The sequence below is a fragment of the Plectropomus leopardus genome, chromosome 12 (assembly GCF_026936395.1).
Source record: "Plectropomus leopardus strain MGB_pleo_1.0 chromosome 12, ASM2693639v1, whole genome shotgun sequence".
NCBI classification, from domain to species: Eukaryota; Metazoa; Chordata; class Actinopteri; order Perciformes; family Serranidae; genus Plectropomus; species Plectropomus leopardus.
In genome coordinates this window covers 10,253,893-10,398,071 of record NC_142187.1, presented here as the reverse complement: position 1 = coordinate 10,398,071, position 144,179 = coordinate 10,253,893, and the positions used below count along the sequence as shown (strand labels likewise).

At 39.8% G+C, this 144,179-nt stretch overlaps 7 protein-coding genes and 1 pseudogene across 25 annotated transcripts in view; 6 read left to right on the top strand and 2 right to left on the bottom strand.

Annotated features, from left to right (window-relative positions):
- Positions 1–20,289, bottom strand: part of LOC121951641 (partitioning defective 3 homolog) — a 315,087-nt gene extending 294,798 nt beyond the window's left edge. For 13 of the 16 annotated variants that reach the window (XM_042498042.2, XM_042498045.2, XM_042498046.2 and 10 more), the window contains exon 1: positions 19,879–20,288. In XM_042498042.2, coding sequence (XP_042353976.1) covers positions 19,879–19,998 — 120 coding nt within the window. In that variant the 5' untranslated portion in view covers positions 19,999–20,288. Of the gene's footprint in view, positions 1–19,878 lie in introns of all 16 variants that reach the window. The other 3 variants (XM_042498044.2, XM_042498056.2, XM_042498052.2) reach the window with 1 other exon arrangement.
- Positions 20,290–27,291: 7,002 nt separating this feature from the next.
- Positions 27,292–29,561, top strand: LOC121950929 (tripartite motif-containing protein 16-like). Its single transcript, XM_042497061.2, has one exon. It carries the CDS (start codon positions 27,334–27,336, stop codon positions 29,005–29,007), a length of 1,674 nt encoding a protein of 557 aa, XP_042352995.2. The 5' UTR covers positions 27,292–27,333; the 3' UTR covers positions 29,008–29,561.
- A 4,872-nt stretch (positions 29,562–34,433) lies between these two features.
- On the top strand, positions 34,434–37,136 carry LOC121951171 (tripartite motif-containing protein 16-like). 2 transcript variants are annotated; one of them, XM_088085055.1, is made up of 2 exons: positions 34,434–36,309; positions 36,566–37,136. In XM_088085055.1, exons 1-2 carry the CDS (start codon positions 34,767–34,769, stop codon positions 36,616–36,618), a joined length of 1,596 nt encoding a protein of 531 aa, XP_087941181.1. In that variant the 5' UTR covers positions 34,434–34,766; the 3' UTR covers positions 36,619–37,136. The 2 variants fall into 2 exon arrangements, with proteins under 2 accessions (XP_087941181.1, XP_087941180.1); XM_088085054.1 differs by having other exon boundaries at positions 34,508–37,136.
- Positions 37,137–54,467: 17,331 nt separating this feature from the next.
- LOC121940814 (tripartite motif-containing protein 16-like) lies at positions 54,468–57,338 on the top strand. The gene has a single exon (XM_042483497.2). It carries the CDS (start codon positions 55,118–55,120, stop codon positions 56,783–56,785), a length of 1,668 nt encoding a protein of 555 aa, XP_042339431.2. The 5' UTR covers positions 54,468–55,117; the 3' UTR covers positions 56,786–57,338.
- An 11,406-nt stretch (positions 57,339–68,744) lies between these two features.
- crema (cAMP responsive element modulator a) lies at positions 68,745–83,744 on the top strand. 2 transcript variants are annotated; one of them, XM_042497211.2, is made up of 8 exons: positions 68,745–68,884; positions 70,643–70,759; positions 70,929–71,054; positions 74,657–74,745; positions 74,858–75,000; positions 75,888–76,076; positions 81,234–81,393; positions 81,911–83,744. In XM_042497211.2, the coding sequence occupies exons 2-8, from the start codon at positions 70,652–70,654 to the stop codon at positions 82,053–82,055; spliced, it is 960 nt and encodes a 319-aa protein (XP_042353145.2). In that variant the 5' UTR covers positions 68,745–68,884; positions 70,643–70,651; the 3' UTR covers positions 82,056–83,744. The 2 variants fall into 2 exon arrangements, with proteins under 2 accessions (XP_042353145.2, XP_087941293.1); XM_088085167.1 differs by lacking the exons at positions 68,745–68,884; positions 70,643–70,759; positions 70,929–71,054; ... (1 more) ...; positions 74,858–75,000; positions 75,888–76,076 and adding an exon at positions 78,150–78,383.
- A 7,225-nt stretch (positions 83,745–90,969) lies between these two features.
- LOC121951434 (cyclin-Y-like) lies at positions 90,970–117,009 on the top strand. 2 transcript variants are annotated; one of them, XM_088085257.1, is made up of 11 exons: positions 90,970–91,823; positions 107,848–107,922; positions 109,341–109,358; positions 109,644–109,678; positions 110,021–110,115; positions 110,230–110,265; positions 111,374–111,431; positions 111,649–111,768; positions 112,292–112,458; positions 113,046–113,208; positions 114,591–117,009. In XM_088085257.1, exons 1-11 carry the CDS (start codon positions 91,670–91,672, stop codon positions 114,705–114,707), a joined length of 1,038 nt encoding a protein of 345 aa, XP_087941383.1. In that variant the 5' UTR covers positions 90,970–91,669; the 3' UTR covers positions 114,708–117,009. The 2 variants fall into 2 exon arrangements, with proteins under 2 accessions (XP_087941383.1, XP_087941384.1); XM_088085258.1 differs by lacking the exon at positions 109,341–109,358.
- A 1,894-nt stretch (positions 117,010–118,903) lies between these two features.
- Positions 118,904–123,918, top strand: LOC121965033 (gap junction delta-4 protein-like). The gene is made up of 2 exons (XM_088085256.1): positions 118,904–119,092; positions 122,388–123,918. Exons 1-2 carry the CDS (start codon positions 119,032–119,034, stop codon positions 123,521–123,523), a joined length of 1,197 nt encoding a protein of 398 aa, XP_087941382.1. The 5' UTR covers positions 118,904–119,031; the 3' UTR covers positions 123,524–123,918.
- A 7,257-nt stretch (positions 123,919–131,175) lies between these two features.
- On the bottom strand, positions 131,176–135,262 carry LOC121951515 (frizzled-8 pseudogene; annotated as a pseudogene).
- Between the last annotated feature and the right edge of the window lie 8,917 nt (positions 135,263–144,179).

Here is a 144,179-nt window from a genome sequence, read left to right as displayed (position 1 = left end):
GAGTCCTTTTTCTCCTTAGTAGCATTTTGAGCATTTAGATTTACGGGGTGGATAGTTGATCAGTCCATACGATCAGAGCTGATCAGATCACCAGAATGTCCCCAGAAGTACACTGCAGAGAAAAAAACCAACAGCTCGACTTCAATCAATCAAGCAATCTGACTTAGGGTCTCCGACTGATGATTGAACTCTACGACTGTCAAGGGGCAGCCCTAGTTAATACATCTTAAAATAATGAACACAGTCGAAAAGAAGACATGACATTTAAAACGACACCTCGCCCTCCAAAAACAAAAACTAGAAATGACTTAAATGAGAGTGAAAAAGTAGTAGAGATAATAGCAATAATATGCTGCAAGAGATTCAATCAACAAATCAAATGCTTCTACAACACTTGCAGCCTTATTGGAGCCCTATTGTGTGTATTTCTGTGTGCCTTCAAGAAAATGAAGAAAAAGTGATTTCTACAAAGCTCAAGCACGAGCCATGTGGATCAAAGCTGAGACAGTGAGGGGGGTAAAGAGAGGCTTATTTAAAGAAATGTGTTGTGAAGATGGTGGGGGAGGTAATAGAGCTGAGATGTAGAGATGGATGTGGGCAGAAGGGAGGTTGGAGCACTGGGAGACGGAGATGCAGATTGCAGCCGTTTCCTCCTCAAGAGTCTGGAGAGAAACTAGGGGGGTGTTAGTTACAGCAAGAGAGGAGATGAGATAGTTTCCTTTGACTCTCTGAAAGATCTGATGAAATCACGCAGTCATAACCTTGGAAGCGTTTACAATCCATCTGGCATTTGGGTCACAAGTGACTCATGGTTGTAATGTATCTCTGCAGACAAAGCTTTACAAAATTAATTAAGGATCCCCCCTGATGAAAGCCTAAAACATTGCCAAAAATATGTTTTGGAGACACTGCAACAGTCTTTCATTTCTCTGAAAAATGCCACTGTCTCAACCTAAGCAAAGATTCTTGAACATGTGCTTTGAATATGCCATGACGGAAGATTAATGTTTCTTTTTTTGTCATACAGGATCTCATGAAAGCTTAAAGGCTGAGCATTTCTGATCCACTCGATGCAAATGGATAATTTAAAATTCCACTTTAGATTTGTGAGCATTAGAGGCTTGCATAGGGGTATACATGCATAAACATATACACACACACACGCACACACACACACGCACACACACACACACACGCACACACACACACACACACACACACACACACACACACACACACACAGTATGCACACTCATTTAGCCTCTGCAAGTCCCAACACTGGTGATGTAAGAGGATAAACCGCAGGGTCAGGACACTGTCTGGTCCAATGAGACAACCGACACGGATACAAACGTTACTAGTCTCTCAAAAAATTTGGAACAGAAGATAACCTCTAATGCATTATTCCCTGTAGGCAAAAGCATGAAATATGCCACCCATCAAGGTGCTTATTGCACATTTGTCTTGAATAAAGTGTTTTCTCTCTCTCTTAACATGGTCTGCAAAATAACTTCCCTGCATGGCATGTCCATTTTTATGTCAAAATCGGTCATCTTTATATGTCTCTAATAGCTGACTAATCCTCTCTAAAATAAGAAGTAGGAGTGAATCAAAACAAAAAACGAGCCAAAAATCAGACAATTATTCATGTTGCTGTTTATAGAGAACCAGCTGGACACAGGCACAAGCCATCACAATCTTTGGCAGGAGCGAGACTTTTTCCATCCATCGAGGCTGGATGGTGAAGATAGAGGTATTTGCAGTATCTCTGTCTCCAAGCCAAACTTTCACAAAGCCTCGCCGGACACTGGGTTTCACTGAGCTTCAAACTGAGAAACAGTGAGGCAACAGCATCTTAATGAAGTTGACCACAGTGTTTTGTTTTTTTTTCCAAAATCAAACCTCACTGAGTCATTAAATAAAGACTAAGCAGGTAACATAAGACATATGACTGTAGACCTTTTTTCTGAATAGAGAGCCTTTCTGAATAGATGAGTCTTAAAACCCAGAAATAAGTTAGCATTTCTGCACCTCTGCTTTCGTCATCTCAAAGTCAATGGGTTTTTTTAACCAGTCTTCAGCATCGGCATACAGAAAAACATCATACCTGGGGCACTCTATAGCAAGAAGCTTAGCCACATAACCAACCACCTACTGTTCTCTACAAAACCAATACAGCTTCATGGTATCACTGACTGATAATCACTGAAACAGTACAGACATGCTCGCTGTATTTCAGTGGTCTTGTCTATGTTTTACTGTCCTGCATACAAAGATATAAGGGATGTACTTTTCAGTAAAATGGCCTTCATTTATGTTGACATGTTTTTCGGCATGACACAGAATAAACAAAAGTCAAGCAAGTCATGGGTGTGTTAGATGAGTGGCTGACAAGGGAATCCGGACATTTGTTGAAGGTCCAGAAATGTCCAGGCATCAACTATGGGAATGCCTCGAAGGCTTTGCCGCTGTGGCACCGCAGGCCAGGCTACTGCAGCGGGCAGGCTGCATGTAATCTGAAAATAAATAGGGCATGTGAATGTGAAATTGCAGTCACTTTAAATGTAAATCAAGAGATGCAAGGTTGTAACATATATGCTTTAAATTACTGTCTTCACATGTCAAAAGCTAAAGGCAGTAAGAATATTTGTATTCAAAGTTTTGAGTTTTTTTTCTTGATCTGCCATGAGAATGAGAATCATTTTAAGTCATTTTCAATATTTGAGTACTTTAAATAACTTACCATAGAGTACTCGGATTTTTAAAAAAAAAAACTAAAGTAATAAAAGGACTGTAAAATGGTAGACACTGGAAATTATGTGGAATTTGAAATTCATTTTTTTAACCCATGAAATCATAAATTAAAGGTTTACATAAGATTAATTAGCAAACTTTCTGTTGCTGCCAGTACATGGTTGAGACCCAGCACTGAAACACTCTCTCTTGAGTTTTCCTCACGGTAAGTTCAGTGTCTGCCCGGTTAGCACAAGCTAACACGACGGCAGCTGCTGACATCCAGCCAACACCGATTCGTTAATCAGTACCAACTAACTAACACCCACAGTCCCCTCCTGTCTCATGATAAACAGAGAGAGAACAACAGTGGTGCAAGAAGGCAGTGAGCTGGACAGTGAAATAACATTTACTTAATGGTAATAATAAAAAAAAGTCAAATTCACATGTGGGAGGTTGGACTTGAGTACTTATGCTCATCCTGATCTGCAGCATCATTTAGCAAGTTTCCAGCAACTTTTTTTTAAGAAAGTCTAGTGTAAATTTTAATAAAAAATTAATTTAAAAAAATAGCTACCTAAGATTTACGCATCAAACGTTCCTCCCATATTGCCATTTTCTTCACACTTTTTAATGTATTAATTAATTTTATCGGTGATCATTAAAATAAAACACTAATACAGATAATAAGCAAAATGCCAAATATCGGCCTAAGTAATCGAGAGATTTTGATAATCTGTCGACCTCATAGTCAGAGTGAAACTTTCTTTGACAGTTTAATAAATGGGGCAATTCAAACCATGGACTGTATCTTTTCAACCTACTTTTCACATGTCCTGTCAATTTCATTTAACCTCAACGCCACTGTTGGGAGTTTTTATGAACAGCCATCTGTTACTTCCTTTTAAGTCAAATCTCAGAATTGGCACACGAAAGAGCATTACCATCTTAATTTATACATACTGGATGCATATGCATTTACTTTAGGTGACATGAGTGCAAAAGAGCCAGGCTTTGGAGAGATGGGTAGAGATTCTGGGCACAGTTCAATACATGGATCAAGACAGTCTAAATGGGGCGCTTGTTTCCAACAAATGGCCTCCTCTTTGAAATGCCAGGCGTGTTGGGTTTGGTGTCCTAATTCATGTGTGCGAGAGGGCAAATGTAGGAGCTGAACACGCACAGACACACACACACACACACACACACACACACACACACACACACACACAATATCTTGTCTGATCATGTCAAAAAAAGGCAGTAGTCTCTGGCCAAATCTGACACAGTTGATTCACACACAGTAAGCTTTTTATTCAGCGAATGCCTTTTTCGGCCTCAACTGTCACCACTGTGATAAGCTGCATTCAAGTCGCATTAAGAATCCATCACTGTTTGCTACAAAAGCCGATTTCTTCCAAGTTGAACTCATTCGCACTGAATAAAACTGTTAAAGCACACACTTTCACACATTAATATGTAAACAGATTTCAGGGTAAAAAGAGTTAATCCCATGTTCCGTGCTATTTCATATCAGCAACGTCATACTTTATTTGTAACTCTAGTTTTTTGGAGCATTAGTGCAAACTTGCAAGAGAGAATCACTAATGTTAAATCAAGAGCAAATCTTAAAGTTTCCATTCCAGTGCAAGGTCTAAATGTTCTTTTATCATGTCCTTTAGTCTACTGTGAAGCAATAAAGGATCCTTGCTGCAGAAGGAAACTGCAGCAGATTTTACCAGATCAAACATTACATTTGCCCAAATATCTATCTAAATATCTATACAGGTTAGCTTCTGGCTCTGCAGTAAGAACAGGCTCACTGGCTGCACTTGTTTAACTCATAATTGCTATTACTCTAAAATATCACACCTTAACTTGTGTTTCTGCCCATTTCTTTCTTTTTTTTTTTTTGCATGTCCATGTTTACTGTTTTTTTTGTTTTTTTTACATTTCTCTGTATTTTCCAAGTTCTAATTAAATGGCATGCAGCATTTCCGCAGATGTTCTCTCACCACAGAACCACTGCTTTTCTTCCCCTTGTTTTGGTCGACACTATTTCTGGTTTTGCCGAGCTATGGCTGCCTCTTTCATCTTCGTACTCCCCCGCTGGTGCAGAGGGTCTGAACAAACCAGAGGAACATGAGAGCACAGCTTTCTTGATGTTCTGGCCCTGTTCTCAGCAAAACCGTTCCTGAATTTTCACTGTACTTTACAGTTAATTAAATCAGACTTTTCCTGGGCTGTCAGGTAACAAAGTAGCCTCACTCTCACCACATCAGCGATCATTAACCTCAGTTCCCTGCTGGATTTATGTGTGCTGTTCTTTCTTGCGCTCTTACTTCTGTTTGTTGGCAATAAAGCCAGTTCTCTTTTGCTATGCAGCTGAATCAAGTGGTCGGGTATGTTCTACCTGTTTTCACATTGGGCGTTGATTTTATCTGCCATACTAACTACTCTGGTCCCTCTGACAGTCCAGTTGGTCCAGTCGAGGCACTTCCTCACCACTGACTCCCGGCATACTAATGATGAGGGACAGGAAAAGGAAAGCTCTCTTCCGCTGACTCCCACTTCTCAATCTATCCCGTCTGGGCTGAGATGTTCTCCTTCAGCAACAAACAACTTCACCAAAACTCAAAATCAGAAACTATAGTTCTCAAAGAAACCCTAATTGTAATATCCTGGCTTGAAATCTCATTCAAAAATTAGCTGTAGACATTTACTCACATTTTATCAGTAGCACTAATAACAATTTTCTCACTAGTGAAAATGTTACATCTTGATATCAACGATTCCATTCTCGGTAGCGGTAATGTCAGTTGTTGACATCTACATTAAGGATATCATAATAGGGTATCATGAAATTTTGACATGTTGAAATGTCATTTCCACTGATGAAAACTTAATTGCATGTAGTTAAACCTACTAATTTTATGTTAAAAGGGGTGCCATGGACAAGAAAAACAGTCAAGCAATGTGTCAGAGTAAATACAATGCACTGTTTTTAAAAAATATGTTTAAGCATTTACCTAGACATCTCTAAACTTTGAGCCCTTTTGGCTATATAAGCAATATATATTTCAACATGCTCCTAATGAACTGTCTAGTTCCAAAAGAAGAAAATCTATTTGTGGCAGCAGATGTTTTAACAGCACGTTACAACTCAATGAATGTGTGGAGAAACCCAAAGCAGAAGGATCAAATCTTTTAAAGATTTTATCACAAAATTTCATCCTTTGAATCAGCAATAGTTTGAGGTTTTTGAGGCCAATGTGGACTGCACACAAAAATGGAGAGTTAGAGGCAGATTATGTTTGCAGTAACATCAGTAGCATGTGTAGACTCCAGACTCTACTGATGTTTATTCATTTGTACAAGAACCTCTTGTACTGTAGTGAACATTAAAACATAATCTAGATTTGCTCTATTGTGAACAGTTTCTCCAACATACAACTGCAGTCTTGTTGCACACTCAGCTTCATTGGAAGACAGATGTGATGATGTAAACGGTACCGGACACCATTTAACAAGTCTGTCAAGCACAACACAATGCGAGCAGTTGTCCACGGTAGTCTGGATCTGTCACTTAAGATGATATTTGTGTAGTGGCGCTACAGGCACGAGGGAAGTTTACTAAAGTAGGAACAAAGGTAAGTTTACACAAACATGCCAAAGTCTGCACAAGTAACTGCTGCTGAAAGGGAAAGAGAAGACACATCGCCAAGTCCGGGCATGACAGAGACTGAGAGTCTTGCATCATCAGCTGGTCAGTCAGACAGTAGATTTTCCTGTTGAGCAGCATTTATGTCTCACATATGGTCACATCTCCGGTTAAAAAGAAGGCTGGGAGAAGCTGCTTTGGGATTTTATTAGAAAGAAATTCAGTTGAAGAAATTCAACTTTGTAATAGTGCTTTAAAAAGCACTGTGATCAGAAATCAGTTTCATGCCACTATGTTCTGCCTAAAATGATAACAAATAGACTTGAATTGTCTTAAAATTCCCCATGAGGAGCAGAAACACACCGGGTAATGTGAATCCTTGATTTCCTGATTATTTCACCGTCTCTCTGTGTGAACGGTGAATATTAAATCACTGTGCCAACTGCATTCTGACAAGTGCAGACCAGCCGTGTCAAAAACACACCCAGGAGAGAATGAAGGCTTGGAATCGCAGAGGCGGCTACGAATCAAAGCCTTTCTTTCATCTATCATAAACTAAAAACATATCGGCATGTCATTTGAACCCAATGGGCAGATATCAACATGCCAAACTGGCTACATCATTTTTTCGCTAAAGCGACAGCCGTCTTTACTCATCATGTCAAATTTAACAGACAAACTGTGTGGATCTGTGTTGGTATTCCTTCACTCAACACATGTATGCAAAAAGCTGGTTAATACATGTTAAGCATGTATTAACTGATCAAAACATTATCAAAACTGCAATATGGCCAAGTGTAATATCCAATTCGTACGAGCTGTATTCTTTGAAAGAGATAAAAATGTGCCACAGCATACTATTATAATTAAAGCATTGTGCTGCTATAGATAGGCCCTGGCCTACAATTTATATTCCAGACGTGAGGGAACATGCTTTTTTTTGTACAGACCTCAGCAAAAATTGCATCATCATTTTAATTATTTTTTTTCAGTAAAAACAAAAACAAATATTGTCATCCCTACTTAAATCAAAGCACTTATTGCAATTGCAGTATTCGTCAAAATGATTGCAATTAGATTTTTTTTTTAAACATGCATTTTTTCCCCCTCAAGAATATAGTTTTCAACAGATGTTTTTTCTTAGCTTTTATTCTGTGAGTTGTTGTCATGTTTTGTAGTACAATGTGCGATGTTCATAACACATGGTGCCAAGTTCAAAATATTTCAGCAGCATTTAAAATACCATTTGAATATTGAACATTTTTAATGATTTCATATGACTCTTATATGCAATATTTTTTCTGACAATGTTTACCTTAGAGAGTGTTTTCTTAGTCAACAAGTTAAAGTTTAAACGTCAGGGAAATGAGTTGTTAGGAGCATCCCCAAATGATGGGTTGACTATTGGTGCTTTCACAACATATCTACAGAATATGACTTTTAATAAATAATCATCATTAATGTGGATATAATGACTAAGTGGGTGAGTCCAAATGATACAGCAGCTAAATTCAGACAATTACATCACTTTACTGTAATGTAGCCTTTAAAACCAGGATAACGCAACACTTACAAAATAACAATAGCCAAAATCAACGTAGATATCAAGTCTTATATCATGATATCAATATAATACCGATATATTACCTGGCACTACTCTTTATTCAAAAGGGCTTTAAGGTGAGCTGATAGGCTAGTTACAGCACTGGTCAGGTGAGCTACATCAAATTACAACTCTCAAAATCCAAAATTCCTGAACTATACACCAGGAGCAACCAGAACACCCAAGCAGACAGCAGGGACAGACATCAAACATGAAGAATGAAGCTCAAGGGCCCCAGTGCCTCTGCTCTGCCCAAAGGCCAATAATCATCTATCCGTCAAAGGCAGAGCTCTCGCCTGGCCTGTCCTATATTTAGCAGACAAAGCCTCATCAGCCTAAGTACTGAATTCAATTTCAAGGGACATCATTAATCTACACTCATAAATCATTTGGGTTATGCTAATGTAGCCTCTTCATCCTCTGAGCAGCATGTGGTTTTCTGTGTCCAAGCTGAACCTCACACTTGTCTCAGAGTATTACCATGTTTCAAAAAAACGTGGACTTTGGCTATGTCGGACCTCCATCCCTTTGAAATGCATTTGGGTTTTCATTGAGAACATGCTTTTTGGCCTGAGCTTTGCGCTTTTTACATCACTAAACCACCAGGTTTCTCGTTTAGCTGCCGGCAATTAACATCTGGGTGAGAATGACAGGCTCTGTCCCGGGGAAATAAAATGAAATTTTTAAGTCTCTGGCAAGGGGATTCTCACGGGAAATTAAGATGCAGGAGGAAGAAAATAATAAACCAGCGTCTAAACAATTAGGTTACAAAGCAAGAGCAGAAATGCAAGATTTTAAGCCACCGCTGCGGAAAAGGAAGAGAGTACCAGTTTGGTCCTCAGACTCAATCACATCTCCAGGCTGCACTGAGGGATACAGTATATCTGAGCTATGCCGCTGTTTGTTCAGTGTCCTGACATTCCTCAGAGACAATCCTCTCCCTGTGCTCCGTGCTCCACACACAGTGAGTCCTTGACATTTCAGTCAGTGTCTGTCCGCTCGATGGACAAGGGACACTCAGGCCTGTGAACAAGGCCAGTATGCCTGCTGGGAACAAGTGCACATTCATTCTGCATTTAGCTGATACTCTGGACTAAAGTAAGTCGCACTGAATGAGCAGCCAGGGGGAGAGCAGAGAGGGAAGTCAGTGATTTGACTCCTCAACAGGGATGTTAGGTAATTTTATGGTCACATACTGGATATTGTAGACTATAAAACCTATAACCTCTTCTTACTAAGCAGCCACAGACTAAATAAAGTACATTCCAGTGCTGTCTTTTTGAGGTTTTGGCCATAATTTCATTTAGTTACAATACCAAAGTAATTACTTAGATGACAGAGGAACACAGAGCCATCTCTGCACAGTTTGGGCAATCATTTTTCTGCTTGCTTTCATCTTCTACTCCGAATAAGACTGGCTAAGCCAAGGGTTTGTTTACAACCCGTCTGATCATCTCACTGCTCGAGCATCTCGACCAATCAGACCTCTTTTTGGCTGTTGCTAATATGATACTAGATCACAGAGTAATGTTCATAGAAAACGCAAATTTGATTTCAATTCTGTAATTCTGGCAATAATCATTCTGGAAATAATCATTTTCTTGTTGCAGCAATAAATACAAGTAGAGAATCTGACTATTCCCAGATGGTCTGTGATTGGTAGGTCAGATGATATGGTTTGGCGTGAAAGAGTGTGAGACAGACTTTGCCCTAATACAATCACATTTTGAAAATGAAATTGAAAGCTTTTCCATAGTTGTGCTGCTGATACAAAATGACCAGAAGCCCAAGAGTCCATAGAGAACATTATTCTTTTGAGCAGGCCCCTTTGAGACAATGTCTGGGCTTTGTAACCTCCATGTTTATTATGGGAGAAAGTTGATGACTGCTCAGTTATGCTTGGCCAGCTTAGTATAACTATCAGTTGAAACTATTTAAATGTTGCCGTAGCTCAAACCACAGAAGTCCTGAGTAAATTCAACCTGAGCAGACTTGAACAGAGTATGCAAAAAAAGCACAATGATGAATACAACGCAGTGTTCTCAACACAAGTAATGACACTGTTCTGTAAGCAATCTCTTTAAAATCGCTAATAACTTCAATAACACAGTAAAGCCAGATGTTTTATGGTGTTGCATATTTCAAAAAGTGAACACAGCATATCTTTATTTCAAAGCAGTGTAGCCCTAATTCAACAAGACTCGCGTGTAACACCCTTGTCATTAAATCAGCTTGAAGTCAAATCATAGTTACCTCACATTTGTGGTAGGCCTCTGCAATGACTATATTTTCCTGAAAACACACAAGCCTTCTTAGCATCCGACCCTGCTTTTCTACAAACACCCTTCTGAGAAGAAACGACAAGAATCTCTTTCATAAATAAACTACGGCTTCCATCTGAAAGGCCTGGGTGACAAAGGTGAACAAAACATCAGAGCAGAGCAGTGAAGATATCATAAAACTTTGTTATAAGCTTCCTGATCCTTTTTCCTTGCACCAATTTACATTCAGGAGCTTCCTCTGTTTATGGAAGAGAATCTACAGCTGAACTGAGGGTGAGGGCGAGGGCGAGGGCGAGGGCGAGGGCGAGGCCGGGGGGTGACTTGACCTGCAAAACACCACCCTGTGATGCAGGCACTCATCAAGAGAACTTTGAGTGCTGGTGATAATTTCTGAAGCATCCATCACCAAAAATAGGCTGCTGTCAGTCCGTCTCTGGCCTACTTTGTTTGTCTGTGGGGCCTTCTGGGGGATGCAGTGCTGTATGTAGCCGGCACTGGTGCACATGGTTGGGGTGCCAATGCTCAGCTGACTGGATCCATGCCAGGGTTCAAGTAATCTGTTTTCACAGCACTCTGTAAACCACTTAAGCTCTCTGTGTCATTAAGTCTCATGATCTGGACTCTTATTAACTATGGTTTTGTTGGACGGCCCCCTTCTTCCATCACGGTTAACGGTTCAGATTACAACGTGTCACATTAAAGATAAATTTTATCTCTTCCCTTTTTCAATGGTATCATTTACAAAAGCCTCTGTGTGGATAGTTTAGGAGCAGCCTGGTTCTCCACACAACCAATTTCTCTGTTTTCAGTGTGTCATCATATATAGCTCATAATCTCTTGGGAAAAGTCCAAACTAGTCTAAAATCAATCAAGACAGGTTTAAAGCAGGACTCACGTCAGTGAAGGCAAGTCAGGCCCAAGTCTTCATAAGAATCGTGCCATTCTTATTAATTTCTTATTGTTCCAGGAGTTAACCAAGTGAAAACTTTACTTCAGTGTTTTTCTGTAAGTCTCATGCCAGCACTAAAGGGTTCTGTTGGTTCCAAAGATCTAGACTGTATGAAAAAAATATGTCTGTTTTTAAAGAGCCATATGCAAAGAGCAGTAAAGAGAGATGGGTCAACTCTACACACTTTTGGATAGTTTTTCCTCAAAGGCATTCATGGTGTGACACTTATTTGTACACACAAAAAGTTACGTAAGATATTATGTGAAGAGAAAAAAAGGCAGAGGCGGTAATGATTCTTTGACAATCCCAAATGACTTTGTTTGAATAATACTGTCTCCTCAAAGTCAAGTCTTATTCAGTAAAGTCCTCATTTCCAAGTATAACTCAGATCAGGTTGACATGGTCTCTTGTTCACTTCATGGAGGGTACTGCATCTATAGAATACCCTATAAAACACACTGTAGCAGGTTTTACATTTTAAAAAGGTTTCCTGGCAAGATGTCAATGATATTCTAAGTTTGCAGAAATGTTCTTTAATGTCTTGTCAGGGTGCTGATGCTGTGATCCTCTGCAGTCTTTAACACAAGTTTCTTTCATTACTGAGGACCAGCCTGGATCCAAGTACATTTGACCCAAAAGTCCACTTTGTTTGATGAATACAGTTTACTGTACCCAGGCACGAAACGCTGATCTGTACCACTTGAAAAGGTGATATCGTGTATGGTTCATGTATTCTCTGGTAAGGTATACATTAGGTGTGAACACCAGTTGGACCAAAACATGGAAGTGGACTGCTACTTAACATTACCACAAGGAGATTTTATTCCCGTCATGAAACAGTCTAAACTTAATACTGATGCCTCAACAGCAGACGACAGTGCAACCTGCCAAGGACAGACCCAGATGCGCTTTAACTCTCTGCAGAGGGAGCTCCCGCAGGACGCCTATCCTTGCCGATGACAGCTCCGAAGGCAGCAGTGTCTGTCTGTGAACACCCTTTTCCATACTGTAGCACAACAAAAATGTCAAGTAGCTAACGACGCAAAGTGTACTCGCATATGGAACAACATTAGTAATGTGTAAGCTAGGCGGCATTCGGGTGAAGAGAAGGGAAATCCATACTCAGGCACAATTCGTATCAATTGTAACTTATAGGAAAACACCCTAAAGGAATGTCTTTAAACTCTTACTGTAAATATTTCAAAATAACAGCATGAGCTCAACTCCTGAAATGTAAATGAACTTCAAAAGCAGAGCACCGGTCTTCCCACCAGCTGAAAACTCTGCAGTCAGCATTTTACAGCCGCTCACTTCACATCTCTCTCTCTGCATTAACAGGCCCAAACAGCGGCACCGCTCTAACAATGAGTCTGTGCCCTGTTCCGTCTCCTCCTGGGACAGCTCACTGGCAAAAGACAAAATTGGCATCTCTATTATCACATCAACATCATGATGTCACACACTAGTAAGGACAACAGCTCACTTGTGTAAATTCCTCACATTGAAGCAGTCACTGAGTTGTAACAAAAAAACAGACGTTTAAAATGCACAGCGAAGCAAAGAAGTACTGTGGGAACTGCAATAATGCTAACATCATCAAATGGCAAAAAGAAAAACACAAGTGTCTCATGTCCTACGGAAAAACGATGGTATACTTTGCAGCTGCTGACCTCAATCGCCTTTTCTGGTGTTCAAAGTCCTTTATGTAACATAAGTAATTTTTTATAGGTTTTAGAGGTAGAATGAAGACTTTGAATACGTTTCTGTTTTTATTATGCCCTGATCATTTTTCGGCAAGTTCACAAAGGAAGTCTCACACAGCTAATTATCTTCAGTTTATTATGGTGCATCTTTAGCTGACTGCTTTAGGAAATGAAATGCTTTGCCAGGTCATGTTTCAGGACATTTTTCACAGTAGTTTGGTCAAGGGCAAAGTCAGCGGCCCGGGAATCATCAGTGAAGCTTTTAATCCTGCACTGTGCTCGTTTTGGAAGCAGGAACCCCTGGCTGGTACAGCATGGTGACATGAGGATCAAACAGATGAACTGTAAAATTATTTGAGCTCGCGACCCGACATGAGGTAGAACTACCGCACCTATGCTAACAGTTCAATCACATTTGAAGTTTCTTCAGCCCAAGCCATAATGGAAATGAGAAATCAGTCCAGATCTATCCTTTAATCCACACCTAAACCCGGACAGTATTTCGTTAGACTTACTGAAGGCAAAATTTAACATTCCTGAGTTGGAATAAAATATGCCTGGAATAAACACGCCCCATGCATAAAATAATATAACTTACTATGCTTTTCATCTGACATCATAAAACATCCATGTGAAAGGACAGAGACAGCATCCTATCTGGACCCGGACCTAGAGCCCATAAATTATGGAGAATTATTTTATTTTGACGGAGTCTTTATTTTTTTTAACCAGTGCAGCATTGTAGCACTGGTTAAGCAAACAGGAAACTCAAAGACACGTTGCATGTGCTGAATAACCTCAGGTCATGCTACTCAACAGAGGCGTAATGGTTCACAAAATTCACAGTTCGGTTCAATACAGTAGTAGTGCAATGGTTTGATACGTTTTTATACGTTTTATTAAAACTAACATCATAAAGTATGATTTTTTTTTTACTTTGAACAATGATGGACCTAGTGACTGTCTTCTGAGGAGCATTTAAAACAACATGTATTCATTTATTTATCTTATATATAAATAAATTAACACTAACATTATAATTTGAGCGCTTTTTCTAAATATGTATACATGTGAGAAAATACTTGAAAACATGAGAAAGGACTGGGAACTGAGTGTGAGTGTGAGAGTGAGTGTGTGTGTGTGTGTGTGTGTGTGTGTGTGTGTGTGTGTGTGTGTGTGTGTGTGTGTGATAAGTTTGCTGTCCCAGGTTCTCTTAGCGCTTTCAGACAAATAGCAACAATGTTCCTTGTCAGTCTTTCTGTCCAAATTTAGACAATGAAGTGATAACAGTCGGGGAAATAAGAAAGTTAGAGAAAAGTCATTTGTAAAAAAGTGGCAGTGTGAAGTGCCACCATAAAACAACTTTTAAGCAAACATAGATACCAATCCAGACTAATTTGATTTTCTCCATATCACCCAGCCCTTCTCAAGCATAAGATCCATACACTGCACACTATCTCTTCACTCTGCAGCACACAGACATGACATCAGGACAAAATTTAAGACAGATTGGAGTTGGTCAGTGATAGTACTGCTCACATGTGATCATTTTTTCTGAGCTTGCGCCACATCAAGGTTGTTTTGTTGCTGTGAAACTGAATAAATGTGTTTTGAGCATGTGTGTTTGACACATGCTCAAAACACATTTATTGTTCACGTCAGCCTTTGAATATGACCACATTTCATTAACTATCAAAGTAGAACTGTTTTCTGTGAAATATTAGTGCATCATACAAAAAAAATAAATAAAACCATGGTCAACTGGAAAACTTGGCCATTTAAATATTGGTGGAAACCAAGCCTTAGCATTTAAGCCTGGCATGGTTGCAAAAGTGGGCTAATCCTTATTATAGTAGTTTAAGCAGTTTACACATCCAAAACACCAGATTTAGCTGGTTTCAGTTTCTCAAATGTGAGAAATTAATGCATATTTTTGTTCTGCTTAATTGTAAATTGAATAATTGGGGATTTTAGACTGTTGGTCATAAAAACAAAGCAATCTGAAAACATCTCATCATGCTCTGGGGACTTGGGTGGATATTTTGTCACAATGTTTGACATTTAACAACCAAATTATGGAAAATATTAACAGTCAATAATCAAACAGCCCTAGTAGTGACAGATACATGAAAGCTGCAGCCCTAACTGGTTGAAATTTCACTTAAATGCGCACCACGTAAATTTATTTCTACTACATGTTTCCAAAAACAAAAAGTTACTTAAAGAGTGACACTGGCATTTTTCAGCCTGGACACTATTTTTTTCTATATTTTTGTGTCTAAATGACAAAAGAGAACACTGATGTTTAAAATTGGTCCAGTACTGAGAGAGACAGCAGTCGACAGCAGCGAAACAGGCTGCAATAAAACCACGTGGGGCAATTGTAAAACTGTCACTGTAAGTCCACTGGAAGTGCTTGTTTTTGTCACTGACAGGCTAAGATTATTATTCTAGCTGTCTGAAAACATTATGAAAAATGATCTCACAGAGACAAATTTTTTTTTAAAGAGTAAGATCCTTTTTGCTCAACCAGAAACAGCCCCAAAATCGCCACCAACAAACCCACCAGACTTCATTTAAATAAACAGTGATTTTATCATCATAAAACACTTCATTCAAAGATGAAAGAATACAACAAAACAACAAACAACAAAAAAAACTCACGAAAACATTTTTGGTTTGTCTTTCAATTGTTCTAACAATCACCAACTCTGGTTTGGTTGAAATTAACCCTTAGTTCACTACTTAGATGCTAAAATCTGTTGGATCAATAATTTCTTAAATTGCTGTTTTTTTAAATGGGGTCTGGTGGTTTCAGAGATGTCACTGGTTAAACAAAAAGGATCTTACTCTGTGACAAATAGGTCCATCTCTGGAAAGACACATACACATACAATAATAATCTTTTGTCTACTATACTTTTAGTGAAATTATTTTGACGGTGCTCCTATTATCTGGAACAGTCAAAGTCATGTTACATCTGTCTGCTTCAGCTGTGAAATATGTACACAATAGTCCAGACTTCTCTGGAGGAAACTCCAGCAGTGTGAGGCTGTGAATGGAAATCTGCCACGCGCTAATGTGGACACAACAATCCAGACACCTGATATCCCCCTGGAGACTACTGAGCGTTAAAAACAGTCAAAAAGAGACAAATCCCATGGTCCTTTTGACATGCCAATGCTTATGTCACTTGCGGGTTTGGAGCATTAAACCACCAGACGGTTTTCCAAGCAAAGGGTGTCATTTTAAACGCTTGCCACACTTAGTCGAAAGGGTGCGAATCCACCCTATGATCTGTGGAAGGAAAAAGAGCAGTGGAGGATAATCAGACACCGTTTCACTCTCAAGATGCTCAGAAACTGGAAAAAACTGTTCCCTATCTCAAGCCCAGTAAGATTACTGTGTGAGCGTCATACAAACAGTGTCTGTCGCTCATCCTAGTGTCCTCGTCTTTCTAATTCCACAGTTATGAGATGGCTTAAGGCCCTTAGAAGTGGACTCTTTCTTTTCTGCAGGAAGCATTCCTCTGTAATGACAGGGGAAGTTACAAGAAGGTTCATACAAACACTAAAGCAGGAAAAACAAACTTAAATTTGGGCCTCTTATTAAGGGCGGGCTGACTGAAAAAAGCTGTGATCTTCAACACAACATCTGTGACCGAAAGACTTGCTGAGACACTCGCTAGACATGAAACACGAAAATGCCCAACCTTGGTCAGATGAAAAGTAGGCAGGGTGGGACTGGAGCAATAAAGGCAGATCTGAGGTGATTAAATGGCAAGGGTGTTGTATTCTGAGGTTTTGTTGTGGGTGAGAAGTTCATGAGGAGCTCCGGGGGTTGCTTTATTTTTGTTTTTTTGTATTTTAGATCAAAGCTTGAAGAAGACGGAATGAGAATTGTATGTGTGGCCTCATTTTGAGCACAAGGGCTCAATCCTCGCTCTGCATGCAACAGCAGCACATTTAGGCTTTCCAGACAGTTGCCCTCTCCTCAAGTGTGATAATAACCTGAAAAAAAGACACCACAGTGATCTGAGCCAGATGCAGTAGTGACTTTCACTGGTAACCTGGAAGTAAATATTGTGATAAAATATCAAATTGTCAATATCTGGCACTAGGGCTGGGTGTTGTTTAAAGAATTACCAGTATCAATACCATTACCCTTGTAAAGTGATGCCGACACCAGGGCTGTCCCTTGAAATTCAGATTCGATTCATCAGTCGGAGACTCCTCTGTCAACTGTGTTTGCCTCTAATTGCGCAGTTGTTTTAGTCTGTGCTATGTGCTGTGTTGTAGTCCCCAGATTTTACTGCGGAGTAAGAGCTCTCGACTTTCACTCTGCTCTTTAATAACACGGAGCTGCAGACGAGCTGACAGCGGCACAGGGGAAGAGAGAGGAGGGACCTTCTGCTTAGACATGGTAAATTCACAGCTCACGGCAACTTACAATACAGTCTCTGGCTTTGGTTTGACATCTAGCGTCTGCAAAAAAAAGTTGTTGCACAGAAACACCCTGCTGTTAGTGCCATTAGCTTGTTCAATATATTATGTGAATGCCGCTGTCATGCTGAACACCTCATAGTCGGTTCATACCTAAAAAGTTTGTATCGAAAACAAAACGAATCATCAGAAATTCATACTGAACAGCCAAATCGGATTCAACTGGCATAATTCTGAGTCGGGTACAGTCCTAACCGATACCAATACTCAATACCTATGATGTGAGGGGACTGGCGTGGGGTATAGCCACACTTTTGAATGTTTTGGTGGCATCTCTGCATGCTGAGGTGCCAATACATCAAATATGTCGCACTTGATTTCACCACACCACAGGATGTATGAGATGTAGCTGATATGATAATCACTGACAGTAATCAATATTGAGATTACAATTATCACAATTATCTATCATTTTTAAGGACAAAATATTTTGGTTGCAATCCCTAATGACATAAACAGAGCACTGCTTTCACCTTTGTGTTATGCTACATTCCTGCTAATGTACTAATCTTTGCATCAAAATAAGACTACCCCTTATTAACAGTACATCTCCTCAATGCAAACTATAAACCAAACTGAACCAATTTATTCCTGCTAATTAAATCTCTGCATCAAAATATGACTTAAAATAGGGTTCTTCTTCACCTCAATTCAGAGCATTTCTGACTGGTACAAATCTGCCATTTTTTATTTTTTTTTTTTATTTTATTTTACAGCATTCATGCCACATTTAATTATTCCAAGGAAAACTCTCCATTACTTGACCTGTCTCCAAAACCACACGCCAAAAACACCTCTTTCTGAATCAGTAATGACAAACAGGTTGTTTGGGTTTTTTTTCTCTTAGACCAATAAGTCGAATAAGAGTTGGTATACAAGTAAGGTAGAGAGAGTTGTCCAGCAGTGTTCACTGTTAGTCCCTCTTTACCTGCCTCCCTGCTGCACACAGATATTCTCCTGCACTCTTCTGTCTGCTCACACTGAATTATTCAAAGGAGAGGAGGATACAGTATGACTTCTAGGTCACTATCATTACAACAAAAAGAGACACGCTTTAAACTTAGAACATGGAAGGGCAAAGTGTTCATTATTAATCACACTTGAGTAGCTGCTTTAACATATCTCTGCTTTAAACAAAGGCTGGCAATAAACAAAGTTGGATTTACCCACTGTGAATTTAGTACTGCCCTAAATGTCTCACAGTTTCTGCTAAAAAAAAGTCCTAAATGTGAAGATGAATTATGTAAACTTAGATTATTGTTGGGTGACTGTGCGCCAAATTTAGGTTTTTACACATACAAATGGGTACTTTTAAATAAATCTGAGCAAAAGTTAAAACGACGTGGATGCTTTAAAAAGTGGGCTTTATTGAATTTGGGTGAAATAAAAATTATTCCAAGGAAGAAGAAAAAATATATAATGATGTTTACAATGCTCCTGTATCACAAAGACTCATCTTATCTGATCAAGCCAGAAAACCTTTCACATGAAACACCAAGCTGGTTCAAAGGTTATCTGCTGCTACCCCAACACCCTGCTACAAGTTTTCTTAGGTTCACTTTTATCTCCAGGATTTATATGTCAGGTCCAGGCCTCCACCAGTCAGCTGGAGCTTGGCACTGCAGTTTCCCTCCCTATCCTGCAGGGCCTGGTGCCTGCTCAGACAGCCATGCAGCTGCAGGCGGCTTCTTCATATGCATTCAGTCCAAAACCAAAGTGCAACATTAAGTCGTCAAAAACACTTTTGTTCTTGCTTTTGCTCATTTTGCATTGACTCTGGCTCTCATCACTTCTCTGTACTGGCATACTCCAGCTAACCCTCCCTGTCATCATTAATGAGTGCGTTACAAGTCAAACAAAGAGGAACTTTTAACTGTTTCACTCGATATACACATTAAAGTTAGGCAGACGCAACTAATGGGACTTTAATGCTGCGAATTACATTGCTCTGAACCACAGCCTGAACGCCTCAGATTGTAGTCCTACTTTTGCAGCCTGCTGGCTAACTTGCTAGTAGGCTAATCTCTGCTGGCAACTTTCAGAGGCATGAAAGGTCTTACAACTGGGTTACTAGGTCTATAAACATGTGTTTGTACAAATACGTCTCAGAAACAAGTAAAAATAAAAATGACTTAAACGCTCCAACAAACCACGCACTGCTTTGTTCAGTGCCACAGTTTGAATCCCTGAGGAAGTTTTGTGGGTTTACAAACACAAGAACCACAATGGCGGTGCGCCTTTCTTTCAAAGCAGCAACACACGGCGAATAACGCGCGTGCGGAGTTTGTGTGCTCGTGAGCGGCGCGGACAGCAGACGCTGGCACCCCGTTACCTCTTCTTAGCATTTATTTCAACTTAGCGCCATATTGAGTGCGCCCGCAGGACGTCGCAACATCGTTTCCAGGAAAACAAAAGCCACAAGAAAACAAAGTAGGCGCCACTTACCTTGGCGATAGCTTTCTTGTATCTCATGACAGCCTGCTGGATGAGTGTGTGCACTTTAATATTTCCATCCCCGCACGGCACCACCACCCGGGTCCTGCCAAAACACACCGTGACTTTCATGGTTTAGTATCCGAGATCTTGCCCAGATTCGGAGTAAAACCGAGAAGAGGAGGTGGAGGAGGAGGAGGAGAAATCCGTCTGAAAATAAAAAAGGAGCATGGGTTTTTTTGTTTGTTCGGCTCCGCGGCTGTCCCGGTATTCCTCTAAAGAAGCGGGGACGAGAGGTCTTTCCGCTTCTCCCCGCCGGAAGACATTGTTTTCTGCGTGTTTTCAGACCACCTGTTTAGCTTCTCTCTCCCTCCTTCCCTCTCTCCCAGTCCCCGTCTCTCTCCCTCTGTGCTGAGCTAATGCTCGGTCACATGTTGCGTTTGAGACTATTGGAGTCCAGAGCTTCATGTCAAGCATGAACGACGCAGCGAAAGAAGCGTCATAAATTATTGCAAATATGAGCAGGGGTGTCGTAGTGGGGGAATAGACCCAGGAATTAGTGCTAAAACACAGAAATTAGATGTATGAATAGCAACATGATGCTGCCAGATTTACTGCTCCTCGCTCAGTATGGATTGTGTGTGTGTGTGTGTGTGTGTGTGTGAGAGGTCTTTCTGTTGGCCAGCCCGAAAGCTAACATCACCCCGGTTCCCTGGATGATTGCAGAAAATAATATCTAAGGCAAACAAACTTACTTAAGTGTTTTGTTCAGCAAGAAAATCTTCACAAATGAACTCCACTTTCAGGATTTATGTATGATTTCTTAATGTTAGGCTATTAGCAAATTACACTACGGTGAAGTCTGTAAAGGCGTGTTCGTCTGGGTTTGTAAAGTGTCCATAGGCTTTGTGCCAAAGAAACCAGGATAACACCAACTTCTGTGTTGGCCTACAGAAAAGATGTCATACCTGGTCAGTGGGCAGTCTATAAGAGTGAGGCGGTGTTGTTTGTTGGCAAATCAGTGCCATAGCTAAATTAAAACTTACTGAATTGGCGGGGAAAGCTGCTGAAAGACTGAACTTTGTGTAAAAACAATAGAGGACACTCTCTGTGGCCTTTGTCCGCCCCTGCAATTAGATTCATCTCTAAACACAGCCAGAGCAGAGTGAGCGACTGATTGTACTGCTGAAGTACCAACATAGACTGTTGCGTCTTTTCAGGAAAAAAGGGACAATCGGAAAAGGAAAGGGAAAGATAGCAAAATGACTAAAAACAAATTCAAAAGGGGAGAGAGACATGGATTAAGAGATGCAGGGCAGGAGGCAAACAAATACTGCTCACATATATGTGTGTGTGTGTGTGTGTGTGTGTGTGTGTATGTGTAATATTTCACATTAAATCAATTAATTAAATGTTATACCCTACGACAAAGTGGTAGCCTATACTTTTTTTAAAAAAAAGAAAAAAAGACAAGAGTTTTGGCATCTAGAGGTCAGATATTATCAGACTAGATTTTGTTATTGGTAATCTTATTATTCTTAATGGCAGAATTCTAATCTACAAGTTTATAAATACTTTTCAGTCTTGCGCTTTAGACGACAAATGATTAAAGCTGGAGTTTACGAGCGGTCCATGAAGGCATCAGAGGAGCAGGGAAGGCCCATGGGAAGGCCACAGTTGCAGTCTGGCCCCCCGCTGTGGGGAGGACGGGTAATGTTTGGCGTGCAGAGAAGCATTTCACACAGAAGAGAGCAGTGATTAAAAATATATTAAAATCAAAATATTGATTGGAAATTGTGCAGATTACAGCTACTGAAGCATTTAAATGGGATAATAATACTAATAGAAAGCTGAGTAAATTCCTGTAAGACATTTTTTCTTTCACTACTCCTCTTATTGGTGTGGTTTAGTCTAGATTTGGGGTTAGAATTAAGATTAGGCAGAGAAAAAAAACTCCAAATTATATATATATATATATATATATATATATATATATATATATATATATATATATAATGGTACATCATCACTTTTTATAAGCCACAGGTTTTCTTGTGCACCTGCTCCTTTCCTATTTCAGTCTGTTCCACCCAGGTCTGAAACCAAACCAAACCCTAAATAAAAAGCAGTCCAAATCCGTCTGGGGAGCTTTTAGGAGCAGCTGCCCCAGCACACAGGCCACCTGGATGGATTTGTACCACTGAACACAACTGTGCCAAAGGGACCAATGAGAAACATCCACCTGATACAGTAGATCATATTTCATATTTGCTCCTGCTTCCCCAAAAGTCCATTTTCATACTTGACATACTTTTCATACTATCTAATGACATTTTAAGAAAACTTATGACTTGAGAGGGACATATTTTATAGTGTGCAGTGAGACATCCTCTCCTGAGTAAAGAGTAGTTTATAGTGCCCATAAGACCATGACGGGCTGCAACACAAGGGATATGAGAACATGAAAAAGGAGCCACCGGATTTCAAGTATGTGGAAAGTGTGCATGTGGTTTACATGGGCACTGGTTAAATGGGACTGCTCCACCATTCAGTGCCAGCATGCAGCTGAGAAACTATTTTAATTCTTAACACAGCTGGAACGCTCACATGCCACCAACCACAGCCTCAACAGCTGTCTCAATGCAACGCATTGGAGAATTTGAGCGCTTGTTCTTAATAGGGGTTTTTACAAAAGGTAACAGAGGAAATGTGCAGTCACAGACAGGGGATGAAATATCATAATTTGGTATTTTCAGTGAAGGGAGCTGTTGTAGCATTACAGTAGACTGTGATTCTTTTTTTTTTTTTTTGTAAAGCAAGGGTAGTGAAGTAGGAAGGTCAAAACTACCTTGCCCAGTAGCCAATATTTGTACATGGAGCCCATGTGGGTTTTAAATGGGCTGAAAAATTAGTGATATATGGGATTTTCCAGCAGTTCCACAATAGACCTATGCCATCTGATCATATGGGTGGGTTTAGCCAAGTGGGCCCCAGATAAGATGTCTATATTGGGCCCATACCCACTTGGTGTCCAAGCAGCCCTAGCATAAGCCATGTGTGTGAACCCAAGTGGGTCCCACACCTGCTTCAAAGGAACACGAATAGTAGCTAAAGCTCCAGAAAGAGCTAGTAAGTGGACTTTGAATTCATTGTTTTTAAAAAATGTATTTATTGTTTATTATTATCATTCATATAATAATTATTAATAATTATTATAAATGATCATTATTATTATTAAAATAAGCAGTTTATTTCTATTTTGGCTCATTGGACACAATGAAAATATAATAATTATCATGCATGACTGCAATTTGTAAATTTGGATCAAATGTTTCATGTTTGGGACTATTTTATATGCTGAGTTGGCCAGAATGTCATCCTATACTTGCAGTGCGTTATATTTAGGTCTACCTACTTACCTTATTTACACATTTAAATACAGCCTCTAATATTAGGTTATTAGTTACTCTAAAAAAAAAAGAAGAAAAAAAAGACACAGCGCTATTTGCATTTTCAAAATGTCAGGTATTACCATCATCAGAAGCAGGTCGATGTCAGGAAATAACATTCCAGGTGTGCCAGCTGACTGCAATCTGTAAAGCTGAAATGTGCCAATATGTTTCAAATACAGCAGTATATGAATAAAAAATTAAAAACGGAACCTGCTTGCGCACAGTAAAATTCAACATCATGACAGGGTGTATTAAATAAAAGAGATATAAGCATAAAAATCAGTCTGACAAAGCATCATATTCAAATCATTAGTGACCTCTTGTGGTGCACAGAGGACAATTTCTCTTCACCAGCTGAATCTCATGGGCATATTGTCAAACCTTCTTCTCTCAAAAAAGAGACAAAGTTTAGTTTATAACCACATCTCGGGCCAGTTTTATCATAAACAGGTAAATTACGATGCATGTATGTTGAAATTGTTTGTTAAGTGTTATTTACTTTCCCCAAACACACCTTTTTTGGGAACACTTACATATTAACAATGTATCAGACAGCAGCATTTTTTTCTGTTGAAGTTTGAGCGAGAATCCATCATAAAAACAACATAAAACAACAACAAAGAAACACAAAACAACCACAACAAAACACAAAAAGACTACAAAGTTGCAAAGCAACTACAAAAAGACACTGAATAACTACAAAAATGAGTCAATAAGTCTGGGAAAAAATATTACAGCAGCTTGCCCTCTGAGGAAGTTTTAAACCTCAACTTACCTGAAAGGACTGTGAAATTTGACAAATGAGGCCAGTTAAGCTGCAAAGGCCACAATGGACACTCAAATACCTCTTTGATGGTATTAACAGCATGCAATTGTGTTACGCGTTCATCCCAGGCTAATTTTGTGCTAAAGAGCTGTCTGGCTCAGGTCATATGGCTCCCTGCTGTCCGGCCTTTGTGCCCCCCGAGGGTCCCCCTTCTGCTGCGGGTACTCAGCCATCTGGAGCCTCCATCCTCTGACCACAGGATGGGCCAAGGAGGTGAGGGAGGTGGGAGGAGATGAGGGATGAGCAGGAAGGACCAGAGGGTAAGCAGTGTGGCGAGGGGGACACAAACCAGAATAATTGATGTAGCCTCATAGAGCTCCAGAATTTAGATGCATGTGACACAGAGTTTTTTTTTTAAAAAAAAAGATAGATAGCAAAAATATGTGAAGAAATTGACACATTGCAGCCAAATGATGAAAGAGTAGAAATAGGAAAACACTTAGAAAGGGTGCAAAACAATATGCAATAAGGATGACATATGTTCAATTTTTCATAGAGCAAATGATGCGAAATATGGTGTAGGACAGATGACAGGAAAATGAAAAATGAGAGGAGCACTGGGATAACAATTTTTTTGAATTGGTTTTCTTTGTTTGTAACACTTTGAAACTTGGACAAATGGACTTTATGAGCAATTTAAGAGGAATGACCCAGAAATTGACAATGAATAAATAAATAAATAAATAAATAATTTTATAAAATGACTAAATATGTAATTATGATTATTCTAAATGTATAGTTCTCAGGGACATTTCCCTAGCTTTAAAAAAAACAACCAAATTCTACTAATCTCTTGTAATTTCTCTTGCCAAGTTGCTCTTTGCCATTTTTTCCCCATGTTTTTGAGAGAAATCAAATCTGCTTACAGTCCAAAGGTTTAAATACTTGTGAAAGGTGTCTGAATGCAGCAGAAGAAAAGTGATGTCCATCCAGGTTTCAAAGGGTTAATATGAAACATGATACATTTGAAGGAACATTGCTTCCAAAACTGCAGACAGTGTAGGGATTTCTGTTTGATGCATCTACAATGTACAAAATACGTCATGCAACTCATGCAAATTGTTCTCTCGCGTTTACATGCAATGAGTCCTTGAAAAACACCTCATTCATTTACTGCTAAATTAGGCTCGTTTTCATCATGCTCGTAGAGATGGAGGGAGGGACTTGGCTGTGCAGAGCAGTGCTCTTTGATAACAGCGGGGGCAGTGTTTGAACAGTGCGACCTCTTCTGGCATGCGGTAGGACAGATGGAGGCTCTGGGGTCAGCCAGAGTCAGATCTAAATAAAGGAATTCAGCAAGAACACCAATGGGACAGTACACACCTTTATATCAGAATGAAATGATTCACAGGAAGCACGACATCAGAAACATTTGGAATATACATTTGTAATGCAGTTTCATCAAGACTTAAGTAATCCTAGGGTTAATGTGATGCATGCTTTGGAAGATGGCAGATAGAAGATTTCAAGGTCCAGTGTTTAGGATTTGGGAATATAATATAATAAATGATTATCGTTAGAGTAGAAATACAGGAAAAATACTCATTGGGTTTGCATTACCTTAGAATGAGCCGTTTACATCTACATAGGAAGCAGGTCTTCTTTTATGGGGATCACCATGTTGCACCACCATGTTTCTACAGCAGCCCAAAAAGGACAAACCAAACGCTGACTCAAGGTAGAGCCATTAACACTTTCGTGTCACCGCTGCAGTAAGTAGCTCATCTGAAACAAGCAGAATTGGAAAAACATCTGTAACATGAAACTGCTTTATTCAATGATTTTATAGGTTTACATCACCGGGTCTGTTAGTTTTGGAGAGGAGGAGACCTCTGTGGATAATATGGCTCCCATTGAAAACCTCCTGAATGTCTGGATCTTAAATAATCAGAGGAAAAAAGGTGAACCACCTGCACCGACGTGCCAAACAGTGTTGGAGAAACACTGATTTGTAACATGATTTATTCATTGTTGTTTGTGGGTTTAAATCACCTGGTCTGTTTGTCTGGGAAAGTAAGAGACCTCTGTGGCCGATTTGGCTCCCAGTGAAAGCTTCCTAAACCCTGGACCACAAGTTTTCAGAGTAAAAAGGTGAGCACACAGTAACGTGATGGGCAAGCCCCCTACACCAACATGCCAAACAGTGTTGGAGAAACACTGGTTTGTAATGTGCTTCATCAGACATTACAACAGCAGAATTTGGACTGACAGTAGCAGGTTTTATTGTAAGAACCAGTCTTATTCTTTGCCACAAGAATAAGACTGGCTTTTAGGCCAGAGTTTACAGGGTGGCTTAACTCGTAACCAAGACGGTTGCTGTTGAAAATATGATCTTCATGGTAAAATGCGCAAAACTAACCAACTATAGTCACATTTTTCTGGCTTATGTTAGAGGCACAACATCTGAGAAATGGCAAAAGATATTTAGTGGAAAGGATGTGTATGCATACATGTGTTAACTGTACTGTGGTCTATACATTTATGCATAAACATTCCGGCCATCAGGAATTATTGACAGGGAGATAAAATTTTCAAAATTGGGCTCATCTACACTTAATGGAACAATATAAGTGGTGGATAAACCTTTGCACTTACTTGATGTATTTATTTAAATGCATTCAACAATAAAATACACCTTTAACTGAAATTATTTATCTGAATTTATCATGTTCCCATCAAAAATATTTACAAGTCTATATCGAATGCATCCAAACTGTTTCTGTCATTCTTTCTACGGCAATGATTGATTTTTTCTTTTCTTGTAGTGTTTCTGAATTATTGCAAGAAGAAAAATGTCACTCAAGCTGTACTTGAGAAAAAAGAAGTTACCTCCAAACCCTCTGATTCTATATAGTTTACCTCTTAAAAGTTGAGGTTCAGTGTTTTTACATGATAATGTGCTCTATAGTAAACAACTCTCACACACACAGTATAAACGTTTGCTCCTCCTGGAATGAAGCAAAAGCTTGATCAGCCCTCCCTCCTCTTCCTGCTCTCAAACTCAGCCAGCTCCACTCTGTTCATAGCTTTCCTTCTTCCCTCCTCTTCAGATCTACACTTTCTAAATGGGTGTAACCAACATGTGTTGACGTGCGAGCTGCACAGACTCATGTTCTTGAGATCAGAGCTCAAACTGCTTTCACTTGTGAGAAAGTGAAACTCAGACAGTCTTTGTCACTGAGAGGTGAAATGGCGCAGAAAGGAGTTCAGCTGGACTGGGAAACCTTCTCTTGTTCCATCTGTCTGGACCTGCTGAAGGATCCGGTGACTACTTCCTGTGGACACAGCTACTGCATGAACTGTATTCAAAGCTTCTGGGATGGAGAGGATGAGAGGAAAAAGTACAGCTGCCCTCAGTGCAGGCAGAGCTTCACACCGAGGCCTGTCCTGCTGAAAAACACCATGTTGGCAGATTTAGTGGAGGAACTGAAGAAGACTGGACTCCAAGCTGCTCCTGCTGATCACTGCTATGCTGGACCTGAAGATGTGGCCTGTGATGTCTGCACTGGGAGAAAACTGAAAGCTCTCAAGTCCTGTCTGGTCTGTCTGGCCTCTTACTGTGAGAAACACCTCCAGCCTCATTACGACGCCGCTCCATTAACAAAACACAAGCTGGTGGAGCCCTGCAAGAAGCTCCAGGAGAACATCTGCTCTCGTCACGACGAGGTGATGAAGATGTTCTGCCGCACTGATCAGCAGTGTATCTGTTATCTCTGCTCTGTGGATGAACATAAAGGCCACGACACAGTCTCAGCTGCAGCAGAGAGGACTGAGAGGCAGGAAGAGCTGGAGGTGAGTCGACAAAACATCCAGCAGAGAATCCAGGACAGAGAGAAAGACGTGAAGCAGCTTCAGCAGGAGGTGGAGGCCATCAACCGCTCTGCTGATAAAGCAGTGGAGGACAGTGAGAAGATCTTCACTGAGCTGATCCGTCTCATGGAGAAAATAAGCTCAGATGTGAAGCAGCAGGTCAGATCTCAGCAGAAAAGTGAAGCGAGACGAGTCAAAGAGCTTCAGGAGAAGCTGGAGCAGGAGATCACTGAGCTGAAGAGGAGAGACGCTGAGCTGAAGAAGCTCTCACACACAGAAGATCACAACCAGTTTCTGCAGAACTACCCCTCACTGTCAGCACTCAGTGAATCTACAGACTCATCCAGCATCAACATCCGTCCTCTGCGCTACTTTGAGGACGTGACAGCAGCTGTGTCAGAAGTCAGAGACAAACTACAGGACGTCCTGAGAGAGGAATGGACAAACATCTCACTGACAGTGACTAAAGTGGATGTTTTAATGTCAAATTCACCACCGGAGCCAAAGACCAGAGCTGGATTCTTAAAATATTCACATGAAATCACACTGGATCCAAACACAGCACACACACTGCTGTTATTATCTGAGGGGAACAGAAAAGCAACATTGATGGAAAAACAACAGTCTTATTCTCGTCATACAGACAGATTCACTGTATTGTTTCAGGTCCTGAGTAGAGAGAGTCTGACTGGACGTTGTTACTGGGAGGTGGAGTGGAGAGGAGGAGTTTGTGTAGCAGTCGCATACAAGAATATCAGCAGAGACAGGGGGAGTGAATGTGGATTTGGATACAATGACAAATCTTGGGTGTTAAGTTGTGTCACCAACAGTTATAAGTTTTGGTACAACAATGTCCAAACTCCTGTCTCAGGTCCTCAGTCCTCCAGAGTAGGAGTGTACCTGGATCACAGTGCAGGTATTCTGTCCTTCTACAGCATCTCTGAAACCATGACTCTCCTCCACAGAGTCCAGACCACATTCACTCAGCCGCTCTATGCTGGAATCCGGTTTTGGTATTTTGGAAACACTGCTGAGTTGTGTAAACTCAAATAGACAGATGTCATTTTTTTGTGTGTTTATGATCTGAAACATATTTTGTGTCCATGATTGTTTCTGAGAGCTGATTTCTCTTTTTGTCTTCCCTGCACAGAGATCACCTGTCAATCAAAGATTATGGGCGGTACTTTGACATCTTGTCATTAGTTGCTGTGTAAATGTTTGAGTTTCTTAAGGTGGCGCTCCTTCCTGTGTCTGTTTAGCCATGGAGGCTGTCACTGCTCACCATGATGTTTGTCTCTGGATGGAAATGTTAACTTCTCCGTGCTCGAAATATTTGATGATTATTTGGATTTTTGCATTTGGAATCAACAGAGCTTCTTTTATTGTAAATAAGTCTGAAATCTTTGTAGGAGATCTGTAATTGCATTGACAGTTTTTGGCAGCTCAGACGATGTACATATGAGTCACTATGATGTATTGTGAACATTGCTTGTGCGAATAAAGTGAATCTGTTTATTAAATCATTTTTTAAAAAGTAATTTAACAGAGTTTACTGACAGGATGTGAACATACTGAAGGTTTTCATGATGAATAAAGAATTTAAAGTATTTCCTTTTTGTCTTCATTTCAGTGTCGTGTGTAAAGACGATGGAGAAAATGTGAAACTTATATCATAATAATCAGCTTAATTTTGAAGCTTAGTTATAATTTTGAACTCAACTGTGGAAACTTTAACTTGGTTAAAGGAGGGTAAGAAAAAAATACTGGCACTACCTTTAACTCTCTACTGACAGCAGCAAAAGAAAGTAAAAGGAAACTTAATTGCAGCTTGAACACAATTTATTAAGAAAATGTGTACTTAATAATCATCCTTATTTGTCCAACTGAAATCACTGTCCTTCATGAAAGTAATCTAATGCTCAAAACAAACATTCAAAGTCCACGATTCAGTATGCAAAAATAGGAAACCAAATAAAGCAATGCATTACAAAAAAAGAAAAAAATATCACAAAAAAAGGAATGGTACTCAGTGGGGGGATCAGGAAGAGACAGTCCAGTCTTCAGTCATGAGTTTGCTCAGTGTTTATGGTCCTCCACACACTCTTGTTGGAGTTCAGCCTCCAGCCGCTCGAGGAAACAGCATAAAAAGAGACAGTAGAGGGCTTTCTCCACAGCAGGCTGCCCGGCTTCCACCTCTGTCTTCTGTTTCCTCCTCTGCTGACAAAAATCTAAATCCCCTCCCCAAACAGCTCTGTGTCTTTGTTCTCAAAGGCCACGCCCCCTTCACCTGTGTGCAGCAGCACACCTGAGCAGAGTCAGCTAGGTGGAGACAAGATACAGCAGGGCTGAGAGGGAGCTACAACATTTAACAGCTTTTTATTTCAAGCTTATTTTACTTATGAACCCTCAAAGAAAACCATGTATATGTCTCTGCCCTCATCTTTGTGGCGGCGTCACAATATGAGAGTATAACTGAGGCAGTTTCCTCCTGAAACACCACAAAGTCCAGAATTCATGTTCAGAGCAGAACAACATTTGTCAGTCAGTCTCTGTCCTTCATATGTTCTCATATCACCTGCTCAGGAAATATTTCCCTGCTAGGAACAAATAAAATAAAATAAACAAATGAAAATAAAAACAAAAAAAATGGGAGAAAATAGGAATAAAGATATGAATCAAACTATTTACGTGCAAGGCTTGTTGAGTTCTAATATATTTCAGTGCTTTTTTTTTGTTGAAATTTAACAACTCATTCATAAAGACAAGAAACTTTGGTCTGGTTTTGTTATACATATTTTCCCTTTTTGTGTCCTCCATTAAAACACCAAATTTAATGAGCTCATATTTTAACTTTGGAGCATCTGAGGCCTTTTCAGAGACCCATTTTGAAATGATCCCCAAAAAAGATCTTGTATGTTCAACAATAAAAAACAGACAAAATACAGTTATTTTTCCTCGATGTTAAATCTTTGTCTTAGAAACTCATTACAGGGGTAAATGTCATTTATTAAAATGAGTTTCTTTGGCTTTAGGTGAAATTGGAAGAGAGAGATAACTAGTTCTTATTCTTCTTATTTTTTCCTCAGGTCATTGTTTTAACAGATTTTTCAGTGATAGAGGAAAAAGTACTGAAGTGAGAACACCTCTGATAACTCTGTTTGTACATTTCTTCTCTGTAAAATTGACTTGGTCTATGAGCAGTTTGGACAATTGTGGAATGATACTATCGTATGGTAACATGCCTTTTACAGAAAATGCTTTTATAACCGTTTAAAATGTCTTTTTTGTACATTCCACATTAAATTTCCAAATAAATTCATCATATCCGAGAAGATTTCCTTCTGAATCCATTATATGTAAGATAGACCAGATACCTCTCTCCAAACACTCACAATAACATAAAGATTTTCTTTTAACCAAGACACATCTGTTGTTCCATATGGGGGAATTATGAGGGGTAAAATTATGTCTATAAGCCAGTTTCCAGTTTAAGAGGACTTGCTGATGAAACCTTGACAGCTTAATGAGTAGTTTAGAAACGCAAAAGTCACATCTCAATAGAAAATGAATCCCGCCACATTTACCAAATATTTTAGAAGGAATATTGAACCAGAATCCACTGTTATCACGCATGAATTGTTGTAACCACTTGAGTTTTAAACCCCCTTCTTTAATGACTTAACCATATCACCTTTTCTAACAACGTGATGTTTGTTTCTCCAGGTAAAATTGAAGGTGATTTGATTAATTGATTTAATTAATCTGTTAGAGACAGCTGATGAAAGGGCAGGGTATAGTATTCTAGAGAGTGTTTCAATTTTAGTTATAAGAATACGTCCAAAGATTGTTAGATCCCTTTGTAACCAAGACAAAAGTATAGACCTGCATTTCTTTATAACAGACTCAAAATTCAGTTCTTCTCTAGCTTTCATATCTTTAGTAATAATCACTCCTAAGTATCTGATCTCCTGTTTAACAGGGATTTCATATAAGTCTATCAAAGGCTGGTCATGTATAGAGATAAATTCAAATGTAGCCCAGATGCCTTTGAAAAAACTCTCTATTTTCTTAATTACAAGAAGGATCTGTTCTGAACTTTTAAAAAGGTTGGTGGTGTCATCAGCTAGCTGAGTAACAGACAAATGATTACCTAACACATTTAAGGGTTCTATATCTGGGCAATGTTTTATATGAAAAGCCAGTAACTCTGCGGCTAAAATAAATAATAAAGGAGAGCAAGGACAGCCCTGCCGAATGCCTCAGTTAACCTCAAATCTTTTAGTTGTACCTTGAGGAAGTGAAACAGAACTATTAATGTTGTTATAAATTATATCAATTACCTTCAATAATTTAGGACCAAAACCAAAATATTTCATTGTTTTCAAGATAAATGAGTGTTCAACAGAATCAAAGGCTTTTTCACAATCTAAAAACAAAATAAAACCTTTGTCTTCAATAAAGTAATTATAATCAAGAAGGTCAAGAACCAGCCTAATATTATTGTGTATAGATCTGTCTTTAAGAAATCCAAAATTGAGTCTCAGTAATTATCTGATCAAACCCTGTTCTCAACCTTTTAGCTAAAACAAGAGTAAATAACTTATAATCCGCATTCAATAAGGTTATTGGTCTGAAGTTATCAATGCGCCTTTTATCCTTACCAGGTTTAGGTAGTAAGGTAATAGTTGCTTACTTCATAGTTGACATTAAACCATTATTGTCAATACGTTCTTTTAAAGCATTAAATAATAGATCCTTTATACACTCCCAGAAACATTTGTAAAAGTTTGAGGTTAAACCATCCTGACCTGGGGCTTTGTTTACTGACATTAGTTTTAAAGCGGTATCCAACTCCTTTATGTTAAGTTCAGAATCACATATTTCTCTAAAATCTCAATTAATTTGGGGAATATGTTGCTTATACTTTCAAGAAATGAAGTTGATTCCTCGTCTAAATTAGAAGAAATGTATAATTTAGAGTAGAAGTTATGAATTTCCTCTGAAATTACTTTTGTGTCAGAGTATTCCCTGTCATTTATCATTAAGACATTTATACTGTTTCTTTCCTGTCTCCTTCTTTCAAGTCAAAAAAAAATAAGATGTATTCTTTTACCTGTTGGGGTTTTGAGCATTGCCATTGAGGGGAGCTGCTGCTGCGTCGCCCTCTTCTGGACCTTTTGAGTATTTCCACCACAGAACTCGTTTTCACGCATTTCTCATAGAGAGCTCTATAAAACTTTATTTTGCTGGTCAGCACTTGTGTTATTTTTTCTCCCACTAAGGACAATCAAAGGACATCTCTTTTTTGTTCTTTTCTCAGGGACATTTCCTTTTGTTAGTGAACTGAAGACTGATTAATACCCTTTTGTTTCATCGACTTGGAGAGAAAAAGACTCAATTAAAAATATAAATATATTTTGTTGGGACAGTTCATGAATGGAATAATAAGTCTGTTTAAAACAGGGTGAAAATATTTTCTTTTACATTTTTATTTCATGTTATTGTCGACAAAAGGTTACATTTAAAGTTATATTAAGAAAAGTTTTCCATTTGATAGGAGTACAAGTTTCTTTTGAATGAGAAGCTACTTTGTTTACTTCCTGGAAGTGATATGAGTTTGAATGTGCTTCTGTCCAGAAAATGTTTCATCGACTGGATCGATAGTAAACTGCTGCCAAACCCTGACGTCTTCTGCTCACTGGTTACATTTTCTGTCACTTGTAGCTTTTTAAAACCAACATTTTCTTTGTGCATTTAGTCATTAAAGCTGATTTATTACAGAGAATTAAAAAAGGAGAAATAGGAACAATTCACTTGAATAAGTTTGGGTGTGAAGAAGTTTTGTTGAGTCGTGACACATTTTATTTTATATGTGGTTGATTCTTTACTCCTGCACTGTTACTATTAGCAAGCTGAGAGCTGATGTGACTCGTGTCTGTAAAGTGGAAACTCTTCTCTACCATCTTTCCCACGTGAGCTGAATGCAGCATCAGTGTTACAGGCTGAGATTGCTGTGAACAAAGTCACACACAGTGATATCACAGATATTTCAGTGTCTCTTTGCTGATGTTGTTTGAAGCAGCCAAAGGCTCAGCCAAGTTTTTCCACGTCTTCCTGCAGTGAACGTCACAGCAGCTTCACCGCTGAAATGTGAAAACTGATGCACAACACGAGAGGGCGCCTTCATCCTGCTCACCAGAGAGGAAGTTAAAACAACTCCACTCTGTTTGTCTGCTGTTTGACTTCAGAACATGATGTTACATCCATACCACTTCATTTATTATGACATTACAAGGTGTAACACATCATGGGTAGCACCTCTGCAGCAGCGATGAAGTTCTCTATTTTTCGTCCACTGTGTTTGACTTATTGTAATAATTAAAAGATTTTAATCAAACTGCATTTTAGCAGAAGAGAAGAGTGAAATCTGAAAACTGGGGAGCCATCTCCAACCCCACAGATACCAAGAAGAATGAACCAACTAAAAGTTGCAGTGAGCAGTGTTTTTAAAGGAGAAATGAGGTCAAACAAGTGTTAAACACACAGTGTCTCTCTCACACCGCTGCTCTTCCTGGAATGAAGCAAAAGCTTGATCAGCCCTCCCTCCTCTTCCTGCTCTCAAACTCAGCCAGCTCCACTCTGTTCATAGCTTTCCTTCTTCCCTCCTCTTCAGATCTACACTTTCTAAATGGGTGTAACCAACATGTGTTGACGTGCGAGCTGCACAGACTCATGTTGTTGAGATCAGAGCTCAAACTGCTTTCACTTGTGAGAAAGTGAAACTCAGACAGTCTTTGTCACTGAGAGGTGAAATGGCGCAGAAAGGAGTTCAGCTGGACCGCGAAACCTTCTCTTGTTCCATCTGTCTGGACCTGCTGAAGGATCCGGTGGCTACTTCTTGTGGACACAGCTACTGCATGAACTGTATTCAAAGCTTCTGGGATGGAGAGGATGAGAGGAAAAAGTACAGCTGCCCTCAGTGCAGGCAGAGCTTCACACCGAGGCCCGTGCTGCTGAAAAACACCATGTTGGCAGTTTTAGTGGAGAAACTGAAGAAGACTGGACTCCAAGCTGCTCCTGCTGATCACTGCTATGCTGGACCTGAAGATGTGGCCTGTGATGTCTGCACTGGGAGAAAACTGAAAGCTTTCAAGTCCTGTCTGGTCTGTCCGGCCTCTTACTGTGAGAAACACCTCCAGCCTCATTATGACGCCGCTCCATTAACAAAACACAAGCTGGTGGAGCCCTGCAAGAAGCTCCAGGAGAACATCTGCTCTCGTCATGACGAGATGATGAAGATGTTCTACCGCACTGATCAGCAGTGTATCTGTTATCTCTGCTCTGTGGATGAACATAAAGGCCACGACACAGTCTCAGCTGCAGCAGAGAGGACTGAGAGGCAGGAAGAGCTGGAGGTGAGTCGACAAAACATCCAGCAGAGAATCCAGGACAGAGAGAAAGACGTGAAGCAGCTTCAGCAGGAGGTGGAGGCCATCAACCGCTCTGCTGATAAAGCAGTGGAGGACAGTGAGAAGATCTTCACCGAGCTGATCCGTCTCATGGAGAAAAGAAGCTCTGATGTGAAGCAGCAGGTCAGATCTCAGCAGAAAAGTGAAGCGAGACGAGTCAAAGAGCTTCAGGAGAAGCTGGAGCAGGAGATCACTGAGCTGAAGAGGAGAGACGCTGAGCTGAAGAAGCTCTCACACACAGAAGATCACAACCAGTTTCTGCAGAACTACCCCTCACTGTCAGCACTCAGTGAATCTACAGACTCATCCAGCATCAACATCCGTCCTCTGCGGCACTTTGAGGACGTGACAGCAGCTGTGTCAGAAGTCAGAGACAAACTACAGGACGTCCTGAGAGAGGAATGGACAAACATCTCACTGGCAATGACTAAAGTGAATGTTTTACTGTCAAATTCACCACCAGAGCCAAAAACCAGAGCTGGATTCTTAAAATATTCACGTGTGATCACACTGGATCCAAACACAGCAAACACACTGCTGTTATTATCTAAGGGGAACAGAAAAGCAACATTGATGGAAAAACAACAGTCTTATTCTCATCATCCAGACAGATTCACTGGATGTCGTCAGGTCCTGAGTAGAGAGAGTCTGACTGGACGTTGTTACTGGGAGGTGGAGTGGAGAGGAGAAGGAGTTTATGTAGCAGTCGCATACAAGAATATCAGCAGAGACGGGAGGTGGAGTGAATCTGAATTTGGATTCAATGACAAATCTTGGATGTTAAGTTGTGACACCAACAGTTATGAGTTTTGGTACAACAATGTCCACACTCCTGTCTCAGGTCCTCGGTCCTCCAGAGTAGGAGTGTACCTGGATCACAGTGCAGGTATTCTGTCCTTCTACAGCGTCTCTGAAACCATGACTCTCCTCCACAGAGTCCAGACCACATTCACTCAGCCGCTCTATGCTGGAATCCGGTTTTGGGGTTCCTATGGAAACACGGCTAAGTTGTGTAAACTCAAATAGACAGAAGTCATTTTAAGAGATGGCAGGTTAAATTCTGTGTTTATGATCTGAAACATATTTTGTGTCCATGATTGTTTCTGAGAGCTGATTTCTCTTTTCATGTCTTCCCTGCACAGAGATCACCTGTCAATCAAAGATTATGGGCGGTACTTGGACGTCTTGTCATTAGTTGCTGTGTAAATGTTTGAGTTTCTTAAGGTGGCGCTCCTTCCTGTGTCTGTTTAGCCATGGAGTCTGTCACTGCTCACCATGATGTTTGTCTCTGGATGGAAATGTTAACTTCTCCGTGCTCGAAATATTTGATGATTATTTGGATTTTTGCATTTGGAATCAACAGAGCTTAAGTTTGGTCTGTTTTTGTAAATTTGTGTAAGAGATCTATAATTTTTTTATTTGTAAAGCGACCATGAGTTCAAGAAAGGCGCTTTATCAATGTAATGTATTATTATTATTATTATTATTATTATTATTATTATTATTATTATTATTATTATTATAATTGCATAGACATTTTTTGGCAGATCAGACGATGTACATATGAGACACTATGATGTATTGTGAACATTGCTTGTGTTGATGAAGAAAATCTGTTCATAAAATGATTTCTTAAAAAGTCGTTTAGCAGATTTTACTGATGGGATGTGAACAAACTGAAGGTTTTCATGATGAATAAAGAAATTTAACGTATTTCCTTTTTGTATTTATTTCAGTGTAGTGTGTGAAGACGATGGAGAAAATGTGAAACTTATATCATAATAATCAGCTTCATTTTGACGCTTGGTTATACTATGAATTGTGAATCTTTGAATCAACTTCAGTCCTAATGACAACCATCAAATGATGAAACATTGTTGGGATTTTAACCCCTTAAATGCCACTCTGATTACATGATGTCACTGCTTTTCATGAGAAACACATCCAAAAAATTGGTTAATTTCAAAATAACAAATGAGGGGAGGCTGAGGGATTTTTTTTTAAATCATAGTGTTGAATATGTCAAAGATTATGGACAACATTGATTTTGATGTATGTATAGTTTTTGTGCAGGGTCAGATTTATAATTTAGGACTCGTTAAAGCCACTAAGGACAAAAATGTCCACTTCCAAAAACTGATTTAAAAATGTTATAGATTAATATTTTTTTCCCACTTTTTTTCAGTTAAATCTTTGAATCAACTTCAGTCCTGATCAAAACCACTAAACGTTTAACCCTTTAAATGCCATTTGAATGCATTGATAGTTTTTTTTGTGCAGAGTCAGATTTATAATTTAGGATGCGTTAAAGCCATTAAGGATAAAAATGTCCACTTTCAAAAAAGTGCTATAGAAATTTTACAGATTAATTTTTCCCCCTTTTTTGGGGTTAAATATTTCAGTCAACTTCAGCCCTGATCAAAATGACCAAATAACCATTTATTTTTAGGATTTTAACCCTTTAAATGCCAGTTTGAATAAATGATGTCACTGTTTTTCATGAAAAAGAAAACTTCACATATTTTAATCTCACAGTCATGACAGAATATTATAATGCATTCTGTAATGTCAGGGTTTTATCTTGGAGGAAAGTAGTCAAATTTGTAATTTTTACTGCAAACTAGCGGATGGCAACATTTTCCCATCATAACCCTCTGCATGAAATGCTTGTAATTATGTAGTTTCTGTGCCTGTTGAATTTTGGAGCTCTGCCAGCCACTGGAATAAATGTATGAAACTAATATGATGTAGGTGTGTTGGTACAGATGTCAAAGTCAGAGCGCTGCTCTGTCAGTGCCTAAGGTGTCCAAGTGTGACGCCAAAGGCCACCTTTCACATCCACCAGCAATGCACACAGACGGTGTCCCTTGACAACATGGCCGGACAGAACGGATGGCGTCGATATTGTAATAATTACTGGTTGTTAAAGATTTAGGATAGCATGAAGCTGCCACCACCTTTGTAAATCTGGTCTGGTCCGGCGTCAGAGGCAAGAGGACATACACCCCAAAGGCTAGGAATGTAATACACAAATAACCTTTAATGGGAGTACAAATTCATAAAAGCTGCGAGACAACCCCACACAGGAATCCCCATAGAGTCAACCACTAAATAATTTGACAGCCCTCCCCAGCCCTTAACACACAACACTGCAAGTGAATTAAGATAACTTTGCTCACACCTTACAAAGATCACTGCACACAGCACAGCAAAATAGTGCTCTACACACTCCTAAAACACTATCAGGATGCACAGCACCCAATATGGACTGCTCCAAACTGTAGGCAGGTCAAACCCACTCCAAACAATAGGGGGAGGCAGAGGGCTAACAGAGTCACAGATACTGCCCCTAAATGGGCACCATTAGCACAATAATAAATACACTATAACAAACTCTGAAATATCACATAACATCCCCCCCATGGGGGGTAAGTCTTGGATCCTCCCGTAGAGTCAGGAAGCGCACATAGGAAGAAACAGTCAAACAGCCAGGACGCCAAAGCACTGACGGTGGATAACCTGCTTGCAGTGGCTTAACGGCGTGAAGCGTTTGTTGGGGCAGGAAGGTTGCTGATCCGCCTAACGCTGCACAGGCACCTTCTACTCCCCGGTCCCTCGCTACCTAAAGGAGGCATCCAGCCTCCCCTCCTAACACAGAAGCGGTTCGCCTACTCAACTGTCTTCGCTGCCGGCAACACTAAAAGTTGCGAACAGCACCCTCCCGCAATGGTGCCACAGCCACGGACAAGAGTCCAGTCTTTCTCACCGCCGTTCTCCCGTACTCTGCCCACCTTTGAGTCAATGCACTCCCTCCCCTATCCGAGCACAGGTGACAGTCATCAGTCATCAGGTATGTGGGAATCCCTCCCCACACTCCTCCATAGGGAGAGGGTGACCCTCCCCCTGTTTCCTCACTACATGTGAAGCTTATAGCAGAGTTTCAGGAGCAGGACCACACCTCTACCGCACCTTAACCGCGCCTCTTCCGGCTTAAATACCCTCCTAACCCGATCTCCCCCTTTCGTTCTCGTTATTCTGCACGAGCGCGTACCGACACACCACGTAGCGTTTCGCTCTCAGTCGGCTGCGGTTCGCTCACTCGCCCCTATTATGGATTCTGTCTCTCTGTCCCCGTCGGATGACAACCTTTGGTCGAAGCCGTGACGATGGCCCTCGCCGTCTCCATCTGGCCGTGCAGGCGTCCTCAGGGTCCGACGCTGACAACTTCTCTGCCGCATCCATGCCGGAGACGCCGACTTCGGCGGCGCAACCGGCCGCCGGCCCCTCGGTTGCCTCCATGGTCCATGTTCCACCCGGCTCCTCTCTGCTCACCATCCAGATGTACGGCTCGGCCGATGGTTCCTCTGCATCTCCTGGTCCACCACCCTCAGCGGAAAGAAGAGGACGCGGTCGCCCCCGTGCAGCCCTGCGCCGCTGCGGTTCTCCTACTCCATCGCGGTGGAGGATGGTGGCGGCTTCCCGCCGTTGTCTCGACTCTCCCGGCTCGGTGGCCTGATGTCGAGCGACGAGCGCTGGAGCGCCGTGTGGAGCGCGGCGTCACCACGCTCCAGCGAGGTCTCCCGATTGCCGGCCGCCTTTGCAGACCGGGGAATACCGTTTCGCAGAACTGACAACAAGCTTATTGACATCCTGACATCCGAGCGCTGCTCTGTCAACATCGGCGCTGTTCCGGGTGACGTCATCGCGGCGGCTCCCGTTGTGCGCCATGACGTCAGCACCTCTGTTAAAGGGCCGGTTCGTCTTCAACCACTTCCGGCGGCCGTGCTGAATAGGAAGCGGGGACATGCTGCCACGGGCGTCTCGAGTCAAGTCTAGTCAAGTCAATTTTATTTGTTGAGCCCATTATCTCAAAACATGGTTCGCCTCGGTGGGCTATACAGTTTACGACATTCCTCGGCCCTTAGACCCTCACATCACCCAAGGAAAAACTCCCAAAAAAAAGAAAAAAAAAAAAGTCGCTTTGCCTCGGTCCCACTAGCCGCGGAGGTTTGCCTGAGGCGTCTGATGTGTCGTGGCGCCCTCCCACTCCCGCCAGCTCACCTGACCTGGGATTCTCGACGCTGTGTTGCCTTGACTGTTCTCCCTCCTCAATTTGAGCAGCCCACTCATGTTGGACCGCCTGGCACGGGGATGCCAGCGCCACTTCCTGCTCTTCCTGGCCATCCACAGCAGATCTGTCCCCTTGGGGCACCTGGCACCGGGCTGCCGGTGCCCTCTACTGCTCAACCTCAGCAATTGCAGCATTTGTTTCTTGATGGACTTTCTGGCACCAGGGTATCGGTGCCCTCGGCCGTGTATGCTCGACAATCGCACCACTTCGCTCTCGCTGGGGCACCCTGCACCGGGATGCTGTTGTCGCCAGTCGTACACCCACAGCTTCCTGGTCTGTTGGGTTGTCGGCGCCCCCAGCCGTGCAATCCCAGCCACTGCACCAGTTCGCTCTCGCTGGGGCATCTGGCACCGTGTTGTCAGTGCCCCTCACCGTGCGTCCGCAACCCGTGTGGGCCAGGGTTGTTGGCACCGGGCTGCCACCGAATTCTCCCTCTCATCCTGTGCACCATGTCGTTTCGTCCACGGTTCTGGTCTCCTTTCCGATCATTTTTCGTCGCGGCGGCCTTTGCCTACTTTCACCCTGGCCACGGCCGATCCTCCCTTCTGCCCTCCTAGCGCTTTCGTTTCTTGTCCGTCTCCGGTTCCTTCCGATCTTTGTACCCAGATTCTTGACTGCACCACGTCTCCGGCGGCCAATTCTCCTAGGTCCCGTCGGCCACGGTGGTCAGGTTTGCCCGGGGTTGCCAGCGATGTTGGCGGCGCCCTCCCACTCCCACCAGCTCGCATCACCCTGCAACCTCGGCACCAGGATGCCCACGCCCTCGACCGCTCTCCCACCTCCATTTGAGTGGCCCACTCATGTTGGCTCATCTGGCACCGAGATGCTGGCCCTGTAGTAGAGGGCACTGGCACCGGGCCGCCAGTGCCCTCTACTGCTTAACATCGATGCCTGCAGCGGATCGCTTTGCTGGGGATTCCGGCATTGGGATGCCATTGCCCCCAGCCGTACATGCTCGGCAGCCGCACCACTTCGCTCTCGCTGGGGCATCTGGCACCGGGATGCCGCTGCCCCCAGTTGTACGTTCACAGTGACTTCGACAGTTCGCTCTCGTTGGAGCTTCTGGCACCAGATGCCATGCCCCCGGCCGTACGACCTCACCTGCTGCGCCGTTTCACTCTTCTTGAGGCATCTGGTACCGGGCTACCAGTGCCCTCTACTGCTTGACATCGACGCCTGCAGCGGTTCGCTTTTGCTGGGAAGTCTGGCTTTGGGATGCCATGGCCCCCGGCTGTGCACGCTCGGCAATCACACCACTTCGCTCTCGCTGGGGCATCTGGCACCAGGGTGCCGCTGCCCCCAGTCGTACATCCACAGTGACTTCGACAGTTCACTCTTGTTGGAGCTCCTGGCACCGAGAGGCCGTGCCCCTGGCCGTCCGACCCCCCTTACTGCACCTTTTCTCTTTTCTTGAGGCATCTGGCACCGGGCTGCCGGTGCAGCGGTTCGCTTTTGCTGGGGAGTCTGGCATTGGGATACCATTGCCCCCAGCCGTGCACGCTCGGCAACCAAACCACTTCGCTCTCGCTGGGGCATCTGGCACCAGGGTGCCGCTGCCCCCAGTCGTACATCCACAGTGACTTCGACAGTTCACTCTTGTTGGAGCTCCTGGCACCGAGAGGCCGTGCCCCTGGCCGTCCGACCCCCCTTACTGCACCTTTTCTCTTTTCTTGAGGCATCTGGCACCGGGCTGCCGGTGCAGCGGTTCGCTTTTGCTGGGGAGTCTGGCATTGGGATACCATTGCCCCCAGCCGTGCACGCTCGGCAACCAAACCACTTTGCTCTCGCTGGGGCATCTGGCACCGGGGTGCCGCTGCCCCCAGTTGACGTTCACAGTGACTTCGACAGTTCGCTCTCGTTGGAGCTTCTGGCACCGAGAGGCCGTGCCCCTGGCCGCATGACCTCGCCTTCTGCGCCATTTGTTTCTTCTTGAGGCATCTGGCACCAGGCTGCCAGTGCCCTCTACTGCTTAACATCGACGCCTGCAGCGGTTTGCTTTTGCTTGGGAGTCTGGCTTTGGGATGCCATTGCCCCCGGCTGTGCATGCCTGGCAACCAATCCACTTCGCTCTCGCTGGGGCTTCTGGCACCGGGGTGCTGCTGCCCCCAGTTGTACGTTCACAGTGACTTTGACAGTTCGCTCTCGTTGGAGCTTCTGGCACCGAGATGCCGCGCCCCCGGCCGTACGACCTTGCTCACTGCACCGTTTCCCTCTTCTTGAGGCTTCTGGCACCAGGCTGCCAGTGCCCTCCATTGCTTAACATTGATGCCTGCAGCGGTGCGCTTTTGCTGGGGAGTCTGGCATTGGGATACTATTGCCCCCGGCTGTGCACGCTCGGCAACCCAACCACTTCGCTCTCGCTGGGGCATCTGGCACCAGGGTGCCACTGCCCCCAGTCGTACGTTCACAGTGACTTCGACAGTTCGCTCTCGTTGGAGCTTCTGGCACCGAGATGCTGTGCCCCCGGCCGTATGACCTCTCCAACTGCGCCGTTTCACTCTTCTTGAGGCATCTGGCACCAGGCTGCCGGTGCCCTCTACTGCTTAACATCGAGGCCTGCAGCGGTTCGCTTTTGCTGGGGAGTCTGGCATTGGGATGCCATCGCCCCCGGCCGTGCACACCCGGCAACCATACCACTTAACTCTCCTTGGGGCATCTGGCGCCGAGATGTCGGGGGCCCCCAGACGTACGACATCGGCTACTGCAACGGTTCACTCTCCTTGGGGCTTTTGGCACCGGGCTGCCAGTGCCCTCTACTGCTTACCCTCGAAGCCTGCATCCGCATTGTTCCCCGGGGGGCGCTTCCTTTCTCATCCGTTGCCTGTCGCTTCTTCTGTCCCATCGCTCATGGCCTCCGTCTCTCTCGTTGCGCCCAGCCGCGCCGAGCTCTGGTTCTGGCTCCGTCTGCTCGGCGATTGGAACGATTCTCCTTCTTTATGACGATCACCTGTCTCATCCTCAGGACGTCAACTTTTTCGATGACGCGGCTCCGTCTGCCGGTTTTGGGGTTTTTTTACGATGAAAGTTGGTTCGTAGGCAAATGGCCCCAAGAGTTGGAAGGAGACTGCCAGGTCACTTTATCTGCTCTCTTTGAGATCTACCCCGTCATCGTCGCCACCACGTTATGGGGCCGTGAATGGAGTCGCCTATCTGTCCTCATCTACTCAGACAATCTCGCAGTAGTTTGACATCATAAATAAAGAAGTTCAGAAGCTTGGCTCCTCATGTAGACGCACACCCGACTCCGGTTCCTCCATATTCGACCTTGTCTTTCAACATCTAAACCCAGCTTTCATGCCCCTGATCTGGAATCTCAGAACACCATCATCAATAGCCTGTCCCCATGCAACTCTCTCTCCATATCGGTCGGCTTGGAATTGTTTCCACAACTTTCACAACATGCATAACATCACTTTTCCTTCATTTGATCTCATCACCTTAACCTGCTTCATCACCCACGCCCATTCTGTCTTGGGAAATTAAAACCCAGACAATCAAAGTCTACCTCAGCAGCATTTCGTTCATCTCTAAACTCCTAAACGGGAGTCATGGCCAGCTCATGGTCATCCCCAGATCACCTCACTACTCAGAGGCTTCTCACGCTAAGAACCAGCCCATAATCCTCGTAGACTCCCATTAACCACGGATCTGCTGTCACGCTGTATCCACACCATCCGCTCCAGATATAGCATACCTCACGTCAACCAAACTCAAGAGGCAATGTTCATTCTCGCCTTCTTCCGTTTCCTCAGATGCTCAGAATTCACTGCTTCGACCCTTCGATACGATCCACGTTGGCACGCCTGCCTCTCGGACCTTTTTTTTTCTCTAACGACACCATAGTTATTTTTAAAAAGAACCAAAACCAACTAATCTAGCCAACCCACTCCCGTCTTCTACTTCTACTACATTCAATCAGTTCTAAACGCCTTCCTTATTCTCTCCAATTATTTACATTTCCGGACATCACAAAGCAAATCCCAAGATGACCCTCTGTTTGCATCTGAATCCGGCCAAGTAGTTACCGGCTTCTGGTTCCACCAACACTTCCTTCAGGTCCCGTCATTGTCAGGCATCTCTCCCATGAATTACTCCAGACATTCTTTCAGAATCGGAGCTGCCACCTCGGTTTCCCGCAGCGGTATACCGGAACACTTTATTCAGATCATGGGCAGATGGTCCTCCCAAGCTTATCGCCGTTACGTCCGTTCCGACCTAAGAGATCTCAAATCGGCTTTTTCCTCTCTCATATAATGCATGCTTTTGGATCTGTCGTGCCCGGGAGCCACGGCGGATTCCCACCGAAGCTTCCCCACACCGCACTCAACCATCCATTCCAATAATCCAACATCAATGTTTATACCAAATCTACATTCACGTCAATAAATTGTTAAAATTAATTCCGATTGATGTGTGGTCCTTGCTAGTGAAATCATACTATCATATGCTGGCGGACACCGGACACGTCCACATTCAAGTTCGGTAAAGTTGGAAAGATATTCACAGATTCGGACTTCCGGCATCAATAACTCATTAGTGATACGTTGTCAAAACATAAACGAGGCCTCTTTCCCATCGTTGTAAGGTAGACAATGTGCTACAAGCCCAGTTTTATCGAAAGTAGCTGTCTTTCAAGCTGCAGAAATAACATTGGTGTCAATGAGCAGCCGGCTGTGAGACCAGTGGATAGGGACCGTCTGCAAATTGCAAAACCGCTACAGCAGCGAAGAGAAACACTACACAGATATTCAATAACTTCAGTCTTATACACTGTAGTGTCACCAAAATCACTGCAGCCTTCAACTGGCTCCTGTTGATCATACTACAACGCTTGTTTTATAATATATATATATATATATATATATATATATATTATAAATAAAATATAATAATATAAATAAATATAATAAATAAATTATATATATATATATATATAATTTTAAGAAACTTTATAATAAAATGCAATAACTTCACCTTTATGCACTGCAGAAGAATTAAACTCTGTCCAGCCATCATCTGGTTCCTGCTGATCATACTACAACACGTTTGATTTTTTTTTTTCTTTTCATAATTTTATGGATTTTTTATTAGAAATAAAATGTAATAACTTCTCTTTTATGCACTGTAGTGTCACCAAAATCATTGCAGCCATCAACTGGATGCTGTTGATCATACTACAACACTTGGTTTGATATTAAAAACATTTTTTCATAATTTTATGGAATTTTTATTAATAATAAAATTTAATAACTCCACTTTTATGTACTGTAGTGTCACCAAATTTACTGCAGCCATCAACTGGCTGCTGCTGATCATACTACAACTCTTGGTTTGATATTTTTTTTAAAAATCATAATTTTATGGAATTTTTATTAATAATAAAATTTAATAACTTCTCTTTTATGCATTGTAGTGTCACCAAAATCACTACAGCCATCAACTGGCTGCTGCTGATCATACTACAGGTCTTGGTTTGATATAAAATATTTTTTCGTAAGCGAAAAAGGTGATGTCATTGCTGCCTCAAGGACACTGTTTAAACCAATCACACAAGGATACAAAAGTGTGATGAAGCCACTAGCCAATCAGGAAAAACTTTCAATTAAGCTCTACCTCAGATCTTTTCAGTCTGCATAACCTGCAGATCACCATGAAGGAGAAGATGGCATTGGATTTCTTGGAATTTTTCCCCTTCAGTTCAGTTTCATCTTTATGTGTAAGTAATTTTATGTTTTTTATTGGAGTTGTGCTGTGCTGTGCTTGTCTACCTTTTGGAATCTGAAATCTTGACAATATTTACGTAAGTGAAATGTTACTGAATCTCCAAATGATTTTTAATGTAAATGTATTCCAGAAATAAATCTAACTTTAACCTCATGTTGAAATATTATGTAAATTGCCAAATAAGAATATTAAATTTTGTAAATCTGAAATGTAATATTACGTTTAGTTCGTAGCTATGTATTGATACTTTAACCTTATCTTGCATTTCTTGATATGACATTCCCATGTGTTTTACTGCATCTTTCCATATTGGACCCCTCACTTTATCCTGATAAAAACTTCTAGCTTTGCTTGTCTCATTTTCACAGGGTTAGGTGCAATGTTAAGACAATGGGACGAGTTAAAAAAGGAACCAAAGCTCATAGAAAAGACCTATGGGCAATGGCAGGAGGAATGGAAGCACTGGCCAGAACAATGAAGAGTGCTAACATTGCAAACAGGGATACCAGTTATTCCTCAAAAATATGGTCTGAACTGTCTACAGCACTATTTGGTCAGGATAATCCAAAAAACTGTCACTGGCTCTGGGTCATATGGACCAAAAATCGTAATGGAGTGAGGGATTTAGTCAACAAACAACAGGAATTGAATGAAGCTGAAGTAAAGGAACAAAAAAAAAAACAGTTTGTGAGACTAAGGAGCCATTAATGAGTCATAGTGAGGCAGGTAAGGACAGTGGGACAGAGAAAAAAAAAAAATCAAACCAAGTGTTGTAGTATGATCAGCAGCATCCAGTTGATGGCTGCAATGATTTTGGTGACACTACAGTGCATAAAAGTGGAGTTATTAAATTTTATTTCTAATAAAAATTCCATAAAATTATGATTTAAAAAAAAAAATCAAACCAAGTGTTGTAGTATGATCAGCAGCATCCAGTTGATGGCTGCAGTAAATTTGGTGACACTACAATGCATAAAAGAGAAGTTATTAAATTTTATTTTTAATAAAAATTCCATAAAATTATGATTTTTAAAATAAATATCAAACCAAGAGTTGTAGTATGATCAGCAGCATCCAGCTGATGGCTGCAATGATTTTGGTGACACTACAATGCATAAAAGAGAAGTTATTAAATTTTATTATTAATAAAAATTCCATAAAATTATGATTTTTAAAATAAATATCAAACCAAGAGTTGTAGTATGATCAGCAGCATCCAGTTGATGGCTGCAATGATTTTGGTGACACTACAGTGCATAAAAGTGGAGTTATTAAATTTTATTATTAATATAAATTCCATAAAATTATGATTTAAAAAAAGATATCAAACCAAGTGTTGTAGTATGACCAGCAGCATCCAGTTGATGGCTGTAGTGATTTTGGTGACACTACAGTACATAAAAGAGAAGTTATTAAATTTTATTCTTAATAAAAATTCTTAAAATTATGATTTTTAAAAAAAATATCAAACCAAGAGTTGTAGTATGATCAGCAGCATCCAGTTGATGGCTGCAATGATTTTGGTGACACTACAGTACATAAAAGAGAAGTTATTAAATTTTATTATTAATAAAAATTCTTAAAATTATGATTTTTAAAAAAAATATCAAACCAAGTGTTGTATTATGATCAGCAGCATCCAGTTGATGGCTGCAATGATTTTGGTGACACTACAGTACATAAAAGAGAAGTTATTAAATTTTATTATTAATAAAAATTCTTAAAATTATGATTTTTAAAAAAAATATCAAACCAAGTGTTGTATTATGATCAGCAGCATCCAGTTGATGGCTGCAGTAAATTTGGTGACACTACAGTGCATAAAAGTGGAGTTATTAAATTTTGTTATTAATAAAAATTCCATAAAATTATGAAAAAATGTTTTTAATATCAAACCAAGTGTTGTAGTATGATCAGCAGCATCCAGTTGATGGCTGCAATGATTTTGGTGACACTACAGTGCATAAAAGAGAATTTATTACATTTTATTTCTAATAAAAAAATCCATAAAATTATGAAAAGAAAAAAAAAAATCAAACCAAGTGTTGTAGTATGATCAGCAGGAACCAGATGATGGCTGGACAGAGTTTAATTCTTCTGCAGTGCATAAAGGTGAAGTTATTGCATTTTATTATAAAGTTTCTTAAAATTATATATATATATATATATATATATATATATATATATATATATATATATATTATAAAACAAGCGTTGTAGTATGATCAACAGAAGCCAGTTGAAGGCTGCAGTGATTTTGGTGACACTACAGTGTATAAGACTGAAGTTATTGAATATCTGTGTAGTGTTTCTCTTCGCTGCTGTAGCGGTTTTGCAATTTGCAGACGGTCCCTATCCACTCGTCTCACAGCCGGCTGCTCATTGACACCAATGTTATTTCTGCAGCTTGAAAGACAGCTACTTTCGATAAAACTGGGCTTGTAGCACATTGTCTACCTTACAACGATGGGAAAGAGGCCTCGTTTATGTTTTGACAACGTATCACTAATGAGTTATTGATGCCGGAAGTCCGAATCTGTGAATATCTTTCCAACTTTACCGAACTATATCTTTCCAACTTTACCGAACTAGAGATTGCTTCTTCTGTGGATGTGTGTGTTACCAGCGCTACCTTTAACTCCCTACTGACAGCAGCAAATGAAAGAATTGAAAGGAAACTGAAATGCAGCTTGAACACAATTTATTAAGAAAATAACGCCCTCCCAGAATAAAAATACAAGCAAAAAACATTAACTGCAGGAATGTGTACTTAATAATCGTCCTTGTTGTCCAACTTAAACCACTTTCCCTTATGAAAGTAATCTAATGCTCAAAATAAACATTCAAAGTCCACGTTTCGGAATGCAAAAATAGGAAATCAAATAAAGTAATGCATTACAAAAAAAGGAAAAAGATCCCCAAAAAAGGAATGATACTCAGCGGGGGGATCAGGAAGAGACAGTCCAGTCTTCAGTCATGAGTTTGCTCAGTGTTTATGGTCCTCCACACACTCTTGTTGGAGTTCAGCCTCCAGCCGCTCGAGGAAACAGCATAAAAAGAGACAGTAGAGGGCTTTCTCCACAGCAGGCTGCCCGGCTTCCACCTCTGTCTTCTGTTTCCTCCTCTGCTGACAAAAATCTAAATCCCCTCCCCAAACAACTCCCTTGTCTTTGTTCTCAAAGGCCACGCCCCCTTCACCTGTGTGCAGCAGCACACCTGAGCAGAGTCAGCTAGGTGGAGACAAGATACAGCAGGGCTGAGAGGGAGCTACAACATTTAACAGCTTTTTATTTCAAGCTTATTTTACTTATGAACCCTCAAAGAAAACCATGTATATGTCTCTGCCCTCATCTTTGTGGCGGCGTCACAATATGAGAGTATAACTGAGGCAGTTTTCCTCCTGAAACACCACAAAGTCCAGAGTTCATGTTCAGAGCAGAACAACATTTGTCAGTCAGTCTCTGTCCTTCATATGTTCTCATATCACCTGCTCAGGAAATATTTCCCTGCTAGGAACAAATAAAATAAAATAAACAAATGAAAATAAAAACAAAAAAAATGGGAGAAAATAGGAATAAAGATATGAATCAAACTATTTACGTGCAAGGCTTGTTGAGTTCTAATATATTTCAGTGCTTTTTTTTTGTTGAAATTTAACAACTCATTCATAAAGACAAGAAACTTTGGTCTGGTTTTGTTATACATATTTTCCCTTTTTGTGTCCTCCATTAAAACACCAGATTTAATGAGCTCATATTTTAACTTTGGAGCATCTGAGGCCTTTTCAGAGACCCAGTTTTGAAATGATCCCCAGAAAGATCTTTTATGTTCACAAATAAAAAACAGACAAAATACAGTTATTTTTCTCGATGTTAAATCTTTGTCTTAGAAACTCATTACAGGGGTAAATGTCATTTATTAAAATGAGTTTCTTTGGCTTTAGGAGAAATTGGAAGAGAGAGATACCCAGTTCTTATTCTTCTTATTTTTTCCTCAGGTCATTGTTTTAAGAGATTTTTCAGTGATAGAGGAAAAAGTACTGAAGTGAGAACACCTCTGATAACTCTGTTTGTACATTTCTTCTCTGTAAAATTGACTTGGTCTATGAGCAGTTTGGACAATTGTGGAATGATACTATCGTATGATAACATGCCTTTTACAGAAAATGCTTTTATAACTGTTTAAAATGTCTTTTTTGTACATTCCATATTAAATTTCCGAATAAATTCATCATATCCGAGAAGATTTCCTTCTTAATCCATTATATGTAAGATAGACCAGATACCTCTCTCCAAACACTCACAATAACATAAAGATTTTCTGACACGTCTGTTGTTCCATATGGGGGAATTATGAGGGGTAAAATTATGTCTATAAGCCAGTTTCCAGTTTAAGAGGACTTGCTGACGAAACCTTGACAGCTTAATGAGTAGTTTAGAAACGCAAAAGTCACATCTCAATAGAAAATGAATCCCGCCACATTTACCAAATATTTTAGAAGGAATATTGAACCAGAATCCACTGTTATCACGCATGAATTGTTGTAACCACTTGAGTTTTAAACCCCCTTCTTTAATGACTTAACCATATCACCTTTTCTAACAACGTGATGTTTGTTTCTCCAGGTAAAATTGAAGGTGATTTGATTAATTGATTTAATTAATCTGTTAGAGACAGCTGATGAAAGGGCAGGGTATAGTATTCTAGAGAGTGTTTCAATTTTAGTTATAAGAATACGTCCAAAGATTGTTAGATCCCTTTGTAACCAAGACAAAAGTATAGACCTGCATTTCTTTATAACAGACTCAAAATTCAGTTCTTCTCTAGCTTTCATATCTTTAGTAATAATCACTCCTAAGTATCTGATCTCCTGTTTAACAGGGATTTCATATAAGTCTATCAAAGGCTGGTCATGTATAGAGATAAATTCAAATGTAGCCCAGATGCCTTTGAAAAACTCTCTATTTTCTTAATTACAAGAAGGATCTGTTCTGAACTTTTAAAAAGGTTGGTGGTGTCATCAGCTAGCTGAGTAACAGACAAATGATTACCTAACACATTTAAGGGTTCTATATCTGGGCAATGTTTTATATGAAAAGCCAGTAACTCTGTGGCTAAAATAAATAATAAAGGAGAGCAAGGACAGCCCTGCCGAATGCCTCAGTTAACCTCAAATCTTTTAGTTGTACCTTGAGGAAGTGAAACAGAACTATTAATGTTGTTATAAATCATATCAATTATCTTCATTAATTTGGGACCAAAACCAAAATATTTCATTGTTTTCAAGATATATGAGTGTTCAACAGAATCAAAAGCTTTTTCACAATCTAAAAACAAAATAAAACCTTTGTCTTCAATAAAGTAATTATAATAAAGAAGGTCAAGAACCAGCCTAATATTATTGTGTATAGATCTGTCTTTAAGAAATCCAAAATTGAGTCTCAGTAATTATCTGATCAAACCCTGTTCTCAACTCAACCTTTTAGCTAAAACAAGAGTAAATAACTTATAATCTGCATTCAATAAGGTTATTGGTCTGAAGTTATCAATGCGCCTTTTATCCTTACCAGGTTTAGGTAGTAAGGTAATAGTTGCTTACTTCATAGTTGACATTAAACCATTATTGTCAATACGTTCTTTTAAAGCATTAAATAATAGATCCTTTATACACTCCCAGAAACATTTGTAAAAGTTTGAGGTTAAACCATCCTGACCTGGGGCTTTGTTTACTGACATTAGTTTTAAAGCGGTATCCAACTCCTTTATGTTAAGTTCAGAATCACATATTTCTCTAAAATCTCAACTTCATTTCTTGAAAGTAATAAGCAACATATTCCCCAAATTAATTGATTCCTCGTCTAAATGAGAAGAAGTGTATAATTTAGAGTAGTATATCTTTAGTAATAATCACTCCTAAGTATCTGATCTCCTGTTTAACAGGGATTTCATATAGGTCTATCAAAGGGTGGTCATGTATAGAGTTAAATTCAAATGTAGCCCAGATGCCTTTGAAAAACTCTCTATTTTCTTAATTACAAGAAGGATCTATTATGAACTTTTAAAAAGGTTGGTGGTGTCATCAGCTAGCCGAGTAACAGACAAATGATTACCTAACACATTTAAGGGTTCTATATCTGGGCAATGTTTTATATGAAGAGCGAGTAACTCTGCGGCTAAAATAAATAATAAAGGAGAGCCTGGGTGTTCACCTGAACAATAAACTGGACTGTTCAATCAACACAACGTCACTTTACAAAAAGGGTCAGAGCAGACTATACCTGCTGAGGAGACTCAGGTCCTTTGGAGTGCAGGGAGCACTCCTGAGGACCTTCTTTGACTCTGTAGTGGCATCAGCCATTTACTATGGAGTGGTCTGCTGGAGCAGCAGCATCACGACTGCTGAGAGGAAGAGACTTGACAAACTTATCAAGAAGGCCAGCTCTGTCCTGGGGTGCCCCTTAGACTCAATGCAGGTGGTGGGAAAAAGGAGGATGATGGCTAAGCTGTCATCCATGCTGAAGAACGACTCCCACCCCATGCATGACACCCTGACTGCACTGGAAAGCTCCTTCAGTGACAGACTGCTTCACCCCAAATGTATGAAGGAGCGTTACCACAGGTCCTTCCTCCCTGCTGCAGTCAGACTGTACAACCAGCACTGCTCCCAGTAGACCACACACAACAATAACTGACTCCACTTGTACAGCTTAATACCACAAGTGCAATTTCACTTTCGACCATGCAACTGTGAACATTCTTTATTTAACTGTTGAGTTTCTCGGCGTTGTAAATACTGTATTTATTGTTTGTTTATGTCGTCCTCTGTGCTTATTTCCTTCATCTTCATCCTGCACGTTTTTTGTACTTATTTATTAATATAGTTTATTTTGCACAGTTATCTTGCTATTTTGCTATCCCTTTGCTGCTGCAATGTTGGAAATTTCCCCACTGTGGGACTAATAAAGGATTATCTTATCTTATCTTATCTTATCTTATCTTAAGTGTATAATTTAGAATAGAAGTTATGAATTTCCTCTGAAATTACTTTTGTGTCAGAGTATTCCCTGTCATTTATCATTAAGACATTAATACTGTTTCTTTCCTGTCTCCTTCTTTCAAGTCCAAAAAAACAAGATGTATTCTTTTACCTGTTGGGGTTTTGAGCATTGCCATTGAGGGGAGCTGCTGCTGCGTCGCCCTCTTCTGGACCTTTTGAGTATTTCCACCACAGAACTCGTTTTCACGCATTTCTCATAGAGAGCTCGATAAAACTTTATTTTGCTGGTCAGCACTTGTGTTATTTTTTCCCCCACTAAGGACAATCAAAGGACATCTCTTTTTTGTTCGTTTCTCAGGGACATTTCCTTTTGTTAGTGAACTGAAGACTGATTAATACCCTTTTGTTTCATCGACTTGGAGAGAAAAAGACTCAATTAAAAATATAAATATATTTTGTTGGGACAGTTCATGAATGGGATAATAAGTCTGTTTAAAACAGGGTGAAAATATTTTCTTTTACATTTTTATTTCATGTTATTGTCGACAAAAGGTTACATTTAAAGTTATATTATGAAAAGTTTTCCATTTGATAGGAGTACAAGTTTCTTTTGAATGAGAAGCTACTTTGTTTACTTCCTGGAAGTGATATGAGTTTGAATGTGCTTCTGTCCAGAAAATGTTTCATCGACTGGATCGATAGTAAACTGCTGCCAAACCCTGACGTCTTCTGCTCACTGGTTACATTTTCTGTCACTTGTGGCTTTTTAAAACCAACATTTTCTTTGTGCATTTAGTCATTAAAGCTGATTTATTACAGATAATTAAAAAAGGAGAAATAGGAACAATTCACTTGAATAAGTTTGGGTGTGAAGAAGTTTTGTTGAGTCGTGACACATTTTATTTTATATGTGGTTGATTCTTTACTTCTGCACTGTTACTATTAGCAAGCTGAGAGCTGATGTGACTCGTGTCTGTAAAGTGGAAACTCTTCTCTACCATCTTTCCCATGTGAGCTGAATGCAGCATCAGTGTTACAGGCTGAGATTGCTGTGAACAAAGTCACACACAGTGATATCTTTCAGTGTCTCTTTGCTGATGTTGTTTGAAGCAGCCAAAGGCTCAGCCAAGTTTTTCCACGTCTTCCTGCAGTGAACGTCACAGCAGCTTCACCGCTGAAATGTGAAAACTGATGCACAACACGAGAGGGCGCCTTCATCCTGCTCACCAGAGAGGAAGTTAAAACAACTCCACTCCGTTTGTCTGCTGTTTGACTTCAGAACATGATGTTACATCCATACCACTTCATTTATTATGACATTACAAGGTGTAACACATCATGGGTAGCACCTCTGCAGCAGCGATGAAGTTCTCTATTTTTCATTCACTGCGTTTGACTTATTGTAATAATTACAAATGTTAATCAAACTGCATTTTAGGAGAAGAGAAGAGTGAAATCTGAAAACTGGGGAGCCATCTCCAACCCCACAGATACCAAGAAGAATGAACCAACTAAAAGTTGCAGTGAGCAGTGTTTTTAAAGGAGAAATGAGGTCAAACAAGTGTTAAACACACAGTGTCTCTCTCACACCGCTGCTCTTCCTGGAATGAAGCAAAAGCTTGATCAGCCCTCCCTCCTCTTCCTGCTCTCAAACTCAGCCAGCTCCACTCTGTTCATAGCTTTCCTTCTTCCCTCCTCTTCAGATCTACACTTTCTAAATGGGTGTAACCAACATGTGTTGACGTGCGAGCTGCACAGACTCATGTTGTTGAGATCAGAGCTCAAACTGCTTTCACTTGTGAGAAAGTGAAACTCAGACAGTCTTTGTCACTGAGAGGTGAAATGGCGCAGAAAGGAGTTCAGCTGGACCGCGAAACCTTCTCTTGTTCCATCTGTCTGGACCTGCTGAAGGATCCGGTGGCTACTCCCTGTGGACACAGCTACTGCATGAACTGTATTCAAAGCTTCTGGGATGGAGAGGATGAGAGGAAAAAGTACAGCTGCCCTCAGTGCAGGCAGAGCTTCACACCGAGGCCTGTCCTGCTGAAAAACACCATGTTAGCAGTTTTAGTGGAGGAACTGAAGAAGACTGGACTCCAAGCTGCTCCTGCTGATCACTGCTATGCTGGACCTGAAGATGTGGCCTGTGATGTCTGCACTGGGAGAAAACTGAAAGCTCTCAAGTCCTGTCTGGTCTGTCTCGTCTCTTACTGTGAGAAACACCTCCAGCCTCATTATGATGTAGCTCAGTTAAAGAAACACAAGCTGGTGGAGCCCTGCAAGAAGCTCCAGGAGAACATCTGCTCTCGTCACGACGAGGTGATGAAGATGTTCTGCCGCACTGATCAGCAGTGTATCTGTTATCTCTGCTCTGTGGATGAACATAAAGGCCACGACACAGTCTCAGCTGCAGCAGAGAGGACTGAGAGGCAGAAAGAGCTGGAGGTGAGTCGACAAAACATCCAGCAGAGAATCCAGGACAGAGAGAAAGACGTGAAGCAGCTTCAGCAGGAGGTGGAGGCCATCAACCGCTCTGCTGATAAAGCAGTGGAGGACAGTGAGAAGATCTTCACCGAGCTGATCCGTCTCATGGAGAAAAGAAGCTCTGATGTGAAGCAGCAGGTCAGATCTCAGCAGAAAAGTGAAGCGAGACGAGTCAAAGAGCTTCAGGAGAAGCTGGAGCAGGAGATCACTGAGCTGAAGAGGAGAGACGCTGAGCTGAAGAAGCTCTCACACACAGAAGATCACAACCAGTTTCTGCAGAACTACCCCTCACTGTCAGCACTCAGTGAATCTACAGACTCATCCAGCATCAACATCCGTCCTCTGCGCTACTTTGAGGACGTGACAGCAGCTGTGTCAGAAGTCAGAGACAAACTACAGGACGTCCTGATAGAGGAATGGACAAACATCTCACTGACAGTGACTGAAGTGGATGTTTTACTGTCACCACCAGAGCCAAAAACCAGAGCTGGATTCTTAAAATATTCACGTGAAATCACACTGGATCCAAACACAGCACACACACAGCTGTTATTATCTGAGGGGAACAGAAAATCAACAGCAATGAAAAAACAACAGTCTTATTCTCGTCATCCAGACAGATTCACTGGATGTCATCAGGTCCTGAGTAGAGAGAGTCTGACTGGACGTTGTTACTGGGAGGTGGAGTGGAGAGGAGGAGTTTGTGTAGCAGTCGCATACAAGAATATCAGCAGAGACAGGGGGAGTGAATGTGTATTTGGATTCAATGACAAATCTTGGGCGTTACAATGTAAAACCAACAGTTATAAGTTTTGGTACAACAATGTCCACACTCCTGTCTCAGGTCCTCGGTCCTCCAGAGTAGGAGTGTACCTGGATCACAGTGCAGGTATTCTGTCCTTCTACAGCGTCTCTGAAACCATGACTCTCCTCCACAGAGTCCAGACCACATTCACTCAGCCGCTCTATGCTGGAATCTGGTTTTGGTATTTTGGAAACACTGCTGAGTTGTGGAAACTCAAATAGACAGATGTCATTTTAAGAGACGGCAGGTTAAATTGTGTGTTTATGATCTGAAACATATTTTGTGTCCATGATTGTTTCTGAGAGCTGATTTCTCTTTTCATGTCTTCACTGCACAGAGATCACCTGTCAATCAAAGATTATGGGCGGTACTTAGACATCTTGTCATTAGTTGCTGTGTAAATGTTTGAGTTTCTTAAGGTGGCGCTCCTTCCTGTGTCTGTTTAGCCATGGAGTCTGTCACTGCTCACCATGATGTTTGTCTCTGGATGGAAATGTTAACTTCTCTGTGCTCAAAATATTTGATGATTATTTGTATTGTTGTATTTGGAATCAACAGAGCTTCTTTTATTGTAAATAAGTTTGGTCTGTTTTTGTAAATCTGTGTAAGAGATCTATAATTGCATTGACATGTTTTGGCAGCTCAGACGATGTACATATGAGACACTATGATGTATTGCAAACATTGCTTATTTACATCCTGTCAGTCAACAGATTTGAGTGACGGGATGTGAACAAACTGAAGGTTTTCATGATGAATAAAGAATTGAAAGTATTTCCTGCTTGTCTTCATTTCAGTGTCGTGTGTGAAGACGATGGTGAAAATGTGAAACTTATATCATAATAATCAGCTTAGTTTTGAAGCTTAGTTAGAATTTGAACTCAACTGTGGAAACTTTAACTTGGTTCAAGGAGGGAAAGTAAAAATAATGGCGCTACCTTTAAAGACTACAAATGCATCAAAATCAATGTTGTTGCTAATCTTCGATTTTAACAAAAACCCCAGCCTCCCCTCATTTGTTACATAACATTTTTGCATGTGTAGTTTCCATGAAAAGCAGTGACATCATGAAATCAGACTGGCATTTAAAGAGTTAAAACATATATTATTTTTATGACAGTTTTTGGAAATGGCCATTCTTGTCCTTAATGGCCTTAAAGGGTATTACATTACATTGTACTGTGTACAGTGTATTATAGGCCCATTACAAAAAAATAAATTGTAATTTAAAAATGTATCAAGAAAAAAACCTTCTTATAAAAATCATGTTTTTGCACCAACACAGCCAAAATTATCGGAAAAAGACGTGAAAAATGAACCATTTGGACAAAAAAGTCCATAATGATACCAGAGGGTTAACTTGGTTAAAGGAGGGTAAGTAAAAATACTGGCACTACCTTTAACTCTCACAGCAGCAAAAGAAAGTACTGAAAGGAAACTGAAATGCAGCTTGAACACAATTAATTAAGAAAAAAAAGCTCTCCCAAAATGAAAATACAAGCAAAAAACATTAACTGCAGGAATGTCTACTCAATAATCATCCTTATTGTCCAACTTAAACTCCTGTCCGTCATGAAAGTAATCTAATGCTCAAAATAAACATTCAAAGTCCACGTTTCAGAATGCAAAAATAGGAAACCAAATAAAGCAATGCATTACAAAAAAATGGAAAAAAGATCCCCAAAAAAGGAATGGTACTCAGCGGGGGGATCAGGAAGAGACAGTCCAGTCTTCAGTCATGAGTTTGCTCAGTGTTTATGGTCCTCCACACACTCTGGTTGGAGTTCAGCCTCCAGCCGCTGGAGGAAACAGCATAAAAAGAGACAGCAGAGGGCTTTCTCCACAGCAGGCTGCCCGGCTTCCACCTCTGTCTTCTGTTTCCTCCTCTGCTGACAAAAATCTAAATCCCCTCCCCAAACAACTCCCTTGTCTTTGTTCTCAAAGGCCACGCCCCCTTCACCTGTGTGCAGCAGCACACCTGAGCAGAGTCAGCTAGGTGGAGACAAGATACAGCAGGGCTGAGAGGGAGCTACAACATTTAACAGCTTTTTATTTCAAGCTTATTTTACTTAAGAACCCTCAAAGAAAACCATGTATATGTCTCTGCCCTCATCTTTGTGGCGGCGTCACAATATGAGAGTATAAGTGAGGCAGTTTCCTCCTGAAACACCACAAAGTCCAGAGTTCATGTTCAGAGCAGAACAACATTTGTCAGTCAGTCTCTGTCCTTCATATGTTCTCATATCACCTGCTCAGGAAACATTTCCCTGCTATAGGAGCAAATAAAATAAAATAAAATAAATGAAAATAAAAACTAAAACATGGGAGAAAATAGGAATAAAGATATGAATCAAACTATTTATATGCAAGGCTTGTTGAGTTCTAATATATTTCAGTGCTTTTTTGAAATTTAGCAACTCATTCATAAAGACAAATGTTGGTCTGGTTTTCATAAATCGACATCTGTGAATAAATTGTTCGGCCAAAATGAATACAGTGTTATACATATTTTCCCTTTTTATGTCCTCCATTAAAACACCAAATTCAATGAGCTCATATTTTAACTTTGGAGCATTTGAGGCCTTTTCAGAGATCCAGTTTTGAAATGATCCCCAAAAAAGTTCCTGTATGTTCACAAATAAAAAACAGATGTTGTAGAGTTTCAATTTCGGAATCACTGAGAAAGTCATTACAGGGATAAATATCATTATATTGAATATTGAACCAGAATCCACTGTTATCACGCATGACTTGTTGTAACCACTTGAGTTTTAAACCCCCTTCTTTAATGACTTAACCATATCACCTTTTCTAGCAACGTGATGTTTGTTTCTCCGGTAAAATTTAAGGTGATTTGATTAACCCTTATGCCCTCATCGGGCATTTTTGTACATTTTTCTCAACTTTTTTTTTTCATTTGGTGATCATTTTGGCTGTGTTACAGCTTGTGGCATGAATTTTTGTAAGAACTTTTCTTTTGTGTAAAATTTTTGAAATCCAGTGTCTTTTACTCTTACATGTCCTTCATTCGCCCTTGACGCATTTTGCACCCTCTGGACACCTTCGTGGCAAAAATGGACATGCACAGAAAAAATGCTATTAAATCATCATACATCAATATTTTTTTCTGCTTTGTTTTCAGAAATCACTTAAACAACTTATGACTTGCTCAAAACTTCCAAACATTCAATCATTTTCAGGATTTTAACCCTTTAAATGCCAGTTTAATTATTTGAATTACTAATGATTTATTACATAAAAATCACAATTTATTTTTCTTTTCATATAATAAATAGTAGGGAGATGGGACTTTGGTGGTGATCAGAGTCTTGGATGTGTCAAAGATTAGCAACAAAATTGATTTGATTGCATTAGTATTTTTTCTGTAGCACCAGATACTCCCTCTGGACACCTTTGTGGCCAAAAATGGCTCACTGACTTCCATTATAAACACATTTTTTAATCTCACTGCCATTACAGTATAAAATTGTGCATTCTGTAATGTCAGCATTTCATTTTAAAGAAAAGTAGTGATATTTGACATGTTTACTGTATTCCACCAGATTCAGCTGTTTTCCCATTGTAGGCCGATGCATGAAATTCTTGTATTTTGCAATTATGTTATGGAGCCATGTGACTACCAGGTGGCCCCAAGAGTGATTTGTGTGTGTGTTTGTGAAATAAGTTTTAAATCATCATCTGATCAGTGTGAGCATTTATTGTGCAAACTACAACAACTTTGTAAACTTAAACAACAAAAGAGAACACAACAGAAAATAGGAAATATGAACATAAATTTGAAACAGAAACATCCAGGATCCAGAACATATGATGTATGTGTGTGTGTTTGACAGAAACAGATAAATGGATTGAGAGTGTGTTTGTGTGTGTGTGTGTGTGTGTGTGTGTGTGTGTGTGTGTGTGTGTGAGTGTGCGTGTGTGTGTGTAATGCAATCAAATCAATTTTGTTGCTAATCTTTGACACATCCAAGAGTCTAATCACCACCAAAGTCCCATCCCCCTACTATTTATTACTTTATTCTTTATTTCAGACCCAGTGGGATCCATATCACAGTTAAAAAGAAGAAGGGAAAGAACAAACAAACAAACAAACAAACAAAAAACAAAAACAGTAAACCACAAAAACAAACAAACAAGAAACAACAACAAAACAAAAACAGAGCCTTCCACAATGTTCAGTGTCTAACATACAGACAAGTTCGCCAATGGTTCCACAGTCTGGAAGAAAATCTCACAGAACTGCGTACCAGTTTAGTCAAAACAGCGATTGTGTCATTTTCTGACTCAGATGCCCTACACATAAATCTATACATTAGGTTATGTAAAACAGCAGAGCAGGTACCCCGACACTGACAAACATATGGCTTGCACTGGAGCTTCTTGGAGCTCTCAGCAGCAGCCTCATGCTGTCATTGTAGGCCACTGTGAGTTTTCTAATGCTGTCTTGTTTATAACGACACCACAGGTAGGCAGTATACAAAGGTGAACAATAAGCTCTAAAGAGTGAGATCTTCACAGAAACAGAGCACATGCTAAACTTACGACTCAGCATGTTCGGTTGTGCATACAGCTTCCGACGCTGCCTATAAATATCCTTGTCATCAGACAGGTCATTTGCAATAACATGGCCCAAATATGTAACCTCACTGCACGCACCAAGTGCAGTGCCAGACAGATAAAAGTCAGGGAAGGTTGACCGTCTGTCTTCTCTACTTCTGACAATCATGATCTTACTCTTTATAGCGTTGTATTTTATATCAAAGTCAGTACCATACTGTGTGCATATTCTCAGAAGCTGTTGGAGACCAGCACTACATGGGCTAAAAATGACCAAATCATCTGCATACATAAGGTGATTAATTAGTGAATCACCAACCCTACAGCCTGTATCACATGCATTTAAAATCAAAGACAAAGCATTCATATACATATTAAAAAGAAAAGGAGACAAAATTCCGCCTTGGCAAACACCATTGGTCACATGGAAGGGAATAGATGTTACATTCCCCCATCTCACTCTCATTGTCTGATGTGAGTACCAATAAACCAGGATTCGAATTAAAAAACCAGGGACCCCACTTTTAGACAATTTTGCAAATAGTTTCTCATGATTAACACGATCGAATGCTTTTGAAGCATCAATGAAGCACATGAACATTGTGGAATTTTGCCTATTATATTTATCTAAAATTTCCTTTAATGCAAAAATACATAAATCAGTGCCATGCTTTCGTTTAAAACCAAATTGGTTGTCAGTAGACAGGACGTACCTCTCAAGTCTACATAGTAGAACTGTCTCCAGTACTTTGGACATGACACTGGCCAGAGCTATTGGCCTGTAATTATCTGAGCTGTTCAGCTTCCCAACTTTATCTTTGATAACTGGTACTAACACAACAGACAGCATAGATTCAGGTAACACTTCATGGACAAAAAAACCTGTGTAGCATAAAGCCACCAGGGGACACAGTTTCTTACTGGCAAGCTTAAGATGTTCAGCTGTAATATTATCCAGACCACAGGCCTTATTATCTCTTAACTTCAGTATTGCTTCATGGACTTCAGCAGAAGTGACAATAACATCATCGTTAAACTACATTATCCACTGCAAACAGATTACTTTTTACACAGTTTAACAGTTCATAATATTGTTTCCGCCACAACTGTGAAATTTCATCAGAACCACTCACACCATCTATATTAGATGGAAGAGATGTTTTGCAATTATTAATAGTTTTTATTTCTTTCCAGAAGTCATTAACATTATTTTTTTGCAACTTCCTTGCCAGTGAATCTGACCTCATAGTATTTTTGTTTCTTTTAATATAGCGAAGTGCATATTTAAATCTAGCATTAGTGCATTTTTTTATTCTCAAACAAGGGGCCCTGCCTACTTTTGCCTGACTCAGCCCATTTTTTAAAAGCATTTCGAGCCTCTTCATGGAGCTCTTCTACATGATCCTTCCAGCCTGGCTTAGCATTGCACACTTTTGTCTTAAATTTATATAGGGGCCTGCTCGAGATACCGAGAGACTCCACAATAGCTTCATACAGGGAACATAATTCCTTACAGTGTTGTACATTCTTACAGTTCATATCCCGACACAATAGGGCATCTTTTGGGACCTTAATATTACCCAGCAATCCATCAGAATGATTGGCATATTTATTAAGATCTTTCTTAGACAATTTTGACCATTTTGACTATTTTCCCTACATCAGTGCCATTATCCACAGGCAACAACACTGGTAAGTTGCCTGTATTCAGCACCATGAGAAAAGGTATATGGTCTGTGGTGGCCAGATCATAATCAATTTTCATCATATCAATGGAGTCGTGGGCATCCACTGTACAGAGGCAATGGTCTAGCCAGGAAGTAGAGTGCCAGGCCTCGCTGATATAAGTATAACTATCATTTGGCAATAGTACCATACTAGATAAAATCAATCCACTGTCTGAACAAAACTGAATTAAATGATTACCAAATAAAGAGAGAGAGAACCTAGTGGCAAACACATTCACCAGCTTTGTTGTCACCACTCCAATGTTGCTCTCAGTACCGGTTCCAATTATTCCCACATTCCTCTGCTTATTATGGGGTTTCGGTGGAACAGGTACTTTAAGAGACCCCGACTTTTTGCGACCTTCTTTCACAACAACGCTCCACTGTGGGGACTGTAGTTGTGATCGTGGCGATGTTACTGCTACATCCAGGAGCTCCTGTTGTGGAGCGGAGCCCAGCAGTCCCTTCACTCCCCTGCATGAGGTGCTGGCGATCCCGGTGTCCAGTCCCAGGGGATGCGACTTCCCAGCGGGAGACGTTTTGGACTCCTCCTGACGAGCATGGCCTGCCAGCCCTCGTACCCCCTCCCGTACGATGCTGGCAGTCACAGGGTCGTAGTCCGATTTGCGGTGCATCTCCACCGCTGTCACTCGGCGATCCATGGCCACAACACTTGCCCCCAAGTTCTCACTTACTTCCGCCTGTGTTTCCAATGCCCTCCTCAGGCCAGAGACTTCTTGGCTCAGCTGCTCCACTCGGCTAAGCAACGCCGAGGCGTCCATGTTGCCAAACCCAACAGGTGGCAATTCATCTAAGTAATGTGAGACAAACCACGGGAAATTTTCACCGCACTCATTTAGCACCTTCAGACAGGCCTTGATATTATTCATGTCCTTCTGTGGGCCTTTGTGTGCGACACAGCGTAGCGTGGTATTCGGGCATACATCAAACAAAAGCCGCTTGGACTCCTCAATCCACTCAGATGAAAAATTGTTCGTTGTCAGCAAAACTATTTCATCATGACTGAGTGTCTTCATATTCACCACGATAAAGTTTAACAGTTCATCTTCCACTATCACCTTCCCATTATCCGTTTTATTACATGGAAAAAAAATAATTTTCTGTGATTTTTTTGTAACAAATCATTAGTAATTCAAACAATTAAACTGGCATTTACAGGGTAAAAATCCTGAAAATGATTGAATGTTTGGTAGTTTTGAGCAAGTCTTAAGTTGTTTAAGTGATTTCTGAAAAAAAAAGCAGAAAAAAATATTGATGTATGATGATTTAATAGCATTTTTTCTGTGCATGTCCATTTTTGCCACGAAGGTGTCCAGAGGGTAGTAAATTTGAGGAGGGCACAAGGGTTAATTGATTTAATTAATCTGTTAGAGACAGCTGATGAAAAGGCAGGGTATAGTATTCTAGAGAGTGTTTCAATTTTAGTTATAAGAATACGTCCAAAGATTGTTAGATCCCTTTGTAACCAAGACAAAAGTATAGACCTGCATTTCTTTATAACAGACTCAAAATTCAGTTCTTCTCTTAGCTTTCATATCTTTAGTAATAATCACTCCTAAGTATCTGATCTCCTGTTTAACAGGGATTTCATATAGGTCTATCAAAGGGTGGTCATGTATAGAGTTAAATTCAAATGTAGCCCAGATGCCTTTGAAAAACTCTCTATTTTCTTAATTACAAGAAGGATCTGTTCTGAACTTTTAAAAAGGTTGGTGGTGTCATCAGCTAGCTGAGTAACAGACAAATGATTACCTAACACATTTAAGGGTTCTATATCTGGGCAATGTTTTATATGAAGAGCGAGTAACTCTGCGGCTAAAATAAATAATAAAGGAGAGCCTGGGTGTTCACCTGAACAATAAACTGGACTGTTCAATCAACACAACGTCACTTTACAAAAAGGGTCAGAGCAGACTATACCTGCTGAGGAGACTCAGGTCCTTTGGAGTGCAGGGAGCACTCCTGAGGACCTTCTTTGACTCTGTAGTGGCATCAGCCATTTACTATGGAGTGGTCTGCTGGAGCAGCAGCATCACGACTGCTGAGAGGAAGAGACTTGACAAACTTATCAAGAAGGCCAGCTCTGTCCTGGGGTGCCCCTTAGACTCAATGCAGGTGGTGGGAGAAAGGAGGATGATGGCTAAGCTGTCATCCATGCTGAAGAACGACTCCCACCCCATGCATGACACCCTGACTGCACTGGAAAGCTCCTTCAGTGACAGACTGCTTCACCCCAAATGTATGAAGGAGCGTTACCGCAGGTCCTTCCTCCCTGCTGCAGTCAGACTGTACAACCAGCACTGCTCCCAGTAGACCACACACAACAATAACTGACTCCACTTGTACAGCTTAATACCACAAGTGCAATTTCACTTTCGACCATGCAACTGTGAACATTCTTTATTTAACTGTTGAGTTTCTCGGCGTTGTAAATACTGTATTTATTGTTTGTTTATGTCGTCCTCTGTGCTTATTTCCTTCATCTTCATCCTGCACGTTTTTTGTACTTATTTATTAATATAGTTTATTTTGCACAGTTATCTTGCTATTTTGCTATCCCTTTGCTGCTGCAATGTTGGAAATTTCCCCACTGTGGGACTAATAAAGGATTATCTTATCTTATCTTATCTTATCTTATCTTATCTTAAGTGTATAATTTAGAATAGAAGTTATGAATTTCCCCTGAAATTACTTTTGTGTCAGAGTATTCCCTGTCATTTATCATTAAGACGTTTATACTGTTTCTTTCCTGTCTCCTTCTTTCAAGTCCAAAAAAACAAGATGTATTCTTTTACCTGTTGGGGTTTTGAGCATTGCCATTGAGGGGAGCTGCTGCTGCGTCGCCCTCTTCTGGACCTTTTGAGTATTTCCACCACAGAACTCGTTTTCACGCATTTCTCATAGAGAGCTCTATAAAACTTTATTTTGCTGGTCAGCACTTGTGTTATTTTTTCTCCCACTAAGGACAATCAAAGGACATCTCTTTTTTGTTCTTTTCTCAGGGACATTTCCTTTTGTTAGTGAACTGAAGACTGATTAATACCCTTTTGTTTCATCGACTTGGAGAGAAAAAGACTCAATTAAAAACATAAATATATTTTGTTGGGACAGTTCATGAATGGGATAATAAGTCTGTTTAAAACAGGGTGAAAATATTTTCTTTTACATTTTTATTTCATGTTATTGTCGACAAAAGGTTACATTTAAAGTTATATTAAGAAAAGTTTTCCATTTGATAGGAGTACAAGTTTCTTTTGAATGAGAAGCTACTTTGTTTACTTCCTGGAAGTGATATGAGTTTGAATGTGCTTCTGTCCAGAAAATGTTTCATCGACTGGATCAATAGTAAACTGCTGCCAAACCCTGACGTCTTCTGCTCACTGGTTACATTTTCTGTCACTTGTAGCTTTTTAAAACCAACATTTTCTTTGTGCATTTAGTCATTAAAGCTGATTTATTACAGATTTTTTTTATTACAGATATTACAGATTACAGATTTAACAGATTTTTCAGTGATAGAGGAAAAAGTACTGAAGTGAGAACACCTCTGATAACTCTGTTTGTACATTTCTTCTCTGTAAAATTGACTTGGTCTATGAGCAGTTTGGGCAATTGTGGAATAATACTATCGTATGGTAACATGCCTTTTACAAGAATAGCTTTTATAACCGTGAAAAATGTCTTTTTTGTACATTCCATATTAAATTTCCAAAATAAATCCATCATATTCAAGAAGATTTCCTTCTGAATCCATTATATGTAAGATAGACCAGATACCGTTTCTGTCACTTGTAGCTTTTTAAAACCAACATTTTTTTTGTGCATTTAGTCATTAAAGCTGATTTATTACAGAGAATTAAAAAAGGAGAAATAGGAACAATTCACTTGAATAAGTTTGGGTGTGAAGAAGTTTTGTTGAGTCGTGACACATTTTATTTTATATGTGGTTGATTCTTTACTTCTGCACTGTTACTATTAGCAAGCTGAGAGCTGATGTGACTCGTGTCTGTAAAGTGGAAACTCTTCTCTACCATCTTTCCCACGTGAGCTGAATGCAGCATCAGTGTTACAGGCTGAGATTGCTGTGAACAAAGTCACACACAGTGATATCACAGATGTTTCAGTGTGTCTTTGCTGATGTTGTTTGAAGCAGCCAAAGGCTCAGCCAAGTTTTTCCCATGTCTTCCTGCAGTGAACGTCACAGCAACTTATGTATCTTGTTACAATGCAATGTTTTGTTGGGAAACCTTGGGTCTCGGCAATTATGTGGATGCCACTTGACACCAAGTAAACCCTCCCATAGCAAGGGCCCTCCCCTGGCAAGGGTACGCCCAGCAAGGATATGCACCATGCCAAGCTGCAAAAACTTCACAAGGAATGGTTAAGGTAACGTGATAAGGAGCTCAGTTCATCGACCTGGCCTCAACATTCCCCAAGATCCCAACAATCAAGCAGTCATAGGACATGTTTGTACCCCAACCCACAGGACACAAAGAATTCACTGCCTGATATCCCCAGAGGTCCTGTGTTCATGCCTCGGCAGGTCAGGGCCAAGTCTAAACTAAATAAGGAGGTTCCACTGTGGATTGTACTTGCCTCTGGGATACTGGTATGCCCAACAATTGCTTGATTTTTTGGGATCTGGGGAAGTTAGAAGTCAGACTGATGCCTTGAGTTCTTTGTCACGTTTCTCTGGCCTTCACTGTGCAGTTTAATGGTGGGGCATGGCACATTGTCCCGCAAGGGGTGCACTGTCATTGGCAATTAAAGGAGCGTGCATGAATACCTGGACCCAATGATTCCCAGCAGGACATTGCATTGTAACGAGAATACCAACATTATTCACTTCACCTGTCAATCATTTTAATGTTGTGGCTCACTGGTGGAGAAACTTGATAATGACGAGTTACATACATACATACATTCTCAGGAAGTAAAGCCTCAGTATTCTGATTATTGCACATAAACAGTCAGTCAGTCATTTTCTGTAACCGCTTGTGCTCGTAAGGGTCGCGGGCGGAAGGTGGGGTACACCCTGGACAGTTCGCCAGACCATCGCAGGGCTGACACAGTCACGCACATAAACATACTTGTGAAATTTGAACATTTTTTGTTAACTTTGCACTCTTAAGTGCCTACTGCTGCTAATGACACTAATATGAAGATTTAGACTTATTCTACATTTATAAGCTTTCCATTTATCTGTTGAAGGAAATGCTTCAGTATAAACACTATGTAAGTCTGAGTGTTAGAATAAATTGATCATATTGTATGCCCCCCCATTTTTTAGTGTTGTTGCTTTTATCCTCCAGTAGATGGCAACATTACTCTAGTCTGTAAACATGTGACTCACCATAGAAAAACACTTTAAAGCATCCCCAAATGATATAAAAATTGCAAGTCAGATTACATTATTGCAAATTTGAGTCATGTTTCCTTGTTTGAATTGAAATGAATTGTTAATGTGTTGGGCTATGTCCTAAGTTTAGTTTTTTTTAGACAAGACGTGTATTTAACTGAATTTGATTTAGCATTCAGGTATATATTTTCTGTTGCTATTGCAAAGTGAAATCCGTCCACTTCTTGTGATAGGCACACATTTTGCAGTCGAGTTGAACTTTCTTTAGGCTTATTCGGTGGCTGTGTAAACAATGTGGCTTGGTCCAACACAGAAGAGTTATTAGAGGGTCTTTCAATCATTACACCATATATTGAAATGTTTTGTGCTGTGCGGTGTTAAAACTCTCATTTGCCGTCCATTTGAAATTCTCACAAGACTTTGTCCGCTGGCCGTTTACGCCGTGCATAGCGAACTCGGAAGTAGGTGGGAGTGAATGATCTCACTCCACCTATGCACTCTTCGACGTTAAACTGACTCGTCGGTCGACATTTTTGGCACAGCATCATCAGCGCTGACGTGAGACTACGTGAGCGAAGGCACAGGCCGTCCACCCATACTGTAATTAGTGACGAGTCAGACTACGTAAAACTTCGGTAAGTCACAGCAAAGCTGTCACATTTTTGCTCAGCGCCGGGCGGGCAGAGTCGAGGGGCAATGTGCAAACACGTCTGCGGTGATAAACTTTTCATTAAAACTTTGCTCTGCGAACAGGCTGATGTATTAGCCGATCAACACGGAGCAAAAACGGCTCTCAGTTAGCTCCGCTGGTAGCAGCTCCTCTCTGTAAGTCTGCAGAGCTGCGTCATGTCAGACGGAGTGAAATGGTATCGGAAGTTTGAGCGAGAGGTGTCTCTTCAAAATAAAATATTCCATATTAAAATGCACTATTGCTTCTTTATTTTAGAAATTTCTCTTAAATGTATTTTCTTAGATTTTTTGCGATAATAAAGCGTTACATCTTTGAAATCAAGTTTAGAAATGGATCGGAGGGGAGCTCATATAGACTACAGATATTTTTATTGTAATATTAGAAAAAACGGAAGTCATATTTGCCGTTAAGATATTTGTTTTGAGCATTGAGATTGTTAAACTTGATAATTCATAGTGTGCTTTGCGCCACTTGAAACATGCCAATAAAACAAGAAGTGGAAATTGTGTACATGTTGGAGGTTTACATTTAGGCTACAGAAAACGAAAATGTGCTAACTGTCATTTGCAATAAACCTTCTTAAAGTTTGCAACTGAGCATTTCCAGGGTCTGTATTTCTTTGATTAGGCTTTAATATAATTTTAATCTCTCTGATTGCATGTTTGCACTGATATAACACTTTCTAATTAGACGATTGAGTAGCAGATTGTAGAAAACATTAACTTGAGTTAGTGCTTGAAACCGATCTTTATCAAACAGGGGCCCTGTAGTTGAACATGAGGGTCCCTGATGTGAACATTTTGGATGTATTATTTGAACCTCAATCTCTGACAATGGCTGTTGACATCAGTCCGATCTTGGTAACTGTCAGCCTCCAAACTTAATGATCTCTGTTGTTTATAATCTCTGGTTCAAGAGGATGTCTGAAGGTAAAGTTTTTTCATAAAAACACATTTTCTACAGTTAAATTAATGTCTTCACATCTTTTCTCCTTAGCTGTTTTGCCCTTTTTCTTTGCAAAAAAGACACATCATTCTGACTTCTGAGCAAAGTATAGGGTCTCCTGTTCTGAATTGGATGTGTGTTCACTGTGTTGAACTGTACCAAAAACAGTTTTGTGTAAAGGTTTTCATTCCCTTGCAATACTTTTATGTTTTGTTTTTTATGTTGCGGTGGTAAACAGCTCAGAAATAAAGAAAATCCAAGTTAATTGCATGTTATAAAAGGTTTCTCATGGTCAAGAACAAACTCCTTTTTGAAGGAGGGTGAGATCTTGTGTAACAAAGAGAAAGTACTGCACTGTAAAAAGAAACTATTTCTTTTCACTTAAAAAATCTAGTGTCTGTGCTACCTTAAATGCTCAAGTTGACTGAATTTAAGAAGACAAGTTGAATCATTACAAAATTACCTCAACTTGTCTTCTCATTTTCAGTCAACTTAAAATTTTAAGGCAGCCCAGACACTTGCTTTTTTCGCTCTCAGTTAAAACAGTTTCTTTTTACAGTGTGTGTATAATTAGTCCTAAGAGAAGCAAGTCTGGTATCACATGAAAAGACAATCATGTGTTTGAGATTCTTGATACTGGTACCGGAGAAGGAACTACAAGAGATTTGTGATATTAGTACTAGAGAAGAAACCACAATAAAAGCCTTTGTCAGCACTATTAAAAATATGCTTGTGTGTCCGTTTTGTGTCTGTCTAGTGACTGACCATGGATTCTTCAGTTTCACCTCAGCTTGACAACAATTTTAATGACTCAGTGACAGACGGAGAGGAGAACCACAGCGAAGACAGTCCATCTCCTGCAGCCCCTCCTCAGGTGCTAACACACACTTTGTTATAAAGTGATTGAAACTGACAGAAAGGCATTACTTGGGTATTTATAGACATTACAATCCATGAAAATGTTGACTGAATTATTAGTTTAATCTTCTTTTACACCACACATAATGTTCCTCTGGTGGGATTGTCTTATTTCGTACCTGCAGGTGTCAGCAGGGTCTCCTGGCGTGACTGTTGTCCAGTTGTGTGATGGTCAGACTGTGCAGGTTCAAGGGGTCATCCAGGCCCCTCAGACCTCCGTCATACAGTCACCACAAGTCCAGACTGTGCAGGTGAGAGCATGCGACGGTCTCTGCCAGGATTCACACTCATATTAAGTGTCAGCTTCTTTTATACAAATGAGACCAGGCTGGTCTGTTTCGATACTGGATATTAACAACACATTTTGACTACAGGGAGTATGCATTAAAATACCATAATCAAAGAGTACTGCTTTCAAGTTTTTTGGTGTCTGAATTAATCTTCAAGTCATTCAAGACGAGCCCAAGTTGAGTTTTAATTTTGTCATAGCAATATTCAAGTGATTCAAGACAATTCCAGTTTAAGGTTTAAGTCAGAAAAGACAACTCCAGGTCAGGTATCAAGTCTTTCAAGTTAGAGCAAGCAAGTCTTTCACGTCAAATGTCAAGTCTGTAGTCTGTCAGCTCAAGTCTCAAGTAACTGAGGACAAGTCCAGGTTAGGTCTTAAGTCTTTCAAGTTGTGAGACCAAGTCTCAGGTCTTTTATGTCAGATCTAAGCCAAGTCTCAAGTCTGTCAGGTCAAATCTCAAGTAACTGAAGATAAGTCCAGGTCAAGTTTCAAGTATTTTCAGTCAACTCTAAGCCAAGTCTCTGGTCTGTCAGAGCAAGTCTCCAGTCATTCAAGGTGATTTTGAGTCAAACTTCATGGTCAAGTCAGTAGCTGAAATGAACTGAAATGACTAAGTCATGTATTTTTTTCTGCCATAGCAAGTCTCAAGTCATTCAAGATTAGTGGTGAGTATTGCAAACTAGTACTAAATTGCTTCCACCTCCTGACTGGTCAGTACTGAAATGTTGATAAGCTCCTGGACAAACTGTGCTGCTTTTGTTATTTATGTAACCTTATTTCATTGCAACAAGGCTGACATTTTCAGATCCCTAATGATCCCCTCTCAGTGATGAAGCTGCTGGCGTTAGGCAGTTGCGTTTGACATTGTATAAGTGTGTGTTTACATTCTGCGCTCTCCAGTCATGGCTGACAGAGCGAAATGTTGCTAACTGTGTGCTCACTTTACAAAATTAAATGAAAACTAATTTAAATGCAACATGTAAAAATGTAATTGCATGCACAGGGGGTAACACCAACAACCTCACCTCAACACATCTGAAACAGTGCTGCCAGTTTGACTGCTTTAGCAAAGCAGCTGCTGCATTTTCGTCCTCAGTGCAGCCTGGTGGGATTTGCCAAACTAAGATGCCAGCTCGTTATCGATATAAAAATAAGTCAGTAGTTATTTACTTAGGACAAAGCTAGAATCTGTTTTAAGCACTTTTAATTTATGTTCCTAAATAATCCCACAGACAAAGGGTTTGTTTATAAATCCAATTAAACGCTCTACACTAAAATGATAATGTTTAAAGAGAAGGAGCGTTCTATTTTCATATAAATCAATGCACCATTTAAGTCCACTTTAATTGTGCCTTGTTTGTGCCAGAGCGCATTCTGGTGTTTATAAGACAATTAAATAATGCACCAGTATGAGCTGTCATGACAACCAGAGCTAACTAATTTTGTATTGAGTATGGTTGTTAATATTATCACCTGTAGGGATATGACCATAACCATTAACCCTGATGTAACAACTGTTGAATTTTTTCATGTCATGTCTTTATTTTTGGCACCAAATAATGGGGAGAGTACTGATAAATATCAGTACTGACAGGCAATATCCATAATTAAAACCTAATGATGCCCAACCATATATAACACAACTCCAAGCCAAGTCTCAACAACAAGTTTCAAGCAAAGGAACAAGTGTCAGGTTCTCTATTGTAAAGAAAAATGGAGTGGTGATGTCAGAGCTGGTGAGTCAGTGAATGACGATTTAGGTGCCATGTGTAGGAGCTACTCTGCAGTGCTTGTGCTCTAATGCAGTGTATCTGTTAATAGGATTGTGAGCGGTTAGGTGCTGAGTTTAAGCTCATCAACCTTCACATTCAGGAGATGTTGTTTTTGCGTCTGGGCAGGACGACAGCTCCACAAACTGTTGGCACGTCAGACAACACTGACCCGTGGGGTGAAGCTGTCCAAACGCTGGCCAAAGTTGCATTGGGATTTTTATGCCCCTGTGTAGGTGATAGCCCACCAGAGGCATCATGAGGGGAATTTCTTTAAATTTGGCACAAATGTCCACCTGGACTCAACAATGAACTGATTAGATTTTGGTGGTCAAAGGTCAAGGTCAGTGTGGCCTTGCATCCATCTCATTCTCGAGAACATAATATCTCAAGAACAGCTTTAAGAGTTTCCTTAAATTTGGCACAAACCTCCACTTAGACTCAAAAGTTAACTGATTGGTAATTGGTGGTTGAAGGTAGAAAGTCAGTGACCTCATGAAACATGTTTTTTGCCATAACTCAAGAATTCATACACTGATTATGACAACATTTCACAATGCTTAATAGCATATATAAATAAAATGATTACAATTTATATTCAAAAGTGTAAGGTCAACTTCAATGTGACTTCATAATTTTCTACAAAAACACTTCACACTTTACATTAAGTTTTCACTGAATAATGTAGTGTAGATGCAGATGTTTCAGCATTTTCAGTACATGAACAAAGCAGTTTGTAGATAGGAATCGAAATAACGCTCCCCCTCACATTTGATCAGATAACACGTTGCAGCAGATTTTTGTCACATGTGCAGCTAGATTTGCAAAGTGCAGGTTACTTTGTCATTTCATGAAAAGTCTCTTTACGGAGAAATTGGTCAGGAAGGAGATCAAAGCCGTGAGCTGCGAAGTGAAACAGCAGATGTCAGCCACAAAGTGGTTTAGTGAAATGATTTCAAAGTACCCTGTTACATCATATCAGGGAGCTTCATCAATAACAAGTTTGACTTTATTGTAGCTGAACTTTCACAGTAATTATCACATTGTCCTGGAAAATAATATCCAGTGTCAGTGATTCTTAAAGCACAGTTCTGATTGAGCCTGTTGTTGTCTCCAAACATCTGGAGGCACATTCAGGACTGAATATTGTGTGTGCAACAGCCAAAACTTATTTCTATACTTTGACATTATTCTGCTTTTCTAGTGTAAGCCTAACAAGCATGAGTAACTTTCATTCCAATTATTATTAATAAATGGACATGGATATGCTTTTGTTTAGCCTGGCATAAATCAGACTTGTCCTTTGTCCTGCACAGACATTGTCCTCTAACTGGGCCAAGGCACCCTTTGTGTTAATAACACACAACCATTACTCACCAGTGTGAGTCATAAAAGCAACTGATTGATGACATATAACCAGGTCAAATTCATGTTTGTTATTATTCCAACATAATGAAAATGTAAACCTGTTTATTCATGCCACCATGAAACTATGCCTGGAGAAAGCAGGGCGTTTACTCACACATTCACAAATAATTACACGGTATATAGCGCTCTCAAGTGTTGACATGTTGTGTTGGGTTTAAAGATAATAAAAACGCTGCTCTAATCCCTTCTTTGACATCATTCTTGTCATTCACATTTTGTTGTATCAAACACACAAGTTTACTCACTAAAGTCTATGTACAGAAAGCAGCACCCCCTCAGTGCCAACATTTAACACCAGAGATGTTACCATAAAAAAACAATATTGAAGATTACTCACCACTTTCCAATCCTGCTTTTTTTGAGACAGATTGCCACTGTAGCTGAGCTGGAGGATGACGAGTCAGTCACGGACACCCAGAAGAGACGGGAACTTCTCTCCAGGCGTCCGTCTTATCGGTGAGAAGACGTCTACATTAGATGAGCAAAATAAACAGTGTAAAGTGTGTTGAGTCAGATAATGTTGAACTGCCTGTATGGAATCATGTTAAGGAACTCTCTTTTCCTGCAGAAAAATACTCAACGAGCTTTCATCAGATTCGCCAGCAATTCCAAAAATTGATGAGGAGAAGACGGAGGAGGAGGTGCCGGTCTCCAGTGCTGTCTCAGCATCAGTGCCGACCTCCATCTATCAGACCAGCTCAGGACAATATAGTCAGTACACACATCTACAGGGATATGAGCCGAAATTGAGCCATCTTCTGCATATGGAGTTTGTAGTTTATCCACCCTCACAGTCTACTGTTTTACAGAGGGTTGTATTTTTAGTTCATTAGATCGTTGCAACTGTGGGTAAAGTCACATGTTATTAAGGCTGGGCAATATGGAGAACTTCAAACAACATATTTTGACCAAATAACTTGATAACATGATGATATTACAGGTTGACTATTGGTGCTTTCATAAAATATTTATTTATTTTTTGTGTAGAGTAGCATTTATATGCAGTGTTCATAACCAGGAAAAGACAACACATACAATATCCAAAATCTCATACAATATCTAGTGTCCTATCACAACATTGATATAATAAATATAAATGGCTTAAAATACAACAGTACCCAGGTGCCTCAGTGCTGTTGCCATGGAGAACAACCAGAAGCACAAATCCAATCATATTCAAAAAGCTTTCTTCTGTAAATCAGGAACAGAAAACAGCATCATAGCTGCTGCATTTGCTGTAAATAATCTCTGCAGGAATTTCATTTTAAGCATTATAATAAAAAAAAGTGCTGCTGCAATGCTCCTTGGGTGTTGCAGTTTACCTTTTTCATAAAGTCTTTGTGTACACAGTTTTAGACCGCTGACTTAAATTTACTACGTTTATGTTCCAACTGAGTTTTTTGTATTTACTGAAGATTCAACCATGACAGTGCCATGTCTAATGAAGCCTTGCAAGTGCTTCAGCTGTCAGTAACCTTACATTTTCGTTGAGAAACATGATGAAACCTTTGCTTTCCAAATTTTAAATACCTGATATAACAAACTTCCATTTCATTTACACTGCAGCCTAGTTATCACTGAACTTTGACCCCACACAGTTGCGATTACTCAGGGGAGAGCCATCCAGTTGACTAGCCCTGGAGTTGAAGCCCTGCAGGGGGCCCAGACCTTGACGGTGGCCAGCTCTCCCAACCCGCAGCCCGGAGCCACAATCCTGCAGTGTGCAGCTCAACCCGGAGACTCCCCACAGCAACTCTACATACAGGGAGGACAGGTGCTCGTCCAAGGTAAGATTCGATTTTGAAATTTAATGTGTGCTTGTCCACAAGAAAATTTGGAATTGCGTTGCAAAGGAACACGGAAGAGATTCAAGGGAATAACACTCATTTCAATAGTGACATAGCATAAATTGAGGTTTATAAGATAACAGTCTGTGTAAATCACATTTAACATGATAATCCTCAATTGAAGCCATGGGATTAAGATGTAGAAGAAATTGTGGGATTGTGTTAAAGAAAATGTGCAAGATGCACACACACACACACACACACACACACACACACACACACACACACACACACACACACAAAACAAATGACAAAGTATACATTCGTATCAGCATGAATCATTTTTGAGAACAGGTGCTCTTAATGTCAGGTGACTCTCTTTGAAGGAAGCTCTTGAATAAAACTGATGCTTTAAGCCTGTTTTATCAGAATATTTATTGGATTATTGAGATTTAATTGATGCTGTTTGAGTAATACCATCACAGATTAAATAATGGAGGCAGGTTTTACGAACCAGTGACTCATACTTGTGAGCTGTCACCATCAGAGTGCAGGTGAGAATTGCTTTCTTGGAGACTGTGACACAGTTATCTAATAGCTGAGTGATGGGCAGCCACATAAGTTGACTGTGTAATTACAGGGCAACATCTCAAGGACAATATGAAAAGATAGAGACCACAGAGAAAAATATTTCACACCATTCGCCTGTTAACATGTTATCCACCTTGTCTTTGGCTATGTTTTGGAAAGAGTGGGGTTTATTTCATTGCGATTTTGGTTTTGGGATGGTTTATCCAACAGTTAACCTTTCTTGGTGAGACTTTCTTTGTTTTATGGTGCGACATAACCTCTGTTCTTGGACATTAGTGTGGATAAACTATCTTAATCCCTAAAAGTATGACTTTGTTGAAATGGATGTCATTTGGACTCCCTGAATGCTGAAGTAAGAGAACCTAAATAAAATGAAGCATTGGAATAAAACTAGATTTAAAATCAAAATGCTATATACACATAAAATGTGAACAAATTAGCATACAGTATCAAGAACATAAATACCCTTGCAAACCCTTGGCAGCTGACAGTTTGCCCGAGCAATATTTATTGACAAAACAGTTCTCTTTTGCTAGATATGTTTTCCCCACAAATACAACATGCTAACATTTCTAGCATAAGAATATGACATTTTGTATTGCATAAATAAGCCTAGCAGCTAGCTGAGTTTTCGTCCACTCAAATTGAAGCCGGGAACAACAGCAACATTTAACAACGCTACATAATTTGGCTCCTTTATAACTCATAAGGTTCGCAAACAAAACAATTATCTCACACTAGACACGTTTTCCCCGCATACACAATAGGCTAATGATATTAGCTTACCACTATGACATTTTACATTGCATAAATTAGACTTTCCTCTACTCACATAAAGCCAGGATAAATCACACACAAGACTTGCTGTCATCACCGTTTATTTTTTCTTAACTGTGAATTTAAAGTAAATTTTGGTTATGATCCACCTTGCAAACTACCTCTATATTTTTCTGCAAATTAAGAAAATTGGATTGCTGTTACTGGAAGTGCAAAAAGCATCACTTCCTGTCCTATATCATGGCAGATAATTTTCACCAGTGAAGGCCCATCAGACAGCCAAGTGTTTATTTAACAGCAAATAAAATCTTTTAACAGGCTCTGTTAAATCACCATCATGCTGTAGAATTATGAGTTGTTGTGATCACTTTAAATAATGTGAAACCTCAATTATCTTTATTCTCTCCACCATCCCTTCTCATGCCTTTTAAGACTCACAAAATTACTCCAATCAGGGTGCGCAACAGTTTGCACGGCAGCCACTTGGGACACAATATCCTCTTGTTTGTCGAGCGTCTCTGTAGTTGCGTCACTAGTGCTAAAAATACAACCCCTCCACTACCAACTCCCCCCTCCTTCTCTCTTTCCCTCCCTCCCTCTCTCTCTGCCTGCCCAGCTCACATTGTGTTTCTCTCTACTTCACCGTCTGATCCGCTGTTGGGGGGGAGGGTGGGAGGAACTCTAATCCAGGGTGTTTTACTGACTTCAGCGGGCAGGAGTGATGTCATTGTGATGTCAATGCCTGTAATTGTAATCGGGCTGCAAAGTTGACGAGTGACCACTCTGATGCTGAGAGAGCTGAGAGGGAGAAAGAGAGGTTCTAGTAGAGCAAGAAGGAATAAGGGTAGAAGAGTGTTTCTGTGTTGAGGTGTTTTGCTGCCGTGGTGCTGGATTATTGGAAACAAGAGATGGCTGTGACTGGGGATGAGACTGAGTCAGGTAGAGTTTCTCTCTCATACATATTTTTTTCATGTGCTATGTCCAGAAGTCCAGAACTTTTCTTTGACTCTTTGAGATATGTGTGCATGTATTGCATAATGTTGTGTGCTGTGTTTTTCAGCAAGGATTTTAAGTATTTTCAAGGTTACACCTGCAAATGAGCAGAGTGAATAAGAACATGTGGTATTTAGAGATTTTTTTTTTTTCAAATGTCAGAGCAAATCTTTATTTATTCAACTGCGAGAGCAAAACTTTTTCCTACAGAGAAATGTTTCTGAAATACTTCTGAATCACTTTTACTTCTTGCATTGTGAAATTAGGGAAGAAACATGCCAGAGATTGGACAGCTCCCTTTTCTATTTCACCACAGGAAAAGCTCTATGACAGTTCAGGGTTGTGCTGTAAAAAAAGAAAAAAAAAAGATTGTTGGGTTATCGGCAACGATATGTTCCTGTCAGTCTGTATCCCGCTGTTTAAACACACACACACACACACACACACACACACACACACACACACACACACACACACTCACTTACACATATACCAAAAGTCTGCTCTCTGAACCACTCCACTGGCTGTCAGGCAGAAAAGCAAAGGTGGGGGGTAAAGGGGCGGGTGGCAGCAGGGGGGGCAAGATAGTTGTCTGTTTGACGTCACTCCAGTTTCCTGGAACAGAGGCCAGGCAGGGAAGAGAGAATGCAAAACGGGCGAGTGAGACGCACACACTGACGTCAGCACAACGCGAGTCACTCTGTTATCACAATGACAGAGAAAGAGAGAGACGCTCTGTGTGTGTGCGTGTGTGTGTGTGTGTGTGTGTGTGTGTGTGTGTGTGTGTGTGTGTGTGTGTGTGTGTGTGTTCACACCTGCTGTGTCTCTTTTTGAATGAGTGTGTGTGTGTGTGTGTGTGTGTGGACTGGAAGGGAGAAGACAGAAACTTCTCAGGAACAAAGTGAAGAAGAGAAACTGAAATGGTGAGAGACAGCAGGCAGAGCAGTTAACAGTTGAGTCATCTAATTGATGAGTCAACTCAAACAGCACATAAACCGCATCCTCAAAGCTGCTTTTTTTTCCAGAAGCAGTGTCACTTTTAATGAGAAATGCAATAAACTGCTGGTCATGAGTAGCACACAGTGGTTCACATGGGGGTAAACACACCAAAAACCTCAGGCACACACACACACACACACACAAGTGAAGTAACCTGCTAATGCCCATGACAGGTCTGAGGAGGAAATTTACCATGTATATACCATGAATTTGTTCTCTTAAATAAATGATAGGTGCATTAACTAACAGATCATAATGATAACCATTTTTATTAACCTACTCATTTATTTATATCTATATACAGTAACAGTAATAAAGCAACCACCTTATTCCTGTTTGCAAAATGAGAAAAAATGTAAAGTTAAATCTCAAATAATAAAATGATTTTTTAAAAGTTGACATTGACATAAGTTGCAATTACAAAAGGTACATTATCTACTGACTTGACAGAAGATAAACACATTTACAACTGTTAAACAGTCCCTAACTGACAGGAGTAGCCAGAAAAACTAGCAGCTTAAGTTTCAGCCACTTGAGACTAATCCTTGATCATGAATTACTCATTCGTGTGCACAGTTGAAGTCATTCAAGATCAGAAATTATTAATTTGTCCACTCATGTACTCCTGACACCTACTGTGCTACGTAAAGATCTCAACACGTGGAACAAAAACAAAACAAAACACTAAAAGGTAAGGATGTCCAGGCTGACTTATTTTGTTTTTGAGCCAGCATCTAGTGGCCATTAGAGGAACTGCAGTCTAAGTCATGTCCCAAAGGCTTTAGGATTTTGACGTGGATTTTATTTTACAAATAAATACATGTATTCCAAAGCTCTTAGTTGCTGCCCTGTAACAAGTTGTATAAGATACAAAATAACCGTTCATTTTGATCAGCTCACTCTGCACCGTTGTATTGTGCACCTTCATGATAACAACAGCAGACAGAGACACAAGTGGAACTTTTTTTTTCTCGACAAGTCAGGTCATTTAAGAACAAATACCTTTTCACAAGGACAGTACTGATCACAGGAAATTCATCTTTTAAGGCAGGAAGGAGAGTGGATAAGCATTCTTGGCTAAGGTTGCTGTCTAACATCCTCTAAATCAGTCAGGTTTACTGCACTTCTAAAGGTCCAGTGTGTATTTTTTTTATTTAAACCAGTAAAAAGAGTGAATAAATCACATTCAACTTACAAATCAGTCACTCTTGGAGGTTTTTTTGGCATGTCAGTGAAGGGCTGCTAGCCTAGCACCTGCTAATACGTGCTCCTCTTGGATTTTAGCAGGAGCCTTATTATCCACAGAGATTTCTTCCTCTCCAAAACAAATGGACACAGTGATTTAAACCAGTAAAACACTGAATAAAGCAGTTTCATGTCAAAAAAAAAAGAAATCAGTGTTTTCTGGCGTTCATGTAGCGGAAAGGCTGCTAATTATGGTGGCTGATGTGAAAATGTGAATGGTCCTATCTAGAGCCAGTGTTTGGTTTGACTGTTTGACTGAGATTCTGTAGAAACACGGCGCTGCAACATGGGATTTCTATAAACAAGGACTTGCTCTCTATGTTGATAGCTAGATGAACGGATCATTCTAAGGTAATGAAAACACAACAGTTCTTATTTTATGGTGATTATTACGCTTAAGAAAACATATTCCATTTCTGTTATTTTATCCCCCTTAATCCTATATACTGGACCTTTAAGGTGAAAATGCAAAGAATCACACTATGTGATCAAATAGATGATGAGTAAAATTCAAAAGAAAGGTCTAATGCTTTTGTCCATCCTCCCCTATAGCTGCCACAGGAGATATACCGGCTTACCAGCTGCGTTCGCCCAACTCGGGCCTGGCTCAGAGCATCGTGATGGCTGCGTCCCCGGGCACTATGCAGAACCCCCCACAGCAGCATGCTGAAGAGGTCACCCGCAAGAGGGAGGTCCGACTGATGAAAAACAGGTAGGAGGTGGTGCCAAGAGATGGAGGGAGAATAATTGGATATAATTTAAAAAATAGCAGCAAGAGATGCTATTAGAAGCAACAACAAGTTGACACCTACAAACATGATTTATATGATTTTCAAATTCATGCTCTGAAATGAAGAGTCTCAACCAGGGCTCTGTGAAATGGAAAAGCCTGGACAGGCTGTCTGAAGGGTGAAGTTAGCACTTTTTTGGGTTGCCAAAGTGACAAGTCACAAGTATTGCAAAGGTCACAGCTGCAGCATGCTCCTTTTATAGATATGCAAATGTGTCTGTGCCCCCTGATTGTTCATGATTGAAAGGAAAATGCTGCAGCAGGTAAATGATTGACTATCTAGGAAAATTTAGACATTAATGTGGAAGCACTTTTAAAACAGAACTTGACGTTCTTAGAAACATGTGCTCCCTTGGATTGTGCATAGCTTGCATTTAGTCTGGAGCCTAAATTTTCATCAAGCAACTCAAACATATTTTCCCTTTCTTTTCCTCTCCAGGGAGGCAGCTCGTGAGTGCCGCAGGAAAAAGAAAGAATACGTCAAATGTCTGGAAAACCGCGTGGCCGTGTTGGAAAACCAAAACAAGACCCTGATTGAAGAGCTGAAAGCACTGAAGGACATTTACTGCCACAAAGCTGAGTAGCAGGGGCAGTGTGTGGTGAGGAGCTGAAGACAGTGCCGTTTACAAAGTGCTACAGCAAAACAAAAAAAAAAAGAAAAGACTCTGGAACAAAAACTGCTTTGACCGTCTTGGTGTCTCTGCTCACTCAGGCCTGGTTTATGCTGAATTCAGAGGTGTCCCAGGGAATTCGAACAGCTCGAGCTCGCCAGTTTTGCTCTTGTTTCTTATCTTGTGCTCTTTGCATGTGAAGACTCAAGTGTCGTACACACTGTGCTTGCAGTTTGCTTCGGTGCACGGGCGAAGCCAGCCAATGAGAGCCAGTGGTAGAAGAGGAACAGGAAGAGGAAATAAAGGTGCTTCCTGAAAATGTGCCGTCCAAGTACAGAGATTACGAAAAAAAATGACGGGGTCAGCCAGGTCCCGCTACCAGCAAGTTTCTCTGAGGTCAGACGAGGTGCACGCAAAGCTTCGCGGATCCACCACCAGCTGCAACAAGGCAACTCAACCGTGTTTACTTGATGTCACCTGCATCATTTACGCTTCTGTTTTTGGCTTTTTCATGCATTCCTTCATGTGAAAACGTAATATCTTTAAGCCTTTTTGTCAAGAAGTGACTTCCTGGATTTCGTCAATCTGTTTTCAGTTTTGTGAGGAAGTTGTCGATTTAGTCAAAGAGAACGAGAAGAATTCAAGATAAAAGTCCTTTTATGTTTGGGAGTTTATGCGCAGACCCGCAAAATTGATTTCAAGCCGACGTGAAGCGACGTTTACTGAATCAGAACTTGGTTAGCAAGTTATTTCTCATCACTAAAGTAAAGTTGATTGTAATATTTGAAATGACAGAGCACAAGTGCTCTTAAGTCAAAGCACAGAAAGTACCAAAGTGTCTGTGTGGATTCTAGCAGAATTCATATTCTATTACGTTTATTTAAAGAATTTCACTCCACGGGTTTATATATTCTACAACGAAAGCGAAAAGCTGTAAACATGCTACAAATTCTATATTATATATGGAAAACCCCAAAGTTTGTAAACCAGCAACTTAAAATGACTCTTAGCTCTAAGAATAAGTGTTGTGCTTTATTGTCAATGCAAACATCAGTTTTGTTTTTCAAATGATGGATATCCATTGTGGTATAAAACTGTATTTGATTATGGCTAGTTATTAAAATGCTCTGTTTAAAGGGTGATGCCAATTTTTCTTTTTCTTTTTCTTTTTTAATGTAAAGACATATTATTTTAACAATAATATATCATGTGTTAATGTTTCTGGTGATTTTGAAACGGCTTGCTTTTTCTTTTTCTGTCCATGTAGTCGTTGAGTTCGTTCCACTGAATATATTTTATTGAAAGATAACAGACCGTCTGTCATGGCTGCCAAAGCTCTTAAAGTAACAGTTAGGAATTTAACTACTGTTTAGCTCAATGACAACAGCATGATTCATCCTGTGGTTGTCTTGTCATGTACCAACCAAATGACCTGTCATGGTTTGCACTTACAGAGGAATGGCCTTTCGGGGAAATTCTATGAAAAAGGCACGTGGTAATAAAATCAAGTTTTCTTTGATATCAGCTGAGTTGAATTTCTCTGCATGTATTTTTTCTTGCCGTATCAAGCGGTTACCAGGTGTTCTCCTCTCAGTGTACTTCCTTGTTTTAATTGTAAAACCCAAACTATTTTTGTTTATCTAATAAAATATTCAAATGTGACACAGATTGTGACTTATTGCTCATCCAACTTCCTCCTCTTCAAGTCCAACTTTTCATGCAGGTGCAGTTAAGGGTGCACAAAACAAACTTGCTACCTCTGTCTGGTGGTAAGAGCTACTTCAATGTCTTGTATCAAAAGAAATAAAAATGACAAAAGAAGATGAAGTTTTGTTTTAAAATGTTTTGATTTAAAAAATCATTTATTTTGAAGGGGCAGAATGTTCTCCTATGTCATAGCTGCAGGTAAAGATTTAGGGTGATAAAAATGTTGTCATTATATTTGTCTCTAACTACACCTTCCCAGAGAAATAACATTAAAGAGATAGTTCACCCCTAAATAAAAAATACATATTTTAATTATCTCCTCCATCAATCTCGATTGTTTTTTGGGATTGTTTTTTGCGATTGTTGATTGCGAGTTGCTAAGTGCTGGGAATATTGACCATAGAGATGTCTGCCTTCTCTCCAATATAACAGAGCTAGATAGCACTCTGCTTGTGATGCTCAACTTGAAAAAACAAAGAAAGTTTGAAAAACCCCACAGCAACGCCTCGCCACTTCATTCACTCCATCACTCTCTCACAAAGTACTAATTATGCCAAGGCTCTTGTGAAGTTTTTAGTGAATACTCTCATAGAAATATATATATTTGTATTTTATTTTATATTCTATTTAAATTCACTATTTTTATTCTCTCCTTTATGTTAACTGTTTTGCACTGAAACACTGAGTCATATTTCTTGTATATGTAAATGTACTTCTGATTCTGACTGATTCTAGAAATGAGGCCACAGCCATGATATGCGCAGTATACACACAGCTAATATCAGGGCTAAAGTATAATGTTGTTACTGCATACCATTAGCTGTTTCCATGTAGCTGTGCAGCCATGTGTTGCCTGAGGCAGGGGTGCAGTATGTCTTTTCGAGACAAGCGAATCTTGTGAAAGCACATTGGAACTCAGTGTACCATAACTGCACAAACGATTTGTCCAGTACACCCTGTATTGTTTGTTAACGCCTAAACACTGAAGTTTAAAGTCTCCCATTGTGAAATATTGATGTATAGGATAAAAACATCACAAGTAACATGAGTTTAAATGTCCAGTGTGAAGGAATTAGTGACATCTAGTGGTGAAGATGCAAGTTGCAACAGACTGAAACTTCTTTGTGCCAAGCCTGGAGAGAACTGCAGTGACTGATGCAAAAATGCAAATGCCCCAATAGAGAGCCAGTGTTTGATTTGTCCGCTCTGGGCTACTGCTAAAACAAACTTGGCAGACTCCGTAGAAGACGACCCGCTCTGTATGTAAATGTCAACTGCTCATTCTAAGGTAACAAAAAAAACCACAATCGCTACTTTCAAGTGTTTATAAACTAATGACAACGTAATTATGAACATTGTGTTCAATTTATGCAAATATATACCTCCCTAAATCCGACACACTGGACCTTTAAGTTCAACTATCCATTCAGATTATTGGCAATTAAGAAGAGTGAATGACTGCACCTTTTACTAATTTGAGGTGATTTTATAGGGATAGTGATTGACAGAAAAATATCTCACAGTGCCCATTACCCAGCAATCATAATTGCATATACAAAAATAACATAGAAAGCAAGAAATGTATCATTTAATTGAATAGTTCTTCCCCCCAGGTTTATGGATTTTATAGTTTATGAAGAATGAGCATACAATTTTGTTATGAAATGCTACTGACAAAAAAAAAAAAGAACGGAAGAAAAGAAAAGATATGATGGAGATGGGTTTGACTTTTTGAGGATATATAAAGCAATAGCACCACTTACTAAAATTTAACTCATATTTTTTAATCACTCCTCTTTGAACACCAGCATATTTCTAACATGGCCGTCTAAATTACTTGCGGGGGCCTGTTCTTTGTTTGGATTCAGCTCACCTCATGGGCCCCAGTGCAACCACAGCCTGCACATATTTACTCCCCTGGCTTATTTAATTATCTTGTTTGTGGAGGTGTATGGCTTCTTTTTTTTGTTGATGTTTGTAAGTCATTGTAGCTCAAGGTGACAGGAGAGGAAGTTTGTCCATAACTTGTTTGTCAGGATGGTTATTTCCTCCAGTCTTGACAGGTCACAGATTGTGCAAAGTCGAGACGCAAACTTTGGGTTTTATTTTGGTTCTTTGCCAATAAATGTTGGCTCCTCTTTGCTAAATGTCTTCAGTTGCTTTGTATCTAACTGAACGGGACAAAAAGGAAACTGAGATTTCAGGAGCCTGTTAGATGAAATTACTTTTTAAATGGGGGTGCGCATGAAGAATAAATAGTTTCCATAGCAACCCCTGGCAATATGGCATTGACCTCGATGGGATTGACGGTGATAAAAGTAGATTTAGTTCTGTGTCTTTATTAAAGCTGATTTTTACTTACTTATTATTTTTTTTGCCTCAAATCATGTGTCTCTCCCTCTCATACATGCACATAAACTCTCTGCATGGAAAGATATAAATTGTTTTTTCTCACAATGACAACTTGCGCCACAAACACGGATTTGGCTTCCTTTGTTATCACACACTGCACAAACACATACTCTCATTCAGAGAGAGAGAAAGTGATGAGCAGATTGTTGAAAGGGAGATTGCCTCTGAGGGAAACCTTGAAACTGCTGTTTATGAAGAGAAGACCTCGTTGCTCTCCAGCACTGAAGCATTTTATCTCTTTAATATTCTGCTTCTTCTCTTGATTTTTTGCTTCTTCTTCTTGATAATTCTCAGTTTTAACTGACATATGAAATTTTGATCACATATTTTTGCAGACTGTTCACCTTGTTTCAGTCAGCTGGATCAAACCTGATATTTATTACATTCAAGCAAATATGAAAATTCCAAATGCATGGGGGACTTTGCTGTGTTATGGATCAATTAAACTGCTGTTAAAAAAAAGCACAATTCATTTTTCAGAAGTATTTACCTAACCTCTAATAAACCTCTTAATCCCCTGCATTTATAATTTTTCTCCTCTGGAGCCCAAAATATCAGTGTGGGAGGCTCTTTAATGTTTTATTTTGCTGCCTCTCAAACATCTTCATGGCCTTTGGTCCGCTGGCTGGAGTGGAAATTTCCACCTAGAGACTAACCGCCTACAAGCAGTAAAATAAACCTACTACCTAACAACATCAACAGTGATTGACTGTGGCAGTCGAGGAGGACCTCTGCTGTTCAACACACACTATTGCAACAGAAAGCTCAAATTTTGCCAAGAAACTTAACAGTAACTGTAAAATGTTATTTTGCCTTAAGAAAAATTTTTTTCTTCAGTAAAAATAACAAACCAGAATAAGTCATAATGACAGTTCAGTATTAATTAAATCACTTTAACAATCTGTCTAAAAATATGGTAATGTTAATGCATCATATTCAATTACCATTTCTACCACTTTGTTTCCCATTTAAAGGTTTTTTTTGGGAGTTTTTCCTCAGTTGCTGTGAGGGATGTCATATACTGTAAAGCCTTCTGAGTCAAATTGTGATTTGTGATAAGGGGCTTTAAAAATCAAATTGAATTGAAAATTAGACTTAATGAAACTAAACCCCAAAATGACTTTTTTCCTGTTGAAAAACAATATGAATACGCAATTAGTTGTGTTATTGATTGATTCAGGTCTAACGCTTGACATTTGAGTGCAATGTATTAAAATTCTACATATTGTGTTATAAATATGCACCTCCAAAGGTTGAAACCTGGCTATTGCAAATGAATTTTGCCTTTGACTTATCCTGGGACCAGTATCAATCAATCAATCAAACTTTATTTATGTAGCACTTTTAATACAAAAAACAAAACAAGTGCTTTACAAACAGACAGATTAACCTCACATAAAAGAAAAATTGACCCGCCACCCCACTATCCACCCCTCACCCTGCATAAGGTTAAAACATTAATCTAAATCTACATTAATGAACTAGATAACAACAGGAATTAACGACCGAGGAAACACTGTCTCATATGAGGAAACACTGGAGGTATGATGGAAGAATAAGAATAACAATAAAAAGAGAGTATAAAGCTAATACAAAATAAATAAACCTTATTAACTGAATAAATAACTATATAAAAGAATAAAATGTTATACTAGTTTAAAGAAACTCGGGCAAACTGTTCCACAGACGGGGCCATAATGATAAAAAGCTGCCTCACAGTATGTTTTGGTTCTCACTTTTGGCACTACTGAAAGACCACTACCCAAGGACCTGCAGGCTCTACTGGGCTAATATTTTAAAAGCAAATCTGATAAAATAAGAAGGTGCAAGGTCTTGCTTTCACCACCAACTAAGCCCCCTGTCGCTGATCTATTGCTGCCCTGTCACCAACCAACTATATAACTAAGCTCATAAAGCAGAAAACGCTATATTTCTGCGGTCTGACTGCATTACCAGGGTCCACAGAGCATTGTGCACTAGAGACTTCCACCAGCAGAGTGGCTGACCTACTGTTCAGTGTTCTGCTAGCTTGAATGGTGATCCAAAAATGTATTTTTTGAAGCTAGTTGGTCTCTGATAATATTGTCCTTATTGACAAAATCCCATCAGACTGACTTTATTTTCATTTGTTCATTCTGCTGCAGCAATTTTAGTTATGATTTGTGCAATTCTATTGGCATCTCAAGCAGACTTCCTGTTAAAATTGTATTCATGTCACACCTCACTATGTCTGAAATCCCGTGAACACCATGAACAAAGCTTTAATTAGAGTGTGCCTGAAACTTGTATTCAAGGCAAGTTTTAAACTTTTTCCCACGCTCACTTTATACAGCTACAGTACTTCTGACATTTGGCAGTCTGGAAATTTGTGCTACTATCCCTAATTGCACAATTCATTGGGTCAGGATGCAAAGTCACAAAACTGAAGACAGCAGTGAGATGCAGCCAGGAGTAGGATTATAGCAGTAAGCTTTGCACTCCACATTCAGGTGTGGTCATTTGACATGAGTGTACTTGCTCCTATAGTGTGTGCATTTGCACCAACATGATGGCTACCCTGTGTATCCTGTGTTCCTTTTAAGTGTTGGTCACATGCATCCACAAAAATTAACATTATGCCTCCACAAGATGCAACTATGGACATGAATGGTGGGGCTGGTGGATACATGTTTTAATACTCCATGTGCACAAAATGTTTTGAAGATTTATGTCTAAAATTTAATTTCATTGTTATAAAATCCCACATGTACTGGGGATATGTCAAGCTGGTTTTTGATATAAGACCTGCTTGTCAGTATGCTCGAACATTTAGAATGTGAGCCACAGAATGACTTAAAAAGTGGTCAGTCGTTAGAATTGCTTTCACTAAGCAAAAACTTTTAATTAGCTTCAGAGCAGGTGGAACCAAATGCAGGAGATGGCAGTCTGCTGGAACTCAAACACATTACTCTTTCTTCAGTGGAAAATCACACAAACAAAACAAGGATTCAACAAAGACTGAACTGAAAACCAGGACCTAAATACAAACTAGACTGATGAGGGTGTGAAGTGCAGGTGGAGAAAAGGGCTCAGATGAGGGGAATGAGGTGATGAGGCAGAAGAAGATGCAGGGAGCTGATTGGTTGAGAGAAACTGAGCAGCAGGGAAGGACTAACGAGGCTGATGCAGGGCAGGTGTGCAGATGGACAAACAAGGGAACACAGGAGAGGAGAAACACAGTAAACTGAAAGTCAAAAACCAAAAAAACACAACCTTCTGGATAATAAGCCAACTAAGTGAAAACACAGACACTGGCTAATGAAGGTGACTTAAATTATTCTAAAAAAGCCATCCAGAAAGTGTGAAGGAATCAGGAGAGAGCTGACTGTGTCAGAATGAGTAAAAAATAAGTTAATTTATACTGTATTTTGACTCTCACCATCATGTGGGGTTTAAATGAGCCTCTGCTGAAATAAGCTGTAGAGACCAAAAAACGATTTTTGTACCAGGCTGCAAACATGTTTATATCTGCTGTTAAGTTGGGCACTTTAACATTGTGGTCTACGGGGACTGACTTCATTTTAACTTTGGGACTCCATAATAAATAAAGCCAAATAAACATGGAAATCCAAAATTGTGAAATCCACAAATCTATGTATACGTTATCACGAGGGCTGTCAAATTACTGATTTTTTAAAATCACAATTAATCATAGAATTCCAATAGTTTATTGTGATTTATCACATTTTTTTAATTGCATGTTTTCAATTCCATTAATTTGCATGAAGCCACTTCTGACAAGGTAAAACAATTCTTACCAGACTGCCTTTATTAGGAATCAAATCAAAGCAAAACACTTGGTGAGTTGGGTTACAGTCTTCTTAATGAGCCCACCATCTGAAATTTGACCAATGACAGTTACCACTACAGCATCTCTTGAGGCACAAATATATGCACACCTCTTTAGCAGCATCCCTAATATGTAATGAATTAACTCCATAAATCAAAGATTCTGATCAAAACATATCCCAAATCTACTATAAAGGCCCCCATGGACAGCAATATCCTTTATTATAATCACCCGGGAATGTTTCTTATCTCTCCATAACTGTGAGGACATTTAAATCTAAAAATGAACACACATACACAAGAACACACCATTGTTTGTCAACTGATACAGATTTAATTCAGATTTGATTGAAATGCATTTGAGTCGTCAGAAGGCATCTGAGGTTTTAGCCCTGTATGTTTAATAAATAGCCCCAGATCTAAATATAGAGACAATATACATGTTTCAAACAACAACAACAACAACAACAACAACAACAACAACAACAACAACAAGAAAAAGTAGGCCTAATAAAACAAAAAAGCCCCAGATCGTACTTATACTTGAATAAATGTAGCCTATTTAGTTACCCACCACTACTGGTAGGTAGTGGTGGGTAACTACCACTACCTACCAGGAAGTACATACATTTAATTTCTTTCAATTCAAATCAATAATTTTCGAATGATATCCATTATAAAGGTGTGAAATAATAGTAACAGTAGAAGTAATAGCAATAGTTCTATTATTTGCATATTTATATATTATTATATATCACAGTTCATAATGCATCTGGAAAGTAAAAGCAAAAAAAAAACAAAAACAAAAAAAAAAAAATCACACAAACACAGAGTATCTGAAAAAAAAAATCAAAATAGAAGTTGTTTCTAAAATAATAATTATAATAATGCTACTGCTACTACTAGTACTATTAATAATAATAAAATTTAAAAAAAGAAAAATCACTGTGGAGGATCCCCCAGGCCCCCTACAGAGGCCACCAGTGTGCTCAAATCCTAGAAACGCCCCTGTGGAAATGCACCACTGGCCTACAAACATAAATTATTTGTTTAGGCTAACTGTCATTAAAACGTGCATGTTGCCCAACAATAATTCATGTAATGATAGAACAGATAGAAGTGGACGCTATTATCGGGATTAAAAAAACAAAAATAGATCAATATATCGGGCTCATCAGAAACACAGCACGAAATGAGCGCTGTCACCCCTCCTCTTATCTCTTCTGCCCTGTCATTTGTAACCACCCCCTTGAACCGGAACCTTTTCTCGGGATTTGCAGCCCTCCCTGTCGGTCTATCGCCCTGACAGCCAGCCACAACGCCGAGCCGCACACCGCTGTGCCTGCAGCAGGATGCGTCCGCCGCTACGATGCCTGGAATAGCGGTGTCAGGTCGGCCCGTTACGTTCATCGGCGACTACCGGTGGAAGTGACATATTCATCCTCTGTGACAGCCTCTCCGTGGACACCGACGACTGACAGGATCCATGGGCGCTGCTGTACGGATGCACCCCCTGCGCGCTGGTGATCTATCCGGCTCGCCTCGGTGGAGTTGGTGACCCATCGTTTCAAGGTCCTATTTCAGCGGGAGAGGATCGTTAACGCAGCCTTCCTACCTCTGGGGGTCGATAAGGGGGAAAGATGGGGAGCACGACCTCTTGCTGCGTGTCTGCCAGCCCCAAGCTCCGCAGAAATGCCCACTCCAGGCTGGAGTCGTACCACCAGGAGTCGGATCTGAGCAGGGAGGAGACGGGATGCAACCTGCAGCACATCAGCGACAGGGAGAACGTCGACGGTAAAAAATGATCAGTGTTTAGACTGTCACCATAACATGTGATGATGCTTAGAAAGCAGGAATAAAGTTCCATTTGAATAGCTTGCAGTGCTTATAGAAGGAATAGCCTACTATAGAAACATCATAGGAATTAGTATAATTTTACTTCAAGACATTAAAAATCTAGCCAACAACACAGAGCCGTAGCGCATGAAGTCAAAATTGGGGGGGGGGTCCAAATTTGCTGGGGGGGCTTGGGGTCAGTACCCAGAAAAAAATAAACAGTTTGAAAACTCATTTCGTATAACATCAGGGGTGGGAATCATCAGAGACTCAATTCAATATTATCATAATACTGAGTTCATGATACAATATTATTGCGATCTGAAATGTTTTACAAAACACTGAGTATAACATATGACATTTGTTAAACATTTGTTTTTATCTTATGGGATAAATCTCACTTCAGTCATTTTTACTACAACTACATTTATCGACTAGACAGGAAAAGCGATTGGTTTTATCATACTTATTAAAGTTTTAGCCGGTTACCAAAACTTTAATAAGTATTTGCAACATAATAATTTCTAATAAAACATTGATAATTGGCTACTGTGTATTGCTAAAAATAATTGAAACGCAAAATATCGCAATACAATTTTGCATCGATTTTTCCTCCCATCTCTTTCATAATATTTATCATAAGCAGTTGCAGTTGGACATTATCCAAATATTGCATTCAAGAGAGAGCTAGGCTTCTTAACACCACAGAAATGTCATATTGATTGATGCTGTCTGGTTTCAAAAATGGCATATATTGTAAGTAAAAACATAATGAAATACAACTCTATTGTAAACATTGTCCTCAGCTCACCAAAACAAGAAATGAAGAACCAAATCTCATAATTCAAGGATTTGTGAAATAATTACAGTAACATAAAAGAATAAAACAGAAAACTTCAATTTAAATTAATTATTTAATATGATGTTAAACTCAATGGGAATATTACAGAAATATTATCAGCATATTATTTTCTTGTTACACTATGTATACGGGGCCGTATGTATTTGTAATTCCTAATGGGGCCACAGTAGCCTTCAAAATAAGATGTTACCATTTTTTTAAAATCTTGGATGATCACTCTTGACCTCCTCTGTGATTTCTGTTACATCTGTAACCTTTGTCATATCCTGGAGAAATATCCGCAACAGCATGTGTTCACACTCATCTTAATAGTGGGCGACTGGCAGAAATGTATCAGTCATCAGTACGGCCCGGCACATGGAAGAGTCATGTGTGCGTTTTCACTCCCATGTATCCTTCCAGAGCGATATGGAGCTGCAGACAACATCCTGTTCATGAGGGCAGACTCCTTTGTGCTGTTCTTTGTTTTCAGCCTGTGCATGAAAGAAACTGCAACTATGGAGCGCAGCCCCCTCCATTGACACATGCTAATATGCATTACAATTGACCCATTCACACTGGAAAATGTCTACTAAATGGGTTGCTTATATTCAGTCAGCAGCCGACCATTAAATATAAATGGATTTTCTCAGAAACTGTATAAGACCCCTTTTCTCACCCCAGAAATTGTACAGACTCTTTCACAGACAAGCATGATTTGAAACTTTTTTTTGCATAATACATCATCAAAAAGTCTGCTTATATATAAGGCCAGTAATACATGTTGTATTTTGTAACTGTATCAACATATCCACTCATTTGGTCATAAATCTGATATCTTGAGGATATAGGTGGCTAATAACACTAGATGGTCACTTATGGTAACCTAAAATGTGTGGCTCTAAGGTGTCCGATGAAGTATCCATTTTTGTTAAAGGGATAGTTTGGATTTTTGAAGTGGGGTTGTATTTTGTCAGTAGGGGTCGACATATTGTTGGCCTGGCCGAATATGTGTGTGTGTGTGTGTGTGTGTGTGTGTGTTTTGTGGATTATCTGTATAAGTGTATTATTTAAATGATCGACAATAAAATTAATTAATTAAAAAGTACAAAGAAAAGTGTCAGTAAGGGCAGCTTTTACCTTGTAACCCCCCAGGATGCTACTTTTATTTATTTATTTATTTATATTTTAATTTTCACTTTATAAGAAAAATAAATGCTGGAAACTTGATGTTGAAAGTTTCAGTTTTGATGAAACATTTGCTAACTGCTGCATTTAAAAAGAGTTTTGTGTTGGAGTTTGTTAGATTCCAACTTCTACATATTGGCAGATTTAAGATTTGAGTTTTTATTGTAAATGCATATTGATTCCCAAATCTTGATTATCTGTCTTTTTAACTGCTAATAATCGGTATTGGTATTTTCCCTGAAAAAACAATATTGGCCAACCCCTAATTGTCAGTGTATTACCTACAGTAGATAGACCTTAAAAATTATAGAAAATATCAGTTTAAGTGGGTGTTGGTATTATCATTCAGAATGACCCTTGAAGGAGTGAAAATAGAAGGATTAGTTTTGGTTGAACGGATGTTTTATCACTATCATTCAGACTTGAAACCATTTTAATGGAAATATTTGTAATATGTCTCTATTTTGAAAATAACTAAAATAAAGGGGAGTTTCTCCATACAGTTGCATTTTTCCCTTCAATATCGTAGATAAGCAAATGTACACGGTATGATAATCATCAGCTTTCATACCATTCTATCACTGCACCCCTATTGCTTATATCCATCTGCTGTCTTTGAAGAAACCAGACTCCTTTGACAAAACAGTCATTTTACATTGCAGAACATGGGAGTTGCTGGTCTCCTGCTGCCTCAATCGGTGTTTGTTTGTGTTATTGTGTGACTTTGTTGATCCTGAATTAATGTAGGTAATACATTTACTACAGATAAGTACCTTATACAGTTCCACTCTAAAAACAAAAACAAACTATCTCTTTAAGATCTGTTAATCAGTGAAATGCCATCCCGGTCTTAAGAAAGGCTGGTATATAAATAGAGCTGAGCTGACTGACGTATAAATAGAGAGAAATAGAGAGAGAAAATAGAGAAAAAAGAAAGAGAAATGTGAAACATCTGGTCTATTTATTCTGCTTTTGTTGCTACAAAATAATCCCAATATTAGTGCCTGTTTTATGTCATGACAGCGTTATGTAGAAGGAGAGTAATTATATACACATCATATTTGTTTGATAAAGAAAAACACCTGCACACATTTTTGGTGACATGGAATAGCGTGCAGGCACTTGCTTATTCTCTTATATACTGTATTTAATCATAAAAAACCCAAACTATCAGTCAGTCAGCTGATGATCAACATCAACTAGTCTGCACCATTCTCTATTCAAACTGACCATATTTGCTGCGGATATTTACTCTTATGCTTGAAATGAACAAAGTTGTACAATGTATTGTCTGACCACATATTAAGGCAAAAGTGTTTCTACCTTTTCTGAATATCAACAATTGAAGTGTGTGTGAAAAGACTTTTGCATGCCGCTCCATCCCTGATCTATTTGCAACAACTTTGTACAAACGAGAATGATGGGAACACTTTCGAACAGTCTATCCTTGAAGGCATTCATGGTGTTGCAACAAGGAAAGTAACCGAGGTCGACATCAGAAAAATGACAATAAATCAAGCTTGAGAAATTTTCAAACCCGTCCTACTTTAAAACCTCCAAACATGCTTTTGGAATACATCAGGAAGTTTTCTCAGGTTAAGGTTAAAAAGACAAACATACAGCTTATACAGATTAACGGTGTACATTCATTATAAGGAGCAAAACATTGACCAGAAACAAGCTTTCTCAATTTAGGCCAGATTTATTGGTATCCATGATATGCATTTTAATTCAGATATCTTGAGGCGAGAGGTCATGGGATCCCCTTTGAGAATTGCCATGCAACTTTTTCCCTTGCCAAAATTTGGCCTAAATTTGAAACATTATTTAGCCCCCTTCCCAACAAATTAAGCCAAAATGGTTAGTACTTAGGTTTTCTAGTTTCACACGATACCACTAGCTTTGTGCAAGGCTAGCTTATAGCCTCTTAAAGGCAGTAATACTTTCTTCCAATTATGTTTTGTGGGTGTTCAGTAATTGCATCAGGGTGGGACACTTTCTTGTTGCCCTTAATTCACACATGAATGAAGTCTATCAGGAGTCACGATAGTTGGTGCACTTTGCTGTAGGAAGCCTTTCATTCTTAACTATCTTGTGCCAAACTGGGTGGATTCCTTTAAGTGCACCGTCAGCACTGTGGAATACCTACTTTTATTGATTAGTGATGTCCTTTCCTCTTGTAAAGTTGCGGAGCGTATGCCATTTACACACTGAATGCCATTTATGATTGCCATTAACTGGAGTGCTCTGCATTATGATGACTGTATATATTGTTATTTCGGCTCCAGTATCCCTGGCAGGGCTGGTTTTGTATCGCTGGCAACATACTGTAGCAGAGTGGAATTTTTTTTGTCCAATAAATGTTTTGGATCATTACTTTATTGGGATGCATATACTGCTGGAGTGTGAAGCCAGATGCTCTCCTACCAGAGCAGAAAAAGTGACATGAAGAAGTTGCAAAGACAGATGATTGGCAGTCGACCAACGCTTCTTGAAGGGGATAAAGACGACTCGTGCTGAGAGGCCGTCTGTCTCGGTGGTGCGATGATTGAAACCGGAGCGTGTCTAATGTGTTGGCTCTATTATGAGTTCACAGACAGTATGATGGAGATTAGTGGGCTTCATTAGGATCTGCACCATCAGAAAAAGTCTACAACCCCCCAAAGGAAAACCCAGAGAGGCAGCTGTGAGCCTGTGTCAGAGCAGATAGGAGAAGCCACAAGGGACACGTGATTGCCAAGAATTAACGCCTCAATTCAGAGAGTGAGGCGTTGCTTTACATCATCTGCTCCTAATTGAGTGGGCTGGCCTTTTGTGCATTAAAAAGTTTGTAAAGTGAAGTTGAAGTGCACTGTGATTCAGTAAAATTAGATTTTGAGCACATACCTGAAATGGGTCTTATGCATTTATGTCATTTTGTGGCAACCACAGAGAAGTTGGTTTGAAGCATGCAGTAGGTCCTACATCAATGCAATTAATTGCTGATTTTAATAAATATAATTAAATAATGAAAAATGCAATCCCATTCAAGAATACTAACAACCACAACCCCTAAAAAGACCATAGAGCTTTTGACACAGTAACTTTGAAAGACTGGTATTTTCCCAAATTTTCACTTTTCTCAGAATTCATGACATAAGAAAAGAAAGACTCCTTCATAAGCCAAAAGTTGTTCTGTTTGTGTCATGATTAGCTTATTCTAATGATCATCCTGCTCTAATAAAAGCACAAAATGCACCTGTAATGAACAAAAACAAGTCACAGTTTGCAGGGATGTGAAAAACCAGGATAAAATGACTGGAATTTGAAAACTATGTGCTGACGCAAAAAGGTTGTGTGAGGATGTTCAGTGTAAATGCTGCGGGTTTGATCAGAGTCTTACAAGCTGCTTAGTGGGGAATTATCATTTCTTGTTTGGACAAACTGTCACACATAAAAAGGATTAAAGAGTTCAAGGAGTCATGGGAAACCTGGAAAGATTGTAGAATGAGTTTTCCTTGCCTCGAAATGTCATCAGAAAGGTGCATTTCAAAGGTTTTGGTACTTGATATGGAAGTATGCATCCGTAAAGGAATGTATCATTAATGGAAGGACAACTATTCCTGCAATATCCTCCCATAGTTTGAGTAGAGCATCACTGTACTGGATCTCGACAGATGTTTTCCCATCACGCCTTCATAGCAGGCAGTTGTCTCTTCAGTGTGGGCTATTATGTCACTATTTGAATCCTAAAATGACCTCCTGGCACTCTCTGTTTTTAAGAACAGATAATCACTTCACTACATAACGCCATCATTTCAATGGCCTGGGGCCTCGAAGCATTTCCAGAGGTAAACCGCTGGATAGAGTTTCAGAAAAGAGCTTAGTCTGGGAGAATTAAGGTTTTTGCTGTTTTGCATGGCTCTCATATTTTTAGTAAGGGATGCAGTTGGTGTTGACAGAGATTTTGTTGCAACACCCTTGTAGCGGTCTGTAGCTGAGTGCCTCGGTAAAGACAAGGACACTGTAAAAGAAGGAAAAGGTGATGACATCAGTGACGGCGTTGGAATTTTGCCATGTTAATGTGGTGGGAAAATCACACTATAAGCCATCATATCTTTCTTGTTTTACCTTTGACTGAAAAAATCCTTCCAAAATATTAGAAAACACATTTTATGTGATTTGTTTTTTATCTAAATGTGCACATTCAAATAAATTCTCTTTTCTTTTGTGAGATGAGGATTGTGTTGATTCTTATAACAAAAGTTAAACAATCTCTTTAAGATACGCAGTCATGGCTGGTTAATGATCGATTGTGTTATAATTATGAATCTCTTCCTGTTGAAAATTTTGTGACATTTTGCAGACGACACTTTTAACCCCCGTGCCTGTGCCGGTAGGCATGTTTAGTAATCCATCCATGAACACAACAACGTGTCGTCTTTTACCTTCAATTATATGGTCGATAAATTGGGCTTTGTTTGCTTAAATGAGTCCTTTGTTGTTTTGAAACTACAGTATAAACATAATTATGATATCATGATGAATGGTAAAGCATACTTGCGCTTACATTGATTCATACAGTCTGTTAGTAGAGGAGAAATTCTGGAGTTTATAGACAGACACCAACGCAACTGACTAACCCACCCTGGAGGTGGAAGATGGATGGAGGGAAGGAGACAAAGCTGTCATATGATCTGCCTGTCTTTGACAAAGCCCTCTGTGTCTCTTAAGATGACTGTAGTCTCTGTGAGGCATCATGCATCAGCTGATGCTCTTATATTTAGGTACAGTGGAAGGATACTGGCTGGTCCACAATGCTTTAAGGCAAAGTCTGGCAGGTTTGCTGAACTTTGTGTAATGATAGTTACTCTCTAATTTGGACTGGATTGAGAGTCAATAACATTTTAAATTTCAATGTTTTTGTTTGTCATAAAAATGTTTGCACTTTAACTTGCAAATACCACAATTCTGGTGAATGTTATATCTCAAGAATGGTGACACTACTCTTGGCTGCCCATTTTTAAAACTGTGCTGATTGTATAGATCGCCCGTGCTGCTGGGAAAAGATGTGCATGAGGCAAATTAAAACTGTGACTGCAGTTTGAGTGGTTTAGGGAAGCATTCGACCATGAGGCAGTGATTCTAGTTGAACTTAAGTCTTTGTTTACTCCCCTTTTTATTTGGGTTGAGTGCACTTAAGTAATAGTAATAGTGTAATAGTCTTTAGTAATAGTGTGATATCTACAATCACAGAGCCTATCACTGATCGTTGCCTAATAGATCAAGAGTAGTAGGGCTGTGCGGCAAACATAGGAAATGTAACTTATCCACCTCTGTGTTCTCATTTTCTTGTTTTCTCACAGCCTTGGTTGTTGCTAATACTCTTTAAAATGCCTCAGTTTGAAATCAAAAGTCTAAGTCAAATTCTGCCATATGTACAGCACATACAGAGGATTGAAACTGCATTCCTCTAAGACCAACAGTGCAGCCAGTGAAATACATCTGACAAGTGTAAAAAAAATAATATATAATAATAAATAAATAAATAATAAATAGAAAAGGCAGAAAGGGCATGCGAAATAGGAAATATTTACAAAGGAAACTGTCAATAATTAACTAACAACTAAGGCACATACAAGGTTAACGGTCATATGAATCTAAAGACATTTTGTCCTCAATAGTCTTTGTGTAGCTGACATCTCATGTGATAGCAACTTATCTCGTCTTTACCTTTCACACCGTATCCCTCACATTATCATCGTTTCACACAGGCCTTTAAATTTCTGTAGTCCAGAGACACAGTGAAGACTGGTATCTTCTTAACAGGACAGTTTAACAGTGAAAGGGGGAGAGACAGAGAGGGGGCAACATGCAGCAAAGGGTCAAGGCTAGAATCGAACCTGCGGCTGCTGTGGTGAGGACACAGCCTCTGTAAATGGGGCGCCGCTCTATCCACTTTGGTCCACTGGTCTGCAGGCTAACAGTCAAAATAAGTTTTAGGCAGAATTTGCAATCAAATTTTAAAGGGACAAAGGCAAGCAGATATTTAAACTGGACAGGCCAAAGACTCGAAAGCAGCTGCTGAAAAACTGGCAAAGGAGTGAATGTTGGCCGGGGGAGAATATATACTTGCACTGAAGTCTAATTGGGAGCAGGTGGGTAGACAGGTGACTGTTCAGGTGATGGGTTAGGGCTGAAAACACACAGGAGTAGTGGATGGCAGTGGAGGAATAGCATGGTTTTAAATGACAGGAGAGGTTAGTACTGCACTGCAATCAGAGTGCAGGGGAATTATGCTCCAATGAAGACGAATATCTCAAAACCGTCCATGAGAGGTGATGAGCTGAACTGTGGAACTCGGATCAATTGTCATAAAAAGCAAAACCCATTCTCATTCTTAAAATGTAAATAAACAAACACTCGCAAGACATTTTTATTCAGTGTATCATTCTTGCTGTAACCCAACCCGACCTCTGTCCTTAAAAAAAAAAAAAAAAAAATCAGCTGCTCATCATCTGCTCAGAGCCGGCACAACAAACAACATGTTTGCTCCTACGCAGTTATCCCTCACAGCAAGAGGAATTGGGGTACACAATGTGTGGAAGTGTGGAAACAAATGAAAAAATGTACAGTATTTTAGTACTAACAAGAAAGTGCACGAAAACAAAGATTCTTCAATCCCAGATCAGGTTCCTCCTTTCTCCTTTCAAAACTGGCTTCAAATTAACTTGTAAAACCTAAAACCTGTTTCCAGTTGTGTGGTTTCCTGGCTGTAATCGCAATCTGACATTTTGGTCCAGTGGGATTAAAGTAAGGTAGAATTTTGACAAGAGGAGCACAATAAATCCCATTCTTTCCACTGCAGAAGCCACGTCAAGCCCCAATACTGATCAAAGAGCAGCAGCCATTTATCTTGCAGGGGCAGCTGACTAACCATGTGTCTCACCACGTTGGCACAGAGGAAACAGCTCTATTAAAGATTAGAGGTGGGAATATTGTGGAAAAAACATCCAAAATCGATGACCAGAAACCAGAATATATACAGCAGATGTATTTCATTCCTCTCCCTTTGTGGGTGAATGATTATTTCTTTCAGGGTCAGAATATTAACAGGAGAGGGTCCTTGTTTGATTTTTTGACTATTAATGAGACATAATTTACTCTCCAATTCACACCAAGACCATCTCATCTCACTAATTATCACTTCACAAAGGCACGATGGCTTTGAGCTGTTGAGGCAGAAAACACTTAAAAGACAGTCTGATTTACATCAGTAAGGACTCGATGTTACAGGAGAGTTCTGGTTACAAAAACCCATCAAAAGCAAAATCATTTTTAGACTGATGCTGCTGAATATGAGTCCAACCCCCAGAAAGTATACCGGACTTTGAAGCCAATTTTCATAGTGGCCACACTATGGAATTACAACTCCAGACTATGTCACATGATGCCGTTGAACCCAAAAAGACTTTTTCCCATCGACTAACATTGGACAGAGACATCTGTAAATCAATGTTTGAGCATCATAACCCCTGAAGAATAAATATTTTTTTTAACATTAAGTAAGTGAAGTGCTAAACCAGAAGTAGCCCGGAAGTTTCTAATTTGCTTGCTCTATGGACCCAATGATGCAAAAGCAACGCTGATTATCTAGGTAATTTCATACAGCGAAACCCCCCCCCTTTTTTTCACTTTCATAGGAATCAACAGATTCTGTCTTCTGTCCAGACTGAAATTAAGGGCCAACTGTAGTATCACATGGCTAGTGTCACGTAAGGGATAATAATTGGTTTAATGACCATTGAGCCTTTTTGGTGCATGTTTGTTGGGGCCGTGTAAAGGCTCAGTGTTGGATTGGAGCTTCTGCTGTTGTGTTAGCTTGAGCTAATGCTCTGGAGATGCTTCTTCAATGCTTTGTCTAACAGTTTGCCGGGGAGTCTGGCAATTGGCGATCAAACCTTCCGCGTAATTGTGTTGTCTTCCTCTGGAGCTATTAAAGACATCCACACCAGCGACACATTTTAGACACTCTAGCCAGCATGCTACGCTTGTTGTTCTTTTCTGTAATTTTTCTTCTGTATTGACGGCTCACAATCCCAACTGTAAAGATGTACCGCCACCTACAGTATCAGGGTATAAAGATACTGCTGTTAATTTAAAGAAAGTAGCCTGGCTTTGTATTATCAGCCCTATTTATCGGCATGAATTTTATGATCAGAGTAATACATAATATTAGAAACGTTCCATTATTCGGTGATAATGTATTGGCCTGAAATATATTGTGCACATCTGCTTTAGATTAAATTTACAATAAAGCAGCTTCTTTATTATGTATTTTTCAGCTCCAGGATACACATTGTTGCAATTTTGTATTACAGTATCATTACTTTAAGATCTAGTAAAGGTGATGTAATAATAGTAATGCAGTAATTTAATATGGTAATGGTATTAGGGGACTTGTATGTGATCCATGCTTTCCCAGGAAACTCTCCCACTCTCTCCCAGGAATATGGGGCCATGTGTGTTCAGGTCAGTTGTGTTTTTTTAAGCTGGGCCCTTCACTACTCAAGGCCTCTGGTCAGTGTGTGTGTGTGTGTGTGTGTGTGTGTGTGTGTGTGTGTGTGTGTGTGTGTGTGTGTGTGTGTGTGTGTGTGTGTGTGTGTGTGTGTGTGTTTGTTGAAACAGCAGCCTATAAGGGGGGCTAGGATAACATCCTCGTGTTGTTTTTAATGGCTGACATAATAATGTGCAATGCTAGGCGTGGTGCTTAACCATCCACCTAATTTTGACTTAAATGTATTCACACTGCCATATAGAAAACATAAACTGCCTGAATCCTGCACAACAACAACAACAACTGCCTTCTAACCAGACCTCTAGAATTTTTAACTGGTCGCTCTGTAACTAATCAGGAAAACATTAAGTCAATCCCTGCAACAGCATTACACACATCCACGTGTAGCACGTTTCAGAGTAATCCAAACTGCTCTGTAAAATGAAACCAGCTAAGATTAATAAGCATGACTGAACATTCAACATGTTCATTGACTGCATGGGAGCGTATCAGGGTTCATGCTACCACAGACTCCAATAATAACACCAGGGTCACGTTCATGTCGCAGCACATTGTAGATGTAACTCAAAGAGTTTTCAGAGGCAGAGCTGCTCCTGAGGCAGAGATAATTTTGGTCTAATCATTGCAATATATATTTAAAAAAACATTAACGTTATTATTAAAAAACATCTTGCAGCAAAAATGTTTGGCGTGATTTGTGACTATAAAGGCTATATTACCTAGAAACATGGGCTAGCACGGAGACAACTGGGCTAACAAGCCAACACAGAGGTTCAATACAAGACACAGTAGAGGAAATCAATAGTAAGGGTAGCAGAAACCAAACTTATCCACATGTTATGGCTAATATGTTTTCTTACTGTTGCCTTCTTACACATGGACAGAACAAACACTTTGTTTCAGTCCACCCAATTATATTAAATTAAACATTCATTCTTCTTTTTGTTTTCCTCAGAAAAACGTGGAAAAAACTTTTAAATGCTAGAAGGTCCATTTTCTTCACCAGCTAGCCAATGACTAAGCCTCTTTACCATTTTTGATGTCTGCATGTAGCTTTGGTTTGTCTGAAAACGAAGGTTACGATATTGTAACCCTAGTTCTAGTAGCACAGGTGGAGCCCTCTACTGGACTCTTTGGGTAATACTCATCTAACCACGAGCACGCATTTACACACAGAGGAAATCATAAATGTAATCGGCCAATCAGGATGTGCCTACTCGAATATGTGGGGAAGGAAGGTGGATTCCCGCTGTCAGACATCCTACACCCTTTGGCGTAGGAGCACCAGGGCCCCTAGAGGGCTCCGTCTGTGCTAATGGAACTCAGTTTACAATATCAAAATCAAAAACATTGCTTTAAGTTTAAGATGACAGATACAAGGCCAGGACATATACCACTTTTATAACCTCCTAGTTGGGTGCTGGGTGCTACTTTTGTGCCCACTTTTTGGCATCTTTCATGCTTATAGACAGGTTGTGCTGTCCTCCAAGTGTTGGTTTTCAAGTGAGTTTTTAGGCCTAAAATGTTCCAAAAGCTCCATGTAGCCCTGCACTACAATGATCAACTTCTTCTCTATATTCAATCATAGACTGCTGTTTACGTAAGAAATAGAAGCTATATACCAGCTGCAGTTGGTTGTTTCCAGTCACGTGACATGCAGTGTGTTGCTGAGTTTCAAAGGTTGAACTTTGTTTATCTCAGGGTGCTTGGGACACTTGGACAGTGTTGCTCTTGCTCTTGCTTTTGAGTGCACCGTTCATGTTTCACTGAAAAGCAATGGATTTGAGTATGCAAAAAGTGCAGCATGTGTATGGGACCTAGGCATTGTAGGGATCTTGAGGAATTTTTAAGGCCTTGAGGCCCCTAATCCATCTGACCCTTTGAGCCACTGAAAGAAAATTTATACCTGTTCTTTACAGACTTTCAGAAACGGACAGTTTCATCGTCATGATCTAAAAATCTAGTAAAACCTTTGATGGTCAGACCTAAAGTAAAGAACTGGGGGAAATGGATGGAATTGATGCATCCTCACAACAAACTGAACGTGGTAACCGATAGCAGCCCCGTGTTGCTGAGACCTCCACATTAAAGGACAGAGACACTGACGCAGCAAGATGCTTGAAAGAAGCAGAAACAAAATACAAACCACATACTGCAAAATCTAACACTGGTGCATCAGCAGCCCCCTGTGCTGCCTAACTAAAAAACGTACGAGAACATTTTTAAAAAATAGATCAGTAAATACAACATTAGAAACAGTATAGTGCAATTATGGTTTGGGCTATTTAGAGCAGGGTGCGCCTGTTGTTAATTCATTATGTAAGAGCAGTAAGGCAGACAGGTAGGCCTGCCAGCTGACAGGTTAGCCGAGCTTCTCCAGTTTCACTGTGCAGATGCCGACTGCGAGTCTTCGTTAAAGTTACTTGAGGTGCTCAATATCACATATCAACAACTCGACACCAGCTGCTTTGCACTCTGGGAATTCCACTATCCGGCCTTAGATTTGCATATTGACAATATTGACTAGTCCGTTGTGAGAATTTAGCAGATTTTAAGTGCCTGGCTTTGGCTTCTTATTTATTTTCCAAAAAGACAGGCCTCAGAGATATCTTCTACTGTAGAGTGAAGTGAAAAGCGAAGTCAGCTCTGTGTAACTGGCAGCTCTTGACTCTTGTTTGACACATGCGTCATGTATTTGACACATCAGTGGCACTTGTCAGAAAGACTGCACGGTGACAGGAAGTGTTTGTTCATCCGTTGGGAAAAAACATGATCTGCACATAAGGTACAAGGTACAGGGTAGATTTATTTTGCCATTTTTCTTAAACCTGGTTTAAGAAGAAATTAAATTAAAGTTGACCCTAAATCCTGCTACATCTTTTTGGTGTCGAAGGAGGCGTTGAGTGTGAGACTCAGCCTGGGGGAAGAAGCTGCTCTGTCGTCTGGTGGTTCTGCAGCGGATACTTCTGTATCTTTTTCCAGATGGCAGCAGGGTGAACAGACTGTGGCTGGGGTGGCTGCTGTCTTTCAGTATCTTTTGGGCTCTGTGCAGACACCTTACTTCAGCGAGGTCACTGAGGCTCTGTAGATGGGAAGCAGTGATGTTCTGGTCAGTTTTAATCACCTACTGTAGAGCCTTCCTGTCCTGGGCCGTTCACGAAACATGCCAGTTCGTGATGTTTCCAGTCAGTATGCTATCTATTGCTCCTCTGTAGAAGTTAACCAAGATCTTGCTCGGGAGTTTAGCCTTCCTAAGTTTCCATAGGTAGGATTTTTGTGTAGTTTAAATCTGAAATCCTTTATATTTTCCCACAAACACACTAAATACCAGCTCAGCTCTAATTCATTAACGTGTTGAAATTGGCCGCATGCAGCGACAGTCCTGATTACTGTTGCATAAGGTGCTGAACTGTGGCAAGTCTAATCCAGGCTCAGTGCATTCAGCCTGGTGGTGTTGACAGAGTTGACTGTGTTCAGGTGCTGACCAGCTGTCCAGCACAGGGTTAGCTGCTTTGGGATGAGATTTGCAAATACATACAAATAGTTTGCACATCAAAATCTCTCATATTGCTCTTTTATTGAGTCGTTGGGCACAGACATGTTAAAGCCACCGTCACCTCTCCTACACAGGCCTGGAAACTCACATAAACTCTGTCATGATTTCCCTCTTCATTCATTGAGTCGTTTTGCATCTTTTTTAAGTTGTGTTGCCCCTTATTGTAGTAATTTTATGTCTCTTTCAAGTAGTTTTGTGTATATTTGAGGTAATTTTGTTTGTTTTTTGTGTGTCTGTGTCTTGTAGTTAATATGTTTCTTTTAGTTGTTTTGTGTCTCTTTTTGGTTGTTTTGCCCTATTTTTGAAGTTTTTTTTGTGTGCCTGTCGTTGTCTTCTTGTGTATGTTTTCTCCCTTTTGTAGTTATTGTGATACTTTTTTGGTTGTTTGGCCTCTTTTTGCTGTTATTTTGTGTCTCTTTGTTGTCATTTTGAGTGTTTTTGGTTTCTTTTTATAGTTAATGAGTTAGCAGCCAAGTAGTTTTGAAGTGTTGTGAGCCCTAAAGGTCATGAAACATGTTGCTATGCAGAGCCATGGAGAGATTCAGCTGGATGCAGCCTGCAGGGTGAACTGCTGGTTAGAAAGAGAACTCTGTTTGTTAGCACACTTCTGTCGCCTGACAGCAGTGATGTTATTTTAATTCCCACAGTCTCACAGTCAGTTGTCTCAAAGCAGCTGCTGTCTTTAAGACAGATGATTGGCCGTGCTTTCCTCCAAGGCCTGCATTGTGATCAAGTAGCCCGTATCTTAATCTGGATCTGTTATATAGTCACATCGTAGGAGTCAGAACATTTTGGCAGTGCAGATTGCATGCCGCACATTTTTTAATGATGATTTCACAAAAAGATGTTAATGGAGAGCCATCCTGAATTTCAGTCTTCAAAATGCAGAGTTCAGACTATGAGTGCAAAATTGTAAGGCTAGATCTCAGGGGAGAAACTGTCCTTGTGTAATTAAAGTGCATCGATTTCCTGAACACTGCAGCTTATTTTGTTTCACATGAGTGCTAGCTGTGACAAAGAGGAGAAAAGCAGCTTTTCAGTTCATACCAACTGCTGCCTGAAGAAAATGGTATCTACAAGGAAACAAGGCAACAAAGTATTTTGACCTGCATGACGAGGGGCCATGTTTTGAGTGCTCTATTTGTGCTTTATGTGCACAGACAGACGTGTCCGCGACTCATGCCCTCAGGCCGTGATGCAGGGCTCATCAGCTTTGGATGGACACATGAATCATGCCTGGATGTGTTTGTGGGTGCAGCAGAAAAAAAATAAGCATATAGCCTCGCAAAGGGAAATATATGGAACAAAAGTCCACGCAGCAGAACCTTACTTTGCATTGCAATGACATTTTAAATTTTTCAGGTACTTGTTCAAAAATTAAATTTTTTATATGTTTGTTCTTAGGTTATGCTTTAACATCTGCACTATGTGTATGTCTTAGATTATCATTTTTACTTGCATGTCTTCTTAATTTTTTTTGCGCATATTGTTTGAGCGTGAAGGATTTCATTGCCAACGACAAATTGTTGTGCATATGACAACGAATAACTTGAACTTAAAATCTAAGTAAGGACATTGGGACATTGGTTATCTTTCTAAATTTTATGGAAGAAAATATATTTTGAAAACTTGACCATAGTAAACCCTCTCCACTTCCTGTCTTAACAAAGTCATTTGTTGTGAAAATAGGGCAGAAAAATTATACATTACTGCCTTCTAATAGGAAATAATATATGTTGCTGTTCTTGCATTGATGGATCATTGAAGATGACTGCAGCAGTGTGTCTCTGATCACTGTTGTGATTTCACACAGTGACGTGTGTGCTTTGTGTTTTGACAGAGTTGAATATGGAATACAATCCATCGGACCATCCGCGGGCCAGCACTATATTCCTCAGCAAATCCCAAAACGATGGTGAGCAGCTCCGTTTCATATTAATTAAAAATTGTCCTTTTAATACAAACTGCATGGGAAGTCAGTTAATCTGTCCGAGTAAGAAGACAAATTTGGCTATGTTTGACGTGCATGTGCCTCACAGAACACACTAATCATGATCATGAAATACATTCAAGACTCTGAGGCTCTGGAAAAAAAGATTTTTCATGGAGAAATACTGAGTAAGTAGGCGCACTGATCCCAGTGCAGTGTCTGTGGCTAGCTGATGTCTGATAATGTATGCCGTTGCCCGGAGGCATCTGACTGAGAGCTCCAGCATCTGAGGGGGCTTCAGTCAAACTGTAACAAAGGAAATATTAACATGTTTTTAAACCCATAAACACCACAGCATCATCATTTTTCTTAGAGGCCTCGGGAACAAACAGACTGCACTAGTTTTGTGATACTGAAGCAGATGAACACCTCATCTGATAAATGTATTTCCCTGTTAATATAATCAGTTATATCATACAGATATTAGATTCTGTATGCCTGCATATTTGTCATTGAATCTTCTTTTTTCTGCACAAGCTTATGGACTTCTTCATTCAGAGAATTTGTGTGTGCCAAATGATGTTTGACATGTGTGAAATAGATGAATTACTTTTTCTATTAGATGGAAAATAATGATTATTGTTGCTTGTTTTTTGCAATATTTAGTCTTGTCTTTGAGAAACAAAAAAAAAGAGTCACATGTTGGTGATCCACCCTCCCTTTTACTTGTGGCTTTAAAGGATAAAGCTGATGTTATTTAAGCCTTTTTATTTTTATCAACAAATCCCCTGAAGAGACAAAAACCAGCAGAAAATTAATCCTACGAGCAAATATTGTCTGTATAGTTAAAGCTTGATATGAGCTCCACAGTGATTTAAAAAAACAAAAAAACAAAACAAACACGTTTTCTGGTAAAACAAAGCACTTTAAGCTGCATCTCTTGGAAAAAAAAGGATACTAAAAACACATAGATTAAGTTTTCATATGTTTTGATTAGGTTTGGATTGACTCTTTCTGTGGAATTTGTTGATAATAATAAAAAAAAACTATTATGACATGACTACAGTGACCTAAGTCCCAAAAAAATAAGAATATTATAGAGCAAAATCTTCTTTCTCCCTTTTTTGATCCCTCAGATTTATCGTGTGACACCTTTAGGGGCCTTGACCTCCAGGTTTAGGACCTCTGCTTTTAATAATTTCACAGAAAATGCTTGCTTTTTGCTCTCTCAGTAAGAATGTGGTGCATCTAATTTTGTACCTGACCTCAAATTAATGCTGTATAACATGGGTGTCATCAGTGGAGGCTGAAGTTCAGCATGTTTGAAAAGAATCCTGCTGTTGTCACAGAATCAGCGACTCTGCTGCAGATGTAATAAGGTTTTTTGGTTCCTGTTTTTTCAGAGGTGCCCTGCAGGAATGGTGAGTGTTCCTGAGTTTGACTTTGTCGCCCTCCAGTGGTGCAACATCACTTCTTCTTCTGTCTATTGACGCTCCATCTTTTCTAAGTTGTTTTTAACTGTGACCTCTCAACACTTACAGCTTTTGTTCTGTCTTACAATAAGCAGTGTAAAGCATGTAACCTGCTTGCTGTGTTTTGGTTTTTGCGTGTGTGCTGCTGGTTGATAAATGCTGGGTTTTGCATTTTTGTTGCTGTCAATGCAGGAGAAATAAAATTTAATAATGAACCTGTTTTTCTTTCTGTAGTGCGAGATAAACGAAAAAGCCTCTTCATCAATAATGTAAGTGTGCAGTTGTTTCTATTTCTCTCCACAAATTTTAACATTATTAGGTCACACCTCAAATTTATCAGCGATTAAATTTTTTGTCATTCAAAATCAGCTGGCCTTTGTGTTTTTGATAGGACTACACACAGGGGAAGCTGCAAATAAGAATACCAAAACAAAAAATGTCACAATCTTAGTGCCCATGTTGCTGATTCTCCTTCCTCCTGTGTCCAACACCCTGGCATGCTTTATCTGGGTCAGACAAAAACATGTACACTCCAATAACACTCACTGTGTGTGTGTGTGTGTGTGTGTGTGTGTGTGTGTGTGTGTGTGTGTGTGTGTGTGTGTGTGTAGCATGGAACGTCGAGGCGGAAATACAGCTCCTGCTCCACCATTTTCCTGGACGACAACACAGTCAGCCAGCCCAACCTCAAATACACCATCAAATGGTAAAAATGGGATTAAATAACATCTAACGTAAATAAGGAAGATATATTATTTATTATCGATAGATCTGATATATTTAAACATATTAACGCATGTGTTCTTTTTTCTCTCTTCAGTGTAGCTCTGGCGATTTACTACCATATAAAAAACAGGTGGGGATTCTCACTCATTTTTAACAGTACTCTCTGGTCACAACATAAATGCAGACACTAATGTGTAGGGATACAACCAAGGATCATTTCATTATCAACTAATTCGTCCATTGTTTTCACCAATAACTGTTTGGTCTATTAAATGTCAAAAAATCATAAAAAATACTTTTCACTATTTCCCAGAACAACCAGTGGCTCAAAACTCAAAGACTCTTAGTTTACAATAATAAATGACAAAGAAAAGCAGCAAATTCTCACATTTAAAAAGCTGCAAATGTTTGGCATTTCTACTCTCAAAATGACAGAGGCGATTAATCGATTTTAAAAATAGTTGCCGATTCATTTTCTTTCGATAAACTAATTTATTAATTGTCTAATCATTGCAAATCCTCCAATGTAGTAAAGAAAATTCTGTGTAGGTTTTCTTTTATTTACTTTAAGTTTCAGTAACTGCAATATAGAATTAGGATTGTTTGCACAAAATGAGAAGGGTTAAATAGACATGCATTTTATGAAAAAGAAAAATATGTTCATTCTGGCTCAGGATGTGACATGTAGTCTTCATTGCATTAAAAACAAAAAACAAGATTATGATATTATTACATCCAAATAAAATAAATGTTGACATATCTACATGCTGTATATATATATATATATATATATATATATATATATTTATATTATATATATATATATATATATATACGTATATTTATTTATTTATTTATTATATTTTTTAGATCAAAAATCTTATATATAATAAAAAAAATATTAATATAATATATTTTTTTTAAATACTCAAATTTATTGCTTTATCATCAGGAACCAATACACTTGGGTTATTACAAAATTAATAAATCAAACTCTTCTATGAAACCACAGCAATTAAAGGCATTTATTAGCTATATTTAGCTATATATACTCATCTCTATTTATTAATACAAGAATTTCAGCCAATAGAAAATGTTTCTATTAAAAACCTTTGCCACTACAGTGAACATATTTAGTGTATAAAAGATTTTTTTTTTAAATCTGACTTTTTAAATTGTTAAAATTTGAATTATTTCATGAGATCCACAATGTAACTGTTGTTTATTTGTCATGCCAGGGACATGGAAGGAGGGATGCTGCTGGACATATTTGATGAGAAGCTCCATCCTCTTTCAGTGAGACATCATCAGTTATCATGCAACACATTTTGCACAAATATCTATATTATTTTACTCATTTGTTAAATGTGTCTTCATTTAATATGTTAGAATTGGGTCAGATTTATTTTTTTTGTAATGTGGCAGCGTTGTTACTGTGCTTGTAAATCTCCTCATTTGCTTTTCCTTAACCCTTTTCTTCCTCTCTTCTCTTCACCTCTTTCTCTTCTTCCAGAAATCAGAGGTGCCGCTTGACTATGACCAACACGACCCGGAGCAGAAGCAGATCTACCGCTTTGTCAGAACGTTGTTTAGCGCCGCTCAGCTCACTGCCGAGTGTGCCATTGTTACACTGGTAAGATTCTTTATTCTCCTCTGTCCATAAGATAAAACACTCATACCCTTAGTTCACCCTGTGTGGTGACAAAACAACAACAACAAAAAAAACATTGCCAAATTTCTCAAAAAAAGCTTTTCCATGAAGGTGCGGGCTGCGTTTAAGTGTGCCCTCATGCACACGTAATCACACACAGTTTCTGTTTGGGCTGCGGGGGAGAGTGCACCCTGATGTGTTGAGACAAGCCAGGGATGTGTGTAAATTGGTGATGAGACTGTGCAGCCCAAATGTCGTCTGTGGGTCTCAGAGAGTGATGAATGCAGGATGTCATACAGGAAAGAGAGGACGTACACCTCCTGACACCGCTGAGCAGAGCAAGGAACGTAAATGAGTTAGACACATTGAGAACTTGTTAGACTTTTAATTATTGTTTTTAGCTTTTTGTCCTAAAACATGTCCTTTTTCCTCTCTTTGAATTGTTTTCTTCAGCTTTTCTCTCATGCCCAGTTTTAAGTGTTGCTTTCTCTGCGATGTGGCGCAGGTCTACCTGGAGAGGCTCCTGACCTACGCAGAGATTGACATCTGTCCTGGTAACTGGAAGAGGATTGTCCTGGGTGCTATCTTGCTGGCCTCAAAAGTCTGGGATGACCAGGCCGTTTGGAACGTTGACTACTGCCAGATCCTGAAGGATATCACCGTGGAGGACATGTGAGTTTATTTATTTGAACCCTTTGAAAATTGGCTTTATTTATGTCAAAAACGTGGGAAGAAAGCAATGAGTAATGGGAGAAGAAATAAACCAAAAAACAGCAAGAAATTAGTAAAAAAGCACAAGAAAATTACCAGAAAATTTGTTAAAAAAACAAAGAAAAAAAGTTTTAAAAAAGGAAGAAATAACTCAGAAAAAGTGCTGAAGCAGTTCTTTTACCCTAGACATTTTCCCCTAACTTCATAAAAATAATTTTCTAAATCTGCTAATTTCTTGCAATTTGTTGAACATTTCTTACCAAGTTGCTCTTTGTCTTTTTATCCATGTTAAAAAAAGAAATTACACAAATTTGCTCAGACTTCAAAGGTTTAAATACTTATGAAAGGCATCAAGAAAAGTGATGTCGCTCCAGGTTTCAAAAGATGAAGAAACACAACTGGTCTTATATTCAGGACTTTGTTTAAGAATTAAGATTAATTCTTGGATAAGGTTAAAAATGAAAGGTGCTGACTTGTATTAGTATGCATTTTCCATATTGTGCGTATCGATTTCATGAATGAACCTCCAGCTTGTTACTCTCAAACAGGAATGAGCTGGAGCGGCAGTTTCTGGAGCTGCTGCAGTTCAACATCAACGTGCCGTCCAGCGTCTACGCCAAGTATTACTTTGACCTGCGGTCACTTTCAGAATCCAACAACCTCAGCTTCCCCCTGGAGCCGCTAAGCAGAGACAAGGCCCAAAAACTAGAGGTGATGCACTTCCTTTTTACATGGCCTCTTCTGTTCCATTTCCTTTCCTAGTTTTCTTTCTTTTTCCTCCTGTCAGTCAGTCATTTGCCAATCATAAAGTTTAAAGCCACTATGTGTAGAAGCTGAGGATCTCTTACTTTGGTGCTACAGGAAGAAAAATGCATTAACACTGAGCAGATCAATCAATACATTAACACAAACAGTTATCAACATTCTGAAACCCCTTTGTCTTTCAAAGTTCTATCCTCAGACAAAAACAGCATCAGTTAAACAACATAACAGTGACAAAAACAACAATAAAAGAAAAGCAAAGCATTCAGTTAGCAGGACAGTTAATCTGCTGTTTTATCCTACTGTTAATAGTTATGCAAAATAATAATCATGTACTTATATATTTACTTATTGTTTACTATTACTGTAAACATTACTTAATACTGTATGTGACTGTCTATATAAACATTTATCAGTATATTACTATATTTCTATATTCCCTTATATAGTATTCCTTTATAGTTCTCTATTAATGTAGTTTTGTTGCACTACTATGTTCCTACCCTAACTGTTATGTAACTTAATAATAAATAGTAATAGTTTTTCCCAAATAATGGACAGATTTTTAGGCATTCCATTATCTTAAGTGGTTTAAACATCATGTGTATAGTTCTTGTGAAATGGGAAAAATATTCTCCTCAGGGTAATACGTCCCTGAACCCCCCTAGGTTTGGGCTGAGCCCTGAATGTTTACAATGTCTGGCTGCATCCCAACATCACAAGCGCTTTTCACACTGCCTGTTCAAGGCGCTGTTATGCTGCCTGGTAATTCTGTATAACAGGTAAAATTGTGGGATGTTGTGCGATTTCTGTGTAAAAAGGGATACTGATGTGCAACAGCAAACTGCATAAACCAAACAACATTATTTTGTTGAAAAACCATCTGCAGTTGTAAATGGTTTTGCAGGCTGACATGTCTAACCTTTATTGATCCTCAGAAATGTTGGAAATGTAAAAAAAGTTTTTTTTTAAATTCTTGAATTTATTTTTTTATTTCTTTCCCCCCTGATACTTTTATATGAAAGGGGCTACATACAGAGTTCACTGAATCACTAAATTTTTTTTCTCCATTTTTTCACAGGTTTCTACCAAAATATATGTGCAACCACAAAAAAAAAAATGCTATATTTACATCAAAATCCTACAAATAGTTAAACTGATCTAGAGATAATCAAGATTCATCATGAAGCATGCTTTTTGCAAAAAGATTCTGAAAAGCAAATTGTACATTTCTTTGATGAGCATGACCTCTTTTAATGATCTCAGATAAATACACTAGAAGTACACGTTTTGTTCCTTCATTAAAACCTCTTTCCATTTCTTTTCTTCAGGCCATTTCCAGGCTATGCGATGACAAGTACAAGGACGTACGCAGAGCTGCGAGGAAACGCTCTGCCAGCACGGACAATCTATGTGGGATCAGATGGGTTCCTGCAATCCTCTCCTAACCACTATTGATCTGCCATGAACTGAACACTGGCATCAGACTGGATGAGAAAACTCAAGAGTGGAAACAGGCCGACGTGGTTCTGTGCAGAGTTCAGAAACTTGAGTTTGGATACCAGGATGTGGAACTTGACGGAACACTGACTGAAATCTGGATGTCCGACCGTTGAACTGGAGGCAAGAAAGTGAACTCACGCCTGAAATTTTGGGAGGTGAGGCGAATGCCAGAGCGGTTTCTAACTGAACCTGATCCCTTCGCAGTGCCTCATCTCTTCTGTTTGTGACAGAGAGTAGGGAGTTCCTGGCTGATTTATTTGCAGGGAAAAATCTAGCTTTGGACCAACCAAAAAAGTCCTGGACAAGACGACCTCAGAATCTTCCAATGACATGGCACCGTGAACCTGTCTTAATGTATCAGCACTCTGTTCAGTTCTCTGGTCTTGTGTCTGGCCTAATTTGAACGATTTGACATAACCTGCCTTTGACATGGCCCTGCAACTTCATAATGAAGCATATTATTTATTTTATTATGATTATGTGAACTAATACGAACAGTTGCAGCTGCCTGAACGCATAGCACCTGCAGAATTTCAAAAAACAGTAGCGTAGCACTGGAATTTCTACTGGTTATTTATTTCCTTTGACAAGTTGTAGAATAATAAAAGTGTTAGCGAGTTTTCTCCTTTGGAAATATTTGTATTACAAGGTTTACAGTATTTCTAGTGCACCTCTTGATACTCAGGTAGTCTGTATAATCTTTTGATTATTGTGATGCACCTCATTTGAAAAGACTGAAACACAAATTATGACAAGTGACAAATTGCAGATGGAAGGAGCATTGTGACAATAGATACATTCCTGTTTTGGGGGCATAAATAATGAAAGGTCCACTGTTTAGGATTTAAGGTGATGTATTGGCAGAAATGGTATATAATATTCATAACAACTGAACCAAACTAGGAACTGCTATGTTTTCGTTACCTTAGAATCAACTGTTGGTATCTACATATGGAGTGGGTCCTTTTCCAGAGTGCACCATACTGTTTCAGCCCAGAACAGACTAATTAAACATTGACTCTAGGATAGTTTTTGCGTGGGGTACATAAGGGGTGGGCAACCTGCAGAACCACACGAGCAGCTCCATCTGGATTAAAAATAATACTGAAATGAATATCTTTATAAATTTTTTTTCAACTTTTAAATTTTATTAATCGTCCATGTTGGCCTAAAATGATCCTAACATTCTTCAATTGTAAAAATGTCTAGCCTATACACCATCTGAAATGTGCCTTGTATACCTGCGGCTTGGAGCCTTTTTCTCTTAATTTTGCCAAACTTCAAGAGCAATGGCTGGTCTTGAGCCTCTCTTGCTAAACTAGCTATGGATTCCAAATCCAAAACAAAAGATTTTTTTTGAAAAAAGGAGACTTTGATACTGTGTGAATAGATCTGTATGCATCACCAACACCAACGCAGTTAAAGAACCAAATAATCATAAATAACCCACAGTGGAGTAGCCACCTTGTGGTAGAACATATTAATGCATGCTTATTTATATCCATTTGTAATGTTGATTAGGATGATTTAAGCAGCTTTACCCACATTATCATGCTGAAATATGTTGTGCGCCTTCTTTTTGCCTTTCTTTTCATAGTTAAGGTTGCAGACCCCGTCCTACACGCATGGTATGTGGAGAAGTTTTAGTTCTTTTTCCTCACCACTAGATGCCACTAAATCCTACACACTGGACCTTTAAACTTATACAGCCTGACAAAATGTGATAGTAAGCTTAGTATTCATCAAACTTTGGTTATGTCTTCATGTCTTTGTCAAGGGGGTTTTAGCAGTTTATTAAACCAGACCATTTCAAACTTAAGATGCCCAATAGAAGCTTTGAGTTAAGCAAGCACAGCTCTCTGCTGACATCCAGTGGATATCATTAGCACTGGACAAGCCTCTTATTTCAGGTTGTGGTACATTTAAGAGTCAGTTTGCCCAAATTCCAAATTTGTGTGTGGGAATTGAGATTTGTGCTGATAAGGAAAAGATGTAAGGTTATTTTGCACCACGCAAATTTATTCAGCACCAAAAGTCAAACCTCAAACCAACAGAATAATCACAGCCTAATGGTCTGACAAGCACACTCTGCAGTGGAAGCTACAGTGTGAGGATACCTCACAGTACTGCTTTGTTATTATTTATTCAGTTTTATGGAGCTCTATAACAGTACATTACAGCACTTCTACAGCACATTTGGAATATCGCAAATAAAGAATATTCAGTTTCATTAAGTTTCTTGCTCAACAGTTGCCACCCGCGTGTCTTTATTTCCCTGCTGACGTTGAACATTTAACCTACAGATTGTAATAATACAGTACACCCATGCATAGAGTCTACTTGGGGTTAAGTGGTTTCTTCAACTTTACCATGTTTTCAAAACCTATTGACTAAAAATGCATCAGACCTTTGAACAGAGCTGTTTCCTTGGTTCCTGAGTGCCCAGTTTGGAGTTATCTGGTTTCAACAAGAGACCTTGCTTAGGAAAGGAAACATTTTCTTTTCACCAGTTGTCTGGACCAAGGAAAGCTGCACTACTGTGGGTGTGACTGTAACACCTAAGACCTTATAAGCAAGGGTGTAGCACCAAATTCCGGCTTTCTTTGCTTAAGCAGTCCCTGTGGGCCCCCTGTCCAACCTCTCTTCATCCATGTCTCTCATGCACTTTTTTAAAAATTTTATTTTATTTATTAACAAATTCAGTTTGCTTTGGTTTTCGTTCCTGACTTTTCTTTTTTGGAACCACAACTTCCCTTTGTTGGGCAAAGACATGACGCGCTGTGTGTACTCTGGTGTTCCAGCAGCATAAGAAGTCTCTCACTCGCTCGAGCTGCATTTACAGCAGGATGTATGAAAAGAAATAGATAAAACATTCATTCCTGTGAGAGTTGCTCAGTGGTGCAAAAAATCTCTATTTGAGTGGTATAAAATGACTCAGATCTTCCGCATTATGGGGCACATAGAACAAGCACATCAGAGAATCCGGATAATGAAACGAGTCATTTCGGGAATTCTGATGCTCAAAAAAATGTATCCACTGATTTACAGATGACCCTTTCCCAATTCAAGTCTATGGTTTAAAGTCTTTTTGGGCCCCATGCAATCGTGTGACGCACCCAAAAAGTTTAATTCTACTTTTGGCTTCTATGAAAACTGTCTTCAAAGCCCGGTGCTGTTCCTAAGAGCCTGGTTTAGTGACAAGTCCCGGTGCAGGAGCAGACTGATACTCAACCAGGTTCAATTTAGTTATGACACTAATTATTTAATTTTTTAAAAATATTGCAGAGTAAACCAAACTTTTCATCCCAGGCCTTTTCATTGGTCCAGAACACAAAAATAGAAGTAACCCACTAAAGGTGTGTTCATTCATTAAAATACACTTTATTGCCTTTTAAAGCAATAAAGAAATCATTACGCTGAACACACCAAAACAGGAGAAACTGGATATCATATCAACTTTTGGTACACTTTCTAATGATGTAAATTTAATCATTTAAACCCCGTCTGCAGAGCCACAAGTTTGAGAGTCTCTAAAACTCCTGACAAATTCATTATTTTGAATTTCCACTGTATATATATAAATCCCAACGACTTGCTCCTGGAAAATAACTGATGAAGTTTTTGTGATTTCCCCCCTCTCCTTTGTCTGCAAAAAACAACATGAAAATATAGTTATTTTCCAAATTAACTTTTTATAATGTATAAAGACTTAAAAAACGCAGACAAGTCAGTTATATTTATGTGTTGTTATGTGTTGATTCTGATAAAAGAAAATGCTTTATCCATTTTTGAGGAGTATTTTGTTTCACAGCACTGGCATTAAAATAAAGTTGGCATTGATTTTAAGCGTCTGCTAAAAAAATAATAATTCATTGTCTTGTTGGGTTATTATTACCTAATTGACTCAGTGCCATTCAGCTGGCTGACTTAAGTTCAAGATGGTCTATTACAAGCTCGCCAATGCATGATTGTCATCTTCCAGTAAGGTTGACTGGTACCTCGACATCCCAACAATGCTTTGATGGCAGCTGGGTAAGAATAGCTCTCTCTCTCTCCACAGGTCCTGGCCTCTGCAGACAACAGTGAGCAGCGGTAAGAAAACGTTTGAGGTGTCTGTATTTAGTGTCAAGCTGTAAAGGGTCAGCAGTGTTATTCTGGAGCAGCGTTGAAGGAGACAGCAAGTCACAAACATTTGTCTGGTTTGGATTTGTTTTTAAGGAGCTTTGCTTGAGAGTGTTGGCTTGTTTTCTTATGGGTTAGCGCTGAACAATGAGGATGGGAGCAAGAGATCTACTCTTCATCACGATCAGTCACACTGTCTCATTTATGGGTACGTTTTTTTTTGTTTTTTTTGTTTTTGTAGTTTACATGGATAGAATGGAAGCAACTGTTCGTACGTCAATGTTTATTTTCTATGCAAAGCCAATTACACAACTGTTTACCCAAGTAAACAGTTAATGTTAAGTTCTGTTAAGTTCAACAAAAAATAATGATTAATAAAAAAAAATGGCTTTTTTTCTTTCGAAAACAGGAAAAAAGGCAGTAAGCAATTTGTAAGAAGTGTTACGCTAATTGCAAGATATTAGTTAGTAGATTTAGAAAAATTTAAAAAACAAAAAAAGCCAAATGTCCTGAAAAACTGTATTTATTGTACTTAATAATTTATTTTAAAATACTTTACAAAGTTATTATTTTCTCCTGAGTTGTTCATTGCCTTCTTCCCATGCTTTTGACAGAAATCAAGACAATTTGTCCAGGTTTCAAAGGGTTAAAGAATGCATTAAGAACAATGTATGTTGAGTAACATCTGGTGGGATTGTTTTTGCTTGGACATTATTTTCTTTTATGGGTATTGTGACATTTGTGCCAATTTGTATTTTTCTCTGGGTAATTTTGTCATTATTTTGGGAAAACCACCTCATGATGTACCCACGTGCTCAGAAAATTCCCCTGGAAGCTCTGTGTCATCAGTAGTATCTTTCTAAATGCATTATTGTCTGTGGAGCAGCTCAGACTTTATACCCTATGACATCAGAAATTTGAGTTCAGCGCTCTGGTTTTTGGACTTTAACTGTTTCCATTTTTACTAATATTTTTGGACTGTGTGGGCAATATTTATTTCCAAGATTTCAGCAGGTTGGAAAGACTCGTAAGGACAAGTTCCCCACCACATAATAGATATAACTTCACTTATGGAAACAAATTTTGTGAGGATCTTCTCAAAGGCATGTGCCTCCTTAATACGAATAAAATAAATGCCTCTTCAGTGATACACAAATATATCTTCAATACTAACCAAATGTGTTTGTATATGGGGTCAGGGTTATATTGGGTCTCAGTGAATACATCAATAAACAAAATCACTATATAAAGCCTGCGGGTGTTGAGTGATGGTGAGGCAAGCAATCTCTTGCAGGCAAACACTAAGAACTGCCCAGATTCAGGTGACCAGTGTTAAGGGGTTCTGTCAGTTTCCCAGCACTTAGATTTTAGAGAGCATAAACCCTCAAACAGGAAAGCAAAGGACAGCACTAAAGTCCCAAAGGGGCCTACAGAGATCAGAGTTTCTGGCTGATAAAATGTCTGCTAACATGAGGTCTGTGTTGGATTGAGGAAGGATCAGAATGCCCCAAGTGTGTGTTTCCTCTCCTCTCTTATGCCTGCAGAAAGGGGGTCATCACACCCTGATTAGCCCAGAGAGGAAATACACCAAGCTGCTCTCAATTCTTAATTAGGACTCAGTCTCCACACCCTGCACAACAGGTGATCCGAATAACCCTCCAATTACTCTGGGGAATTATGACCAACTAAAATTAACTGGAAAAAAAAGAAATGACAGCAAGTTTCAAATACTGAGGGACTGCTATTTTTTTTAGTCCATAAAAATAATATATAGTCATTATTTTTTTTTTTTTAAAAAAAAGGCATTGTACCACCTTAAGTATTACCATTCATTATCATGTTTTTAACATTTGATTATTTTAGACATATCATATTTTTTCTTTGATTTAACCTAACCTTGGATGCTGCAGCAACTCAAATACCCCTCTGACATGGGCCGATTTTAAGTGAATGGGCCTGTAGGCAGGGACATGTATAAGGCCCCACCACCTCTCCTCGGGAGTGGAAACACAGACAAGTTTTGCCTCTTTTTCTGTTGAAGTACTTCTGTGTCTCTTTTCAGCTGTTTTGCCCAATTTTGTAGTTATTTTGTGTCTCTATGTGGTATTTTTTTTCCATTCCTTTTGTCTTTTTGCATTGTTTTGCCGTTTTTGTAGCACTGATATTTTTTGTCTTTTTGTGTCTTTTTTTTGGTTGCTCTGTGTCACTTTGTTGTCATATTGTATTTTTTTGTTGTTGTTTTATCTGTTTTGTAGTAATTTTGTGTCCCTTAGATGCTTTTTGTGTCTGTTCTTGGTTGTGTTTTCCCCTTTTGTGGTCATTGTGTGCTTTTTGTGTATTTTTGATGGCTTTTTGTGGTTGTTCTTGGTGATTTTATGTTTCTTTATTTGGTCATTTTGCCTGTTTTTGTAGTTATTTTTGTGTCTTTAGTTAATTTGTATGTTTTGGTTGTTGTTTTGCCCCTTTTTGGGATTATTTTGTGTTTCTTTGGGGTTTTTCTGTGTCTTTTTTGGTAGTTTTGCCCATTTCTGTAGTAATTTTGTTTATCTTAAGGCCTTTTTATGTTTTTTTGTGGGTGCTCTGTTTCTCTTTGTAATTGTTTCATGTCTGTTTTTTGCCACTTTATGTAGTCATTTTGTGTAATAATGTTTTGTGGCTTTTTGGGGTCAGTCTGTGCTTTTTTGGGTTGTTTTTCCATATTTGTCGCTTCTGTGTGTCTTTGTAGTCATTTTTCATCTTTTTTGTTGTTTTGCCCCTTTTTGTTTTGTTTCTTTTTTAAATGTGTCTTTGAGATCTTTTTGTTTCTTTTTTGGTAAATTTGTGTGTCTTTGTAGTCATTTTGAGTCTTTTTGTTGTTGTTTTGCCCCTCTTGTAGTAATATTGTGTGTATTTCATGCATTTGTGTGTCTCTTAAGTTGTTCAGTGTCTCTTTGTAGTCACTTTGTGTCTCTGTTTTTGTTTTCCCCGTTTTTGTAGTAATATTGTGTCTCTTTTGTGCCTTTTTGTATCTCTTTTGGTCATTCTATGTGCCCTTGTAGTCATTTTGTTTTTCTTTGTTGATGTTTTGCCCTTAATCTGTGGTAATTTTATGTCTCTTTGATGCCTTTTTGTGTCTTCTTTTGGTCATCCTGTGTCTGTTTGTTGTTGTTCTGCCCCTTTTTGTAGTTATTTTGTGTCTCTTTCAGGCCTTTTTTTGTTGTCCTGTGTCACTTGGTAGTAATTTTGCATTTCTTTGTTGTTGTTGTTTTGCCCCTTTTTGTAGTCATTTTGTGTCTCTTTGAAAACTTTCTGTGTCTGTTTTTGGTTGTTCTCTCTTTGTTATCATTAAGTCTCTCTTAGATTGCTTTGCCTGTGATTGTAGACATTTCATGTGCCTTATGGCCCCTAGGCCTTTGTCTGGCAGGCCCCTTCAGTAATCCATTTGTGCCCGCTGAGATCACTTAAGTTTCATCAGAATTTCATCTAAAACTCATTATTACTTCATTATCTCTTTTTCATTACAGGCAAAACCTGGTGGATGTTGATGCTTTTACTACGTCTGCTGGTCCTCCTGCTGGCTGGCTTCACCCTCTTCAATGACGAACAGGAAAGATTCATCTGCAACACCATCCAGCCAGGCTGCTCTAATGTGTGTTTTGACGTATTTGCTCCCATATCCGTCTTTCGTCTCTGGCTCTTCCACCTCATTCTGCTCTGTCTCCCCCATGTGCTGTTTGCAACCTACGTCATGCACAAAGTTTTGTCATATCCCTATTTTGGCGGTTCTTACTGTGACAGGAGTCAAGGAGGTTCACCTTTCAACCTTGAGAATTCAAGCTCCTCAAGAGAACTGTCCTTGCATAAAGCTTTACTTCATGACCCCCCTCGAGAATGGGGAGTACCGCGCTTTTACTGCGCTTACTTCCTGGTTGTAATTCTTCGAATCCTTCTAGAGGGGGTTTTCGGTGCAGGCCAGTTTTTTCTTTTTGGTTTGTCCATTCCTAAGAGCTTTCTGTGTTACGAGGCTCCCTGCACAAATGGTGTGGAGTGCTACATCTCCAGACCAACTGAGAAGACGTTAATGCTCAACTTCATGCTAGGTGTCTCCTCCTTGTCCATTCTGCTAAGTCTTGTTGACCTGATGAGCTCTATGAAGGCAATGGTGAGATGGAGAAGGAAGAGAGAGATGTGGATGGAGGAGATGAGTAAAGGAGAGCAAAGCAGTATGTTTACATCGACAAGTACAACTGAGGACAGCGATGTTCTTTTAACCAGAAGAGTCAGCCCGAGTGTGAGCTCAAAGAACGGTCTCAAAGATGAGAAACATGCTGCTGCTGTTATGCCAGATGGAGAACCTCTTCATGCAAAGATGAATGGTGGAAGCATAATTAAATCTGGTGAATCCACAAATGACAAGAGGCTAGAGGGCAAAGATGCTAAGTTGGGGATGTCTCAGTCGCCCAATCTCATAAGCACTCCAGCCCCAACTCACTTTGTCCTCAACAGCCACCTGAGGCCTCCAACATCCCCTCGCCCCGACAGAGGACCACCACCAAACCCCAAAATGCCAAAAAAGCTGGACCAGTATGCTCCAGTTGGGGCAAACTTGGGCCAACACTCAGACAGCAGTGAATCTCAAGACAAGCGGGCATGGGTGTAATTGACTGGTTGGCCATTTATTTCTGTAATAGGACAATGACTGCTGGAGCCTACATCTACCTCTTGAGGGCCCAGATATTTTAGATTTAACTATTATTTTATGCATGAATTCATAGAAGAGGTTGTATTATAAGGGAAGATTTGCAAATAAAATGAAAGCTGCGCTAAAAAATATTTTAATGACTCAAATAATTATATATCATGTGAATAATGTCGCTTATATATTGACAAACCCTGGGGTTTGTCCTTGTCTGGGGTTTATCTAAAAGTGAATGTTGGACTTATACATTCATGGTATGATGAGAAATATAGCCAAGTAGCTTGAGAGTGACAATGCAAAATGTTTGTCTATATAGAAAAAGAGACCTACACTTAACACACATTCAACAGTGAATAAAAAATGTGCCATCTTGTCTCCGTCTTTGAAGTTATTTGGAGAGGCTTGATTTACATGTTTTCTTGACACATGCTTAGAAAAGGCTACTTTTTAAAAATTAATAATAATCAAATATATCTTGTTCAATAAAATGCAAACTGGTTTGCTTTTTTTAAATTTTTTTAGCTTTTGAACACCCTGAGGCGTGGTTCAACACCCTGAGCTGTCTGTGCCTGAGGAAGTGTGTCAATCACAAAAATGCAGGCTGACCTTGAGGAAGCAGTTACAGTCCTCAGCTGTTGTCTGGATGACTGAGTGCTCACCACCACAACAGACACACTGACCTGACCTCTGACCTCTCACATGACCACTCAACAACCCAGCGGTGACCTGACTTAAGCCAACCCTGCTTGTATGACATAAGACCTTCAACCCTCCCGCCACCATCATTCAGCTGTAGCTTAGCATGTTAGCAAAGTCGCTTCCATTACATACATCACACGGAAAATGTGATCAGAGTCACATTTGACTTGAAAGTTGATAACATACTGTTTTCCAGGATATTTCACAAAAGTGTCTTGTGTGCAAAGACAGGAAACAGAAAAAGGAGCCAAAATTTCCATTTGAAAATGTTTCAATCAAGAGAACAAAATAAAAAATAATTTTGGCCTCATGACTGAAATGTTGTCTGTGTACTTTTCAGCATTCTTTTGTCATCTCCCCTTTAAAGAAAACTTTTATATTAGTTTTCCTCATTTGTTTTTTCGATATACGGTACAAAGTCTCCAAAAGATCACCCTGAAACAAAGAGTACAGATTGGAACCTCATTCAGTAACTGACCTCCGTCAAAACGATGACTCCTATTCAACACAGTCCCTGAGACATTTTACCCCCAGTGTAGCCGTGACCCTCACACATGCCACATACCCTACTCATTCTTCTTCTGCTGTGGTATTTGGGGCAGCGTGCAGAAACACTAGCGGGGTGGCCAGCTATCGGTCAGGTGCTCAGAGAAAGGACTCTGCTGTCACTAATGGAGGTCAAGAGGTCGGACAAGCAAACCCTGTGACCCTGCACATGCGTCAACCCATACCCACACAAAACACAGTGTGGTATGTATTGTTGCCGACCTTCCCGCAAGTTGTCAGCGTAACTCTGACACACACAGAAACAACTCTGCTAGCTATGTGTCCTTGGCAAAACCCCAGTCGCCATGTCTGTCTTAAAGGCGTTCCCTTTTTGTGCCGTCTATAATAAGGATATGGAACATCATGCTTTCACCAACCCTTTACAACACAGGTTTATGGAAAGGAAAATTTTTATTGGCATGTGTCACAGGTTTGAAAAAAAAGTGTCTAAGCCTGAATGAAGACACACTATATGGCCAAAAGTATGTGGACACTTGAACTTATACCTATGTCACTGTTGAATATCTCATCTCAAAATCATCAAAATTAATTTGCTGTAACATCAGCCTCCACCCATTCAGGAAGGTTTTCCACCAGATTTAGGAACCTGGGTGCATTACACTAATTCTCCAAAAGAGCAAACAGTTGTTGTAAGATTTCTCTAAGATCTGAAACTATGAAATTTACGTGACACTAAAAGTACACAAACATACTGAACAAATATTTAAATACAATACTTGTTTTTGCCTCCATTTTTCACGGGTTAAAGTTAATGATCTAAGATATTTTTATGCACTCAATAGATATATTTCTTTTACATTTTGGTCGCAAATTTGGTAAAATCCGTGTTAGTGAGCACTTCTCCTTTTCCAAAGTAATCCATCAACCTGACAGATATGGCTTATCGAGATTTAAACAATGCCATTACTACACAGGTTTCCTTTCAGACACTAAAACGTGCAGTTTGATCACACAATGCCACAGATCCTGCTGACTGCAGGTCCATCATAAGACTTCTCCAATATTTGAATTTGGCCGTACATCCAACCAGCTCCACAAATGCATTAGTTGATAGATTTTCATTTTGGACATGTAAAACAAACTAAACTAAACAAAAGAATAAAATAAAGAATAGACAAAATAGCACAAAATAGCAATGATAATGATGATGATGGATGATAGCCTGGACACAAAGTCAATAAATAGACTCTAATGAACAACTAACAGTTAAACTCACAGTTGGTTATGATGACGACCTGCTGTCAGTTTAAGACCCTGGTGAGGACAATGAGCATACAGATGAGCTTCCCTGAGATGGTTTCTGATGGTTGTGCAGATATTTTTCGGTTGCAAACCAATTTTTGCATCAGATGTTCGGGTGGCTGCTCTCAGACGATCTTGCAGATGATGACACTGGATGTGGAGGTCCTGTGCATGTGCGGCTACACATGATCTGTGATTGTGAGGCTGGTTTGATGTTCTGCCAAATTCAAGGAAGGTACATTGAAAACGGCGTATGGTAATGAAATGAATGTTGACTTCTCAGGTGGACATTCCTGCAGTTGCAATGCTCTCTCAAAATCTGGGACATCTGTGGTACTGTGTCGTGTTATCAAACTCACATTCAGAGTGGCCTTTTATTGTGACCATCACAATGCACACCTGTGTGCCAATGTTGCTGTTTAATCAGCAGCTTGATATGCCACACTTGTCAGGTGGCAGGATTATTTAGGAAAAGTAGAAGTGCTCGTTAACATGGATTTTAACAAATTTGCAAGATTTGGGTTTTTTTGCATGAAATATATCCAGGTAGTGCATGAAGAAAGTCTTAAATCTTAAACTTAAACTTGTCAAAACTGGAAGCAAACACGTGTTGCCTTTAAATCTGTGTCCAGTATATATACAGTGAAAAAACAAAAAATGTGAAGTACTTTAGTGAAGAAATCCTCCAAATGTTGGCACACATAGTGCAGTCATAGGTTGTCTTTTATTTACAGTATAAGCAGAGGATGGTCTTGCTTTCACTGCCCTCCAGTGGTCAGAGGTAAATACTGCAGTGGACAGCAAATAAAGACAGAAATGACTCAAAGTCACAGTAACCTTTGCAGTGTGAGAATTGTTTTCTTCTTCTCATATCTTATCAAATATTCTGGTGGAATGGGTTGATTACTTAATAGTTCTTAAAATAAGTGGAAAATAAATAACAGAAAGCAAAATTAAAAACATTTCTGGAGACCAAATGATAAAACCTTCAGTGCTGCTTTTTTCCAACCTGAAAAAACAAACAATATTTCACTTTTATAATGGTAAAAGTATTATCTGAAATTCATCGTCCATTGCTCTTAAACTGAAGCAATCCAGACAATAAACCAGATGTCTCACTTGCTATACTTTAGAAAAAAATTCTGTCATGTGAGTTTTCTTCAAGTGTCTCTGACTGGTAGATATCTCATTCAGAGACAAAATGCCTCATATGCACTGTGTGTTCAGACATCAGTACAGAGCAGAATATTAGCAGTTGTGCCTCGACTCCACATCGATCTGATCCTCAAGTGAAGTTCAACGCGTCAACCTGCGTCCGCCTCGGGTGCAGAAACACGCTCAGCTCTCATGGGTGATAGACGGAGGAGATTGAGAAGTCAAGAGAGAAAACTCAACATTGACCACAGCAGCACATCAGAGAAGATGTCAGAGGCATCAAAAATATTGATTACCCAGCATCCTCTTCACCTCTGAGTTTGTAGTCTAGATGAATGGGGGTGGTGGTGGTGGTGAGGTTTGTCCCTGATGGCTGCGGCTCAGATAACAAAATCTATTCTGTGTCCCTTTGATGTGGATGATGAGGGGTCGTAGGGTGGTAAAGGAGAAAGAGTGAATGGAGAGGGCTGGTTTTGTGTAACGGAGGACTGAATAGCTTCCAGGTCTTGTCTTTGCTTTGACTTGTTGTCCAATGATTAGTTAATTAAACAGGGTGAAGAAAGACATGCTGCTCATGTGTTTACTTATGAAAATAAACAAACCACCATGAAAATGATTTTAAGACTGAACAGCTGCTGTACCTTGGAGAAAGATCAAGGTCTTGAGTGTGCCATTTTTAAACACCAATTGAATTAATTTTACAACCTCAGTATGATTATCAACCCTCACAGAGCAGATTAAAATCCATGAGCTCTCAGGCTCTTAAGGCAGGCACGGTTGCGGCAAAAAAATTGATATTACTAAATTAGAGGCCGACATCACCCCCATGTTTCAGGAGGTGGCTCACAAAAATGCTCTGTATTGCTGAGATGGAACAGGTTCGCTTTTGCAAAAGAAATGAAAAAAAGTCAAAAATAAATAATCAAAAAACAACAATAAGAAAAAGCATAGACAAACAAAAATCATGACCTCTGTTTCAGCAATTCAAAAACGGGTACTTTGACGATTTATAAATTTTCGAGGAACCGATAAATAGTCAAAAATGAAGCAGAGGTGGGGGAGATACTCACACTTTTTTGTCTGGATTCTATATTTCCTATAACGCAATGCAATAGCACTGTTTCCCCCCTTAAATCTCTCCTGCTCGGAAAACACCAAAGTTTTTCAAACTCCAATGCACCATGTTCATAACACAGGTTTTATGTTAGAAATATTAAAACCAATCTGTGATAATCTATTGACGCCAAGTGATTTTCTCCAGTTTAAAAGCCACACATACATAACACAACTGTTGGCAGAATATGTCTTTAATGAAAAAATCATTAGAAAATCAGTTCAGACCAGAGAGACATGTCCTTAGACAGTTAAGTTAAACAAGTTGGGCTTGTTTTTAGGGTCATGTAGTGGTTGATCCCAGCATGCTTTGGGGCAAAAAGCAGTAAGGTCATCTGTCCATCACAGGGCACGTCAGTCAGGCCCAAAAGAAATGTTTGTTTTAGACTGCATTGTAAATCAGCCATGACATGACAATAGCTGTTATTGAAGTTACTGAAGGCAGAATGCTTCCCACACGGCTTCGTGTATACATTCTGAAACGACAGACTCCCGCTGCTACAGTATGTGACCTTTAACGGCCCGTGTTAGCCACTCAGACATCCTAACATGATTTATAGCAATCCAGTCACAGTCAGACAGCTAATTAGATCATTAGACAAAGATGGCATTCATAAACATCCTAACCAATGAAGAAGAGTAGGGCGCTCTGAGTTTCACCAATAGGATCTCTCCATGATGGGCTCTTCCTGAAGCCAGCGTCTTGTTTACGTTAGGAGGAGATGGATCAGGCATGACCCCTCAGCCCATTTCCTCTGTTGATTTTCTTGCATTTGGGCTTGAGGGAACATGCCCGACCCCTTGCTGCAACACACACACACACACACACACACACACACACACACACACACACACACACACACTGAAAGAGGAAGCTAAGCAGTGACGGAGCAATTAGCTCTTATTGGACAGAGCAAACAAGACCTGCTGTCTCTTAATTTGTGTAATGTAATTATTTAGGGAGACAAATTTAGACAATTAGACCTCTGTAGGAAGCAACTGATTTGTTTATTTCAGTATGTTGTATTTCGTCGCAGTCTGCTGACAAAAAGAAGTCAATTTTAACAATTGTGCCAAAATCTGATTCCACGTGTTTCATTGCATGAATGTTTAAGCCAGGCAGATAAAATTATATAACTCTCCTGTCAATCAAGTCTGTGACCTCCCAAACTCCTAGTTACCCACCAGATGGCTCCGTCTATGCAAACATGTGTTATACAGCATTAATCTAACATTCGGTGGTGATCTTTCTGGTGAACGTAAACTTGCATCAGAGACAAAAGGCATTTTCTCATTGTAGTTGGTTAAAACAGAATATTATCAAAATATTTTTAGATTCAGTGGTACATTAACCCTTTGAAACCCGAACAGATTTCTTTCAAAAACATGGGAAGAAGGCAAAGAGAAACTTAACAAGAAATGGCTCAAAAATAAGGCTAGTAAGAAATTAGTTAAAAAGGTACCTGAGAAAGAAAAGTTAAAAAGTGACCTTAAATAAATAAATAAATAAATAAATAATAAAAGGTGAAAAAATAGGGAAAAATGTCCAGGAAAAAAAAAACAACCTTCAGAGGTCTGGGCTAAACCTCCAATGTCCTCAAATCCAAGACACGCCCCTGCATTAAACAGTCTTTGTAGATTTGTAATCAGATTTTGGACATGCCTGTCATGTGGATGACTGTGGGATGTCCGTGTTTTATCGCTTAACCACAAGGTGGCAGCATGATGCAACTTTATCCATTTCTCTTCACCAGAGTGGACTTATGAGTCTCCTCCAGAGTTTAGAGTACATCAAGTTTTGTTATCGATCATGTCATTTGAGTTAATGAAATACTGTTCATGATCTTAAGACATTTTAATTTATTTTTTTTTTACATTAGAGGCAAAAATAGACCTCACTTACGTAACTTTTGCAGCCGTTACGCACAAACTTGAAAAGTTTTCTGAACGAGAATTCAGTGATGCCACTGACAGTTGAAGCGTTTCATACGATAAATGGACCACACACTGACTCTGCACGGCCGTAGCCTAATTACCTCAGCCTGCAGTTAACAAAGTCTGTTCCTCTTTGCTGGCGCCTTAATTATAAGCCCGAGGCATCTCTACATTGTAAAAAGAATACAACATACTAGGAGCAACCTGATGGGTCCATTTAAACTTTAACAATAAGCATCTAACGAAGCAGATATTTGCTCTGACATGTTGACACTGTTGCGGGAAAATCTACCACTGTAGTCAGACGATTTTTTTCACCTTGCTTCAATTGTTTCCTGTAAAAAATAAAATAGCTTCTGATGGACCTTTAATACTCAGTTTTGCTAAAACAAGTCTCTTAAAAGATGTTACAAACCGATGATCACTGTTCAAAAATAATTTAAAAAGACAAAGAGTAGGTGAAATTAATTGACTTGTAAACGTCCAAAACAGGATTAAGTTAAGCGTGGCACATTAAGCCTGGATCAGGGGTTTAACAGAGGCAAGAAGTCAAGAGTAAATAACAAGACTAACGCGCAGGGGGCATTTAAAACTGAGGACCACCTATAGTGCCCCTATATTACCACCATCTCACAGCATGTGAATCTGCAACACTCGGGAGATTTAATAGAGCTTACAGATCCCATGTGGCCCCAAAGAAAAGTTTGAACTTTTAGTTAAATATAAATAAATCTATAACGGTCACAACTACGACATTACGCACAAACATATTGAGATTGTGCGCTGTGCTACACACACCATCAAAACACCACACTTGAAAAAATAATGCATAACAATACATTTTAAATAATTTAGAGTGCAACATCACGAGGTTTTGAATGACCACGACGCACAAGGAAAAATTCAATAAAAGTTGTTTTATTCTCAAAATAAATTTTTTCTATCAAAGTGTAAATTATACATATTTACAATCTCGTAAATTTCCATATACAAATGTACAATATATGTACACCAATAATTATATAAATACACTTTACACGCTGATGCAACCCGTATGAGACAGTATTAAGGCATTGATTAATGTACGTGTAAATCCATCTTGTGAAAACAGCCCAGGGATGGCCTCATTTCAAGCAGGACGGTCTCATTGTGAATCTTATGTTTAAGACACAGCGGTTCTTTACAGTAAGTAGGAGCGCTTCAGCTATACCATGTAACCTATCGACGAGGGGGATCTTGTCAGCTGTGCGCATTCAATTAAGCGCAGATAAGACTCTGCATTCTTCGTGCCAGGTACATTGTTCTGCTGCTGACAGTCTCATTATTTAAAGAGAAGCCATTAGGCGCTCATTAATGTGGTAATTACAACACGCTGATGGACAATCCCGACACAATTAGTCCCCCCTCCCTCCCCTGCCCCCTTATTCAAACCCATGGACGTCATTTGGATAAGGCAAGGAAGGAGCATTTCCCTTAAGTGTGCCAAACTTATCTTATAACTTTCAGAGGCAGAATATAGGGTATAAATGACCACCAATTATTACACTGTAAAATCTGATAAGTTTATTTTCCCAAAAAAATTATAGGAAACCAATTGGCTTGAAAAATGTAAGTAAATATAACTATTTGTCTTAATATATGTTTACTTTATACTTAAATGTAAAGTTTGCCTAAAATTGAGTTTGTTTGCATAATTCTGTGAAGTTGTTGCAACTTAAAAAAGATAAGTCAATTATATCAGTCTTTCTGAATTTTAGCAGCTTCAGCAAACCAAGTATACTGTCCTTATTCTGTATTATACTGGTTGCAAACTTCTCAGTCAGAGTAGTATTTTGTTAATGAAGCATGTTAACAAAACAGAACTCACAAATATCTTAAATTCATTGTCGGAAAAGTCTACTGTGTTATGATCAATTTAAGTCAGACTGACTTTAGTGACTGAAGTTGCTAATACTTAAAAAGAACAAAGTTTTTCCACTTGACATTTTTAAGTTGCAACAACTTCACAATATTAAGTAAACACAACTAAATTTCAAGTACACTTGGATATAAAATGTAGATAAATTAACATGTGTAGTTATATTTACTTTCCTTTTTCAAGACAATTGGTTTCCAAGAATATTTTAACTAAGATCAACGTGTCAGATTTTACAGTGGAGTGCTTGTGACTAAAATTGCATCTCAGCTGGCAGTTTGGTGAGTCACTTTGAGTAATTTACCAAATTTACCAAATAAAACATACAAAATAAGTCTTCACTTTGTCCCCAAAAGAGCTGATATGCGCTGGTTTTAAGTCTGTTAGTGTCAAATGACATAAGATGCATTTGAGCACACATTGTAAAATCTGACAAGCTGATCTTACTTGATGTTATCTTGGAAATGGATTGCCTTGAAAAGACAAAGTAAATATAACTAACTTAATCAATGTTTATTTTATATCTAAGTGTTAAGTTTTCTCAAAATGAATCTTATTATCTTAATTTTGTGAAGTTGTTACAGCTTAAAAATGTCAAGAGAAATTACCTTTTTTCTTTATAAGTGTTAGCAACTTCATTGAACCAAGTTAATCTGACTTAACTTTACCATCACAAAGATGATTTTGCCAATGATGAAGTTAGGAAATCGGAGAGTTCTGTTTTCTTAACATGTTTACAAAAATACAAAAATGATTGACTAGTATAGAACTGGCAGAACATAAATATAGCACCGTATACTTGGTTTACTGAAGTTGCTAAAACTTAGAAATATTGATTTAATTAGGCTTGTCATTTTTAAGTTGCTACAACTTCACAGAATTAAGTACATATAACTAAATTTTAAGCAAATGTACCAATGAAATATAAAGTTAACATAAATTAACACTAATAGTTACATTACTTAATTGCTAATTAATAGATTTTTTTCTCTCAATTTATTCAGTTTCTTAGATTTAAAAAGAAAAAAAGTAAAATCAACTTGTCAGATTTTACAGTGCATGACCCCCCTCGTTCAAACCCGGGACAGTGGCATCTGTTTGGGGCAGGAGACAGAGCTGGCCGTCCCGGACCTCCAAGTGAGTCCCGTGCTCACGTCACTGTACATGGAGCCCGCGGAGGCTTTACTCCCCCAGCAGCAGCGCGTGCAAAAAGTCCTCCAGGTGTCCAAGGTTTTCCCGGACCAGATCCAGGCTCCTGAAGTGATGCCTACCAGGAGGCACATAAAGTATTTTAACATGAACACTGCATAGTCCGGTCTCTGCCTGTTCGGGTCTGTCATGCATGTACAGTTGTGCGTAATTTCCCACGTCTGTCTGTTATGCTGCTCGTAAAAGTAACACGCCACTATGACAGTGGCTGGGACCGTGTATAAAACTGTGAAAACTCCTATCCGGATCATCAGCCTCTCCAGTTTGTCAGTCTTGGTACCCCCTTGCTTGATTACACTCCTGATCCGGAACAGCGACACGAACCCGGCGAGCAGAAACATGGTGCCGATGAACAGGTAGATCACCAGCGGTGCCAACACAAACCCCCGCAGGTTATCCAAATTCTGGTTACCCACGTAGCAAATCCCAGCTACAGAGTCTCCGTCCACTGAGCTCAGAGCCAAAACTGCGATGGATTTCATGCTGGGGATGAGCCAGGCGGCCAAGTGAAAGTACTGTGCGTAACTGGCGATCGCCTCATTCCCCCACTTCATGCCAGCAGCGAGAAACCAAGTGAGGGACAGAATCACCCACCAGATTGAGCTGGCCATGCCGAAGAAGTAAATGAGCAGGAAGACGATGGTGCAGAGCGCAGGACCTGTGGTTTCGTAGTGGATGTGTTCTGCGCCGTTTTCCCTGTTGCAAGCCACCTCCTCGTGTCCGGCGATCAGTCTGACGATGTATCCGATGGACACGAACATGTAGCAGGCGGAGAGGAATATGATGGGGCGCTCTGGGTACTTAAACCTCTCCATGTCAATTAAAAAAGTCGCCACGGTTGCGAAAGTGGAGATGAAGCACAGGACGGACCACAGGCCGATCCAGAACGCGGTGAAAGTCCTCTCCTCCTGGGTGAAGTAGGGGTTGTGGCACGGCATGGCGCAGTTCAGGATCTGTCCCGTTTTGACGCGGTTGTGCAGCGGGTGTCCGTCGCTGGTCACTGGCACCATGGGCGCACGGCAGAAGCATCCAGGCTCACACGGGGACGCTGCTGGTTTGTGTTTCCCGGGGATGCCGCGACCGAAGCCGCTTTTCTTTCTCGGATTGTACGGCTTCAGTGGTCGGTTAGTTGGTTTCGCCACAACAGGAGAAGCAGTGGTGGTCTGGCTGCGGTTGTAGTCCATGCACAGCGTGTCCTGGTTGCCCTGCTCGGGCAGCAGGTCGCATCTCATCCTGTCTGGCCACGGGAATCCGTACTGCCTCATAAGCGGCGCGCAGCCAGCTTTGGCCCGCTCGCACACGCTCCTGCACGGCGGTAGCGGCTTCTTGTAGTCTTCCAGACAGATCGGTGTGTACATGCTGCAGAGAAAGAAGCGCAAGTCCGGGGAGCACTTTATCTCCACCAGCGGCCAAAACTGGTGCACCTCCAGGCCAGCTTCGTCCTGCGTATCGTGGTTGAACTGGTTGGGCATGTAGGTGTAATTGTAGCCGATTCCTTTGCACAGAGGCACGGAGATCTCCTGGCACTGGAGCTCCTTGGCCGCCATGCATCCGTGCAGGACGAGGGCGAGCAGCACGCACCATCCCGGGATGCTCCTCTCCATCGTTGTTTTCTGTGCGCGATTAGTCCGACAAAGTGCCAGCGAACTTGCGCTTTGCAAGTCGGCTGCAAGCGCGATTAATCCAGGGATGCTGCTGGAGTCATGCTCGGGCGCAGAGAGTTTGTGTTTTTCCTGCAGTGTCAGTAATATCCAAAACAAGCGCTTTACTTTCACACAGGCTGGGCTACTGCCAGTGTCCTCTCTCCCTTTGTGTCGGTGTTACACCGTATCTGTGTGTGCATGCTCCAGAGCTGGTGGGTGCGTTAGCTTTTATACGGGAGGAGCGAGGACACTCCCCCAGCATGGGCGGGGAGGGAGAAGAAGTCAATCAAGGGTTTCTTCTATAGGTGTTTGTTTAAAATGTGCACCCTGGAGGAAGGGTTATAATCACTTTGTCTCTCTCTCTCTCTCACACACACACACACACACACACACACACACACGGTTGGCTGGATGGGGGGGTTAAACTATAAAGTCACTTATTAGGCTTTCAGGATAGAGTATATGCCTTATATGAATCAGGAGGAAAAATCCTGAAAGCCATACTTCAGTTAAAGTACGAATATCTCACCATAAAATGACTTTGGTAGAAGTTAAACCTATTAAAGCATAACTTGAGTAAAAGCCTTAAAATATCTGATATTTACTGTGAGTATTAAAAATAATTAAATGCACTAAAGTATTGAAGGTAAAAGTATAAGCAGATGCAGTTAATAAAAAAGCCAATGTGAATTTTGAGAATTATTTTTATTTTTTTTCTTCTTAACACACACCACCTTAAAAACACAGGGTACATTAAACTTAAAAAAACCAGTCTTTTTTTTTTACAACCTCCCATTCCTTCATTCATCCGTCCCTTCTTTCCCTATTTCACAGTAAATAACAACATTTTAATATAAATACTCAAATTAAGTGCAGGTACTCCCAAAAAAATACTTAAGTACTGTAACAAAGTATTACTTTATTACATTACACCACTGAAAAAAATAATTCTCTCCTGAATATTTTTTCCTCATCTTGGTGGTTAACTAACAACTGGATATCATACTTTACCCAAATATATATGTGCTATCACTTCACTTCTTGTATTAACAACTTTTCCTCTGTAAATAATGCTTGTAGAGTATGTATCGATATTTGCCTAAAAATGCATCATGAACTCGACAGTGAGAGGAAGAATTTTAAATTAAGATGTATGAAGTAGCATTTGAGTATTCATATGTTAGATATGAGTCAACTGAATCTACTACAGCTCATCTGCTCATCTTTGCCATTCTTGATAAAGCTGGATAGTCTTATTTTGAAAGTCAAATTGGTTGTGTATGTTCTTAAAAAAAAGAAGTTTATTCAAGAATATGATAAGAAACATATTGAAACAGGTGTAAATCATGCTACTGCAATATACAGAAGATCAAGTTTCTTTATACTACAAGTGTGGTCCGCGTGCAGTCTGAATAAAAGCCTTGATTAAGTTCATCACTCTTAATGCAAAACGCTAATTTGAAATGAAAACTTTCACTTTAAAACACTTATAACTACATATAAGAATAAGATATATTTAGTTTGAAAATTCCTCCTGACTTCCTTTTCCCACTTCCAATTGTTCTGATTGTTTTATTTTTCTCAAAACTATCTTTAAAGTAATGTGCTTCCAAGTCAGAGAGTTAAAATTAGTCAAAATTTCACCTCATAAGTACCTTTTTTTTGCACTCAAATTAGTGCATGTATCATTGGACGTGAGAAAACATGTTAAAAATAATTGGTCTCCTTTTCCATAGCCAGTAAACCACATGCCTTATACTCCGCTCTGCAGTAGATGAGTGTGCCTTTTTTTTCTTCTTGTGTTCATGTTTGACATCATGGATGGACCAAAAAACAGGCCGTTAAACAGTAGAAAGCAGCTGGGAGGCCAGTAAAAAAGGCTACGTTGGTTGCTCCTTTGTTAATCTCATACTTACTCAGTCTCTCTTTTCAACTTTGTGCTGATTCTCAATGATGTTCGAGCGCTGCATGGATGGAGACAGATGGTATTCTGTGGTGGCCTGTCATTGCATCGCGCTGTCAAAGGGGCTAAAATTGTCGTATATTTCCATCCCTGCTGATCAGAGCAATTCAGAGCCGGAGCCAATAAATATCAGTGACGACTGCGGAGTTATTTTTCCTGAGAGAGTGAATGCAGATTGTAAACTTTCTCTTTAAAGACAAAAACCAGATGTAACATGTGTTAATGAGTTTCTTGTTTAGTGGGAAAGGGGCTACAGATGCAGTAAAAATACTTTAAAATTTTGTTCAGACACTCAGTCATTTCAGATAAGTTTTCTTTAACTGTGATGTTTCAATTCTCCGCAAAGTTTATTAAAATCCAATGTATCAATTATTCATTGGCAAATGGTTCTGAAAGCCACAAGGGAGCACTAGTCTGATACTGTCCGTCATCCAGGCTCTCGCTCTCCTCTGAGTGTGACATTACGAGCATGTGGCCTCAGAGTTCGATGTACGTGTGAAAGAATGAGGAAAACTCTGTCTACATGCTTATGTGACACAGTATGCAAATATGTCTGTGTGCATGCAGGAGAAATAGAGGGATCTCTCTGTGTGTGTGTGTGTGTGTGTGTGTGTGTGTGTGTGTGGTTAGGGAGGTTAATGTGGTCTTGTTAGCCCACAGCGGGGGGTCGTCTTGGTCTAAAGGGAGGAGGGGCTGTTTGTCTAAACGCTGGTGCCAATGTTTCACTCAGAGCATGCTGGGCCGGCGATTACTGTGACACACCACTGGGCCCAACAAACAGGACAGTGTATGTGTGTGTGTGTGTGTGTGTGTGTGTGTGTGTGTGTGTGTGTGTGTGTGTAAACACTTCCAGAGCTCAGCCTAAAGAAAATAAGCTAACATGGGCAGATACAGCATTGTGATAGCACTAATTAAAGTCATTCACACTTCTTATTGGATTCAGGCCGTTTGGCAGACGGACAGCTTGCTTCCAATGCACAGGTTTTATCACAACTAATTGGCCCCAAACTCCAATATTTGCAAAAGGATGCATGTTTTAGCTCAGTTTTGGGTCCCAACTGGGTGGGGTGTCTGAAAAGAGAGGGTTCAGAGTGAGCTGGTAATTAAAAAAAAATCTAAATGGAGTTTACTATCCTGTAACTTCTTAACGTTCATTGTCCTCCCCTATATGACCAACAATACTCCCCTGTCTGAAAAGTTAGACAAAACTATCAAAAATAATATAACATTTGTGTCCTCCAATGTGTGATATGAGGTTTTCCTGGAAGCCTCAACTCATATCAGAGTATTTAGATACAGAAATTACAGTTTTAGCCATCTCCTCACTAGTACATGTACAAATATGCAGATAGTGAAAGCAAATGCAACAAAAATCTGTCGCATCATCACAGTGTCATTCACCTCTAACTTATTTTGGCTCAAGCACATAAACATGTGTGGGTAAGTTCCCTTGTCAAGTCAAGTCAGTTTCATAAATCCCCAAATCACAAATATATCTCAAAGGACTGTATCTGAAAGATACAACCCAAAGTTTAGATAAGGAAAAAAACCAAAACAAAACAGAAAAATCCTTTAAGACACCACATATTCCTCTACTCCTCATACATTTCAGTTTATTTTAGTGCTTCCAGTTAATTTTTTAAAGTGCTTAGCCTGGAAACCGTGCTTTCCAATGCTAATGGGTGCTTTGGCAGTGGGAGATTGAACCGGCATCCCGTCAACTTCTGGGCAGACTCCATTATCATCCTGCCAAACTTTTGTACAACTAGTCCACATAGTAACCCACCCCAACAAACCATCGACCAAGACCTCAAGCTGAAGCCAGTTTGTGTACTTCTACCCTGGGGTGTTCTGGCACTTCTTTCTGGCTCCAGTGGGAGAACTGACTGATAGTTTAGCAAATGATTTAACCTTTGCACTCACAACACCAGTGTGACATTTCAGCTCTATAATGTCACCACTGCCATCATCTGTAAATGCAACATCCAAATGGCAGGGACAGAGGTCATTTTTAAAGGAATACTTCACCCCCCTAATGACCATTTCTAGAATTTCACTTTTTTTTCCTACCCCTTGTTACATTACATTTGTGAAGAAAAATGTGTTTTTCATGCGTGCTTCTGGTGAACTTAGAATCCAAAAACTGAGAAAATTCTTGACGAACTGAAGTCATAGTGGTCTATGCTTCACAACAGCAAAACTATATCACAACATCTGTTTACAAATTCTAGCACAACCCATGCACAATGACATAAGTCTCTGGGATGCCGCTACCATGATGTCAACAAAAGCACATGGCAACCAACACCGGGATGTGCTCCCTAGATAATGTCATCACCAGCAGCGCTTCAACCTTACGCCATCCATTGGCTTTTCATGCAGACGCGACAGGTTCCTTCTATCTGTGTTCTCAGCTGATGCTGATTGTCCTTGTATCAGGCTGCTATGGCAGATGCCATCCAGTGGCGTATAATAAAACCATGACCGGTTCTGTCTGGCTGCGTTCTCAGCTGATGCTGTCCAGTGGTGTATCATGCAGACGTGAAAGGTGGCGTCACTCAAAAGGCTACGAAATGAGAACGAGCTGCATTTATTCTTCGTATGCTCAGTGCTTCCCTTTTTGACAGAGAATTGAAATAAGAATTAAACGATTTGGTGCTCTCTTCAAAGCCAGACTCCATTGATGAAAATTTGATTTTGATGATTTGATCTTGCTGAAAACAGGGAGTGCATGTACCGCTGCCTCTATCTGTTAGTTATTTTTGTTATTACATAACTTTGGTATTTATTAGTGTTAGACCACATTTATCAAATTCAAACTAATAACACAACAAACAAGGTGGTGGTAGACCAGCATACCATGTTCATGGAGGCAAAAACACTGTTTTTGTTTGTGGAATCTGGCTTTGAAAATAGAATAGATAAGCGTCACTTTCAGTTTACTTCCTACTCTGTTTGGGAAGTACTGAGCATACGACTGCATAAATGAGAGTTGGATTACACTGCACGAGTTGCATGAGAGTATGTAAATAGATGTATTGATATGGTTGTTGTTAATTTAGATCCCCTTTCCATTAATTAATCAATAACTTTCTCTGTTTTTTGATTCTTTGTTTAACTGAGGCACATGAGAGAGACTTCACAAATTCAGTGTAACATGGGGTGAGTAATAGATACACAAATGGTCGTTTTCAGGACTTAGTTTTACTTTGATTTCCCGGCATTATTTTGTCGGAACAGGTGGAACATTTTTCTCATGGTAGAAAGAGACTCCTCAGACATTCCCATGGTCATGCAGGGACTTTTTGGGGCTGATCCAGATGCCTCACGCTGGGCCAGCCATCTCCAGCCGAGCTGTGAACCACAGGTGAAAGTCGTAGGAAACAGGTGCCTCCTCCTCCCACCGAGGCGCACAGAATAGCAGACCGAGCATCGGTTACACCAATCGCTGTCTGTCAGAGTGGAACCCGTATTGATTAACAAGGCTGATAGACTCGGCGGCCCCAGCCACCAACTGTCGACTACGCCTCCCGCCTTCTGTGTGCAACGGCGATAGTGGGTTTAGGGTTACGCGCTGGCCCCCTGCATACCAAATTTAAAGGGGTGGAAATGGAATTACTGCATCTGTTTAGAAGTCAATTTCTGCATTCTCCGAGCTGCCCACCCCACCACTCCTTTATCTAACCTCCCTTCTTGCCTCTCTCTTTCCCCCCGATTCTCCCAGGGCTCTCAAAGTTCATGATGCCAAAGAAGAAGGCGAGGGAGGGGGGGTTCTCACAGAGTTACTGAGGCGTGCTGTGAAACTCTGAAATGTTTGTCTTTGTAACCTCCTCATGGGAAGTTTGGCCTTGTGATACTCTCAAACTCTACCATCCGTCCTATAAGCTAATGTGCTAAATTTAAAGTGATTTACATTGCGTTGATTGTGGGAAATATATCCAGCCTCAGGAGCTGCTTGCCATTCAGAGCAGTTCGTAAAAAAGGAGGTAAAGGTTTATTAGGAGCACAGACAGCAAACGCATAGTTTTACTTCATTTCAAACTGGGTGCTGGCACTGATTAGCCAATGTCCAGACTGCACAACCTCTACTCATACAATGATTCTTATGACATCTAACAATTAAGCACCCTCCAACTGTTGTTACGTACTTAACATAAAGTCCTATTTCCCAGCATTGGCACACCCACCCGAAAAGCAGCAAAATTCACAGCCTTGCTCCCAACTCGTAAAATAGTGCTGCTATGTAACTGCTTTTGGTGTAACAGCGGATGCAGAAGGGCCCCTTTTGAATGTGCATGAAACGCCATTGGACGGCATCAGGTGAGAACGTGGCCACACAGAGCTGGTCGCGGTGTTATTATACACCGGCAGACACCCAGACGGCACCTGCCGTGTCTGCCTGATACGTGCACAGGTGGCGTCACTTCAGAACATGGTTGGATAAAACCTGTCACGTCGGCATGAAACGCAGCAGGACTGGGTCAGGCTGGAATGCTGCCAGTAAGGAGCACAAGAGTACCTATTGGGCTGGTAGTAGGGGAGGTGGATGGGTTGAACAAACCCACTCTTTAATGTGGGAGTCCAGTGTTTGCTTCCTGTTTGAATATGCTGTTTTGTTGTACACCTTACCATGTGTCTCCTTCGCCGAAACCTAACCATCCCTGACTTTGTCGCCTAAACCAAACCATCCATGCCAGCGTGTGTTTGTTGACATTGCAGCATTGGTTGCCATGTGCTGTTGTTGCCGAAACATAACCATGTGCAGCGCCTTCCCACCATATGCTTTTGTTGATGTCACGGCAGAGGCATCCTGGAATCAACAGCAGACGCAGGAGGATACCTAAAACATAATATTTAGATGTGGGAGTCCACTTCAAAGCTGCAAAATTTGATGACTGGAATGAGAACATGCAGAAACATGTAGAACATGTAGAAGTTAATTACATTCCCTTTCCTGACCTGCTACTGTGCCTCAACTGCTTCCTCTGCCACATCCGGTGAATGCATCCAGTATGAAATGATGCTGTTCTGTAGGTGTGTGTTGAACTTAAGTGTTGTTTTTCATCTTTTCATAATGATAGTTAACATGCTGGTAATTAATGGAGGAGGAAGAGACTGTTGAAGAGTCATTCAGCTTGTTGCCCAATTTTGTACCAGTAAAAAAAAGAAGAAAACATACCAACTATGGAAAGAAACTGAGCCCTCAAGAGATTCTTAGCAGTTATATGTTCCAAACTAACATTTGGAAACTATTCCTGTACAGATTATATAACCAAACAAGAGAATGACATTGCTTTAGGTACAATCACCTTCTCTTAACACAACAAAACATGTCTTGATTTCTCCAGTGCTTCATTCTGCAGTTGCTAATAACCAACCTGACCCAGTTTCATTGAACCCCCCCCCCCCCAAATATCTGTCTGAAGCTGGCAATTAAATACATATTTAAATAAAGCGTCGCCTTGGTCCCCGGGGTAATATACTTGATTTAAAACTTCATGTGTGTATTGGAGAAGGGGCTTGAGCGTAATAAGATCTGATGTATGACTTCAAGATAAGACGTGGAGGCCCCCCTGACTTCTGAAGATGTTTACTTTCTTAAAGTTTGGACGCAGTCTTTTAGACGCCACCCTTGATCTCCGAGGGAATGGTGCTGTCACAGAGTTCTCACTGGACGGATAAATAATCAGTGTATAAATAACGAAATGAAGACTTTCAGAAAAATCTATGTTTCCATTTCGGGAAAAATGTTCAATGATTGCATAGCATAGATGATGCAGACTTTGGAAACATCATTTGGTCTGATGATAACTCACTTAACACAACTTGTAACAACAACTTTGAGTTGTACAGTTTTTGGTTTTTCTGGTCCAAGATCTGACATGTTTTCCCAACTGCTGATATTTCCATTAAATGTAATTTTTTGACCAGCAAACACTGAGGGAGACACTCTGGTTTACTTTGTCAGCAGTTTGTTAAATGTGTTTTTAACTTGTGAGTGTGTCATTATGGTGGTGGAAGTCTTTAATTTTCTGGCCACGACCAGGGGAAATTTGCGTCCAGTCATGTGTGTCCATTTTGCCGCTTCTGGTCAGTGATGGATGGAGGATTCCTCCCTTCCTTCCTTCCACAGGTTAGATTCCCCCGCAGTTAGCTGTGTGTTTACTTAAAGGCCGACTACTAATCAGCCTGAGGTGGGATGTGAGGCTTAAAGCAGTCACCCTTGACAGCACACACACACGCAAACACACACACACACACACACACACACACACACACACACACACACACACACACACACACATACACACCCTCTGACAGTGTCCCTCTGTTGACTGAGTGTGTGTATTGTATTGACTCACCTTCCTTCCGCTCATTAACTAGAGCAAACAATGACACAAAACCCTCCCATCCAATCAGTCTACCGCTGGGCAGGATCATGACAACAAGGTCTGTTAACCAACCTCCTCAACACTTAACACACACATGCACACACACACACACACACACACACACACACACACACACACACACACACACACACACACACACACACACACACACACACACACACACACACACACATGCACACTGACACACATTCTTAGCCGCTGATAACAGCTAAGAGGTCAAAAATATAAAAAAAAGCTCATATGTTCTTAAGATCCCTTAGAACAAACACTAACATCGAGTCACACTAACATCTGTTGAAGGGGGAGTTCATCTCTCTGGTTTTTATTTCAACATATGATTATACTATTGGCTGAGGTCCGGTGAAAAAGGCAGGAGATAATACAAGAGGAAGATATGAACCTGAACCTCTTGTTACTAAATGAAAAATTTAACCTTGAGGCCAAATGTTATAAGAAATTGCCCAAAAATTAGCAAACAATTTGTAAAAAAGTTACAATAAAAATTTATAAAAATAAAATTAAAATAAGCACCAATAAAAAGTAGCAAACAAAAACAAACAAGAAAATTGCTTTTAAATATAAATGTATTCTATTTATAATAATATCATAATTATAAATGTAGTTTTCTGGACATTTTCCTCAGATTTCTGGGATAATTTTCCAATGATCCTCCCCTCTTTTTAAAATCAAATTTCCAAGTAATTTTCTTTTACCAATTTATTGCAATTTTTGGGACATTTCTTCCAAATTGGTTGTTTTCTTT

What these genes read in the sequence shown, in the direction of transcription:
- LOC121950929 (XM_042497061.2), top strand. Translation starts at nt 27,334, where the DNA reads ATGGCGCAGAAAGGAGTTCAGCTGGACTGGGAAACCTTCTCTTGTTCC.
- LOC121951171 (XM_088085054.1), top strand. Translation starts at nt 34,767, where the DNA reads ATGGCGCAGAAAGGAGTTCAGCTGGACCGCGAAACCTTCTCTTGTTCC.
- LOC121940814 (XM_042483497.2), top strand. Translation starts at nt 55,118, where the DNA reads ATGGCGCAGAAAGGAGTTCAGCTGGACCGCGAAACCTTCTCTTGTTCC.
- crema (XM_042497211.2), top strand. Translation starts at nt 70,652, where the DNA reads ATGGATTCTTCAGTTTCACCTCAGCTTGACAACAATTTTAATGACTCA. An exon ending in TCCAGGCGTCCGTCTTATCG is followed by an intron (nt 74,746 to 74,857) that starts GTGAGAAGACGT and finishes CTTTTCCTGCAG; the next exon opens with AAAAATACTCAACGAGCTTT. An exon ending in GACCAGCTCAGGACAATATA is followed by an intron (nt 75,001 to 75,887) that starts GTCAGTACACAC and finishes GACCCCACACAG; the next exon opens with TTGCGATTACTCAGGGGAGA.
- LOC121951434 (XM_088085257.1), top strand. Translation starts at nt 91,670, where the DNA reads ATGGGGAGCACGACCTCTTGCTGCGTGTCTGCCAGCCCCAAGCTCCGC. An exon ending in TACTACCATATAAAAAACAG is followed by an intron (nt 110,266 to 111,373) that starts GTGGGGATTCTC and finishes TTGTCATGCCAG; the next exon opens with GGACATGGAAGGAGGGATGC. An exon ending in ACAAGGCCCAAAAACTAGAG is followed by an intron (nt 113,209 to 114,590) that starts GTGATGCACTTC and finishes TCTTTTCTTCAG; the next exon opens with GCCATTTCCAGGCTATGCGA.
- LOC121965033 (XM_088085256.1), top strand. Translation starts at nt 119,032, where the DNA reads ATGAGGATGGGAGCAAGAGATCTACTCTTCATCACGATCAGTCACACT. An exon ending in TCACACTGTCTCATTTATGG is followed by an intron (nt 119,093 to 122,387) that starts GTACGTTTTTTT and finishes TTTTCATTACAG; the next exon opens with GCAAAACCTGGTGGATGTTG.